This window comes from Dendrobates tinctorius, unplaced genomic scaffold (genome assembly GCF_039654945.1).
Source record: "Dendrobates tinctorius isolate UK_male_01 unplaced genomic scaffold, ASM3965494v1 ptg000089l, whole genome shotgun sequence".
In the NCBI taxonomy this organism is placed as follows: domain Eukaryota; kingdom Metazoa; phylum Chordata; class Amphibia; order Anura; family Dendrobatidae; genus Dendrobates; species Dendrobates tinctorius.
In genome coordinates, this window is record NW_027361757.1 from 19449893 (window position 1) to 19594071 (window position 144179).

A 144179-nucleotide genomic window follows, 5' to 3' on the forward strand; every position below is an offset into this window, starting at 1 on the left:
CACTGCTCAAAAAATAAAGGGAACACTCAAATAACACTTCCTAGATCTGAATGAATGAAATATTCTCATTGAATACCTTGTTCTGTTGAATGTGCTAACAACAAAATCAAGCAAAAATCATCAATGGAAATCAAATTTATTAACCAATGGAGGCCTGGATTTGGAGTCACACACAAAATTAAAGTGGAATGTAATGTCCCTAAAACAAATCAAAATGAGGCTCAGTATTGTGTGTGGCCTCCACATGCCTGTATGACTTCCCTACTGTATGCCTGGGCATGCTCCTGATGAAGCGGCGGATGATCTCCTGAGGGATCTCCTCCCAGACCTGGACTAAAGCATCTGCCATCTCCTGGACAGTCTGTGGTGCAACGTGACGTTGGTGGATGGAGCGAGACATGATGTCCCAGATGTGCTCAATCGGATTCAGGTCTGGGGAACGGGCGAGCCAGTCCATAGCTTCAATGCCTTCATCTTGCAGGAACTGCTGACACAATCCAGCCACATGAGGTCTGGCATTGTCCTGCATTAGGAGGAAGCCAGGGCCAACCGCACCAGCATATAGTCTCACAAGGGGTCTGAGGATCTCATCTCGGTATCTAATAGCAGTCAGGCTACCTCAGGCGAGCACATGGAGGGCTGTGCGGCCCTCCAAAGAAATGCCACCCCACACCATTACTGACTCACTGCCAAACCGGTCATGCTGAAGGATGTTGCAGGCAGCAGACCGCTCTCCACGGCGTCTCCAGACTCTGTCACATCTATCACATGAACCTGCTTTCATCTGTGAAGAGCACAGGGCGCCAGTGGCGAATTTGCCAATCCTGGTGTTCTGTAGCAAATGTCAAGTGTCCTGCACGGTGTTGGGCTGTGAGCACAAACCCCATCTGTGGACGTCGGGCACTCAGACCATCCTCATGGAGTCGGTTTCTAACCGTTTGTGCAGACACATGCACATTTGTGGCCTGCTGGTGGTCATTTTGCAGGGCTCTGGCAGTGCTCCTCCTGTTCCTACATGCACAAAGGTGGAGGTAGCGGTCCTGTTGCTGGGCTGTTGCCTTCCAACGGCCCCCTCCACGTCTCCTGGTGTACTGGCCTGTCTCCTGGTAGCGTTTCCAGCCTGTGGACACTACGCTGACAGTGTTAGGCGTCGGATTCCTGCGGCTACACAGCAGGAGTCCAGAGCCTCACATACTGCTTCGCAGCAAGTTACTCCTGAGGCTAAGTCCCTCTGCCGCTCCTCTGAGCATGCTCATGAGACGATCTCCCATTGGAGGTCAGGAGTCACGTGCTCAGGTCCTTCTCCTGATCTGATTGGTCCATCTCAGAGATCTGGAAGGTCCCGGCAGGGCGTGGCGGTCACCTCAGACGGGCTCGCGACCGATGCCATCCCTGCATACTAAGCGCATGCGCCATAGGCCGCGGCCACGCCTCCTTCCTGCTTCTTATGCTCCGGCTGTGCCCTGACCCGGAAGCACCTTTGGACCAATGGCTGACCAGACGGGGCCATATCACGCCGCTTCCCCCTGAGGGAGGCGCCTGATGGTTGTGTATCCTAGCACTCTGGCCTCGCTTCATCGTGTGCACTCTGCTCCTGCAGTTCCGTTCTCGGCTGCTCCCCGCAGCAGCTTCTCAGTCCTGCTACCCATGTTCCTTGTTCTCTTCCGCAGTCCTGTCTCCAGTGCTCCTGCCGTCCTACTCCAGTCCTGTCTCCAGTGTTCCTGCCGTCCTACTCCAGTCCTGTCTCCAGTGTTCCTGCCGTCCTACTCCAGTCCTGTCTCCAGTGTTCCTGCCGTCCTACTCCAGTCCTGTCTCCAGTGTTCCTGCCGTCCTACTCCAGTCCTGCCTCCAGTGTTCCTGCCGTCCTACTCCAGTCCTGCCTCCAGTGTTCCTGCCGTCCTACTCCAGTCCTGCCTCCAGTGCTCCTGCCGTCCTACTCCAGTCCTGCCTCCAGTGCTCCTGCCGTCCTGCTCCAGTCCAGCCTCCAGTGTTTCTGCCGTCCTACTCCAGTCCTGCCTTCAGTGTTCCTGCCGTCCTACTCCAGTCCTGTCTCCAGTGTTCCTACTCCTGTCATTCCTTCTCGTTCCAGTTTTCTGTCTCACTTCATTCCGGCCTCCTGGTTCCAGTCTTGTTCTGTCATTCTTTACTCCAGTCTCAGTCTTACTCCGATCCATCATGAGCCGCCCCTCTCGGTACCGGCTACCGTAGTACTCGAACCCCTGGGCCTGCTCCTAACGCTCCCTGTATAGGGGTCGGTTCCACCTGGCAGCTCGCCCGGGGCCCCTCGGTGCCACAGTTCAGAGGGTCCACTCCCGGAGCTTCCTGCTCCAGACCACCCACGCTAACAGTACGATCAGGCCATGGACTCCGCCAGTACTACGGCTGCTACCCAGAAAGAGTTGCTATTCCTACGGGAGAATCAGGGGCGCATTATGTCAGTCATGAAGTCGATGGACACCCGTTTGTCGGCCTTACAGGTGGCCGATCCTGGAAATACCACTAAGCTTTCCAGTCTCCAACAGGAGCTGGGTCAGCAGCAAGATACTCAAGCCCACATTTTGTCCTACATGGCCTCCTTTGATAGTCACTTGTCGGCCCTCCAGGCTGCCACTGCAGTGCAGACTCCTCCTCCCACGTCTACGGCTCTCCCGACGTCTTGCCTTGCCAAGCCGCCTCGTTTCACCGAGGATCCCAAGCTCTGTAGGGGCTTCTTAAATCAGTGTAGTCTCCACTTTGAATGGCTGCCGCAGCAATATCCCTCAGGTCGGGCCAAAGTGGCCTTCATCATGTCCCATCTGGAGGGAGAGGCCCTGTCTTGGGTAAACCCGCTCTGGGAACATGTCGACCCGGTCGTCTCGAGCCTCCCGGTTTTCCTGGATACGTTTCGTAAGGTTTTAGATGAGCCGGGTCGGTTACCCTCTCTCACTGAGTCACTCTTTAACTTACACCAGGGGTCTCTCACGGTCAGACAGTACGCTATTCGCTTTCGCACTATCTCCTCCGAGCTCGGCTGGAATAACGCGGTTTTGTTGGGGCACTCTGGCGCGGTCTTTCTAGTAAAATAAAGGATGAACTCGCAGGTCGAGATACCCCGTCCACCTTAGAGAACCTTATCTCGCTGGCTACCCACATTGACCTGCGCTTCCTGGAGCGCGCTCGGGAGTCAGCGAGAGACAGGCGGCCCTCCAGGTCAGTTTCTCCTTTCACCCAGTCTGCCAGCTCCCGTTCGGTCGGGTCCTCTTCCTTCTCTTCGGGTGAGCCCACGCAGATAGATCATCTCAGGTCGGCCGAGTTGCGTCAGAGAGAGAGACGGGCACAAGGTCTGTGCCTCTATTGCGGTGATTCGTCACACTATATCCGCACCTGTCCTAAGAGACAGGGAAACGACTCCACCTAGGTCAGGTAAGAGAGGCCTTCCTAGGTGATGATGATCCCTCTCAACCCCTTACGATTTCTGTGCTTTTGGTTTCAGGAGGGAGGCGTGGTTCCGAGGTGGCCTACGTGGATTCGGGCTCAGCAGGTAACTTCATTCGGCCGGAAGAGGTGGACAAATACCAAATTCCTGTAGTCACTCTATCTAACCCAATTCAGATTGCCACCGTGGATGGCAAACTGCTACAGGTGACCGTCACCTTGGTCACTGAAGAGGTGGAGTTGCAAGTCGGAGCCTTACATCGAGAGAAGATAGCCTTTTACATTTTGCCTAAGCTCTCTCACGCCATTCTACTCGGTCTTCCATGGTTAAGGACTCATCAGCCTGTTCTCGACTTGTCTTCTGGGGAGATACTCCGCTGGGGGCACCCGTGCCAAGCTCGCTGTCTGACTCCTGTCCGCCTGGTGTCCGCTCCTCGGTCACCTCCAGACCTCCCGGGTCTTCCTCCAGCTTACAGCTCCTACGTCGATGTTTGTGATAAGAAAGAAGCGGAGGTCCTCCCTCCACACCAGCCGTTCGACTGCCCAATTGAACTTGTTCCCGGTTCAACCCCTTCAAGAGGCAGAATCTACCCTCTGTCTCCCGCAGAGACCACCGCCATGTCCGAGTACATCCGAGAGAACCTCGCCAAAGGCTTTATATGGAAATCCTCTTCGCCCGTGGGAGCAGGGTTCTTTTTCGTCAAAAAGAAGGATGGAACTCTACGGCCGTGCATTGACTATAGGGGCTTGAATGAGATAACCATCAAGAACAGGTACCCTCTTCCACTCATTCCGGAGCTGTTTGACAGTCTCAGAGGGGCTCGGGTCTTTTCCAAGCTGGACCTCAGAGGAGCCTACAATCTGGTCCGTATCCGTGCAGGTGACGAGTGGAAGACCGCTTTCAACACTCGAGATGGCCATTACGAGTACCTGGTCATGCCCTTCGGTCTTTGCAATGCTCCTGCAGTCTTTCAAGAGTTTGTCAATGAGATCCTCCGGGATCTCTTGTACTCCTGTGTGGTCGTGTACTTAGACATCCTCGTCTTCTCGCCAGACCTCTCCTCCCACAGAAAGAGTGTCCGCCTGGTGCTTCAGCGTCTTCGGGAGAACCGCCTGTATGCGCAGATCGAGAAATGTCTTTTTGAACAGACCTCTCTGCCATTTCTGGGATACATTATCTCCGACGCTGGTTTAAGGATGGATCCTGAGAAGTTGTCTGCCATCCTCAAATGGCCTCGCCCCGTCAGATTAAAGGCGATATAATGATTCCTCGGGTTCGCCAACTATTACCGGCAATTTGTCTCCCACTTCTCCGCGATCACAAGACCCATTTCTGCGCTCACCCGTAAAGGGTCTACTTCCAAGGATTGGTCTCCTGAGGCAGAGGAGGCCTTTCTGACCCTAAAATGGGCTTTCTCCACGGCTCCAGTCCTGCATCGCCCTGAGAGCGATCGACCTTTTGTACTCGAGGTAGACGCTTCCTCGACGGGTGCCGGGGCGGTACTGTCCCAGAGAACCGCCTCCGGTCGCCTGCGCCCTTTTGGCTTCTTCTCGAAGGCCTTTTCTCCATCCGAGTGTAACTACTCGATCGGCGACCAGGAACTTTTGGCCATCAAGTTGGCCTTGGAGGAATGGCGCCACCTCCTGGAAGGAGCTGTCTATCCTTTTGTCATCTTCTCGGACCACAAAAATCTGGCCTATCTCCAGTCTGCCCAGAGACTTAACCCGCGCCAGGCCAGATGGTCCTTATTTTTCGCCCGATTTGATTTCGAGCTCCGATTCCATCCTGGCAACAAGAATTCCAAGCCGACACCCTGTCCAAGGTCTTCCAGCCACACGAATCCACGAAGGAACCTTCGCATATCATTGATCCCACTAGGTTCATCACCGTGGCTCCGGTGAATTGGCTTACTCCCCCACCTGGCAAGATGCTTGTGCAAGAGAATCTCAAGCGAAAAGTCCTTCTATGGGGGCACTCCTCCAAACTGGCCGGCCATGCTGGAACTAAGAAGACCCTTGACCTTATCACGCGTCACTACTGGTGGCCCACGCTTTGCCAAGATGTACTCCACTTTGTGGCTTCTTGTCCATACTGTGCAAAAAACAAAGTGCCACGGAGACCTCTGTCCGGCTTGTTGCTTCCGTTGCCCGTCCCTACGGTTCCTTGGGAGAACATCGCCATGGATTTCATCACCGACCTACCCTGCTCTGCGGGCTGCACAGTCATCCTGGTCGTGGTGGATCGTTTTTCCAAGATGGCTCACTTCGTCCCTCTGCCCGGTCTTCACTCTGCGCCGGAGCTGGACAAAATCTTCAGACTTCACGGACTACCTCGACGCATTGTGTCTCACCGAGGGGTTCAGTTTACCTCCAAGTTCTGGCGTTCGCTTTGTAAGCTAATGAACGTTTCCCTGGACTTCTCCTCGGCCTACCATCCACAGTCCAACGGACAGGTAGAGCGTACCAACCAGACGCTTACGGGGTACTTACGTCACTTCTCCAACGCCCACCAGAACGATTGGGTCAACTTACTCCCCTGGGCAGAGTTCGCTTATAACAACCATGCTGGTGAGTCTTCGGCCAAGTCTCCGTTTTTCATTGTTTTTGGCAGACATCCTGGTGTTCCTCTTTCGATAACTCCTGCCTCCGAGGTACCTGCGGCCAACGCCTTGTCCTTGGAATTTTCTAAGATTTGGGCTGAGACCAACACATCACTCAAGAGATCCGCTGATCAGATGAAGAACTATGCAGACAAAAAGAGGTTGGATTCTCCTCCGTATCATGTTGGCGACAAGGTCTGGCTCTCCTCCAAATTCGTCCGATTAAAGCTGCCCTCTTACAAATTGGGCCCACGCTACATCGGTCCGTTTGAAATTCTGGAACGTATTAACGAAGTCGCCTACAAATTGAGGTTGCCTGCTTCGCTTCGGATCCCGAACACCTTTCACGTCTCTTTCCTGAAGCCTGTGGTGCTGAATCGCTTCCATTCCTCGCTTGATCCTAGTCCGCAGCCGGTGGGTGCCGATGATGTTTTTGAAGTGCAGGACATTCTCGCTGTGAAGAGAGTTAGAGGTAGGACTTTCTTTCTTGTTGATTGGAAGAATATCAATGCTCCCCGTATCTTCGGCTTGGGGGGGGTACTGTTACACCGCTCTGCCATACTCACCCGGCCTCCGCTCCCACCCCGCAGTCGGCCTCCGCAACCACGCTGCAGCCTCTCTCCACCCGACGGCCGCGGCGGTCACCTCAGACGGGCTCGCGACCGATGCCTTCCCTGCATGCTATGCGCATGCGCCATAGGCCGCGCCTCCTTCCTGTTTCTTATGCTCCGGCTGTGCCCTGTCCCGGAAGCACCTTTAGACCAATGGCTGACCAGACGGGGCCATATCAGGCCGCTTCCCCCTGAGGGAGGCGCCTGATCGTTGTGTTTCCTAGCACTCTGGCCTCACTTCATCGTGTGCACTCTGCTCCTGCAGTTCCGTTCTTGGCTGCTCCCCGCAGCAGCTTTTCAGTCCTGCTACCCGTGTTCCTTGCTTTCTTCCGCAGTCCTGTCTCCAGTGCTCCTGCTGTCCTACTCCAGTGTTCCTGCCGTCCTACTCCAGTCCTGTCTCCAGTGTTCCTGCCGTCCTACTCCAGTCCTGTCTCCAGTGTTCCTGCCGTCCTACTCCAGTCCTGCCTCCAGAGCTCCTGCCGTCCTGCTCCAGTCCAGCCTCCAGTGTTCCTGCCGTCCTACTCCAGTCCTGCCTTCAGTGTTCCTGCCGTCCTACTCCAGTCCTGCCTTCAGTGTTCCTGCCGTCCTACTCCAGTCCTGCCTTCAGTGTTCCTACCGTCCTACTCCAGTCCTGCCTTCAGTGTTCCTACCGTCCTACTCCAGTCCTGTCTCCAGTGTTCCTACTCCTGTCATTCCTTCTCGTTCCAGTTTTCTGTCTCACTTCATTCCGGCCTCCTGGTTCCAGTCTTGTTCTGTCATTCTTTACTCCAGTCTCAGTCTTTCTCCGGTCCATCCTGAGCCGCCCCTCTCGGTACCGGCTACCGTGGTACTCGAACCCCTGGGCCTGGTCCTAACGGTCCCTGTATAGGGGTCGGTTCCACCTGGCAGCTCGCCCGGGGCCCCTCGGTGCCACGGACCAGAGGGTCCACTCCCGGAGCTTCCTGCTCCAGACCACCCACGCTAACAGGAGGTTTAGGAGTACAGGTCAGTCAGACAGAGTCTGAGGGAGGAAGTCACTCAGAGAGGAGTGAGGATCCCTGGAAGTGGGATGGAGGAAGGAGTGCTGCAGCTGCCTCAGTGATCTGAGCCAGCTGGCACGGGAAAGGAAAGAAGGAGAAAGACATTGAACTGAAACCTGAGCTTCCATAAGAAGGAAAGACAAGTACGGAACGAAGGAGTAAAAGGGAACAGAGAGGACATGGGTTAGGAGAGAACCCTGCCTAGAAGTTCTAAGCGCAAGGCCGGGGCCCAGTCCCCGAGGTTGTATGGACACTAATGGTTCTGCAGCAGACACCGGTGGAGTAGTGGGCTGTAAATGCACTACTCCCATCTAAGACTTGGGGGCACAACAGCAACTTGGAGAGTGAGCAGGGACTCAGGAGTAGAGAGTCCCCGAAGCAGGCTACGTCTGTCTGCCGTACAAGTAGAGTTCTTGGGAACATCTGTAAGGAGGAATTCCAGTGTAACTCAGTACTAGGAGATCTTCACACTTAAAGGCGCTATAAGAGGAGACGTTCAGAAAGGCACATGTTGGCGGAGTGTTGGAAGGGAGCATTCCATCTTGCCTGGAGGTTGGCTGAGTCCCTGACCCGGAGGACACGGCACGGAGGCAGGCAACTGTGTGTACTACAGACTGTGAGTAAAGCTTTGGAACTACAAACCCTGGTGTCCTCCATTCATTCTTGCGCCAACGCACCCAGCACCGCTACATCTGGGTATCAGCTTCTACACCGCTTGTGCCTCTCCTCTAATTCCACATCTACACTGCCCTGGGGCTACAGCTCCACCTGTGGAGAGCTTCACCATCTTGGCTGCAACACACCACCAGCCCCAGAGGATTTGCATGCAGTGTCGGCCTAACATCTTACTTGCCGAACACCACAAGTGGCGTCACGAACTATTCATTCAAACCATTACATTCCCCCCATTACTTGGGCGCCCAGGGCCACGGACCGGGTCACCGCTGCTGTGACACATCCCGCTGACACCGGCCCGGTACCGAGTACCCATCAGCCCTAGGAGGGCGACCCAATGGCGCCTCCTGTAGGGGCTTCGTGAGCCAGTGCTCTATTCAGCTTGAGTTACTGGCCGCACGTTTCCCTACAGAACGGGCTAAGGTGGGGTTCCTCGTTTCCCTTCTGTCGGGCAGGGCGTTGGAGTGGGCCACGCCACTGTGGGAACGTGGTGACCCAGAAGTTCGGACCGCTGCTCAGTTCTTAACATCTCTAAAGCAGGTCTTTTTGGGCCCACGGGTCACTCACGATACCTCTCTCCAGTTACTTGCACTTACGCAGGGAACTCAGTCGGTCAGTCAGTATGCCGTTCGTTTCCGGACACTGGCTTCCGAGCTCGAGTGGCCTGATGGAGCACTCATCCCTGTTCTGGAGAGGGTTGGCTGAGCAAGTCAAAGATGCCTTATCCACCAGGGAGGTTCCCATCAGTCTGGAAGAGTTGATAGCAATCTCCACCCGTATAGACCTCCGTTTTATGGAGTGCGGTGTTATGAATGAGTCACCGTAGGAGGCAAAAGCAGAAATACAAGCTAAGTCCAGAAAACCAGAGAAGTTGGCAACTATCAGATTGCAGACCCCTGAACCTATCAACACAACTAGCAGTAGCTGTGGGGGGTTCCTACGATGCCCTAGACCCCTCGATCACAGCCGGAGAAATACATAGGCCTAAAGAAAGAAAGGGGAAATCTAAACTGCCCCAGAGCAGACCCCAAAGCAATAGGCAGCCCCCAACATATAATGACGGTGAAGCAAGATGAAAATACTAACACAGACAGAAAGATAGACTGAGCAAAGACGGGGCCCCAAAACTACCTAGATAGGAAAGGAAGGCTGCTGTCTACAATCTGCCAAAACCCTATCAAAGACATAAGCCAACCAGCTGATATGAAAAAGGCCCTGAAGCAGCTAGGCTTCAAAAACTGAATCAGCACTCAGGTATTTTCAGAAGACAGAGCTAAATGAATTCAGCACACCCCAGCAGGGAATGGCAGAAATCCAGAAAAACAAAGCAAAAACAAAGTCAAAGCACAAAAGCAAAAGGCCGAGCAGCAAACTTAGCTTTGGAGGAGCAGGAATTCAGACTGGTCTCCAAGGATCCCACAGAGAAATCACCCGCAGGGCAGAAGGGCGTCGGCAGCATTATATCCAGTCCGTAACTCCACTCAGCCAGTCACAATCATCAGCCTCAGGTGTTTGACAATCAGGCTCACTACCTTTCTTTACCAGAAGAGGGAGCTCCTCGGGCCTCAGTAATGAAGGGGAAAATGAACTCACAACAGTGCGGGCTGGAGCGTACTCAATCCAGACAGAAGTTTAGGTCGACTCCTGGCTTCTCCGAATTGCTGGAGCCTCCTGATCTGGAGGTGTTACCTCCTGAACCCATGGACGTGTCCCGTACCGGTCCGAAACCACGTCCGGCACAGGGTTCCACTTGCTGCTACCTGTGTCGACAGTCGGACCACCTGATAGGTGTCCACAGCGGTCTAAAAAACGTTCACCTCCGGTGGCAGTTGGTAGAGCTCTAGCTAATATGAAAACATTCTCCTCCAAACCAGTATTTCGAGGGACGTTAGATAGCGGGGCTTCCTCCTGGGAGGTAGAGGTCACAGTGGACTCTGAGGCAGAGGGAAACTTTATGTCCTCAGCCTTTGCCCAAAAGCACGCCATTCCACTGGTGCCACTTCCTCACCGCGTGACCGTTTGGGTGGTTAGCTGATCTACCTTACTGTCTCAGATTACCCACCAGACAGCACCCCTGGGGTTCTCAATCTCCCCGTCTCATCGTGAGATGTTGTCCCTGCTCATCATGACTAAGGGCATCGACCAGGTGCTTCTCGGACTCCCCTGGTTACGTTGCCTTTCTCCCCATATTGAGTGGCCCTCGGGGAGTATACTGGGCTGGAGCAAGGACTGTGCGGGAAGGTGCATGGGGGGCAGTGTTCAAATAGCCTCTGTGGAGGAGCCCGCGGATCATTCCGCACCCCTCACTGGGAATCTGAAGTTCATGGCTCCTGTCGTCCTTGAACCAGTGCCACCGAGCAAAACCTTTGTCCCTCTGCCGCTCCTCTGAGCATGCTCATGAGACGATCTCCCATTGGAGGTCGGGAGTCACGTGCTCAGGTCCTTCTCCTGATCTGATTGGTCCATCTCAGAGATCTGGAAGGTCCCGGCAGCGCACGGCTATAGAAGGGCCGCATGGCCGTTCGGCCATGCGCTAGTATAGGCTATTTTTGCTAGATGAGTGAATGATGATGGATGTATGATTCTGGTGACTGACTCATTAAAATTCCCCTCCCTCTGATATTACGCATGTGGATAGGGAACGAGTCCGCGCCAGTCTGTGGCAAGCCATAGGCCACTGTGCACACCGCACCTCTACACTAGCATCTGGTGGTGTCACATCTCTCAAGGCACCATCGCTTAGCTGCTGTGTCTGCCGCCGTGATGCATGTAGCAGCACTTACCGGCGTCCGCAGCGACGCCGCACGCACGGTAGGTCTAGATGGCCACCATCCCGTCTTGGAACCGTGTACTGTGACCAGATACCATGCGTGCAATTTCACTGAATCCGGTGAAGTCTAACTGGCTCAGTGTATACTTGTATGTTTTTGTTACAGCGCCTCTGTGAGTTTAACAAAGTCCGCTCTGCACTCATCGGGTGACGTTGAACCCAAGCGCATTATACCGCCATATAGCGCGTCTGCCATTGTTTAGCAGCGGTTTTAACACCTACTGCACGGTGGACCCCAAGCGGCGAACGCACTTTTAGTGCGTTCCGCCGTTCCTAACAGACAGACACAGCAAACCTTCTTGCCACAGCTCGCATTGATGTGCCATCCTGGATGAGCTGCACTACCTGAGCCACTTGTGTGGGTTGTAGAGTCCGTCTCATGCTACCACGAGTGTGAAAGCACAACCAACATTCAAAAGTGACCAAAACATCAGCCAGAAAGCATTGGTACGGAGATGTGGTCTGTGGTCCCCACCTGCAGAACCACTCCTTTATTGAGGGTGTATTGATAATTGCCATATTTCACTTTTAACCCCTTCGCGGCTATTGGAAGCTGAAGAAATTAAAAGATATTAAAAAAGACTGACATATGAACAGCCAGCGATTATATGTGCGTTTTTATGCGCTCTCTCAGGTGGGCTACTGATGGAAACTGACCCCCCCAAAGAAAGACGTGGTGTGACAGCGCCACTGGTGTGTATGAGGACGTAACGTGTACAACATGTCTCTGTGCAGATGTATTAGCCGCCTCCAATCCCCCACACAGCATACTCCACTTCCGAAATAAGCCAGCACGTTCCGCCGTGCAGATCACGTGCCTACACACTGGACGCACACATGACACGTCACTGCCCGCGCAGACCTCTGGGAATGACGTCATTTCCGCTTCCCTTTTCACGCTTCCTCCTGTAGCGTGGCCGCTGCGCATTCCCCCCTCTCTTGGGTGCGGGACTTTTAGAGACGATATTTAATGCCTGGAATTATTGAGACCGAACAAATGGAGAGTAGAGTCGGCAAGAAGAAGGTGAGTGACCTGCGGGCGGTGCCTCTGCGCGGTTTGTCGTGGTCGTTCTGCCCCTATCAGCTGATTGCGCCATGAATACACCTGTGCCAGCTGGCGTCTGGGGCACAGGAGGGCTGGAGAGCGGAGGGCAAGCTGGGTCTCATCAGCTGCTATGGGCCTACTGCTCCCAGCATGACCTTTATTAGGAGGTGCCTGCTGGGACTTGTAGTTCTCCAGCACTGTCTTGTATACACCTCCAGCTGAGTGTACTGATTTGCTGAACACAGTTACTAGCACTGAGTGGGATATCAGGAGCTGTAGATTCAATGGTATATATGTGTGTGTGTGTGTATATATATATATATATATATATATATATATATATCTCTGCCTGCTCCCTGGGAATAATAAACTGAAGCTCCTTTAACCTGTTCTTGACCTGGTTTTTTTGTTCCTTCTTTTTTACATAAATAATTACACTTTTTACATAAATGCCGTGGTATGAGGACTTCTGTGGGAGAAGTTGTAGTTGTGACTGGCTGCACTTACTTTACCTTTTTACAATGTACTGAAAGATGGGGAATGAAAAAATCTTCCCACCCCTCCTACAAAATGACTGTACTTTTTTTCTTAAGGGTATGTGCACATGTTGCGGATTGCTGTGGAATTTTCCGCAACCTTTGGCAGCAGGGCTGTGGAGTCGGTAAGCCAAACCTGCGACTCCTCAATTTCCCTTACACCAACTCCGACTCCACGACTCCGACTCCCACACATATTGCTTATATTTAAGTGAAAAATTTATTGTAGTACAATGTGAACCTCAGACATTTAATCATTTTTATGATCCCATAATCAAGATATTTAGATAGAACAGAATATATATTGGTGTACTACCCGGTTTTCTTTCTTTTCGGTACAGATACGATATGGATAGAGCAGATTTCTAATCTGCTTTTGCTATTGAGTAACATTATCTATGAGCTCAAAAACCTTTCAGGTGATGCAGTTTTTTAAAAAGATGATCAGCTTTTGCAGCTGAAAAACGTATCCTCAAAAAACACAGGAAAAACGCTGTGCGTGAATGTACCCTTAGATCAGGAATAGAACAGCCATTTATAGAACATTTCATAACTTTCCCAAACTCCTATGAAAAAATATTCAGCACATCCTGCATTGAACTACTGTACCCAATTTATTATATATTTTAGGAGTCGGTCCATTTTATACCGACTCCAACTCCGACTCCACCAAAATGAGCACCGACCACGACTCCGACTCCACAGCCCTGTTTGGCAGAATCCGCAGGTCAAAATCTGCGCATTTTTTGTTTGATTTCCTGCAGATATAGTGCGGATTTGGCCTGCGGGCATCTGCGGATTCCTATAATGGAATGGGTGTAAAAACGATGCGGAATCCGCACAAAGAATTGGCATGCTGCAGAAATAAACACTGCATTTCCACTTTCCGCACGGATTTCTCCGCAGCATATGCACAGCGGTTTTTTTTCCCCATAGAATAACATTGTACTGTAAATCCGTTGCGGATCTGCAGCGAATCCACAACGTATGCACATACCCTGTTGTCCCTGGGGGGAAAAAGCTATTCTATCTAGAGCGGTTAACATATGGGTTAAATATTTTTTACATTTTTAAGGCTCACACTTTTGCAGATGCAACTCTACAAAATGTTTTGTTATATCTTCTACTTTATGCCATATGCTTATAATAAAAACAAGTCTAGCATCGTCCCTCTGCCTTTACCCTTTACCATTTTTAAGTTAGACTTTAATTGTGTGCTTTTTCCTGTCCTTTTAGAGAGCTTAGTGATGGGGGGAGCTGCTTATTTTTACTTATTTGTCACTTCATCAAACGTTAATATTTGTGTTTCCTTGGAAAACCAAAACTGCTTGTTTTACACCATGTTGATTGGTGTAACGAGTGTCTCACTGAAAATAAAACTGAGTTCATCACACATTATTTTACATGTTGTAAAAATTTATCAGGTAATTATCAGTGACTGAACATCTCCTTTTGTCGCACCCAAATTTTCGTTGTAAATTCTTGCACAGTATTAGCGACCCCCTCATTGTTTGTGATTTGTTTTTCAGAAAATATCTGAAACTCCCACTCCCAAGAAGATAAAAAGAAAAATCCTGAATGGGGACACAGAAGAACCTGAATTTGAGCAAGTGTCTAGTATCAACGGACAGGTGACCGAAGATTGTGATCACAACAAACAGGTAACAGTATAGCAACTATGTCTCTGCTCATCCTTTCACTTCTGCAAATCTGAATCTAATCATTAATTTTTTCTTTAGACACCAAAACTGAAGAAAAAGAAGAAACTTGCTGAAAAAGAGAGTTCTACTGAAGCAGCTGAGCAAATTGATGAAGAGCAAGAAGAAACTGAAGCTCCTAAAGTAAAGAAATCAAAGAAGAAAAAGCAAAAATATGAGCAGGAAGACTTAGAAGAAGAAAACACAGCAGAATCTGAGCCACAGGTTAATGGCACAAAGGTAACATTGCACTGCAAGAATCATAATGCACAAATGGCCTCTTCAGAGAGGAAGGGGGGACGCTTATATGTAGAAATCCTAAAAGTCAATACTCGGGTTCGGAAGCCAGGCATGGGCTGGCACGGGTTTTAAGCCGTTTGAAAGGCTTTGACAAGTAGTTTAAGTGGTAAAGTTTATCCTCGTGGAGAGCGCCAAGTTACCGAATGGATACGTATAGGCCACACAATAAATCCGGATTATGTAACTGTCCATAATATTTAATCTGTTCCTGAATTTGACATTACTGATGGAGTGTGTTCACACATTGAGGGTTCTTGTTAAGTCTGTCAAGACTTGCGGTAAATGTAGATTCTACAGCTCGTTCCTGACTTCTCACAACTGGTGTAAGTGAGCAAGTTATTATATATCCCATTCATATGCAGCTAAAGAAATATTTATGTAGGCTTTGAAATTGTTGGCATGTCATCTACTTGCATGGAAAAGCCACTTTAAGCTGTATTGATTATGGCCTAATCTACGTGTGAATCCGCTGCCGCATCAACAGCAATAAGGTCTTTGGCCTAGAATCTCTTTGAAACATACACGTTAGATTTTCCATATGTGAAACTTACATATTTAACCCTTCTCAGTTTGTTCTGTTGCCTGCAGCAGGTAGGATTTGAAACTGACTTTTTTTTTTTCTCTTCCCTCATAATATGTTCTTGTGTTAGAGTGGTAAACCAGCAAAAGCAAAGAAAACTCCTAATATCGAGAATGGAAAAATGGAAACTGCAAATGACAGTGCCCCGAAGGCAAAGAAAATGAAAATTGACCTTGAAGCAGAAGAAAAGGAGGAATCCAAATCAGACGATGAGGTATTGTCTGTCAAAAAAACTCACGATAAGTTTTTGAAGGAAACATGTCATGTCGTCCCCCCCAAAAAAAAAAAAACTATTAACCTGCAGATATCTATTTAAACTGTAGGTTAAGACCGTCCTAAAAGTGCATTCGCAGGACTGAAATCTGGCTACCGGGAGAAAATTAACTAACTCCTGTAGCTTTCAGTCACCGCTCGGTACATGGTGAACAGTGATTGTTACCACACTGCAGCACTGACTGACGGCCCACTTTACAGTGCTGAGCTGGCTGTAAGTCAGTACCAGAGTGTTTTACAGCTGCCATTCACTGTGTACTGTGCGGTAACTGAAGTTGTTCTGGCTGCTTCTCTGAGTCAGAGGAGTAAAGGTAGTTTCCTCACGGCAGTCGGAGTTTGTTTGGCGGCTGCACAGCTTTAGAACGCTATTAATCTGCAGGTTAATAGTCTTATGACATGACATTCCCTTAAGATTGTCAGCCCTGATTGGGGTGATTGTGGGAACACCCTTTATATTGGCTGTTGCCTGGGATTATTAAAAAATAAAAAAAATCACATGGATGTACATTAGATTGCTGCAATTATGTAAGTAAAGGCTGTTCAGGATTGAATGATCGCTAACAGTTTGAGTGATCAGACATTTAGCCACATCTTAAGTAGCAGGAAGAAGATTGGAGCAGTCGCTGATGTAATGCCCATGACGGTTTCTTGATTGGCGCGCTGCTCGGCACATTCACGCTGTATATATGGCATCAATCAAGGAACAGTGGATATGATTATTCACTGCTGCAGCAAATTATTGCAACTGCTGCAATAATATATTTACGGGCACTGTACCAGCATGGCTTTAAAAAAAAAAAAAAAAAAAAAAACTTCACTCACGACAGGTGAGACTCTTAGGGAAAATTGTTCATTGTGCCATTCAAAATCTATGAATGCATTATATACGTATGTATTATTGAATTTTTTGCAGGAGACTGCCTTGGAGAAAAAAGAAGGTGACTTTTCTAAGTTTCCTATTAGTCAAGAAACAATAACAAATCTGAAAGGTAAAACTTGATTTTTGGCTTGGCTATGTTCACAAGACTGTAGTGTACCAGCTAATACAGTAGTAATATGTTAATCCCTATAGGTTTCTCCAATGAGCAGTTCACTTGGAAAAAAATAAAAAAAATCATAGGCTTATAAATATGACTGCTATAAGTAGGGCGAGTAGTTGTGAATTACCTAATTATTTTTACTATATAATGTACTGAAAAAAGGGGAAAAAAATTAAACTGCATTTCCACCATTTTTTTTTGGTGTGGAATTCATTGTGCAGTAAAATTGACTTGCTAATATGATTCTATAAGTCGGTACAAATACCCAGTTTGTCCAATTATATTTTATTTTAGTCTACAAAATGTAGTGCAATCATAGTTCTCAAATGGAGCTCAGCCCAACTGCCATGGTAAACCATTGGTTCCCTGCAAACATGTTGTGGAGGCCAGTGCGTGCGTGCACGGCAATGACAACAATTAAATACTGCTGTCAGAAATTGGTAGCTGCTTTTAAATGGTTAATCAGCTGTGATCGAAGCAAGCTCTGGTCACTGCATTTACAGGCAGATGGTGGCTTTGTGACTCTGTCAGAATTTACCTGGTATAAAGCAGACTAGGCTACTGAGCTGTTGGCATAGTTAATCAACCCATGACAGAAATGTACAACATGGGCTGTTAAATAGTTATTTTTTTCAGTTTGTGCTTTCTTACTCAAAATTTGTATGTAACACTGAAGCTGTGAGACTGCCATCCTTATTTGGTTAATATTGAGTATCAGCAAGTTAATGGTGAAAACGGCTGTAGTCATCGCATTCAATTTTTGTTTTTCAGCTAAAGGGGTCACTTACCTGTTTCCTATCCAGTCCAAAACCTTCCATACAGCTTACAGTGGTAAGGATGTCGTAGTCCAGGCTCGCACTGGTACAGGCAAAACCTTGTCCTTTGCAATCCCTGTGATTGAGAGACTAATCCAAGATAAGAACCCATTAATGCAAGGACGACCACCTCGGGTAAGACTCTTGTCTTGTATGGATCTGCTCTCGCATGCAGCAAGGAATAGTTTGGATGCTTTGTATATGAAGAATTATATTAGTCTACTAGCAATTCTGCTTGTTCAATCATGGATCGGTTAGTGTATTAAAATAAGGGATGTCGATCCTTCACCCCATTTTCTAGATACAATTAATATAATACACTTAGAGAAGAGTCTCTATGGGGAAAAATGATTTAAATACATTTAAAAGAATTAGGGTGATGCTAATAGTGAATTTCACATTCATGCATCCATCTCTCTTTATTATAGTCTTACTAGAGGAGACATGCCAACTCTCAGACCCTTGACATGCCTACTCTCAGACCCTTGTGTTTATGCAAGTGTATGTGTGTGATTGACGATAAGAATTTTCGTTGAATTAAATTCCCACATTTTTTTCAATAGATTGAATCTGATAATAGAAAAAATTTGTTAACATAAATGCCTTGTTTTACAGGTGCTTATTCTTACACCTACAAGAGAACTTGCTATTCAGATAACAAATGAAATTCGCAGCATCTCTAAAAAGCTGAAGACGTGTTGTTTCTATGGAGGAACGCCATACCAGCAGCAAGGTAAGATTGTGTCCTGCTAAGAATGAGCATTGATATGTTCAATTTCAGTTCCTATTTGGATGGTTGCTGGTTCATAATGCAAAATTCTTGGAGGGTCATGTCCGAAAAATGTACATATATTGATCACTATCTACACTCCCTTTTAAAGGTCACAATACATACCTGCTTTGTGTTATTAAATGAGCAAAAATCTAACAATATTAAACACTGAAGTAATGTTTCCTCTTCTTTCTTACAGCATTTTCCATAAAAACCGGGATTGATATTTTGGTTGGCACACCAGGTCGTATTAGAGATCTTATCCAGAACTTCAAGCTGGATCTCACTGTTCTGAAACATGTGGTGTTAGATGAGGTCGACATGATGTTTGACATGGGCTTTTCTGAACAAGTTGAAGAAATCCTAACTGTCCGCTATAAATCTGGTAGGTGAAAATAATTGAATATTTTGAGCTCAGGCAACAAAATTGTAGCTTGGCAGTCTGCTGCAATACATTTATAAGTTATATAGTGGAGCACACGAAGCTTAATCTAAGCAGAAGGGTACGGTACTAGAATTGTGTTCAGTAAAATGTTTTGTTTTTTTTTTCTTTTGTATTTTGAAGATCCAAATGAGAATCCACAGACTCTTCTTTTCTCTGCAACCTGTCCCAACTGGATGTATGATGTTTCTAAGAAGTACATGAGACGAGAGTATGAGAAAATTGATCTCGTAGGACACCGCAGTCAGAGGGCTGCCATAACCGTGGAGGTGAGTTCTTGGCATGTTTTTTTACACTTCTTGTGTATATGGGATCTGATTGCATATCCATTGTTTCAGAAATTTGACGTTCAGATAAGTCTAGATGTATAAACACTGTTCCTAAAGTGGACCTGCAACAATCCGTTAAACAAAGTCCTCCAAAGTATGAGCCTACTGGCTGCAGTTTTCTCTTTACTCTGACTTAAAGGGTAATTCAAATTTCTTTCTCGCTTCATTGGGGGACACAGGTTACCATGGGTGTATGCTGCTGTCGCTAGGAGGCTGACACTATGCAAATAAGAAAAAGTTAGCTCCTCCCCAGCAGTATACACCTACCGACAGGCCCAAATTACCTCAGTTTTTGCTTAGTTTCTGAAGGAGGCGGACCTGGATCTAACACTAGATCCGCAGTATTTTTCCTTTACAGGTTTTGTGTGTTATTAATCCTATCACCTTTATTTTTCCAGATACAGCTCGTCGGGTAACGGGGTGCAGGATGCTCACCCTGTTTTCCCACATTTAAGCGACCGAGAGAGCAGTGTGGTGTCACCCCATCGCCTACTCTCGGGCCCGCTGGCAGGACTTTGTCCCCTGTTCCCCGTAAGGGTGTTTCAGGGCGACTCGGTGGCCAGTCCTTGCCTATACCCCTCTCCTCGGAGAGGGCTGAGAGGAAGACGGTGGTCACCGGTGGCGGCATTCCCCCTTGTTCTTAAAGGGAATCTGTCACCCTTCTCTCCTCCTCCCCCCCCCCCTCCCCCCTATTAGGTGCCGGCATAGACATCGGGGGCTTATCTACAGCATTCTGTATTGCGGTAGATAAGCCTCCGATGTAACCTGAAAGAGAAGAAAAACACGTTATATTATACTCACCGAGGTGGGCGGTCTGGTCCGATGGGTGTTGCCGTCCCGTCCAGCGCCTCCCTTCTTCATGCGATGACGTCCTCTTCTCCCATCCTGTAATGGCGCATTGTTCTGCCCTGTTGTGTTTTTTTTTTTTTTTTTTTTTTTTTTTATACTTCTTCTTACACCCTGCTTCCTCCGGGCTGTTCTCTGGTTAGGCCACACCCCCTCCGACTCTCCCACGATCAACGGCCCCTTCTCCCCTGCTCGGACACGCCTCCTGGCCAGCGCTTTCCTTTCATTATCCAGCGCTGGACACGCCCCCCTGCCTGTTCCTATGTCCGACTCTCCCTTTACTTTCATAGCACGCTGGCCGCGCCCCCACAGACGGGCCAGCCTATCATGATGCCGCTTTCGATTTCCCCGCTGGACATGCCCCCTTTTTGGCGCTCTCGGCCTGTCTGGCCAATTACTAGAGGGCCTAGGTTGTTAACCCCGCCCTCCATCCTGCTCTTCTCGTGGCTCAGAGTGCACAGCCTCCATCTTGTGCTCCTGCAGTGTCCTTTTCTCTCTGGGACCTCAGATACCAGCCTCCTCATCTGTGTTCCGGCGAGGGACTCTGTTACCTGCGCTACTGCATCGCTGGGGGTCTGGTAGGCTTTCTTTTTTCTTACCTTGACCGTCTGTAACTCCCTCTCAGCAGTATCACCTCCATAGCGTTCTGCTGCAGTATTCACCGAGACTCTACCTATGCCCATTTCTGCAGGGGCCTCTGGCTATATCCCTTCGGTAGTTCACTACGCTTGTGCCCGCTGTAAGAGAAAGTGGGCTTCAGGCCAGCTGTCCCCTTTCTGCTCGTCCTGCAGTCCTTCCACCATGTCGGCGCCTCAGGACTCCTCTAACGCCTCCTGAGTGGGCCGTTGCCATGTCCCAGTCGGTTTCAGGTCTGACCGTTGCCATGTCTCAATCTGTTTCAGACCTCACCAAAATTTAACAGTCTCTGGTACAGGTCCTGGAACGTATGCCGCATGTCTCTGCTGCCACCAGTGCTCCGAACACCTCTCACGGTGATTCGCACGCACCTGACCATGACCTTCCCAGGAACAGATCAGGAGAAAGGACTAGGAAGCGGACTCTGTCTAGCTCTTCCTCAGATTCGGCAGCACGAAGGGTGCCCCTCTCTGCCCGTTCCCCTTCCTCGGAGGCGGATGTTGGGTCAGACGTAGCCTCTCTGTCAGAGTCTGACTCTGACGCAGATCACACCTCTATAACGCAGGACATGGTAGATGGCCTTATTTCGCCTTTTGTACAAACGCTCGAAATTAAGGAGGAAAAGGCTACTGCTCAAGACCAACCCGTTTCTTTCAAACGGGTAAAATGTCCATCCAAGCTTTTTCCCAATCACGAGTTCGACATCACTACCTCTAGACACTGGGAAAATTCCGGAAAACGCTTCCCGGGAAGAAAACATCTGGACATCCTTTACCCCTTTTAGTCCTGACCTCGTCAGCAATTGGTCAGAATCTCCTAAGGTGGACCCGCCGGTTTCACGCTTAGCATCTCAAACAGTCCTGTCCATTCCCAATGCGGCATCTCTCAAGGACGCTACGGACAGGCAGATTGAGGCCTTAGCCAAATCAGCCTTTGAGGCATCAGGCGCTTCCTTTTGCCCTAACTTTGCCTCCTCATGGGTGGAGAAAGCAGTATCTGCCTGGGCCAAGATACTCCGAGGCATTGTGGCAGCAGCTCCCACAGAGGAGCTAGCAGATTTAGCAGATTAAATTGCCCATGCTGGTAAATATTTGTTAAACGCCTCCCTGGATGCTGCTGCTTGCTCAGCAAGAGCTAACAGCAACATTATTGCTATTCGCCGCATCCTTTGGTTGAAGGCGTGGAACGCAGATCCGGCAGTCCCGGATTGGGGCCAAGCAAGACCAGATCATTTCGGATGCCACCGGAGGCAAAAGTACTTCTCTGCCCCAATCCAGGCCAAGACGCACCTTCAACAGAAAGGGCCCTCAGTCTTTTCAGCCCTTTCGACCTTTCTCTTCCTCAGGTGGATAATCTCAACAGGACCGTCCCTCTGCTCAGGGAGAAAGAAGGAAACCTTCCTTCAAACCTGCCCCTCGCTGGAGGCCTAGCAGCCACCCCTCTAAGACCTCCGGTTCTCCTGGCCACAGATTTTCCGCTGAATGACGGGTCACCCCCACCTGGGAATCTTTCCAGGGTGGGAGGCAGGCTGCTTCTTTTCAAGGAAACTTGGTTGGCGGCGGTCGACACCTGGGTCAGGGAGGTTGTCACATCAGGCTACAAAATAGAATTTTCTTCACCCCAAAAGGACGTTTCTTCCTTTCTCGTCCACCAAAATAGCCCTCTCATGCCCCAGGGCTTTCCCACGCTGTCTCGTCTCTCTGAAATTCAGGAGTGATCGTAGCCATTCCTTGGCACGAACGGCTTTCCGGGTTTTACTCAAACCTGTTCGTGGTCCCAAAAAAAAAAAAAAAAGACTGCTCCCTTCGACCTATCTTGGAGCTCAAGCAGTTGAATCGTCACCTTCAGGTTCGCCATTTTCAAATGGAGTCCTTGCGCTCGGTGATCGCCTCCATGGATCCGAGGGAATACCTTTGCTCTGTGGACATTCAGGACACTTACTTGCACGTTCCTGTTTGTGTGCAGCATCACAAGTTCCTCAGATTTGCCATACAGGAGTGCCATTACCAGTTCACAGCTCTCCCATTCGGTCTGGCGTCCACCCCCAGAGTCTTGGCCATCCTTCGTTCAAAGGGGATTCTTATAATTCCTTATCTCGACGATCTCCTGATCAAGGGTCCATCTCACCGAGACTGCAATCACAGCCTCCAGATCACTGGACACGCTGCATTGCTGCAGCTGGATAGTCAACAAAGAGAAGTCAACCCTGATCCCAACTCTGGGCATAGAATTTGACACCAGCCAATCTCGAATCTTCCTTCCAAATCAGAAAATTTCTTCCCTCCGACAGGAGATCAAAGCCCTAAAGCGCCCGGTCCCTCTTCCTATTCGGCTCTGCATGAGAGTGCTAGGGAAGATGATTGCTTCCTTCGAAGCAGTGCTGTATGCCCAGTTTCACTCCTGCCCTCCAGCTGGCCCTTCTGTCTGCTTGGGACAAGACGACATTCTCCCTGGACCGCCCAGTGCTTCTGCCTCTCAAGGTGAGGCAATCCCTAACCTGGTGGACGCTTCCCACCTCGGTCCTACGCGCGAGATCCTTCCTTCCCATTCGATGGCAGGTCATCACCACCGATGCCAGTCTCCTGGGTTGGGGAGTGGTTTTTCTCCACCTCACGGCGCAGGGCCGCTGGGATGCTCAGGAAGCTCTCCTACCAATCACTCTCTTGGAGATGAGGGCAAGAAAGATTTCCTTGATCCGCTGGCAGCCCATCCTCGTGGGGAAGCCGGTCCGCATCCAGTCGGACAACGCCACGGTCGTGGCCTACATAAACCACCAAGGCGGAACGCGCAGCAGGCAGACCATGCTGGAGGTGGCAAAGATTCTGCGTTGGGCGGAGAAACGTGTTCCCGCTATATCAGCCGTACACATTCCAGGAGTGGACAACTGAGTAGCCGATTTCCTGAGCCGTCAAGGGCTCGTGTCAGGCGAGTGGGCTCTCAACCCCGACGTCTTTCACCAAATTTGTCTGAGGTGGGGCGTTCTGGATGTCGACCTGATAGCATCTTGAGCAAACCACAAGGTTCCCCAGTACGTAGCCAGCTCTCGGGATCCGATGGCCATCGGCTGCGACGCTCTGGTATTCCCATGGTCCCAGTTTCACATGCCTTATCTATTCCCACCTCTTCCCCTGATCCCAAGAATCGTGAAAAAGATAAAGGCAGAAGGGGTTCCTGTTCTGTTAGTAGCTCCAGATTGGCCACGAAGGGCCTGGCATGCGGAGCTAGTAAACATGCTCTCGGACGTCCCCTGGAGGCTTCCAGACAGTCTGGATCTTTTATCGCAGGGGCCCCTCTTCCATCTGAATTCTCGGTCTCTGAATTTAATGGCATGGCCGTTGAGGCCGCGGTCATGAGAGGCGCAGGTTTTTCTCACAAGGTCATTCAGACCATGATTAAGGCAAGGAAGCCGGCGTCATCTTGCATCTATCACAGATGTTGGAAAGCCTTTTTCTGATGGTGTGAGGACAACAGTGTTTTTCCTATGACTTTTTTTCTCTTCCCTCCGTTCTGGGTTTTCTGCAGACGGGTCTCGACTTCGGCCTCTCCCTCAGTACCTTTAAAGGGTCAGGTGTCCGCTCTAGCTATCCTCTTCCAAAGAGATCTGGCTTCTTTTCCCCAGGTGAAGACTTTTCTTCAGGGCGTCGCTCACATAGCGCCTCCTTACCAGTCTCCTGTCGATCCTTTGGATTTGAATCTTGTTTTAAGCGCTCTTCAGCGTGCGCCTTTCAAGCCGATTCAGGACACTTCTCTTTCCCTTCTCTCGTGGAAGGTCGCCTTCCTAGTTGCTATCACTTCTATTCGGAGGGTCTCGGAGTTGCCAGCATTGTCTTGCCATTCCCCTTTCCTGGTTTTGCACCAGGATGAGGTAGTGCACAGACCGCTTCCGGCCTTTCTGCCTAAGGTGGTCTCTTCCTTTCACATCAATGAGGACATCGTACTGCCCTCTCTGTGTCCCTCTCCAACTCATCCCTTGGAGAGATCCCTGCACAAGTTGGACTTGGTCAGAGCAATTCGAATCTACTTTGCTAGGACTGCTCCCTTCCGTCAGTCCGACTCCCTGTTTGTCGTCTCGGATGGTCATCGGAAGGGGTTCCCAGCCTCCAAATCCACCATTGCTCGTTGGATTCGTTCAGCGGTTCTGGAGGCATACCGCATCCAGAACAAACAGCCTCCTCCGAGAGTGAAGGCTCACTCAACCAGGGCTGTAAGAGCTTCCTGGGCCGTTCGTCACCAGGCTTCGGCTTTGCAAGGCCGCTACCTGGTCGTCAATCCATACCTCGTGAGGTTCTACAAGGTAGATACTCACGCTACTGCTGATGCAGGCTTAGGCAGGAAGATACTGCAGGCGGTCTTACACCGGCCGACCTAAGTTCCCTTCTGTCAGCATTTCTTTCCCACCCTGGGGACTGCTTTTGGACATTCATGGTAACCTGTGTCCCCCCAATGAAGCAAGAAAAAAAGGGGGATTTTTGGTACTTACCGTAAAATCTTTCTTAGAGCCTTCATTGGGGGACACAGCACCCTTCTTTAATGTTGTACCGTGTTGGCTAATGTGCCTTGTTTGGTTGGTAAATAGGTTGAGTTCTTACAGTTTCTTATAGTAGCTCCTTATACTCCTTTATCACCAACTGAGGTAATTTGGGCCTGTCGGTAGGTGTATACTGCTGGGGAGGAGCTAACTTTTTCTTATTTGCATAGTGTCAGCCTCCTAGCGACATCAGCATACACCCATGGTAACCTGTGTCCCCCAATGAAGGCTCCAAGAAAGAGATTTTACGGTAAGTGCCAAAAATCCCCTTTTTAGCCATTCATGGAGGCTGCCTACTGACTCTTCACCCTCTTCTCACCATCGGATTCTTGTCTCCTACATTACGTGTTTTTTTTTTTTTGTTTTTTTTTTACCACTACGTTTGCCCATAAATTAAACAGGGTCTTATATTTGCTCCAAAAGAGGGATTAGGGCTTTTTTTTATTTTTATTTTTTACCTTAAACAATAATCCACATTTATAAAAATATCAACATGTATTCAGATATAATCATTTCATCACACTGTACATACACCCACTACTAATATGGTACATACCAGCTTATCTCATCTTAAATTCCTTTGGACTCCTGCAGTTAAAAGACCTTTCTCGTTCGCCTTATTGGGGGACACAGAGACCATGGGTGTACGCTGCTGCCACTAGGAGGCTGACACTATGCACAAAAAAAGGTTAGCTCCTCCTCCGCAGTGTACACCCCACTGACCGGCAGGGAACCCCTCAGTTTAGCTTAGTGTCAGTAGGAGGTGGACACGGGTCTTTCATTAGACCCTTATCTACCTCGATGTGCGTCGTTCCCTTTCAGGTTCTGGAGGGATACAGTGTGAATAGTCACAACTGTACTCCCACAAGGAGGCTTTGAGTACGGCGTGTACTGCCACCCCGTATCCTCATAGCTCTCCACAGCGGGACCAAGAGCTCAGCACGGGTGCGTGCCAGCGATCCAGATGGTCCTCGCTCCCCGTCTCCCACCCACTCGCCCACCAGAGCCTGTCGGTTTGGATGAGACGCGGCCACAACAAGAGACAGATCAGACAGCGTGGGATAATGAGGTACCTTTATTGAATACAAGACGGAGGTAAGTATGGGGGCCGAGTCGCGTCCTCCTCATCCCTAGATGGGCATCTCGGCGGCTCCAATATTGTTCAAAGCGGCCACTGCGGCTGCCGCAATTACTCCTGGCCCTGGCATCAGTAGGGGTCTTGCCCCGCGTTTTCCCCCGCCTTTAGTCCTTGGCGCAGCAGATATCAGCGGCGTTCTGCAGAACGGTTGCCGCGGCAGCGCTGCGGGACCTCCGCGCCGCCCCTCGCTGACAGGCGGCCGCCGCTATTAATTTAGGCCCCGGCTTCATTTCGGGCCTTCTTCGGCGTCGCGGCCACGCCCCCCGCCCCCTTCTCCTAAGCGGGCTTCTCTCCCGCCCGTTCTAGGCCTGCCCACCGCTCTCTTTGATCCTAGCCTGTTCTTGGCCAGCGGGCTGTGCCTTCCTTCAGCTTCGGCGGCTAGCTCCGCCCTTCTTCCTCTGAAAGCGCACGTTCCTCCTGCTCCTCTCAGGCCGCCGCCATCTTCGCAGCCTGTCAGCCGGACACCGCTCTCCGCAGCCTGTCAGCCGGATACCGCTCTCCGCTGCCCTACATCTTCCGACAAGTCGTGTGGCACGTTCCCTAGGGACACCGGACCGTGAGTATCTCTGCATCTGCAGACTGACACCCTCCTCTGCCTTTTTGACCCCCAACCTTCCGGCAGCAGGACAGCCTACTCCCCTCTGCCTGGACTGCAGCAACCCCATTCAGCAAGAATCCGTCCAGGAGCCATCTATTGCGCCATGTGGAAGCGAACCCCCCATTACTGGTTGGGCCTCGTCTCCTCAATCTGTGGCAGACCTCACCAGGGTGTCTCAGTCCCTAGTAGCCGTCCTTGATAGGTTGCCCCTGGACACTTCTGCAGGGTCCAGCAGGTCACATGATGCTCCATTTGAGCCAGCCAGCAGAAGCCGCAAAAGGTCCAGACAGGACCTCCGGCCGGGATCCTCTCCTGGCCTCACATCCCCACATAGTCCTTCCCAGCAGTCGCCCTCCCGTGCCTCCTCACCCAAGTCAGGTGAAGCGCTTTCGGATGTGTCATCCGAAGAGATCTTAATGCTGGATTCGGACCAGGACGCGGACGTGAAGGTTACGGTACAGAACCTCATTGCTGCGATTAAACACGCCTTCGAAATCTCAGACTCCCCTGCGAAATCCTCAGAACAGGAGGTTTCATTCAGACGGGCAGAAACACCTTCCAGGGTCTTCGCTTTCCGATCCGAGTTTGGCAGGATCCTTACCAGGGAAAGAGAAAATCCAACCAGGCGCTCTCAAAGAGGGTAGCGTCTCGGCGTGCTGTACCCGTTTGCCAAGGAGCTCACCGACAACTGGTCCGCTTCCCCCTCGGTAGACGCACCCGTGTCCAGACTTTCTGACAACACGGTCCTCCCGATTTCAGGTGTGGTGGCGTCACTAAAGGATTCTAATGTTAGAATTATAGAATCTTTAGCAAAGTCAACATTCGAAGCGGCTACAGCAGTGCTAAGCCCAGCCTTCGCTTCATCTTGGGTAGCGAAGGCCAGAGCCACTTGGGCAGAGGAACTCCGCAAGGGCATCCTAGTTAAAGCCCAACCAGAGCAATTGGCCAAACTGGCCAACCAGATCTCTCATGCATGGGATTATCTGCTCTCTGCCTCCTTGGATGCCGCGTCTTGCGCAGTTCAGACGTCAAGCAACGTGGTAGCAATCCGACGTTCAATTTGGCTCAAGGCTTGGCAGGCGGATTTGGCTTCAAAAAAGGTCCCTTACCAATCTGCCTTTTCAGGGAGCGTGTCTCTTCGGATCCCAGCTGGACCAGATTATTAAGGACGCCGCTGGAGGCACGAGTTCCCTCCTCCCTCAGTCCAAGCCTCGCAGACCTCCGTTAAGACGTCAGTTTCAGCCCTTTCGGACTTTCCGCCGCTTCAATGCGGCAGACAACTTCTCTAACCAACAGAGACCGCAGGCACGCCAGGATAGAGAAAAGGTGTCCTTCAGACCCATTCCCTCCTGGCGATCTCACAACTCCCAGGGCAGATCCTCCAGATCCAGATCTGGACGGTCCACATCAGCATGACTATCAACGAACTCTCGAGGGTCCTTCCCAATTAGGAGGTCGACTCCCTTTCTTCAGAGACGTCTGACTTGCCTCAGTAGAGGACGCTTGGGTCAGGGAGGTTGTATCATCAGGATACACGATAGAGTTCGTTTCTCATCCCCGGGATCGTTTCTTCGAGTCCTGACCTCCAAAAGATCCCGCCTTAGTTCCGGGGTTCTTTGCGTCCATCGCCTATCTCCTCAATTCCGGAGTGATAGTGCCCGTTCCCGAATCAGAACGTTTCACAGGGTTTTATTCAAACCTGTTCGTGGTACCGAAAAAAGGCGGTACAGTTCGCCCCATCTTGGACCTCAAGTTACTCAACAAGAGAGTCCGACTGCGTCATTTCCGAATGGAGTCTCTTCGGTCAGTAATCGCTTCCATGGAAACGCAGGAGTTCATGTGTTCAATAGACATCCAAGATGCCTATCTACACGTTCCCATATTCTCCGGCCCTCAGAAATTCCTGCGTTTTGCGATTTGCCAGGAACATTACCAGTTTGTTGCACTACCGTTCGGTCTCGCCTCCGCACCCAGAGTGTTTACAAAGATCATGGCGGCGTTGATGGCCTTGTTGAGAATCAGAGGTCTTGTTCTTTTTCCGTACCTCGATGACATTCTGATCACAGCTCCGTCCTTTCATCAAGCTCACCAAAGTATTACCATCGTCCTCGACACCCTGTCCAATTTCGGGTGGCTCATCAACAAAAAAAAAAAAGTCCTGCCTGGTTCCGACACAATGTCTTGTGTTTCTGGGTCTATTGTTCGACACTCGTCGATCAAGGGTTTTTCTCCCACAAGAAAAGATTTGCTCCCTGCAGCGGGATGTACGATCGCTACAGATCTTACGACTTCCATCTCTCCGGACAATAATGAAAGTCCTAGGAAAGATGGAGGCAGCGACAGAGGCGGTTCCCTTTGCCCAATTTCACACCAGACCTCTCCAACACGCCATCCTGTCTCGGTGGAACAGGTCTGTTTTTTCTCTGGACCGCCCAGTTCGTCTTTCATACCGGGTCAAGCAGTCCCTCAATTGGTGGCTGACGTCTCCACTCATCTCCCTAGGACGGTCTTTCCTCCCCATTCACTGGCAGCTTGTGACGCCGTTTGCCAGCATCTCGGCTGTGGAGCAGTGTTCCGCGAACACACTGTTTAGGGTCGGTGGTCAACGCAGGAGTCAGCCCTGCCGATCAACGTTCTCGAGATACGAGCGATTTATCTGTCTCTCGTTCACTGGGAGAGACTTCTCAGGGGCCTTACTATCCAGATTCAGACAGACAATGCCACAGCGGTGGCATATGTCAACCGCCAAGGGGGGGACACGGAGTGTCTCAGCCCTGGCAGAGGTGTCCAAGATTCTAAATTGGGCAGAGGTTTCAGTCCCAGCTATATCCGCGGTGCACGTTCCCGGCGTGGACATCTGGACCGGCGATTTTCTCAGCCGCGAGGGTCTTGCGGCGGGAGAGTGGTCCCTACATCCGGAGGTATTTCTTCAGCTTTGCCGTCGTTGGGGAACCGCGGACGTAGATCTGCTAGCTTCTCTCCTCAACAGGAAAGTCCCACAGTTTGTATCCAGGGCTCGAGATCCCCTCGCAGTGGGCGCCGACGCTCTGGCCATTCCTTGGTCGCAGTTCGAGCTCCCCTACCTGTTCCCTCCCCTGCCTCTTCTTCCCAGGTTGTTGAAGGAAATCAAGGCGGAAGGAATTCCAGTCATCCTCATCGCCCCAAATTGGCCCAAAAGGTCTTGGTTCGCGGACGCCGTTAACCTTCTCGCTGACGGAAGCTTCCAGACAGGGCAGATCTGCTGTCTCAAGGTTCGATTTGCCACCCCAATTCTCGGCCTCTCAATTTAACGGCGTGGCTGTTGAGACCGAGGTTTTGAAACGATCAGGCTTTTCGGATCGAGTTATTCAGACCATGATCCGGGCCAGAAAGTCATCGTCTTCCAAAATTTATTACCGTACTTGGAAGGCCTATTTCACTTGGTGCGAGGCCAACGACATTCCGCCCATGCGTTTTTCGCTCCCTTCTGTCCTGGCGTTTCTTCAGGCAGGGCTTGATGCAGGCCTTGCCCTCAGCTCTTTAAAAGGTCAAGTTTCGGCGCTGTCCGTTTTATTTCAGAAGACGTTGGCCTCCCGTCCTCAGGTCAAAACCTTCCTTCAAGGTGTGGCTCATGCGGCTCCTCTGTACCGAGCGCCCGTAGATCCTTGGGATCTTAATTTGGTTCTCAAGGTTCTGCAAGGTCCTCCCTTTGAACCTCTCAGGGAAGTTTCCCTATCTCTCCTTTCATGGAAAGTAGCCTTCCTAGTAACCATCACCTCCATCCGGCGCGTGTCGGAATTGGCGGCCCTCTCTTGCCGCTCTCCTGTCTTGGTACTCTACCAGGACAAGGTAGTTCTGCGGTCTCCGCCCTCTTTCCTTCCTAAGGTGGTGTCAGCTTTCCACCTGAATGAGGACATTGTTCTCCTGTCATTTTGTCCGGGTCTAGCTCATCCTCGGGAGCGGTCCTTGAACAAGCTGGACTTGGTCAGGGCGATGAAGGTCTACCTAGCTAGGACGACCCCTTTGCGGAAGACACTCTCTCTTCGTCATTCCAGATGGGGCGCGGAAAGGTCACCCGGCTTCCAAAGCTACTATTGCTCGCTGGATCAGATCGGCAATTTTGGAGGCCTTCCGGGTTAAGCATCGAGCGCACTCTACCCGGGCAGTGGGTGCTTCCTGGGCGGTACGCCACAGAGCCTCCGCGCTGCAGCTTTGCAAAGCTGCATCCTGGTCATCGGTTCACACGTTTGTGAAAATTCTACAAAGTCCACACCTACGCTTCGGCAGACGCCAGCCTAGGTAGAAGGATTCTGCAGGCAGCGGTGGTGAGTCCACTGGCCTGATGGAAGTTTTTTCCCACCCCAGGGACTGCTTTGGGACGTCCCATGGTCTCTGTGTCCCCAATAAGGCAAACGAGAAAACAGGATTTTTGGGTTGCTTACCGTAAAATCTGTTTCTCGGAGCCTTCATTGGGGGACACAGCACCCTCCCATGTTCTACAACTCCTGTTCTTACTTTGGTTGGTTACAGTTGAGTTGTTTGTTCTGTTTTCACTCTATTCTGTTACTTCTCCTACTGCTTTCTCACTAACTGAGGAGTTCCCTGCCGGTCAGTGGGGTGTACACTGCGGAGGAGGAGCTAACCTTTTTTTGTGCATAGTGTCAGCCTCCTAGTGGCAGCAGCGTACACCCATGGTCTGTGTCCCCCAATGAAGGCTCCGAGAAACAGATTTTACGGTAAGCAACCCAAAAATCCTGTTTTGACATCATGGTCATATGTCTGTGTGGTCACCTAAGATCCTTAAGCAGTCTTAACATCGGAATAGAAATATTGGGGACCCTAATAGACAGAAAAAAAATATCCAGCTTGCCATCTCTTCCCCCTAATGTTGGCCCTCCACACCACCCTGTTTCCTCTGGAGGTCCTCTACACTCCCACAGTTAAAGGAACTTTGGTTCCATGACTGTGATGTACTTTAGCAGTCTTAACCTCAGAATAGAAATGCTGGGGCACTTAAGAGTGGGGGCTCTGGTAATTGTCCATTTTCCCCACCACCACCAACCCTTACTGCAACTAGGGTTTATTTTTAGAGTAGGGTTTATATTTCAATCCTACTCCAAAAATCTTGTAAAATCATTCTAGGGCTTATTTTCTGAGAAACTCTATTAAACCTGGAAACTCTACTTTTGAGGACGTGGCTTTACTTGAGGGGCAAGTCCTTAATACAGATTTGTATTAGGTTTTGTGTACAGCCTCATTGCTGCTGTCTGTGAGATGGTCTTTTTAACCCCTTCCCAACCTTTGATGCCACATAGCCGTCATGAAAAGTTGTGCCAATACGACCCATGACGCCTATGTGGCGTCATGAATTGATTGCGCCCCTGCGGGTCGGGTGACCGGGGTCACTGAAAGGTGACCCGACCCGCACACAGAGGAGCCTTCATAGTTAACCCCAGGGGGCGTGGCTTAGCCCCCACGTGCCTACGATCTCTCTGATTGGCTGTTTCACTTTTAACAGCCAATCAGAGCGATTGTAACATTTCACCAATGAAATTTGGTGAAATATTACAATCCAGCCATGGCCGATGCTGCAATAGCATCTGCCATGGCTAGAGACACCGATCAGCCCCCCCCCCCCCCCATGACTGACTGCTCAGATTGGCTGACGGCACCGATCAGCAGCCGCCGTCATAATCTGTCCCCCCCCCCCCCTTCCCTCCACTGATAAACTCTCAGTGATCAAAATAAAAAAAAAAGTAAATCACTGCCCCATATGTAGGGACAAATAATAAAATAAAATATTTTTATTTTTCCGTTAGGGTTGGGGTTAAGGTTAGAGTTGGGATTAGTGTTAGGGGTGTGTTGGGGTTAGGGTTGGAGTTAGAATTGAGGGGTTTCCACTATTTAGGCACATCACAGGGTCTCCAAGCGCGACATGGCGCCACCATTTATTCCAGCTATTTTTGCGTTCAAAAAGTCAAACAGTAGTCCCTCCATTCCGAGCCCCGACGTGTGCCCAAACAGTGGTTTACCCCCACATTTGGGGTATGAGTGTACTCAGGAAAAATTGCACAACTACTTTGGGGGTCTAACTTCTCCTGTTACCCTTGAGAAAAATTTTTTAGCCACCAATTTTTTATTTTTGTGGAAAAGTGATTTTATTTTCACGGCTCTGCGTTATAAACTTCTGTGAAGCACTTGGGGGTTCAAAGTGCTCACCACACATCTAGATTTAATTCCTTGGGTGGTCTAGTTTGCAAAAAGGGGTCACTTGTGGGGGGTTTCCACTGTTTAGGTACATCAGGGGCTCTGCAAATGTAACATGACGCCCACAGACCATTCTATCAAGTCGGCATTTCAAAAAGTCACTAATTCCCTTTTGAGCCCCAACGTGTGCCCAAACAGTGGTTCCCCCCCCCCCCCATATGGGGTACCAGCGTACTCGGGACAAACTGGACAAGTTTTGGGGTCTAATTTATCCTGTTTCCAAAATGGGGTCATTTGTGGGGGAGCTCCAAAGTTTAGGCACACGGGCTCTCCAAACAAGACATGGTGTCCGCTAACGATTGGAGCTAATTTTCCATTGAAAAAGTCAAATGACGGTCCTTCCCATCTGAGCCTTCCGTGCGCCCAAACAGTGGTTCCTCCCCACATATGGTGTACCAGCGTACTCAGGACAAACTGGACAACAACTTTTGGGTTCCAATTTATCCTGTTACCCTTGGGAAAATAAAAAATTAGCGGGCTTAAAAAATCATTTTTGAGGAAAAAAACGATTATTTTTACTGCTCTGCGTTATAAACTTCTGTGAAGCACTTGGGGGTTCAAAGTGCTCACCACACATCTAGATAAGTTCCTTCGAGGGTCTAGTTTCCAAAATGGGGTCACTTGTGGGGGAGCTCCAATTTTTAGGCACACAGGGGCTCTCCAAACGCGATATGGCAACCGCTAAATATTCAGCATATTTTCCATTCAAAAAGCCAAATGGCGCTCCTTCCCTTCTGAGCCCTGCCGTGCGCCCAAACAGTGGTTTATGACCACATATGTGGTATCGGTGTACTTAGGAGAAATTGCCCAACAAATTTTAGGAACCATTTTATCCTGTTGCCCATGTGAAAATGAAAAAATTGATGGTAAAAGAAAATTTTTGTTCGAAAAATTAATGTCCATTTTTTCCTTCCAAGTTGCTTTAGTTCCTGTGAAGCACCTGAAGGGTTGTTAATCTTCTTGAATGTAGTTCTGAGTAGCTTGAGGGGTGCAGTTTTTAGAATGGTGTCACTTTTGGGTATTTTCTGCCATATAGACCCCTCAAAGTGACTTCAAATGTCAGGTGGTCGGTCCCTAAAAAAATGGTTTTGTAAATTTTGTTGTAAAAATGAGAAATCGCTGGTCAACTTTTAACTGTTATAACTTCCTAACTAAAAAAAAAAATTTGTTTCCAAAATTGTGCTCATATAAAGTAAACATGTGGGAAATGTTATTTATTAACTATTTTGTGTCACATAGCTGTCTGGTTTAACAGAATAAAAATTCAAAACTTGAAAATTGCGAAACTTTCAAAATTTTCACCAAATTTCCATTTTCCAGGACGTCCACCTGACAGCACTATGGAGGACGTCCTCCTCCTCCTTACAGGGACAGGAAAGCACACGAGAGGTTAAAAGGCCATGTCCCACCCCCCTTTCCCTCAGTGTTTTTTCCTGTCCCTGCACGGAGGGACACGCGAGAGCTTACCGGAGGGACCCAGGGGATCGTGCGGCCGGTCCAATCCTTCCCCTGTCAAGAGGTCCCGGGGCCGAAACTTCCCGGTGGGGAGTCCCTCGGCTCCAAAGGCCAGGAGCAGGACGGCGCTCCTGGAGGGATCCGTTCCTCCCGGTGGGGGGGCTCTCGGCTCCAGGACGGGTCGGCTCCCCGCAGGCGGCTGGCCGTGCGGGCACCGACAGAAGTGGGCGGCAGGACGACGCCGACGGCTGGGCAGTGGAGGCCGGAGCGCCATAGCAGGAATGGCTCCCTGCACGCGCCGAGCGCGGTCGCGCGCAGATGCCTGGCAGGAAGTGGAGGCGCGGCTTACCAGCGTCACATCCGGTGACGTCAGACGCCGGTTTCAAATCCAGGGCGCGCGCGCTCCTGGACCAAAGCGTTCTCCAGAGTCGTCACAGGTTGTTCCAGGCTGTGTGACTGCATCGGACGCCAGGGGATGGAAGGCAACACTGCATCTGGTGGAGGGGTAAGTGCGCATAGCGCAGACCACCCTCCCCACCCGTCCCCACAGCCCAGATCTGATGAGGTGCCCCTTATGTTATCAGGAAAAGGGAACCCCGGCTGAGTCCCCCTCGGGGAAGGACCCGGCGAAAGCCACCGCCAAATCAGTCAGATGTCCGGTGTGCAGAGTAAAGCTGCCAGACACCTATAGCAAGACCCTATGCGGTCCCTGTACCTCCAGGGTCATAGGCGAGGAACAGCCATCTCTACTTTCCGAAATGAGGTCGCTGATAAGGGAAGAGATTCAGGCCTCTACATCCCGGCGTCGATCCCCCAGCCCTGGGCCAGGTCGCAAGCGTCCGAGGTGGGAACCAGTCCCAGTATCAGAGGCGAGCCCTAGCGAGGAATCCGATTTCCGGGACTCAGATCAGGAGGAAGAAGGCGAGATCCTGGGGGATAGTCAGGAGCAGAACAGAAAGTACCTATTCAGACTGGAGGATACGGACGAGCTGGTACACACTGTCAGAAATACCATGCAGATGGAAGAAGTCCCTAAGCCACAGTCCAGACAGGACTTAATGTTTGGAGGACTGGTGTCCCGCAAACAGGTGGTGTTCCCTGTGAGCGAGCACATCAAAGCAATGATCCGGGAGGAGTGGAAAGAAGCAGAGCGTCGGTTGACACTCTCCCGAAACTTTAAAAATAGACTGCCCTTTGATCCCGAGGAAACTCGGGCGTGGGAAGAAGTCCCTAAGATCGACGTCCCGGTCGCCAAGGTTACTAAGAAGTCGGCTATCCCAGCCGAGGACTCATCCGGTCTTCGAGACCCGATGGATAGAAAGGCGGACGTCTTGTTAAAAAGAGCATGGGAGACGTCGGCGGCCCTGATTAGAGCCAACATAGCAGCCACCTCGGTGGCCAGGTCTATGTTCCTGTGGTTGGGGCAGTTGGAGGAACACCTAACCAACAAGACCCCGAGGTCAGAGATACTAGCATCTCTTCCTCTCTTGAAATCAGCCACGGCGTTCCTGTCGGATACGTCGGCGGAATCAGTTAGGTTTGCGGCCAGAAACAGCTCCCTCTCTAATGCGGCCCGGAGAGCAGTCTGGCTTAGATCCTGGTCGGGGGATAACCCTTCTAAGGCCAAGTTATGTGCCATCCCTTTCTCGGGTCTGAGGGTGTTTGGTCCAGCCCTGGATAATATCCTTGAGCTGGTGTCCGATAAGAATAAGGGATTCCCGGAAGAAAAGCCCAGGCGGTCCCAGTCCTTTCGGAGAGGCTCCTTCTTCAGAGGACAGTCAGAGTTTAGGGGCCGGGCGAGGTCTAATAGAAGCTCCTACAAAGGCTCCTTCAGCCAAAGTGGGAGGAACAGAGGTCCCCCATTTGCATCGACATCTAGATCGAGGAGACAATGACGCCATAGGCATTGGGGGGAGACTTCGCCACTTTGCAGCAAACTGGTCACGAGTCACCAACAATCAGTGGGTCCTCAGAACCATCAGAGAAGGTTACAGGATAGAGCTCTCTTCTCCTCCCCCCGACAGATATATTGCCCCCACTGTCGTCCAGGAGGACTCCGCAATGTGGTCGGATCTTCAGGACATGTTAGACTCAGGGGTCATAATACCAGTTTCACCGTCAGAAAGAGGGAAAGGGCACTACTCTTCCCTGTTTGCAATCACAAAGAAATCCGGCGAGGCCCGCACCATCATAAACCTGAAGCCACTAAATGCTTGGGTCAGATACAGGAGGTTCCGGATGGAATCAATCCGATCCGCAATTCCTCTGATAGACAGGGACGCAGTTATGTGCACCCTAGACCTAAAAAAGGCATACTATCAGGTTCCTATTCATCCCTCATCCCAAGGCCTACTAAGGTTCGCGATCAGTTCACCAGCCCGGACCTGCCATTTCCAGTTCCAGGGTCTTCCATTCGGGCTGGCCTCAGCTCCCAGGATCTTTACAAAGCTGGTGGTAGAGGTGGTGGCCTACCTGAGAGATCAGGGTATTGTGATTGTGCCGTACCTGGACGACTTCTTACTGGTGGCAAGATCCAAAGAAGCGCTCATCCGAGACAGGATCCGAACAACTACTGTGATGGAGTTCCTGGGCTGGGTGATCAACTGGGAGAAGTCGGACCTCACACCAGACACCAGAAAGGTATTCCTGGGAGTCCTCCTAGACTCAGCCGACAGAATATCCTGGCTACCCGAGCAGAAGCAGAAGTCCATTCAGGCCAGAACCAGAGGCCTGTTGAGGCGTCAATGCTCCATAAGGGAAGCAATGGAGGTCCTGGGCCTCATGACGGCCTGCATCCAGTGTGTCCGTTGGGCCCAATTCCACTCGCGGTTGTTACAAAGAGAGATTCTCGCGAGGTGGGACAGGAGTCAGGCGTCGCTAGACAAACCCCTAAGGCTCTCAGGACGAGTAAAGGAGTCCCTTCGCTGGTGGTTACAGGCCAGGAATCTTCAGGTGGGCGTGCATTGGACAACCTCTCCATACGTGGTAGTCACCACAGACGCAAGTGCGTGGGGATGGGGAGCCCACATAGAAGGGAAGATCTTCCAGGGGAAGTGGCCAGCAAGCATCAAGGCCAGATCCTCCAATTTCAAGGAACTCTTCGCGGTCTGGGAAGCGTTGCGGAGAAACCGGTCGGTACTAAAGAGTCGTCATGTCCGCATTTTATCCGACAATACAACGACAGTGGCATTCCTGAAACACCAAGGAGGAACCAGACATCAACCACTACAGGCACTGGCGGAAAAGATATTCACGTGGGCAGAACGGACAGTTCGATCCGTGACCGCTGTACATCTAGAGGGTTCCCAAAACGAAGTGGCAGACTACCTGAGCAGGCAACAGATCCACCCGACAGAGTGGGAATTGAACGTAGAGATCTTCGACCAGCTTTGTCAGCGCTGGGGGAACCCCAGTATAGATCTCTTCGCAAGCCGGAAGAACTCGAAGGTTCCCAGATTCTACTCCCTAAATCCGATGGACCATCCAGAGGGTGTAGACGCCCTGAGTCAGACTTGGGGAGAATCCCTCTCTTATGCGTTCCCACCACTGGCCCTCATACCGGCAGTGCTCAGAAAGATACGCGAGGACCACGCAAGAGTGATATTGATAGTGCCATACTGGCCGAGGAGAAGCTGGTTTTCCCTTCTGGGAGCCTTGGCAGTAGAAGATCCAGTCGAGCTGCCCTTGTGGGAGAACATCATCCACCAGGGCCCGATCCACCACCCGGACCCAGCAAGACTCCATTTATCGGCTTGGATCCTGAGAGGGACATCCTGAAGGCAAAAGGATTGTCGGAGAAGGTCATATCCACCCTACAGGCCAGCAGGAAGCCGGTGACGTCGGCAATTTATCGGAAGATATGGAAGAGATTCTGTCTGGAGGGTGGCAGGTCCGAGCTCGTGGCAGGTACCCCTGATCTCCCTAACATACTAGGGTTCCTGCAGGCAGGTTTTAATAAAGGCCTCAAGCCCAGCACTCTAAAAGTCCAGGTTTCAGCTTTGAGCGCCTTCTTCGATTATCAGTTAGCTGCACATCCCTGGGTGATAAGGTTTATAAAAGCCACACAGCGCCTGCGCCCCACGATTAGGCAGCTCACCCCGCCATGGGACCTGGGCCTGGTACTTCGGTTCCTCTGCTCGGACACTTTCGCCCTTAGTGAGAAGATAGCCATCCCTGCTCTCACTCGTAAAACGGCCTTTCTAGTAGCCATTACCACGGCCAAAAGAATAGGGGAGATCCAGGCCCTATCCACTAAGGATCCATACCTCCAGATAAGAGAGGATAGTATAATCCTAAGGTTAGACCCGGCATTTACCCCGAAGGTAGCCTCTACAAGAAATCTGAACCAGGAGGTAGTGTTACCCTCTTTCTGCGATAATCCCCGAAATGAGAAGGAGCGGCGGCTCCACTCGCTAGACGTGAGGCGCGCAGTTATAGAATACCTAGAGGCCACCAATAGTTGGCGTGTCGACCCGAACCTGTTCGTTCTCTTTGGAGGTAGGAATAAAGGGAAGAAGGCCTCTAAGGCGTCCATAGCGCGTTGGATTACCTCAGTAATCTCGGACGCCTACCAGGCTGAAGGCGCCAGCCCGCCTGATTCCTTAAAAGCCCACTCTACAAGGGCGGTATCGGCCTCATGGGCCGAGCGGGCGGGGGCGTCAGTTGATCAAATTTGTCGAGCGGCAACCTGGGCTAGTCTTAATACATTCTGCAAACACTACAAACTAGATGTGTTAGCTGGCCAACAAACCGCATTTGGGAGAAAAGTTCTCCAAGCAGTAATCCCACCCTGAGGAGGTGCTTTGGTACTCTCCATAGTGCTGTCAGGTGGACGTCCTGGAAAATAGGTATTAGACCTACCGGTAATGATGTTTCCAGGAGTCCATCCTGACAGCACGGGTAGTTCCCTCCCTGTTATGTTATACTATGTTGTATTATGTTATGTCATATGCTGTAATATGATTGTTTCATTAAACCGTTACTAGCATCATCCACCTTGTGGTACTTGTCAAATCACTGAGGGAAAGGGGGGTGGGACATGGCCTTTTAACCTCTCGTGTGCTTTCCTGTCCCTGTAAGGAGGAGGAGGACGTCCTCCATAGTGCTGTCAGGATGGACTCCTGGAAACATCATTACCGGTAGGTCTAATACCTATTTTTTTCATAAACGCAAAAATTATCGACCTAAATTTACCACTAACATGAAGCCCAATATGTCATGAAAAAAAGTCTCGGAATCGCGAGGATGCGTTGAAGCGTTCCTGAGTTATTACCTCATAAAGGGACACCGGTCATAATTGGAAAAAATTGGCCTGGTCATTAAGGACAAAATAGGCTGGGTTAAGAGTCTTGATCCAGAACCTCCACTTTAGCTGTCAAGGTTTTCTATGTATTTCTCCTCCCATCTCTTCCTTCTCTCAACCATTTGAAAATTGAAGTCCATTTAATCATGGAATCGTAGAGTTGGAAGAGACACCTCCTGAGCCATCTGGTCCAACCCCCTGCTCAAAGCAGGATTCACTAAATCATCCCAGACAGATGTCTGCCAAGCCTCTGTTTGAAGACTTCCATTGAAGGAGAACTCGCCACCTCTCGTGGCAGCCTGTTCCACTCATTGATCACCCTATCAAAAAAATTTTTTTCTAATATCTTATCTGTCTCCTCCCTTTCAGTTTCATCCCATTGCTTCTAGTCTTTCCTTGTGCAAAGGAGAATAAAGATGATCCTTCTACAATGTGACAGCACTTGAGCTATTTGTAGACAGCTATTAAGTCTCCTGTCTTCTTTTTTTGCAAACTAAACATTCCCAAATCCTTTAGCCGTTCCTCATAGGACATGGTTTGCAGACCAGACACCATTAACTAGGACCACTCATCACATTTTCTATTTTGAGCTAAACACACTATTTAATGGCAGCTGCAGAGCAGAATGTTAAATTTCGCCTAAACTTTGCAAAGATATTAGAAATCAATGTTTAGTACCTAATCAGTTAATGCCAATCATAAGTAGGCAGCAACATAGGTGCAGAAAGACGTGTGATGTCATCAGGGTCACATGACCCGAGTTACAATTAACTTATTACTGTGATCTCTGGTATAATGGATTATACCTGTCAGTGTTACACTGATAAAGCCCCCTCCCTCTCCTAACCGAAATGGTGTGATCGCTATAGTGGCATTTAATGGGTTAAACAGCAAGGGGCAATATGGGCATATAGCCGAGCTCTCGGTGGCGATCTTTCGGGCACAGCCTATGTGCCCGCATAATCTTCAGGACGTTCCGGAATGTCAATTTGCAGGAAGGGGTTAAAGCAAAGTTGTGAGATCTGATGTGGTTTCTCAGAATGAGTCGGCCCAACCATTCTGTGGTTTTCTGGTCCCGCTTTTATCCTTTCTTCTTTCACGCGTAGTTAGTGGATTTAAGGCCTTGCTTTCATCTCCCCTGGAAGTCGCGGCACGATCAGTAATATTCTAGTGATCTGGGGCTTAACCATCATTGGAAACGCTTGTCTATACATTTGGTCATAGCTCTTCTGATCTGTCTGTCCCAACAAGTGGTAATTTAGATTTGTCTTAAGCCTCATTCTGCTTGTTGAATGAAGTACTACAGTAACTTGTAAGAAAAATACAGTGGCTATCTATGCATCTTAGTTCATTCCACCATTGCTGTGAGGGGCATCTTGGGTGGTGCACTGAGTGAAGGACCACGTCCTGGCCTTCTCTTACCACCTCGCAAGGTTCTGCATGCTTAAGAGAGATCATTGTTTGTGCCATATTATGATTCCTCCCGCGGGGGAACACTTCTGATGATCCATGTTTTTGTGCTCCTTCTTTCTTTCCCCCAAATCCTTTTCTTGAGTTCATTGGAAAATAAGTTTCCCGACATTGTTTTTCCTCCTAACTTACCTAGTCTTAGGACCTTTTACTGAGTTCCTCTTGTCCTCTGTTCCAATGCAGGAATTAATTTTTTTTTTTAACCCTGTGGTTTTACCTCCCATTAGCTTCTCTGTTGCTGTTTATATTCAAACTGATTAAATACCCCCGCAGACGTTAAGTTAATCTGTGCAGGAGCAGTTGCAGAAACTTGTATTGTGTCCTGACACCCCCCCCCCCCCTTCCCCCCCATTTAAACACATGCACAGATCAGAAAAGCACCGAGGCATCGCTCTAAACTGGTGAAAAGAAGGATTTTTGGTACTCGCTGTAAAATCTTTCTTGTCCTCCAATGAGGGCTGCACAGGTAACCATGGGGTGTATGCTGCTATCGCTAGGAAGCTGACACTGGGCAAAAAAAAGAAATGGATACCTCCCCAGTAGTATACACCCACTGACAGGAACCAAGTTCCCCAGTTAATGTTAATGCAGTAGGAGAAGCAACCAAAAACTCAACATATGTACCAACCCAGCAACAAAAGGCATGTAGGCCCAAAAACGGTACAAACAGTTAAGGAGGGTGCTGTCTCCCAATGAAGGATCCAAGAAAGAGATTTTACAGTGAGTACCAAAAATCCTTCTTACTTTATCACTTCAGTGGGGGACACAGGTAACCATGGGATGTCCCAAAGCGTGGGAAACAGAAAACAATGCAAAGAAACAGACCTAGGCTGGCCGGTGCGTATCCGCCACCTGAAACACCTTCCTTCCTAGGCCTGCATCAGATGAGACATGGGTGTGAAACTTATAAAATGTCGCGAAAGTGCAATGACGACCAGGTCGTAGCTTTACAATCTGTTAAGCCGAAGGCTGGTGACGAACTGCCCAGGCAGCTGCCACCGCCTGGGTGGAGTGATCCTTTACACTCGGAGTAAGCTATTAGTCCTAAATGAAGTAAGCCTCCGATATTGCCGAACGACACCAAACGGGCAATAGTGGACCTAGAGGCTGGGAGTCCCTTACGACGACTTTCAGAGATGTAAAATAGGGTATCAGAAAGGCGAAAGGAAGCAGTCCTTGAGGGATATACTCTGATAGCTCTGACCAGATCTAACTAGTGGAGGTAATTCACCAGGGGATGAACTGGAGAGGGACATAGAGAAGGAAGGACAATTTCTTCATTAGTGTAAATTGAAGAGATCATCTTATGTAGAAAGGAAGGAACGGCCCGAGAGCTACCTTGTCCCGATGGAGAATCGGGAACGAAGAACGGCAGAACAAAGCCGCTAACTCAGAAACTCTTCTGATGGACGTCATGGCAACTAAGAAGGCTGCTTTTATGACCGGAGAGAAGATGAAAAATCTTGAATGGGCTCCCAGGAAGCGGGCTGGAGTGCACCAAGGACAAGACTAGGATCCTATAGAGCCATTGGAGAACGATAAGGGAGGTGCCAGGTAGGCGACTCCCTGAAGAAAGGTCTTCACCTGGGAACGAGAAGCCAAATCTCGTTGAGAAAGGATTGACAGAGCGGAAACCTGATCCTTAAGGGTACTGACCAAATTATTGTCCACACGCAGGGTGGATTTGATTTAAATCTAACTGATTTAAATCACGATTTAAATCACTAGTCAGTAAGGCTTGATTTAAATCAGTGATTTAAATCAAAGTTTCTACCTAAACTAGTTCTTGCTACTTTAACATGCAAGTAGATGAAGATTTTTAGAATCACTTTTTATATTACTTTTCCAGGACGTCCACCTGACAGCACCATGGAGGACGTCCTCCTCCTCCTTACAGGGACAGGAAGCACACGAGAGGTTAAAGGTCACGTCCCACCCCCTCTCCCTCAGTGTTTTTCCTGTCCCTGCATGGAGGGACACACGAGAAGCTTACCGGAGGGGCTCAGGGGATCGTACGGCTAGTCCAAGCCTTCCCCTGTCAAGAGGTCCCGGGGCCGAAACTCTCCAGTGGGGAGTCCCTCTGCCCCAAAGGCCAGGAGCAGGACGACGCTCCTGGAGGGAGCCGTTCCTCCCCATGGGAGGCTCTCGGCTCCAAAAACTCACCGCCACGGCAGGTGATGGTCGGCTCCCCGCAGGCGACTGGCTGGGCGGGCACCGACGGACGACTGGCGCAGCGGCGCTGGGAGGCAGGAATGAGGCCTCCGCAGTCCGCCATAGCAGGCAAAGAGGCCGGAGTGGCAGTCCGCCGCAGACGGATGGGGGTTGGCTCCCCACGGCGGCAGGCCGGAGGAGGCCGCCATAGCCGCGCGCAGAGCAGGAAGTGGAGGAGGCGGCCTAGCGCGAGAGGCCGCGCGTCACATCCGGTGACGTCAGACGCCGGCCTTTGAATCCCGCGCGCGCTTCTGAAGCCACAGAGCGCTCGCTACAGAAGCCACACAGCGCTCGCCACTAAAGCCACACAGCGCTCGCCTCTGGGGTCCACAGCGCGCACTCCTAAGGCACAGAGCGCGCTTCTGGAGATCCAGGGAGCACGCTTCGGAGGTCCATAGCTCCCTGCGGACCGCGCCAGGATGGAAGGGGTCGCTCCAGCAGGCGGAGGGGTAAGTGCGCATATCGCAGACCACCCTCTCCCACCCATTACCCCAACCCAGATCTGAGTAGGTGCCCCTTCTGTATTAGGAGAAGGGAGCCCCGACAGAATCCCCCTTGGGGGCGAAGGACCCGGCAAAGGCCACCTCCAAATCGGTCAGATGCCCAGTATGCAGGGTAAAGCTGCCAGACGCATATAACAAGACCCTATGCGGACCCTGTACCTCAAGGGTCGTAGGCGAGGAACAGCCATCCCTCCTAGCCGAGATGAGATCGCTGATAAGGGAGGAAGTTCGGGCCTCTACATCCAGCCTCGCACGGCGTCAGTCCCCCAGCCCAGGGCCGAGTCGCAAACGTCCAAGGTGGAGTGAGAAGTCCGAATTCCGGGATTCGGATCAGGAAGAAGGCGAGATCCGGGGGGATAGACAAGATCAGAGCAGGAAATACCTATTCAGACTGGAGTACACGGACGAGTTGGTCCAAGCAGTCAGAAATACTATGCAGATAGTGAGGTCCCTAAACCACAGTCCAGACAGGACTTAATGTTTGGAGGACTGGTGGCCCGGAGACAGGTAGTGTTCCCTGTAAGTGAACACATCAAAACGATGGTCCAGGAGGAGTGGAAGGAGGCAGAGCGTCGACTGACACTCTCCCGAGACTTTAGAAGCAGACTGCCTTTTGATCCTGAGGAAACCCGGGCATGGGAGGAAATTCCTAAAATAGATGTCCCAGTCGCTAAAGTTACCAAAAAGACGGCTATCCCATTCGAGGACTCATCAGGTCTTCGAGACCCGATGGATAGGAAGGCAGACGTCTTATTAAAAAGAGCGTGGGAGACGTCGGCGGCTCTCATTAGGGCCAACATAGCAGCCACCTCGGTGGCCAGGTCTATGTTTTTGTGGATGGGGCTGTTGGAAGAGCACCTAACCAACAAGACCCCTAGATCAGACATCCTAGCATCCCTTCCGCTCATGAAATCGGCTACGGCATTCCTATCAGATGCGTCAGCCGAATCGGTAAGATTTGCAGCCAGAAACAGCTCCCTCTCCAACGCAGCCCGAAGAGCAGTCTGGCTCAAATCCTGGTCGGGGGACAACGCTTCAAAAACTAAGCTATGCGCCATCCCCTTCTCGGGCCTGAGGGTATTCGGGCCAGCCCTAGATAACATTCTAGAGCTGGTGTCTGATAAAAAGAAGGGATTCCCGGAGGAAAAACCCAGACGACCCCAGTCCTTTCGGAGAGGCTCCTTTTCTACGAGGCAGACCGAGTTCAGGGGTCGGGCAAGGTCCAGTAGAGGCTCCTATAAGGGCTCCTTCAGCCAGACCGGAAGGGACAGAGGTCCTCTATTCACATCAACCTCTAGATCGAGGAGGCAATGACGCCATAGGTATTGGGGGGAGACTTCGCCACTTCGCAACAAACTGGTCCCGAGTCACCCACAATCAGTGGGTCCTCAGAACCATCGCGGAGGGCTACAATATAGAGCTTTATTCACCTCCCCCCGAAAGATAAATTACCCCCACTGTCGTCCTGGAGGACTCCGCAATGTGGACGGATCTACAGGACATGGTAAAATCAAAGGTCATAGTACCAGTTCCCCCGTCAGAAAGAGGGAAAGGGCACTATTCGTCCCTGTTCTCGATCACAAAACCGTCTGGCGAGGCCCGTACCATCATAAACCTGAAACCACTAAATGCCTGGGTCAAGTACAAGAGATTCCGGATGGAATCGGTCCGATCCGCAACCCTCCTGATAGATCGGGACGCCGTCATGTGCACCCTAGACCTAAAGAAGGCCTACTACCAGGTCCCTATCCATCCCTCATCCCAGAGACTGCTAAGGTTTGCGGTCAGTTTACCAGCCCGGACCTGCCACTTCCAGTTCCAGTGTCTTCCATTCGGGTTGGCCTCAGCTCCCAGAATCTTTACAAAGCTGGTGGGAGAAGTAGTGGCCTACCTGAGAGATCAGGGTATTGTGATCATACCCTATTTAGACGACTTCCTACTGGTGGCAAGATCCAGGGAAGCGCTCGTTCGCGACAGAAACCGAGCAACTGCGGTAATGGAGTTCATTGGATGGGTGATCAATTGGGAGAAGTCGAACATCAGACCAGAAACCAGGAAAATATTTCTTGGGGTCCTCCTAGACTCAACCGACAGAATATCCTGGCTACCCGAACAGAAGCAGAGGACTATTCAGACCAGAACCAGAGACCTGTTGAGACGTCAGTGCTCCATAAGAGAGGCAATGGAGGTCCTGGGCCTCATGACGGCCTGCATCCAGTGCGTCCGATGGGCCCAATTCCACTCAAGATCACTGCAGAAAGAGATCCTTGCGAGGTGGGACAGAGAAGTCAGGCGTCGCTAGACAGACCTCTAAGGCTGCCAGAACGAGTAAGAGAGTCCCTTCGGTGGTGCACACGGTCCAGAAACCTTCAGGTGGGCGTATTTTGGACAGCCTCTCCATACGTGGTAGTCACCACGGACGCCAGTGTGTGGGGTTGGGGAGCCCACATAGAAGGGAAAATCTTCCAGGGGAGATGGCCAGTAGACATCAAGACCAGATCCTCCAATTTCAGAGAACTCTACGCGGTCTGGGAAGCGCTACGGCGGAACCAGTCGATACTAGAGAATCGTCATGTCCGTATACTATCCGACAATATGACGACAGTGGCATTCCTGAAGCACCAGGGAGGACCCAGACATCAACCACTACAGGACCTAGCGGGAAAAATATTCGCTTGGGCAGAAAGAACAGTCCGATCAGTGACTGCAGTACACCTAGAGGGTTCCCAGAACGAAGTAGCAGACTACTTGAGCAGACAACGGATCCTCCCGACAGAATGGGAACTGAACGAAGAGATCTTCAACCATCTCTGTCAGCGTTGGGGGACCCCCAGTATAGATCTCTTTGCAAGCCGAAAGAATTCGAAAGTCCCCAGATTCTATTCCCTGAATCCGATGGACCACCCAGAAGGTGTGGATGCCCTGAGTCAGACCTGGGGAGAATCCCTCTCCTACGCATTCCCGCCACTGGCCCTCATACCGACAGTGCTCAGGAAAATACGCGAGGACCACGCACGAGTGATGTTGATCGCTCCATACTGGCCAAAGAGAAGCTGGTTTCCCCTTCTAGGAGCCATGGCAGTCGGAAATCCAGTCGAGCTACCCCTGTGGAAGGACATCATCCACCAGGGCCCGATCTACCATCCAAACCCAGCAAGACTTCATCTATCGGCTTGGATCCTGAGAGGGACATCCTGAAGACAAAGGGATTGTCGGACCAGGTCATATCCACCCTACTGGCCAGTAGGAAACCGGTGACATCCGCAATCTATAGAAAGATATGGAAAAGATTCTGTCTGGAGGGTGGCAGGTCCGATCTCGTGGCAGGCACCCCTGACCTCCCTAGCATACTAAGTTTTTTGCAGGCAGGTTTTAATAAAGGCCTTAAGCCTAGCACGCTAAAGGTCCATATTTCAGCCTTATGCGCCTTCTTCGATTACCAGCTAGCGGCTCATCCCTGGGTAATAAGATTTATAAAGGCCACGCAGCGCCTGCGCCCCACGATTAGGCAGCTCACCCCGCCGTGGGATCTGGGTCTGGTACTCAGGTCCCTCTGTACAGACCACTATGCCCTATGGGAGAAAATAACATCTCTGCCCTCACCCGTAAAACGGCCTTCCTAGTAGCCATTACCACGGCCAAAAGGATAGGGGAGATCCAGGCCCTGTCCACTAAGGACCCATATCTACAGATATGAGGGGATAGTATAATCCTAAGGTTAGACCCGGCATTTACCCGAAGGTAGTCTCCTCAAAGAATCTAAACCAGGAGGTAGTGTTACCATCGTTCTGCGACAATCCCCGTAATAAAAAAGAACAGCGTCTTCACTCGCTGGATGTGAGGCGCGCGGTGCTAGACTATCTAGAAGCCACCGATAGCTGGCGCATTGACCCAAACTTGTTCATCCTTTTTGGGGGTAAAAATAAGGGGAAGAAAGCCTCTAAGGCGTCTATCGCGCGCTGGATTACCTCAGTAATCTCTGACGCCTACCAAGCCGAAGGCGTTAGCCCGCCAGGGTCCATAAAAGCCCACTCTACGAGGGCGGTATCAGCCTCATGGGCTGAACGGGCGGGGGCCTCGGTTGACCAAATCTGTAGAGCAGCAACCTGGGCCAATCTGAATACATTCTGCAAGCACTACAAGCTTGACGTGTTGGCTGGTCAGCAGACCGCATTCGGGAGAAAAGTTCTCCAGGCGGTAATCCCACCCTGAGGAGGTGCTTTGGTACTCTCCATGGTGCTGTCAGGTGGACGTCCTGGAAAATAGGTATTAGACCTACCGGTAATGATGTTTCCAGGAGTCCATCCTGACAGCACGGGTATTTCCCTCCCTGTTATGCTATGTTGTATTTTGATATGTCATATGCTGTAATATGATTTCATTAAACTGTTACTAGCATCATCCACCTTGCGGTACTTGTTAAATCACTGAGGGAGAGGGGGTGGGACGTGACCTTTAACCTCTCGTGTGCTTCCTGTCCCTGTAAGGAGGAGGAGGACGTCCTCCATGGTGCTGTCAGGATGGACTCCTGGAAACATCATTACCGGTAGGTCTAATACCTATTTTTTCTCCCCAGTTTAATGGGTTAATCATTCATATTTGGACACCACTGTTCTGTTGTACTTAGGAAGGAGAAAAATAATCCTGACCTTAATAACAATTTAAATAGATTTATTCAACTGAAACAATAACATTACAGCATAAGTTATTTGCTTAAACAAACATCCATGTTTGTTAACTAATTTGGCTAAACAAAAAAAAAAAAAAATATAATATATATATATATATATATTTTAAGAAACTTAGACTGTCAGCCCAGCCGACACATGAAAAACTTAAATACTACTGTCCCTGCTGTCCTCTGTAGCTCACTTGTCGTCATCTTCATCATCATCTTCTTCTTTGTTCCTATTCATAATCTGGAAAAGAAAAACAAGCTTTCCTGCTTTATTGGGTCCCAACCGATTTCTCAATTTAGAATGAATGAGTCCAAAGGAAGAGAATATTCTTTCAGCGCCTGCAGAAGAAGCTACTGCTGTTAAAAGTGAAATCATTACTTGAACAGTCTCTAAATCCAAGCGCTTAAGTGACTTCCACCAGTTTACTGGTGTGACCTTCCTTAAAATATCTTCAGCAAATATATATTTCTTGAATGGTTCCCCCTTAGCTCTGAAGTTTATTATAGTTGGCATTAAAGATGGATGATTGCTGGATACCCATGTCATAGCTAACTCCTCTTCCTCAGCACTTAGGTTTTGACCCTGATATTGGATATTGACAATATTTGCCAAAAAATGAGCTGGAGTCAGTGCTTGTCCCATTCGTTTGTTTACTGCTTGTAATTTAATTCTGTCCATGAGTAGTTCTGTTTTTAAGTGTTCACTCAGTTCCTTCCAAATTTCAACAGCATCCGCAATAAAACAGCTATTTTTCTGTATTTTGTTTAAAGCTTGAGAGATGGGTTTCAGGAAGCTCAGCATATGTTCAACATTTCTCTTAAGCCCAATGTTGAGGATTTTGGCCGTGACAGTGCAATCTATTTTATCTCGATTTTCTTCACAAAGTGTCATCAGAATAGGCCAGTTTTTGATATAGTGCTCAAAACAGTCCACCACAGAGTTCCATCTAACATCTTGTGGGAGCGTTAGCTTGGTTCCACCCATCCTTTTCAGAGCTGCTGCAGCAAAATGATTATTACGGAAGTATTTAGCAATTTCAACAACATTAGCCTTTATTTCTGGAACACTTAAGTCTTTGGCTAAGAGGTGCAGCAAATGAGCACTGCAACCATATGTTATTAGCAGCTTTGTATTCCCTCCCTGCTCTTCTAAATCTCTTCTCATCTTGGATACGTTTGCAGCATTGTCAGTGACCAAACTGCGTACTAGACATTTGAATTTTTGTTCACATGTCGTTATAGCTTTTACTGCCACTTTTTGTAAGTATTCTGCTGTGTGTGCATTTCCTGACGTATCAGTTGTTTGTGCAAGGAAGACTTTACCTTCTGTTGTTATACAAGCACATACAATAGGATCATTGTGGACATTACTCCACCCATCAATACTTAGGTTAACAATTTTACCCTCCAGAGTTGTTGCACATTGCTCCATTTCTCTGTAATACACTTGATCCAGCAGTTTCCCTGCAACATCAGCTCTGCTGGGTGGACTGTATCCTGGTCTCAGTGACTGAACCATATTAATGAAATGTGGGTTCTCAGTCAGACGGAAAGAAGAGTTCGTTGCATAAATAAACTGGGCAATTTTTTCATCAATCAACTCTTTTTCTAATCTGCTTGTTCTTATCACAAACCTATCTATGGTGGTTCCAGGAGGTAAAGGTTTTTTTCTTCCTTTTGGGTGATGGTGATATGTGGCTGTGGGTGTCTGATGATGCTGCTGCTGCTAATGAAGCACTATCCTGGATGGATAACTCTCAAACTGTAGAACAGGATGATGGTGATCTTGGAGGTGGATAGTTTCCAGAATCCATGAATTCCCCTAAACAAAAAAAGTCAATGGTGTTATTTTATTGTTTATACAATTTCTGCTTATTGTACACAACACATCACTGCCCCTGCCCCAAAAGGAATGTTTTTCTTCATAACTGTACCAAATAACAGTAACATGCAGTAATAATAAGAAATATAATTTTTCTCACACATGACAGTTCAGTCTTTAGAAATAGGATTCAATAAAAATGTTTACCAACCTGAAGATCCTGCCTGTTCAGAAGTGTTTCTTTGGTCATCTTCATCACCGCACTTCTCATGATGTTGCCTCAATCGCGCCACCAGGCCTTGCATCTCTTTGTTGCATCGTTTGCATTTTGCACGCATGCCTGCCTTACCGATAGGCGAAGGAGCTTCATTAAAATATTCCCAAACTGGGTCTCTTTTACGGCCTGCTGCCATTATAAGGAAAGAATGTAATAAACCTCAGATCGTACACACAAACAGATCCAGACTTGTCTGTCTGTGGCTATGCTGCAGTATTGTGCTCAAAGTTTCACTTTCATTTTCTTGTCTGCTTGCCCTTCCTCCTCCTCACACTTAGATTCACATTCTTCTTGTGTTGTGCAGATCTATTCCACTCCAAACAATCAGAAACATATTGTCTAACTTCTTGGACTTGGCACTGAAGGGGTTGATTCTGTACTCATAGGTTTGTAGAATAGGATTAAGGTCTTTTTCTCAACTCTGTTCATGTTGTAACATTTTTGCCGTGAAGAAGAGGCTGGGACCTCTGCGGAGTCAAATTCAGTTTTGAGAACTGCGTAAGTAAAGCGAGCGTCTGTGATAATATATGAGAGAAACTGCCCACTAATCCTACAGAAACCTCTGGAAGAGCATGGCATTGTGAATGTTACACATATACAGCCTTTATTCTACTGAGTTAAACAACTCAGCTTTATCTCATGATGGAAGAACCTTTGGATGGTAAAATATTTTCCTCAAAAAGCAGTTTATTGAAAAAAATCCGATTTAAATCAAAAAAATTCGTTTTTTTTTATTTTTTTTTTTTATTTTTTTAAAAAAACATTGATTTTTATCCACCCTGTCCACACGCCATTGAAAGAAGACCTTCCAGTATCTGTGATAGATACGTGAGGATGCTGGTTTTCTTGCCCTAATCATGATGTGAATAACCTGATGGGGAAAGTTTGGTCTCCCTCAGGACTGCGGCCTCAACGGTCATGCTGTTGAAATCAGAGTCTAAGAACTTTGGTGGAAGAAGGGGCCCTGCGAGAGAAGGTCTGGAAGCCTCCAGAGGGCATTGATGAGCATGTTCACCAGCTCCTCATACCAGGCCCTTCTTGGTCTGTCTGGAACTACCAGGATTACAGGCGTTCCTTCCGCCTATATCCTTTTCATGACTCTTGGAATAAAGGGGAGAGGCGGAAAAGGATAAGGCAACTGAAAATGTGACCACCGGGTCACTAGTGCATCAAAACCTATGAGTAGCGGATCCCGAGACCTGGCTACAAATAAAGGAACCTTGTGGTTCGTCTGAGACACCAGGAGGATGACGTCCGGTGAGCCCCATCCTTGGCATATTTGATTGAAAATGGTGGAATTGAAAGACCACTCACCAAATGTGAGACCCTGAAGACTCAGAAAATCGTCTGCCCAATTTTTCACCTCAGGAATGTGTACCGCTGATATGGCGGGAACGAGACACTCCGCCTGTCGCAGTATGTTACCTCTGCCATCTCCTGTTTGTTGCGAGTCCCTTCTTGATGTTTTAAGCCACGACAGTGGTGTCGTCCAATTTTATATGGACCTGCTGGCCTGCTAGGAAGGATGGTCAGCGGCGAAGGGCAAGAAAAAAATTGCCCTGATCTCCAGGAGATTGATTGGGAGAGCGGCTACTTAGGCATTCCAGTGACCCTGCGCTGATTGATGAAGAAAAAAACGATCCCCAACCAAGGAGGCTGGCGGCAGTAGTGATGACCTGCCACCAGAGAGGGTGGGAGGACCTCCCTCGTAGGACTGACGCTAATAGCCTCTGCAGGTCAGGGACTGCCTCCCTTTAAGAGGCGGTAGAATGGGCCGGTCCAGGGAAGTGGTCCTCTTGTCCCAAGCCGACACGAGGGCCAGCTGAAGGGGAACGGGTATGAAACTGGGCAAAGGGGAATGCCTCCATGGCAGTAATTATCTGCCCAGAACTTATGTCGTACCATAGGGAGAGAGAAGCTGGTCGCTTAGAGTACGGAACCCTCGTCAGAGGGTTAAGAACTTCACCATTGGAAAGAATACACTGCTTGTGCCATGTCAAACCTCATTCCTAGAAACACCAGGTGCTGGTGTTTTTTGAGGGTGGATCGGTTATAATAATAATCTTTATTTTTATATAGCGCTAACATATTCCGCAGCGCTTTACAGTTTTTGCACACATTTTCATCACTGTCCCCAATGGGGGCTCACAATCTGAATTCCCTAGCAGTATGTCTTTGGAGTGTGGGAGGAAACCGGAGTACCCGGAGGAAACCCACGCAAACACGGGGAGAACATACAAACTCCTTGCAGATGTTGTCCTTGGGGGGGATTCGAACCCAGGACCCAGGATTCGAACCCTAAGCCACCGTGCTGCCCACTGTTATGCACACCTTCAACCAGAGGGTGTGGCACACAGCATTGATGTCGCTGTTCTCCCCAGCGAAGCAACTGGCCGCATCAAAAGAGGCAGTCAAAAGGTATTTGCCGTCCTGCTCAATCTGGTCTGCCAAATCTGCCATCTCATCCAGAGAAGCTGCCTCTAGGATGCCCTGGCGAAGCATTCTTGCCCAAGCAGATATGAACTTTGCTACCAGGCTGAGGCAAAGATGGGCCAAAGACTCAAACTGCCTATCTTTAGTGCTCCTAAGAGACACACCGAATGGCAGGGACAAGACTGTCCTGGAAGACAGGCGCAAAACCAACGGGTCCTCCTTAGGGGACTCTGCCCATCTACCAACGAGGTCAGCGCTAAAGGAATAAAGAGTGCCTAGATTCTTCTTTCCCAGGAAGCACTTTTCAGGATGTTCCCAGAGTTTAGCCACGATGGCTTCAAATTCCCTTTCATAGGAGAAAGTCTGGGAGGGGCGGTTTACTCGCTTGAGGGAAACTGAGTGCTCCTGAGCAGGTGCCTCGTTCTCCTTGAGATTCAGGGTTTGGATAATTGCCAAGATAAGGCTATTGACCATATCCTGTGTCTTTGAGATCTGGTCCAAATTGGACTCAGACTGGGAATCCGCATCCGATCCAAAGGTCACCTCCGAGGAGGGGGCCTGGGGAGAGGAGGGCATCCTAAAGGGGAAATGGAAAGAGCCCGCTTCCTGTGCTACATACCCGATCTGTCCCTGCTAAGGTCATGGTCAGGTGCATGCAAATCACCGTGAGAGACGTGTGCCGTGGTGACTGCAGACGGATTTGAAAGACGATCCAGGACCAGGGACTCTTAATACATTGTCAGGTTGGAGACCGACTGTGACATGGCAACAGCTCACTCCGGAGGGAGGGGTGTGCTCTCATCCCAGGCGTTGGTGCTCCTGTGGGGTGGACGTGGTGCAGGACTGCGCAGGAAGGGGAAAGCGGGCCTGAAGACTACTTTCTTTTGCAGAGGGCACATGCATACTGGAAATAGTTGGCTTAGAGGGGCAACGAGAAGCCTTTCTCCTACGCCTCATTGGGGGACACAGACATTGGGTGTTGTGCTGCTTGCCACTAGGAGGACACTAAACCAGAAAAAAGTTAACTCCTCCCCTGCAGTATACACCCTCTCACTGGATGAGATTTCTCCAGTTCTTGCTTAGTGTCTATAGGAGGCACTTGGGTCTGGTTTCGGCTTAGAGGGGCAACGAGAAGCCTTTTTAGGGTTGGGCATAAATCATCTGGGAAGGGCAACAGAGAGAATAGATCCTACCCATATCCGGATGACCAGCGGTGATCATGTGGGTGCCTGTGTCCATGTGTTAGCAGACATGGAGAGGTTCTGATGGGTAGTCCTATCTGCCGGGGCACAAGCTAAAAGCAGAGCATCGGCTGTGCCGAGCCACAGCAAGCACGGCGCACTGCGGTGGGCGTGCCTGAAAAGCCGAATGGTGTGCTGAGCCCAGGTAAGTGCGATGCTGCGGTTGGAGTGCCTAAAAGCCGGCCTGTGAGGGAAGCTAAAGTACCCCTCTGGCCGCATTGCTGGGGGTGTGTACCAGCAGGGAGAGGAAGCTCCATGATAGGAGCAAAAGCGTGTCAGGAAGACGCGCACTGAAGCTGGGGGCGTGGCCAGGTCTGCAGCCAAGAGAAGCCCTTCTATTGGCTGAAAAAAGGGCATGCGATTCAAAAACGCAGAGATGGGCGGCCGGAGGAAGCCAGACATGGCCAGGAATATGATGCTATGGCCGCCGAATACACGCACAGAGCGAGGGACGTGGGCGAGAATCACCGGCCAGAGAAAAGGAAAAGGGGGGAACAGAATGGTTGAGGCGCTGGGGAGGCGTGTCCAGCCAGGGGAATGAGCCGGTCAGCAAGAATGAAGGCGCCTCTCTGAAGACACATCGGGGAGGTGTGTCCCTTCCGGGAGGAGGCCGAGAAGACGTGCGGAAACCGGGATAATAAAGGTGCAAAATTCAAATGCGCGGCGAGGAGTCTGGTGAGTCCCATAGGCTGGGGAAGCCGTGGGACTGACAGTGGCCGGGGCTGTACGGGAAACAAGCCAGCTTGTCCCCAGCTAAGGGAAGGTGCCATGCGCCGCTGCTGGGGGGAGATGTACAGACCTGCTGGTGTGTCCATGGTTCTCTTCACTGATGAGGATTGCATCAGGAGACCTCTGGTGGGAGAGGGTCGCTGGGAACAGGGATCCTCCTTCCCGCACCGTCTTCGGACGGTGTAGAAGACTGCATCAACCCCTTATGAGAAGGGGGGAGGCCACCGCTGGTGTCCACAGTCTTCCTCTCAGCCCTCCAAGGGGAATATGCAAAGGACCGGCCACCGGAAATCACCCTGAAACACCTGTAAAGGTGACAGGGGATAAGGTCCTGCCTGCGAGTCTGAGTGGGCGATGTGGGTGACACCAAACTTCTCTCTGTCGCATGAGTGTGGGAAAACAATGTAAGAATTTACACCCTGTTACCCTGAATACAAAGATCCTGAGAAACAAAGGAAAAAGATTAATAAAACACAACAAGATACCTGAAAAAAAAAAAAAAACTGCGGATCTGGGATCAGATCCAGGTCTGCCTCCTACAGATACGAAGATTAAACTGAGGTACTTGGTTCCTGTCAGTGGGTGTATACTACTGGGGAGGTGCTATTTCCTTTTTTTGCTTAGTGTCAGCCTCCTAGTGACAGCAGCATGCACCCAATGGTTACCGGTGTCCCCCAATGAAGAGAAAAAGCTTAATTTAGTGCAGTCAGTATTGGCTACATGAACCATGCTGGTGAATACATTTATTTTCTGATTTTGCTTTTTAGAGAGTAGCCTTACTTGATTATTGTGCAGGGTAGTTATCATTCTCTACTGCATTTTGAGATGGTGTGACTTCTTTTTTGCAGCATTTGGCCATCGAGTGTGGCAGATACCAGAAAGAAGTAGTCCTCGGTGATATCATTCAGGTGTACAGTGGAAGCCATGGAAAAACCATCGTCTTCTGTGACTCCAAGTTAGAAGCTCATGAGTTGTCAACAAATTGCGGCTCATTAAAACAGGTTAGCATGGCTGATATTTGCAATGTACTAACAGTGGACTATAAAGATAAGCAAAGAGCCTTAATTTTTTTTTATCATTTCTTTTCAGTCTGCCAAAGCATTACATGGGGATCTTCAACAAAAAGAGCGTGAAGTCATCATGAAAGGCTTTAGAAATGGATCTTTTAATGTTTTAATTGCTACCAATGTTGCTGCCCGTGGTCTGGACATTCCCGAAGTTGATCTTGTTGTGTTATACTCTGCACCAAAGGTGAGTGGCGTTACTTGTGTTGTTGGAGTTTATAGTTTAGTGAGGTAAGGGGGAATTCGGAAATGATTTGAATGTTATATTGTGTAACACTGACAACTGTACCATTGTTAATTTACCTATCAACCTCACAGGAAGCTGACGCTTATGTTCACCGATCAGGACGTACTGGCAGAGCAGGACGCACAGGAATTTGCATTTCTCTTTATGAACCCAGAGACAGATATTACTTGCAAAATGTTGAGAGAAGTACGGTATGTAAAAGTAAATCGTTTCTCTTTATACACAGTGCACAGATGATGACTTATAGTAAGATAATTGGTGACTATACTAAACCCTTTCAGTAAGCTTCAACTTGTGATTTATTTGGACTCTTAAAGACCAATGTACTGAGATCTAGTGTCTACAGCTCTTACCCTGATGAACTGTGACATTAGTATGTAAACTGAAATATAACGATATTTGTCTTCTTGACATTAGTATGTAATATAACGATATTTGTCTTCTTGTAGGGAATCACCTTCAAGAGAGTTGCTGCCCCAACTGTATTGAATGTCGCCAAGTCATCCAGTGCTGATGCTATCAAGTAATTATATATATTTTCTTATCACAACACTGATATGTCTGCTATTAATAGTTTGTGCACAATGTAAGGAGTGTTTAGAGTTGGTGCGAATTGATTTGCTGAATGCAGTCTGTATGGGTGCCCTAAGAACTGCCTCTCAAAGAGAACCTGTCAGCATGACTGTAACTTACAGTAAAGATATGGCTGTAATACACATTAAGCTGATATCTTTTGATAAAAAAAAATCCACTTAAAAGCCATAACATTTTTAATCGGCATTTGAAGTTTTCTGCTAATTGGCTTTCTGTGCACAGGAGCTGGAATGTACACAGGGTCCTATCCTCCCTGTCTGACTTCTCAGACCCTCTAGGCAGGGCTGTGGAGTTGGTAAGCCAAACCTTCGACGACTCAATTTCTATGACACTGACTCCACGATTCCGACTCCCTCATACGAGGCCGGTGGAGTTGGTAAGCCAAACCTCCGATTCCAACTTCAAAATTTCCATGACTCCGACTCCACCAAAATGGGCTCCGACTCCAAGACTCAGACTACACAGCCCTGCCTCTAGGTTTTTTTTTTTTTTTTTGTTTGTTTTTTTTTTAAAGTCCCGGCAACCGTAGCTCTTTTGATTATCCAGTCCATTGTGATATAACATGTTTGTGTCTGCAACAATGTCACGCCAGGCAGGCTAATCAAGAGGAACTTCCAATGCCAGAAGTAAAGCATGGCTCTTGTAGCTCCTGTCCAGTGGCCAAAAATGACTGACATAATCGATGGACCGTGTACTGCAAGTCAATTAATAATATCTCTAGGAGTGTTATTTAGGTGCAAAATGGGGGTTGCTTGACAGACCTTTGAGATGACTGGATGACTGGTGTGCTGAGTGATCTCTTGGTATAGCAGATGTGACTATATACAGTGTGTGTGTGTGTATGTATGTGTGTATATATATATATATATATATATATATATATATATATATATATATATATATATATATATATATATATATATATATATATTTTTTTTTTTTTAAAAGTGGATAGATGACTACTTGGCTTTTGTCGCAGCTTGGTAACTCTTCTATCCTCCCCACCTTCCCCCAGGTCATTGGACTCTGTTCCAGCTGATGTCATTGAGCATTTTAAACCTTATGCTGAAGAGCTAATTGAGAAGAAGGGAGCCCTGGATGCGTTGGCTGCAGCATTGGCTCATATTTCTGGGGCCTCCTCTCTGAAGCAGCGATCACTTCTTAACTTGGAGCCGGTGAGAAATTTTGCTTTAAAGAAGCACTCCCATCAAAGTTTTTAGCCTCTTAATATTTTGCAGTCATCATAATGTATGGCACTGTGTATCTATAATTGCTCTTTCTCCTACGCCTCATTGGGGGACACACAGTGGGGTGTTATGCTGCTTGCCACTAGGAGGACACTAAGTAAACACAGAAAAAAGTTAACTCCTCCCCTACAGTATACACCCTCTCACTGACTGGGAATTCCCCAGTTCTTGCTTAGTGTCTGTAGGAGGCACATGGGTCTGGCTTCAAACCCCACCGTTTTTATTTTATTTTTGAATTTTCTGTAAATTTTTATTTTTTAATTAACGGAGTGAAGGGGGAGACGGTTCCTTTCTACGGCCCGCTCTCCCCCGAACCAACAACAGGCAAGCATGCGGAGTATACCTCGCCGTACACTTTCCTGCGACGACTGGGGCTGATTCTTCTGGCGATGGTTCCTTTACGGTCCCAGTACCCCTCACTGATACAAGGGCGAGTGCACGGAGAAGATTTGACTGGCGCTTTCGGATGCCCTGAATCAGCCCCATAGCTCTCCATCCCCCTGCCCATAGGGTGGATCGATTGAGCAATACCCCTGTAACAACCTCTCCGGCTCTGCTACATCGCCCAGGAGCTTTTTTTTACCTCAGAATCTGAGATGGAATGAAACTGCAGGCTACTAGACAGCGCAGACGGAGCGAGCACTGGATTGGAGGTATGGGGACGGGTCCTGGTCCCTGGGAAAAGCGCTGACAGAGTCTCAACGGTGGCATACCGGCACCCTGTCGCGGCTCGCCACGGGTAGGCCCCAAAAATTTAGTCCCCGGCTTTTCGGCCTATTAGGCCGTATTTACATTGCGCCGCCCACTGTTAGCAACGCCACCCACGTCTTTGGCGCCTCTCGCTCTGTACGAGAGGTGCCCTGCTAGTCTCGCGGGGCATGTCCTTAACTCCTTTTCTGCTCCTCAGGCTGTGTGACGGCTGCGGGGGTGCGCGCATGGACGGACAACACCTGGTGACGCTACAGGGCCACCGATATTCCTCCCAGGGACACAGCGTCAGGACCGCGGGTAAGCTGCAGCTGCTCTCAGAGAAAAGCTTAACCCCTTCGCTGCACATTCCTTGCAGCTGCAGCCCAGGCTCTGCTTGTAACCCTTTCACGGGCACTATGTCTCAGTCTAAGGAAGCAAAAAGGGGGGTACCGCTGGTACCTATTGTAACACTGCCTTGCCCAGTACCCAGACTAATCTGCTATGCACGGATTGCGACCCGACTTGTGCTAAAACGACGCCTCTGCAAGGTTCTCCCTGCGTTTAGTTCCCCTGTGTGGGCCGCGTTCTTGTCACGGTCTGTGGAGTCACTGACCAAGGCTATAGACTCCTCCGGGAATCCTCTTTAAGTCAGAACGTGTCTTTACCGCCCGAGGAGGGCTTTGGCGATGGCTGGGAACCGTCCGCCAGCAGGGGCCGTGCTGGTTCAAGGGATCCTCAGGTCTCTAGAAAGCGGACCCATGACGCATCCCCTAGTCACGCTCGCGATTCAGCATCGGCGAGTTCTGTCTCTCGCTCTCCCTCTCCTAATGTTCGCAGAGAACATGTCTCTGAATTCGTGTCTGACATGTCAGTCCCTCAGAATTCCCCAAATGTCCATGAATCGCTTGATTCTCTTGACAGTCAGTCAACAAGTTTCTGACGTTGGACGAGGAGAATATTCCCGCTCCGGAACACGTTATCTCCTTTAAGAAGACTAAACGTGTACGCAGGGTATTTGCCAGCCATCCGGAGTTGAAGGACATTGTCTAGAAACTTAGGAACCGACCACATAAGCGGTTCACAGGGCAAAAGCCTATCGAGGCTAATTACCCCTTTACTCCAAATCTATTGAAGGATTGGTTACAGTCCCCCTTGGTGGTTCCTCCTGTATTGTGCCTTGCACCTAAAACGCTTCGATCCATTTCTGAGGGCTCTTCAGTCAGAAACCCCTCCAATTGTCAAATTGGCTACCTCGCCAGTTCAGTTTTTGGAGCTTCAGGAGCGGCTCTTTTTTTTTCCCCATCTTTCGCGGCGACTTGAGTGGCTAAGGCAATGGCCACTTGGGCAGAAGGCTTAATTACTGCCTTCCAAGGTAGCAATCCTCCTCCGGAGACGACCAGTGTCGCCAAGCAGATAATTCACGCAGGGGACTTTGCAGTAGACGCCTCTTTAGATGCCGCTAATTGCGCTGCTAAGCCAACCGCTAATGCAGCCTCCCATCAGAAGAGCCCTATGGCTACGCGACTGGCGGGCAGATTCCACCACCACAGACTTCTCTGCCGTATCAAACTGGTCGCCTGTTTGGAGAAGAAACTAGACCAGCTCATTTCTGACACTTCCGGGGGGGGGGGGGAGTAGGTTTCTTCCCCAACAAAGGGCTGCCCGTCCGTTTTCGTAATCAACAGCAGCCGACTCGTTTTTTTGACCTTTTTCGCAACCGCTCCAGCTGGTCCTCCACAACCATCTCTTCCGGATCATGTCGGTCCCCGTGTGGAGACAGAGGTTCCCAGGTCTCTCACAGACCTAGCCGCTCTTAGAAACCCAGGCCGACAGCCTCTGGATCTAAGGAACTAGATCCCATAGATCCCCCCACTCAGTGACTTGTTGTGGTATCTGGCAGAAACCGACAAAGTAGGCAGCCGTCTGCTGTCATTCAGTCACAGCCTTCCTTCGGGCCGTTCATGCGCCGCAAAGGGACGGAGTCATCCTTTCGCTGTTTTTTTTTTTTTTTTTTTTTTTTTTTTAATCAAACCTTTCTTTCTGGTTCCAAAGAAGGAACGAACGATGCGGTCCATACTGGACCTCAAGCTGTTAAATAAGTTTGTCAAAGTAAGGCGATTCCGAATGGAATTCCTCCAATCGGTATCGCCTCCATGCAAAAGGGAGAGTCCCTATCATCCAGCAGTCTTGCAATTCGAGAAAAACACTTCTAGTTCATTGCCTTGCCCTTTGGTCTCGCCACCGCCCCCAGGGTCTATACCAAGGCCATGGCGGCTGTTATGGCCATTCTCCACGCTCGGGAAGTGGTGGTACTGCCGTATCTGGACGACCTGCTGATCAAGGGTCCATCCCTTCGAGCCTGCGAGAAATCCGTGGATATCACAGTAAATACTTTCTTGCCTGGGTCGGAAGATAAACTTCGAAAAGTCTTCCCCAACACCGCTCCAGCAGAGTTCCTTTTTGGAATTGATCTTGGACTCTTCCCGCGGGTTGGTCATTCTCACTCCAGAAAAGGCCCGAGCTTACAACAGGCAGCGCGGACTTCTTTCCCGACCGGTTTCTCACTTCATACGTTTTCAGCTTGATAGTTCTCTGAAACATGGTGGCAGCAATGGGAGCGGTTCCATTTCCGCCCTTTATAACATGCGTTGCTGTTAACTTGGGACAAGAACCCGTTCTCCCTGGACCGCCGGTTCCTTTTGTCCCTGCGGGTCAGACGAGCCCTCAAGCGGGGGACACTGAAATCCTCCCTGAGTTAAGGGAAGTTCTTTCTCCCAGTACGATGGTTGGTGGTGACCATCGACGCCAGTTCCCTAGGCTGGTTTGCGGTTTTTTCTTCGTCACCACACAGCACAGGGTCGTTGGTTAATTCGAGAGTCATGTCTCCCCATCAACATCTTGGACATTCGAGCGATCAAATTAGCTCTACTGAGTTTCCACCATCTCCTCGCAGGTCACCTCATCAGGATCCAATCCGTCAGGGAGGTACTCCGAGCAGGATGGACCTGCACGAAGTGAGTCACATCCTCCATTGGGCCGAGACCAACCATTCTCCCTCACCCATGACAGCACCACGGAGAGAGGGGGTCCGCCCATCAAGGACAGGAACCTACAGACAAAAGAGCGGCACCTCTCCTCCGCCCCCAGTTGGGTTCCTGTCCTTGACGGGTGAACCACGGCAGCAGGAGCGCAGCACTTACCGGGGTGAAGATCCGGGACCGTCCGTCCGCGGTCAGACAGCGGGGAGGCCCCTGTCGCGGAGGGGTCGGTTGCCGAAGCCGCCACCGCTGCAGCTGAGGGGCTGTCCAGGGTGAGCGGGCGGGGAGGACCGGGCCGCCGCTCCGGGAGGAGTAGGGGCCGGGGGACGCCGGTATAGGGGCAGCGCCGGGTACAGAGGTGTACCAAGATGGCGCTGCCCCGGAAATAGGAGGGTCCGTTTTTCAGAAGATTGTGGAAATGTGGGGAACCCCAGACATAGACTTATTTGCAGACCACAAAAACAAAAAAGTGGAAGCATTCTGTTCTCTAAATCCCAAAGGGAATCCTCGGACCCTGGACGCATTTATGCTCCCATGAACACGGGGACTACTGTATGCCTTCCCACCGACCATTCTCCTCCCGGCGGTGATAAGGAAAGTCAGGGAAGAGGGGGCTCGGGTAATACTTATAGCCCCTTTCTGGCCAAAAAGAACATGGTTTTCATGGCTCAGAATAATGTCAGTAACCGACCCCTGGGTTCTACCAGATCTCCCCGACCTTCTATCGCAGGGTCCTGTGCTACACCCCCAAGCAGTGAACCTCCATTTAACAGCATGGAATTTGAAAGGTCACTGCTGAGGGGGAAAGGATTTTCAGAAAATCTAATTTTCCACGTTGCAAAAAAGTAGAAAACCAATTACAACCAGAGCCTATGGTAGAACCTGGAGGAAATTCCTATCCAGTTCGGGGGCAAAGGTTCAGGATGGAATACAAATGGATAAAATCCTGGAATTCCTCCAAAGGGGGTTAGAACAGGGACTAGCGACTAACACACTTGAGGGTACAGGTAGCGGCCCTAGGCGCCCTCTATAATCAGGAGGTGGCGAGCGACCCTTGGGTATCACGGTTTGAGGGCCGCAGCCAGGTCTAGACCAATAACTACCCAGAAAGTACCATCATGGGATCTGAACTTAGTGTTGTCAGCCCTAACAGGACCCCCATTCGAGCCTATCCAGTCAGCTCCACTAAAGACCCTATCATTAAAAACGATACTGCTAGTGGCCCTAACATCTGCTCGCAGAGTGAGTGCATTCAAGCCTTATCGGCAATACCCCCATTCATTAAAATTATGGAGGATAGAATTATATTGAAACCTGACCCTGCATATTTGCCTAAGGTAGCAACACACTTCCATAGATCACAGGAGGTAGTCCTTCCTTCCTTCTGCCCAAACCCTACGAATAGGGGAGAGGAGAAATTTCACACATTAGATGTGAGGAGGTGCTTAGTGCACTACCTAGAGGCCACCAAGGGATGTAGGAAGGAAGGATCTCTCTTTGTGTGTTTCCAGGGACCTCGGAAGGGGCTCGGGGCGTCCAAAAGTACCCTGGCAAGATGGATAAGGGATGCGATTGCCCTGGCATACTCATGCAGTGGGAATACCATCCCGGAGGGTCTAAAAGCCCACTCTACGAGAGCAATGGCGACCTCATGGGCAGAAAGATCAGAGGTATCAATAGAGCAGATCTGTAAGGCGGCCACCTGGTCAACACCTTCTACCTTTTTCAAACACTATCGCCTAGATCTAGCCTCTGCGTCTGACCTGACCTTCGGGAGAAGGGTCCTTCAGGCGGTGGTCCCTCCTTAAGCTACCAATCTCTGAAATTCTCTCCGTGGTGCTGTCATGGGTGAGGGAGAATAGCTTAGTTACTCACCGATAACGGTGTTTCTCGGAACCCATGACAGCACCCGCTTAATTCCCCCCCCCCCCCCCCTTTTTCACGTGTGCGGTGAGCACGATTTAATGTGTGTAGAGTGTGTTCTTAGACACGAGGCTTCTCTATAAGTATACAAATTATAATGTTATGTATATACTTTTGTTGTTAACTAACCGGGAGACCCTCTGATGCTCTGTAACCAACTGGGGGCGGAGGAGAGGTGCCGCTCTTTTGTCTGTAGGTTCCTGTCCTTGATGGGCGGACCCCCTCTCTCCGTGGTGCTGTCATGGTTCCGAGAAACACCGTTATCGGTTAGTAACTAAGCTATTCGCCCATCTCCGCAATCCACACCCTAGGTGTGGACAATTGGGCGGTGGCTTTTCTCTGTCGCCAAGGCCTTGCCTCAGGGGAGTGGCCTCTTCATCTGGAAGTTTTTTTTCAGCACATCTGCCATCGCTGGGGGACTCCGGATGTGGATCACATGGCCTAAAGACTAAACAGGGTTCCTCAATTCATTACCCGATCGTGCGATCCATGCGCCATCCGAGCGGACACCCTAGTTCTGCCGTGGCATCTGTTCCGGCTCCTGTGCATTCTTCCCTTGCTCCCGAGGGTCATCAAGAAAATTAGAGCAGAGGGAATACCAGTGATCCTAGTCGTGCCAGACTGGTCGCGCCGGCCATGGTATGCAGAACTAGTACAACTAGTCGCCGGCGTTCCCTGGCGACTTCCAGATCGCATGGATCTACTCTTACAGGGCCAGATTTACCACCAGAACTCCGGGACCCTGTCTTTAACGGCGTGGCGTTTGAATCTTGGTTTTTAGCACAGGCTGTTTTTTTTTTTTTTTTTTTTCTCCCGATGCGATCTCCACCATGATTAATGTTAGGAAGCCCGTGTCCATGCGCACTTACCACCGCACCTGGAGAACCTTCTTCTCGTCGTGCAAGGACCATGGTTGATCCCCACTGGTGTTTTTCTTTTCTTTCCATATTGGAATTCCTACAATCCTGATTAACGTCAGGTCTCGCGCTTAGCTCGCTCAAGGGCCAGATTTCAGCCTTGTCAGTGCTATTCCAATGCAAAATTGCCACCGGACTTCAGATGAAGACATTCATTCAGAGTGTCTACCAGGTGGCGCCTCTATATTTTAAGGGCCATTGGAATCATGGGACTTTAACTTGGTTCTCGGAGCTTTACAGGAGGCTCTTTTCGACCCACTGCAGGACGTACCACTAGCTATTCTCTCTTGGAAGGTGGTCTTTCTAGCGGCAATTACGTCAGTTACACAAGATTCTGAATTGGCAACCCTGTCCTGCCATCCTCCGTTCCTGAATTTTCATCAGGACGAGGCAGCTCTCAGGACGTCCCCGTCTTTCCTGCCCGAAGTCGGGTCGTCTTTTCATCTCAATGAAAAAATTGTTTGGCCTTCCTTCTGTCTGGCTCCAGTCCATTGCATTGAGAGGGCCTTCCACACCCTTGATGTGGTCAGGGCTCTGAGACGGTACATCTCGCGGATGGCTCCCTTCCACAAGTCAGATGCCCTGTTCGTACTTCCACAGGGGCATAGGAAGGGTCTAACCGCATCAAAAACCACGATAGCCAGGTGGATTTGCTTGGCTGTTCAGGAATCCTACCGTGTCTGGGACACACCTATCCCAACAGGGATTCAGGCGACTTCTATCCGCTCAGTGGGCGCGACGCTTCTTGGGCCATTCGGCACCAGGCGTCGGCAGAACAGGTCTTCAACGCTGCGACTTAGTCCAGCCTGCATACCTTTACAAAACATTACCCAATTCTTTCTCAGGCCTGTCTGCAAGGCTGCGACTTGGTCTAGCCTGCATACCTTTACAAAACATTACCAAATTCATGCTCAGGCCTCTGCGGATGCAGCTCTTGGCAGACGCATCCTGCAATCGGCAGTACCACAGTGTTAAGCCAGTGGTACATTGGTTATTAGCAGTTGTATGCTCCCCACCCAGGGACTGCTTTAGGACGTCCCACTGTCTGTGTCCCCCAATGAGGCGTAGGAGAAATAGGGATTTTTGTGTACTCACCGTAAAATCCTCTTCTCCGAGCCAATCATTGGGGGACACACCACCCACCCTGTTTGACAAAGTTATGATTGTCATTCGTTTAATGATCCTACTTCTTTTTTCACCGAACTGGGGAATTCCCAGCCAGTGAGTGTGTATACTGCAGGGGAGGAGTTAACTTTTTTCTCTGTGTCCTCCTAGTGGCAAGCAGCATAACACCCACTGTCTGTGTCCCCTAATGACTGGCTCGGAGAAAAGGATTTTACGGTGAGTTCACAAAAATCCCTATTTTTATCTTTCTTTTCAGTTAATTTTTTTTTTGTTATTAGGTCTGTGAAATCACATTATTAAAAATAGACTAACTGAAACCTTCTAAACTATGTGTAGAAACATGAAGTCTCTTCCTTGCATGAGTCATCCCCTCAACTCCTGACCCAGCTGTTTCACTACTTCTCCCTCAAGGGACTTTGCAGTAATTTTAATCATGTGATGTTATAAACCTGATGGAAAAAATAATTAACTGGGTAGAAAGGCAAAATGAGTAATTGTTTAAAAAAAAAACAAACAAACTAGAAAAACTGTCAATCTGCTCAGACAAATCTTGGCAGGTTCACTTGCTTGAATAAGGTGTGTGTGTGTGTGTGTGTGTGTGTACAAGGTGTGTAGAACCAAAGAAAAGACAATGTGTGCATATACCCTAATGAAAATAAATAAGTAAAGAAAGTAAGTCCATTAAATAATTAACATAGGGTATTTATTAAACACTGTTTCTTTATCGCTTCATTGGGGTACACAGGTTACCATGGGTGTACGCTGCTGCTGCTAGGCGGCTGACACTATACAAAATAGGAAAAATAGCTCCTCCCCGGCAGTATACACCCACCGACAGGCACCAAGTACCTCAGTTTGTGCTTAGTGTCTGTAGGAGGCGGACCTGGATCTTCCCAGATCTGTAGCTAACCCTTTTGTCTTTCAGGTTTTGTTGTGTTTTATTAACCTTTTTCCATTTATCTTTTAGATACAGCTTCGGGGAAACAGGGCGTAAATTCTCACCCTGTCTTCCCATGTTATGCGGCTGAGCGAGCAGTGTGGTGTCGCCCACATCGCATCTCTAAGGCAGCAGGCAGGACTCTATCCCCTACCACCCTTGCCGATTCCTCTCCTCATCCCTCTCTGAAAGGGCTGAGAGCAAGACGGTAGTCACCGGTCGTGACCTCCCCCCTTCGCTGAAGGGGTTGATGCCGTCTTCTGCACTGCAGGCACAGTGCGGAAAGGAGGATCTTTTCCCCAGCGACCCTTTCCACCCGTGGGCCCCTGCGGTATGCCTCCTCAGCATATACTTAACGGAAGGAAGATGCCTTTTCAAGACACTCCACATAGAGCCGAGCTGGTACCGTTGACTTCTATCAGCGAGCCCCCCCTTCCAACTCCTCCTTTGGTCCGCGCTGATTTTAAAAATTGTCGCCCTTTCTTAATAGCAGCCGCCCAGCTCCCGACCAATGTCGGCGCCGCATATATCGCCCACCGGGCATCGGCAACAACATTGCAGCATCGCGCCCACACAGTTGCACTGCCTCAGTACCAGGCACTTTCACTTTCATTTTTCACAGGGGCTTCCTTTAGCCACGCCCCCTGCTCTGCGTGCGCTCCTTTGGCACCTTTTTTTCTCATACTAGAAGCAAGTTGACTGCATAGTACACGCCCCCTTCCAGCTCAGCATGTCTTGGGGGCGCCTTCCTTACTGAGTCACCGCCCCTACAGCCGACAGCCTATCGCGCAGCTCGGCTGTTAAATCACGCCCACCACAAAGGTCCTTTCCTTTCTACAACTCGGCTCAGCATCTCGTGCGCTGTTCTTGCAGCCCACAGCTTGGGGGACACAACCTGTCTGATGCGGATCCCTATTACTGGGTAGGCTCTGAACTTTTCCCCACGCCAATAAATAGCGCTCCTCTGCAGTACTTTTACCTCAACACGTCCTGCTATAACGCAGCACAATAACTCACTACGCCTGTGCACGCTGTAAAAGAAAGTAGACGTAAGGTCAATCGTCTCCTTTCTGCCCGTCCTGCAGTAACTCTACCATGTCGGCCCCACAGGAGCACACTGACTCCAGGCATGAGAGCACTGCTCCAGAGTGGGACATTACAATGTCTGTCGGCCGCTGCAATATCTCGCAGACCTGACTAAGGTATCACAGTCCCTGGTCCAGGTCCTAGAACGACTTCCACAGCTATCTACAGCCACTAGTGCTCCGACCTCCTCTCATAACGAGTCACCAGCATCTGACCGCGTCCTCCAAAGGGACAGACCGGGTAGGAGTTAAAGGAAGAGTGCTCTGTCTGGCTCTTCTTCCAGCTCACGAGGACCGTCCGCAGCATCCAGGCTGCTCTCTTAGTCCCAAATCCCCTCTCTGTGGAGGACCTTGGGTCAGATACAGATTTACGGTCCGGGTCTGACTCCGATACTGTCATCACGTACATTGTAGATAGCCAATATAAGGCTATTACCCAAATGCTCTAGCTAAAGGCGGATGAGTTCCTTCCTCCCTCCCGAACCTTTCCTAATCAGAGTTCGAGGCTACCTTGACCAAACACTGGGAACATCCGGAAAAGCTCTTTTCAGGACGAAAACATCTATACGTGCTCCCCACAAAGTGGGCTGAGTCCCCTAAGGTGGATCCGACGGTTTCTCGTCTGTCTTCCAAGACAGCTCTATCACTACCGGACGGTGCGTCACTGAGGGATTCACCAGACAGACCAAATCTATTTTTAAGGCCACTGGTGCCTCTCTGTCTCAACTTCGCCTCAACTCGGTTGGCGAAAGCCATCTTAACCTGGGTAAAGATGCTTCGTGATTGCATCTTAGCGTCAGCTCTTCAAGATGAGCTAGCTAAACTAGCGAACCAAATTGATCATGCCGACAAAATACTTTCTAGCTGCCTCATTGGATGCAGCCGGGTGTTCTGCACAAGCAAACAATATCAGTGTGGCCATACCCCGCATCCTTTGGTTGAAACCATGGAATCTGACACCATCTCTAAGAAGACGCTCTCCAACTTGGCCTTTCAAGGTTCCAGGCTTTTTGGAGCCAGGCTGGACCAGATAATATCTGATGCAACGGCGGGGGTAAGAGTACCTGTCTTCGCCAGGCCGAAGCGCTTTTTTAACAGGAAGGCTCCCCGGCTTTTTTAGGTCCTTTCAACCTTTCCCTTCGGAAAGTTCCTCACAGCAGGACCGTCCTTTACCTCCGGAGTGCGGAAGAGACCATCATTCAAACCCTCGCACCACTGGAGACCAAAGGGCAGGACTCCCAAGCCCTCTGGTTCCTGCTCCAACAGATTCTCTTCCAAGTGTCGGGTCACCCCCACCTGGAAGTCTTTCCAGGGTGGGAGGCAGACTTCTTTCCTTAGGGACGAGTGGCTGTCGGTTGTCGATGACGCCTGGGTAAGGGAAATCACTTCCGGTTACAAGATAGAATTTTCTTCCCTCCCAGAGAGACGCTTCTTTCTGTCTCGCCCACCAAAACAGCCGGCTAGACACCAGGGTTCCTCCAGGCTGTCTCTTCCCTCCTATCCACCGGAGTAATCGTACCCGTTTCTTCAAACAAACTGTTTTCAGTGTTCTACTCGAATCTCTTCGTAATCCCAAAAAAAGACTGCTCGCCCCGCCTAGTGCTGGACCTCAAACTTCTGAATCGCCACGTTCAGACCCGCCACTTCAGGATGGAGTCCTTGCGCTCGGTGATCACCTCCATGGAGTCGGAGGGAATTCCTCTGCTCTGTACACATTTAGGATGCGTATCTCCACATCCCTATTTGTGCACAGTACCAAAGGTTCCTTCGATTTGCGATCCAGGAGGATCACTACCAATTCACGGCTCTTCCCTTAGGCCTAGCATCGGCTCCCAGGGTCCTTACAAAGGTCATGACAGGTGTCATGGCCGTCCTTCGCTCCAGGAGGATTCTAATAATCCCTTACTTGGACGATCTGTTAATCAAAGGCTGCACCACCGAGAATGCGTTCAGAATCTTCAGATTACTCTGGGCACTCGGACCCGCCTCGGCTGGATAATCATCAGGGAGAAGTCCACTCTGTACCCTACTCAGCGACTACTTTTTCCTGGGCATGGAGTTCCACTCGAACCCTGGCCCAGGTGTTCCTTATAAGGAACAAGGTTTCCGCTCTCTCGAAGGGAATCCGATCCCTGAAACCGCCAATCCCCATCTGGACTGACCCATACTCCTGCCTCTCAAGGTGAAGCAATCCCTGACCTGAGGGACGTTGCCTTTGTCAGTCCTGCACGGGAGATCCTTCTCCCTCTTCAGTAGCAGGTCATCACCACCGATGCCAGTTTTCCCGGGTGTGGAGCAGTTTTCCATCGGAAAACAGCGCAAGGGCGCTGAAACCCTCAAGAAGCCCTTCTCTCCATCAACCTTTCTGGAAATCAAAGCAATCTTCCTTGCCCTCCTCCGCTGGCAGGCTCCTCTCGTGGGCAAACCAGTCCGCATTCAATTGGACAATGCCACAGCCACATAAACCACCAAGGCGGAACTTGCAGCAAACGGGTAATGGCAAAAGTGCAAGTATCCTACGTTGGTCAGAACTCAGTCATTCACATCCCGGGGGTGGAAATTTGGGCTGCCAACTTCCTAAGCCACCAGGGCCTAGCATCAGGTGAGTGGTCTCTCCACCCCACGATCTTCAGCCCGATCTGTCAACATTGGGGTACTCCAGATGTCGACCTCATGGCGTCTCGAATGAACCACAGGGTTCCTCGATTTGTAGCCAGGCCAGGGACACTCTGGCCATTGATTGCGACGCACTGGTGACTCCGTGGTCCCAGTTTCGACTCCCTTCTGTTTCCACCATGCCTTGATCTCAAGAGTGATCGAAAAAAAAAAAAAAAAAAGTCAGAAGGCACTCTAGTCATTCTGATAGATCCAGACTGACCAAGTTGATCTTGGTATGCGGAGCTGGTGAACATGCTCTCGAACGTCTCCTGGAGACTTCCAGACCGTCCAGATCTTCTCTCTCAAGGCCTCCTCTACCACCAGAGTTCTCAGTCTGAGTTTAACGGCATGGCCGTTGAGGCCGAGGTTTGGAGGGAATCGTTTTTTTCCCACCAGTTCATTCAGACCATGATCAGGGCTAGTAAACCAGCCTTCTCCCGCATTTACCATAGGTACTGGAAAGCATTTGTCCGTTGGTGCAACGTCAACAATGTTTTCTCAATGTCTTTCTCCCTTCCATCCATTCTTGGCTTCCTTCAATCTGGTCTAGACTCAGGCCTGTCCTTCAGTACCCTACAGGGCCAGGTCTCAGCTTGTCGATTCTTTTCCAGAGGAATCTGGCATCTATGCCACAGGTTAAAGCCTTTCTTCAGGGAGTTGTCCGCTTGGCCCTTCCCCACCTTCCCCCAATAGATCCGTGGCATCTTAATCTCATCCTCAGCCCTCTGTAAAGCGCACCTTTCGAGCCCATTCACACCCTCCTTTCATGGAAAGTGACATTCCTAATTTCCATTACGTCCATTAGGAGAGTTTCTGAGCTTGCGGCCTTATCCTGTTTCTCGTACTTGGTTCTTCATCAGGATTAGGTATTTCTCAGACCCGTTCCTTCGTTCCTTCCCAAAGTGGTTTCTTTCCACATCGAGAACATCTTCCTTTCCTCCTATTGTCCCTCTTCTGTTCACCCGCTGGAGAAGTCTCTCCACAAGCTGGATGTGGTCAGAGCCATTTCAGTCTATCTTTCTAGGACAAGGCTCTCTGAAGGTAGCCGGAAGGGGCTCCCAGCTTCCAATTCCACAATCGCTCACTGGATTCGTTCTGCGATACTGGAAGCATAACGTGTTCAGGAAAAACGGCCCCCTCCGGGAGTGAGAGCCCACTCCGCCCGAGCTGTAGGGGCTGTCCGTCACCAAGCTTCGGCACTACAGATTTGCAGGGCTGCGACCTGGTCGTCCTTGCACACCTTTGCGAGGTTCTACATGGTTCATCCCCAGGCCTCGTCCGAGGCAAGTTTAGATAGGAAGGTACTGCAGGTGGCGGTAGCACACCGACCGACCTAAGTCCTTTCTTCATGTTGCCTACGTTCATTTTCCCACCCTTGGGATTGCTTTGGGACGTCCCATGGTAACCTGTGTCCCCCAATGAAGCGATAAAGAAAGAGGGATTTTCTGGTACTCACCGTAAAATCTTTCTTGGAGCCTTCATTGGGGGACACATTACCCTCCCTGTTTGAGCTGTACCGTGTTGGGCCTACGAGCCTCTTGTTGGGTTGGTACATATTTTGTGAGTTCATGTTACTTCTCCTACTACTTTTTTCACCAACTGAGGTACTTGGTGCCTGTCGGTAACCTGTGTCCCTCAATGAAGGTCCAAGAGAGATTTTACGGTGAGTACTAGAAAATCCATTTTTTTGATTAATAAAAAAAAAAAAAAAAAAAAAAAAAAGCATAAAGCTGCCCCACCACGACAAGGTGTACCCAATTTGGGACAGTAACTACACTCTCTAATGTTAAAACCTACCTAGTGTGAAGAGTGGCAGAGAATCACCATGTCCTAATCCTGGTTAGCTGGGCAGTTCATATATAGTTCTTCCAAAGCTGGGTGTCAGTTTGGGACCTGAAAAATATTCAGGATTGAGAGTCCTCAGTAGCTGATACCTTTTAATGGCTAACTGAAAAGATGGTAACACATTGCAAGATCAGTTTGGGACCTGGTGATTCTCTGCCACTGTTCACGCTAGCTAGATTTTAACATTAGAGAGTGTAGTTACTGTCCCAATTTGGGTATACCTTGTCGTGGTGCCTTTTTTTTTTTTTTTCTTTTTTTTTTTTTTCAATCATATAAGTGTTTACTAAATACCCTACGTTAATTATGTAATGCACTTGCTTTTTTACTTATTTTCATCAGGGTATATGCACACACTCTCTCTTCTTTGGTTTTGCTTGTTTCTATGGCCAGTGTGTGAACATGCCTTTACATCATGCATGTTTTCAAGTCCTAATCCGGCTCAGTTTCCTATGTGTTTTGTTTTTTTTGTGTTTAAGTGATTTATATGCAAGATTGTCGGCCATATTATTATGTTCTTTGAAATTTGCAGGACTCTACCGTATGTTCATTTTTTATTTTTATTTTTTTTAAGGGCTTTGTTACAGTGATATTGGAGAGTTCAGTAGCCATCCACAACCTTTCCTATGTTTGGCGTTCAATCAAAGAACAAATGGGAGAAGACATTGATTCAAAGATACACAGAATGTGCCCTCTGAAGAACTTGATGGTAGGTTTTCCGGTATAAAGGGCATGTGGTAGGAATTGTAAGCGGTTCACACTTTCCTAACTGTAGCCAGCTGAGTTTTACATGTCCTAACAACTCATTATATTACAAAGATCATGTCACTACTCAGTGGCACATAGATCAAGAGTGAATACAATTTTTATAAAACTCAATTTTATTAAAGAATAAACACATATATATACCCGTTGCCTCAAACCAAAAAACACAAACATAAGCATGGAGAACTGATACATAAATTTACAAACAATATCCCTATATTCCATACTATGTTGATTAATAATTTAGTAGAGATCATTTGCACAAACCTATTATATTATAAATTTTTAAAAGGCTACAAATATCCTCCACAATATAACATGACAAGAAATTATTAGATAACGTGCCAAGTGCAAAACAATAGGTTTCTACATATAATATGCAAAAAAAATGTTTAAACCCTTAAAAGAATTCTAAGCCACAAAGATATTATCGCAATTATAGCAATCCTAAATGAACAAAATGTCTTCTGCAAAAAATAAATTCCTATATAACAGCGCCATATCAAATTCATGCTACATGGGGTGGGTAAATATTTGTACCCAGATAATTTAAGTGAAAAAAATGGCTATATCAGAGATATTTCTCTGGCAAAATTCATTAAATAAGTGTTACAATATAAATACACATAATGATTGAATAGTCCCGGTGGAAGAAGCACGGGCGAAACGCTCGTCCGGGTGCGGGGAGACAGCGTTTAATGGTGTCCAGGAGAACTTTTTAGGCTCAGGTAATGTGTCTGTCCTTTTTCAATTTCTCTGCTCACCAGAACTACTCATTCATGTGAACACAGGAGGATATGGCAGTATAGCCGGTGATTTATCTATGCCAATGAATTGTGTATTTATATTATAACACTTATTTAATGAATCTTAGCAAGAGAAATTTCTCCGATATAGCCATTTTTTTCACTTAAATTATCCGGGTACAAATATATTTACCCACCCCATGTAGCATGAGTTTGATATGGTGCTGTTATATAGGAATTTATTTTTTTGCACAAGACATTTTGGTAATTTATTTATGATTGCTATAATATCTTTGTGGCTTAGAATTCTTTTAAAGGTTTAAAAAATTTTTTGCATATTATATGTAGAAACCTATTGTTTTGCGCTTGGCACCTTATCTAATTTCTTGTCATGTTGTATTGTGGAAGATATTCGTAGCCTTTAAAAAAAAAAAAAAAAATTATATTATAATAGGTCTGAGCAAATGATCTCTACTATTTAGATTGTGAGCCCCATCGGGGACAGTGATGAAAATGTGTGCAAAACTGTAAAGCGCTGCAGAATATGTTAGCGCTATATAAAAATAAATATTATTATTATTCAACATAGTATAGAATATAGGGATATTGTTTATAAATTTCTGTATCCTTGTGCCACTGCTGTTCTCTCTGCTCATGTTTTTTGTATTTTTTGTGTGAGGCAACGGGTATATATGTGTTAGTTTATTCTTAAATAAAATTGAGTCTTTTATAAAAATTGTTTTCACTCTTGATCTATGTGCCACTGAGTTGTGACATGATCTTTGTAATATAAGTTTGTTGGAGTGTAGCCTGTCCCCTTTTGGCACAAAGGACTTGGGTATTGTGCTTACATGTCCAAACAACTGCATCACTGAAGATCGTTGAAGTCTTATTCTTTGGATATACATAACACACAGTCTTCTTTTTGATATTAAGCTATTGTCTCTCTTCCATCAGGGTGTGTGTTTTGATGTTCAGCCAGAAACTCTTAAGGAAATGCAAGTAAGTAATTGATATTTCTCATAAAATACTGTAGTAGCCAAAAACTTGTCTAATCCTGTGTTTGTTGTAAAATGTAATTCAGCTCTATACCAAATATTACATATCTGACGCTGCCTGGTATTGTCCTTTTTTGAATGCGTTAAGCTAATTCGGTGTGCATTTCTTTTAGGACGCCTGGAACAATTCAAGACGCTGGAAGCTTTCAGTTGCTACAGAATTACCTGAACTTCAAGAATCAAGGAGAGACACAGAAGGACCACGTGGCAGAGGTTTTGGAGGCAGAGGAAGAGGAGGACGATCTTTTGACCGAAGACGTGGTGGCAACAGCAGGAATTCATTCCAAAGAGGAGGAAACAGACGTGGAGGTGGTTTTAGGAGACGCTAATGGACTTCAATACTTTGCAGCAAAGTTATTATTGTTTTAACTTATTCTCTCAAGGACCAGTGATGTACTGCTGAGTTTTACAGGACATAAGTTAAGCCTGCCACACCTTTTCTATGCCATGTATAGCTGTGTACTCCTGCCCTTAATAAAAATTGCTTTATTGGAATAAATCTTTGTGTTAATGTATTTAGTGTATGTGAATGCTATGGTCCAAGTTCACTTGTGTGCTTTTTTTTTTTAACCCCTTAATGACGGCCAATACGTCTTTTTAGTGACCATGAGACGAGCATCCCCATACAGGTGACAATCCAGCAGCTGTCGGCTCAACACTATATCTGACAACTTGCTGTATCACCAACGATCAGTGTTGGCACCATATCTGTTTAACCCCTTAGTTGCTGCTGTCAAAAGTGGCATCATATAAATGGTTAATAGATTGTAGGGGCTTCCACTTTAATGTAATTGACACCCCGATATCATGATTTTGTGGTCCTGATGTTTGCCATGGCAATTCATGGCCAAATAGAGACCTTAGTCTCCCAACGATAGCGGCTGGTTCAGAAGTTAGTTGACATTTAGGTGGTTAAAAAAACACTTTCATTCCTCCTAGGCAACTTTGTATTCCTGAAAATCACCTGAAGGGTGAATAAACTACCTGACAAGTTTTCAATATGTTGAGGGGTGCTGTTTTTAAAATGTTAACAATTTTATGGGTTTTCCAATATATAGGACACTTCAAACCTTAATAGGTCCCTTAAAAAAAACTAAATTTCTCCTTTGCCTCTCCTGCCACTAAAAGGCTGACCCTAAGTAGACACAAAAAGATTAGCTCCTCCTCTGCAGTATACACCCAAATACTGACTCCAGCTGAACCAGGTCAAGCTTAGTGTAGGTAGGAGGCACATGTGTTCTGATCCTCAGACCATATCTGTAGTTTTTTTTTTTTCTCAATATTTTTCTAAGGATTACAGAGGGGCGATGGATCCCCTTAAGGGCTTCACTCTCCCCAAACCTACAATAGATGGGAACGTGGACTGTCACCTCACCGTACCCCCTTCTGCATTGCTTGCTACGGTATGCCTGAGATCTTTAAGGGGCGATGGGTCGCTCCAGGGCACCGCTCTCCCCACACTAACAACCGATGGGAACATGGAGTGGTGCCTTCCATGTACCCCCCCCCCCCCCCTCAGCATCCAGGCTTATTACAGCTGGACCAACAGCCTTGTCCCATCCTGGGGGAGTTAACCCCTCGGATGTCCAGAGGCTCTTATGGTGTCCGTGCGGCCCCTACTGCATCGCCTCTGATGAACAGCAGCGAAGAGGAAGGCGGACGGTCCCTCTCCACCTCTATCAAAGGCATGGCGGATGGAGGGTTCCCTGCACCGTCCACATTACAGCAACTGACCTGTATGCAGAGCAGCCCGGGTCAAGCACTTGCTTCTCTGCGGCAGTTACCAGCAGTGTGCGTCCCGGTATGTAAGTGTGGACTCGGGACACGAATAGTAACTCCGGCAGAGGGCTTTAAGCGCTATCCCCCATGGCGTCCCCTCTCCCCTGGGCACGTTCCACCCGGCATCAAATTTAGGCCCCGGCTTGGGCCTATTCTCAGCCGTAACCTGAAGCTCTGCCCACTTATGACGTCGTAGCAGCTACGCCCAAGTCTTGGCGCTTCTCGCACACAGTGAGACTTCCCTCTGGCAACTCTCAGCAGCCATCTTTATCTACCGGCCGCCTCTCTACACATGCAGCCTGGTCACACTGCATTCAGTGAGGCTTCTATCTACATCACACGGCTTCTCTTGCAATTCCCGGAGGACATCATCCACCAGCCGGCTCCCTACAGCGCAGTACACCGGGAGGATCGCTCACACAGGACCCCTGGGTAAGATCTCTGTGCTGTGCCAGATACCCTCATTGGCCCTTCTCTACAGTAGTCACTGAGGCTTACAAGCCACAATCCCCCTTATTGGAGCATATCAGCAGAATCGAATTTTGTAGCGTACACCACGTCACTCTCAAGACATCCAAGAAAACGCATAGTGTTTTTCACCTCATGTACCACTTGCCAGACTGTGTTGCCACGGGGACAGAGTAGCCACTCTGCAAGGCCTGTTATCCTGAATGCGCTCAGGAGCTCTCCACTGCTGCCAAACCCAGTGTATCTAGTCCCCCTGAGTAGGCTTGCAGTCCATGGCTTCACTGGCTAAAGCAATTGAGTCCCTCCATGGATTGGGGCATTTGTCTACCTGCCTTAGAAGGTTCCTTTACCTCACGGAAACCGTCGGCCAGCATTGACCGTTCTCTGTTGAATACTCCACAGACTTATAGGAAACGAGTTCATAGCACATCTCCCAGACCGACTCGCGCCTTGGCATCCGAGGGCTCTTGTTTGCAGTAACCAGGACTCTGAAGTCCGATACCGACATGCCCCTCAATCTAGACTCACCGGATTATCAGGATTCAGTACCAGGCGTTGACGGAACAGGTTTGCAATGCTGCAACTTGGTCCAGTCTGCACACTTTCTCGAAGCACTACAATATTCACACTCAGGCTTCCGCAGATGTGGGCCTGGAAAGACGGATCCTGCAAGTGGCGGTAGCGCATCTCTAGGCAGCTGGTGCATGGCGGTTTGTTCTCTCTGTTCCCCACTCAGGGACTGTTTAGGATGTCCCATGGTCCTGTGTCCCCTATGTCTCCTACGCCTCATTGGGGGACACAGACAGTGGGTGTTATGCTGCTGGCCACTAGGAGGACACTAAGTAAACCAGAAAAAAAGTTAGCTCCTCCCATGCAGTATACACCCTCTCGCTGGTTGAGATTTCTCCAGTTCTTTGCTTAGTATCTGTAGGAGGCACCTGGGTCTGACTTCAGACCCCACCGTTTTTATTTTATTTTTGAATTTTCTGTAAATTTTTATTTTTTAATTAACGGAGTGAAGGGGGCGACGGTTCCTTTCTACGGCCCGCTCTCCCCCAAACCAACAGGCAAGCACGCGGAGTATACCTCCCTTGTACACTTTCCTGCGACTGTCGAGGTAGCTATTTTGGGAGGGCTAAATTAACCCTTCACGGTTGAGCCAGTGATTTCCAAATTATTCCAGTGTTGCTAGCAACTCAAATGACAACACGGAGACTGGGGTCTCTGTACGGGAGGATCGAGGCAGATCACTAAGCCCCTTTATTTTAGTCGCATCTTTTATAATCTTTTGCTTAATTATGCAAGGTTCTCAAGTACCAATAGCATCATTTCACTTTATAAGCCAATAATATTACAAGAAAACCGGAAACTACATATATGTCCGTACCTAGATAGCGTAGAAAGTAGTATAATGGCATATTCAGAGCAATGCACCCCCCCCCCCCCCCCCCCGAGCCCCTTATCTTTGTACCTGATGAGAGCAGTCTGGTTTCATGACAGCCCATGCCAATTATAAAAATTTATCTTGCAACAACAAAAACAGAGAAACGAAACCTTACAGAGAATGGATAAAACGAAACCTCAGCTCTGATTTTAGTATTAACCCTTCACACGACAAATGGGGCTGATTCCTCTGACGATGGTTCCCTTACGGTCGGTACTCCACGTTTATGAGGGCAAGGGCAACAGGACGTAGCACAGGAGTGTATGGAGAAGGACTTGAGCAGCGCTTTTTCTGATGCCCTAAATCAGCCCCAGAGCTCTCCATCCCCCTACCACAGGGTGGATCGATTGAGCAATACCCCTTTAAGACCTCCTTCAGCTCTGCTACATCGCCTGGAGGATGAGACAACGACCCCAGACAGCAACAACCTGCCTGAGCACAGGAGTGGAGGTATGGGGTCGGGTCCTTGTCCCTGGGAGAAGTGCCGACTTAGCGTCAGCGGCGGTACACTGGCGCCCGGTCGCGGCCCGCCCGGCCCTTACCGCGAGGAGGCCAGAAATTTAGTCCCCGACTTTTCCGGCCTACTAGGCCACAATTTATATAGCGCCGCCCTCGCTAGTGCCGCCTGCGCCTACCGCGGGTAGGCGAAAAATTTAGTCACCGGCTTTTCCGGCCTACTAGGCCCTAATTTGAATAGCGCCGCCCGCGTTAACGTCGCCGCCCCCTCCTCTTGGCGCCTCTCATTCCTTACGAGACGTGCAATACTAATCTCGGGGGGCCATGTCTGTTACCTCAGCTGCCGTTAACCCTTTCAGGAGCACTATGCCTGCTCTGGACAGCCGAATACCGGGTGACACCACAGGGCCACCGCTTTCCTCCCGGGGGACACAGCACAGGACCGTGGGTATGCTGAATCTGCCCTCAGACTAAAGCTTAAAGGGGTTGTCCGGGCTTTTCACAATCTCAGCACATATTTGGGCTGCAGAATGTTGACAATAAGTAATTTACCTTCTGTGGCCAGTTTGCAGCGTTTCCAAGATATGATCTCTTGCTTCTATGAAAAACGTCCAGGGGGGGGTGTGTTCTGGCATTGAAATGAGAACTGGTCGTTTCCTCCTCACTAGTTTCACTTTCCATAGATCACTGTTCAGCGCGTGTCAGGGGGAGGAGCAGCTGCTCTCTGCACTGAGGCTGCTAGAGGGGGAGGATTTGTTGCTGTGTGAGGAGGGATAGGCTTGTTCATGTGGTCGGGTTGGGCCTGTTGCTATGGAGGGTGGGGTTGTTGCTATAGAGGACATGTTTTTTGTAAAGTAGGAGGAAACGACCAGTTCTCATTTCAATGCCAGAACACACCCCCCCTGGGTGTTTTTCTTAGAAGCAAGAGATCATATCTTGGAAACCCTGCAAACTGGCCACAGAAGGTAAATTACTTAGTGCATATCTGGGCTGCAGAATGCTGACAATGAGATTATGGGAAAAGCCTGGACAACCCCTTTAACCCCTTCCTGGCAAATTGAGTGCAGCTGCACACAGACTCTGCCGTTAACCCTTACAGAAGCGCTATGCCTCAATCTAAGGAGGCTAAACGGGCTGTTAAGCACACTGCGTTTCTTACCGTGTGTACCACTTGCAAGTCTGCCTTACCCAGTGCACAGACTAATCCGTTATGCACGGACTGCGACCCGGCCTGCGCCCCAACTTGCGCTCCAATGCCCCTCGCCGCCGCTGCTGACTGGCCTCCTGCGTTTAGTACCCCTGAGTGGGCTGCGTCCCTGTCACGGTTGGTGGAGTCTCTGACCCAGGCTATATTTTCCCTCCGGGAGGACTCTTTAAGTTAGAAAACATCCTTACTTCCCGAGGAGGGCTCTGGCGTCGGCCAGGAAACATCCACCAGCAGGGGCCATACTCGTTCAAGGGATGGTCATGTCTCTAGAAAGCGGACCCAAGACGCATCCCCTAGTCCCGTTCGTTCCTCAGCATCGGCGACTCCTGTCTCTCGCTCGCCCTCTCCTGAGGTTCACAGCGAGCACGACAATGAATTCGAATCTGACACGTCAGCCCCTCAGAATCCCCCAACTGATCAAGAGTCACTTGATTCTCATATAGAATCAGTCAACAGGATTCTGAAGTTGGATGAGGAAAATATTCCCACTCCAGCACTCCCTATCTCATTTAAGAAAACCAAGCGTGTGCGCAGGTTATTTACCAGTCGTCCAGAAACATAGGGATCGGCCACATAAGCGGTTCGCTGGGCAAAAGTCTACTCAGGCTAAATACCATTTTAATCCAGACCTAATGAAGGATTGGTTACAGTCCCCTCCTGTACCGCATCTTGTTTCTAAAATGCTCCTATCTGTTTCTGAGGGTTCCTCAGTCAGAAACCCCTCCGATCGTCAATTTGACTACCTTGCCCGTTCAGTTTTTTGTAGCTTCAGGAGCAGCGCTTTTTCCATCTTTCGCAGCAATTTAGGTCACTAAGGCAATGGCCGCTTGGGCAGAAGTCTTGATTACTTCCTTCCAGGGCACCAATCTTCCGGAGGCAACCACTGTCGCCAGGCAGATGATTCACGCAGCAGACTTTGTAGTAGACTCTTCTTTTGATGTCGTCAATTGCGCGGCTCAAACTGCCGCTAACGCGATCTCCATTAGAAGAGCCCTATGGCTCCGTGGCTGGCGGGCGGATGCCACATATAAAAGATCGTTGACTTCTCTCCCCTTTCAAACGGGTCGCCTTTTTGGAGAGAAACTGGACCAGCTCATTTCTGATACTACCGGGGGAAAAAGTAAATTCCTTCCTCAACAAAAGGGCTGTTCGGCCGTTTCTCAACCAACAGCCGACGCGTTTTCGATCTTCTCGCAACAATTCCGGTTGGTCCTCCTCTACTTTTTCTTTCGGATCAGGTTGGTCCCCGCAAGGAGACAGAGGCTCCCAGGTCTCATACAGACCTAACCGCTCTTGGAAACCCAGGCCTAGGGCTTCTGGATCTAGGGGAGCCAGATCTCATAGATCTACCCAATGTCGACAAGTGGGTCAGGGAGCTGGTGTCCTCTGGATACAATATAGAATTTTCTTCTCCCCCTCCAACTCGGTTTTTCCTTTCTTCTCCCCCCAAGAAAAAGACAAGAGCCTTCCTTCGGGCTGTTCAGGCTCTAAGGGACTGAGTCATTCCGGTCCCTCTTCACGAAAGGTTCAGGGGATTTTATTCAAACCTTTTTGTGGTTCCAAAAAAGGTCAGGACGATGCGACCCATTCTGGATCTCAAACTGTTAAATCAGTTTGTCAAGGTACTGCGATTCCGAATGGAATCTCTTCGATAAGTTGTCGCTTCCATGGAGAAAGGAGAGTTCCTAGCATCCATCGACATCAAGGACGCTTACCTTCACATTCCGATCTGCCCGTCCCACCAGCAGTTCCTGCATTTTGCAATTCATGAGGAACACTTCCAGTTCGTGGCCTTGCCCTTCGGACTCGACACCACTCCCAGGGTCTTTACCAAAGTCATGGCGGCTGTCATGGCCATTCTCCTCTCTCGGGGAGTAGTGGTGTTACCGTATCTGGATGGCCTGTGCATCAAGGGTCCGTCCCTTCCACCCTGCGAAGAATCCGTGGATAACAGTAAATACACTTTCTCGCCTGGGGTGGAAGATAAACTTCGAAAAGTCTTTCCCAAAACCGGCTCAGCAGATTTCCCTTTTAGGAATGATCTTGGACACTTCCTGCGGGTTGGTCACTCTCCCTCCAGGAGAGACCCAAGCCTTACAACAGGCAGCGCAGACTCTTTCCCGACCGGTTTCTCACTCCATTTGTTTCAGCATGAGAGTTCTCGGACAGATGGTGGCAGCGATGGAAGCAGTTCCATTTGCACAGTTCCACTTCCGTCCCTTACAACATGCGTTGCTGTTAGCTTGGGACAAGAACCCATTCTCCCTGGACCGACGGATCCCTCTGTCCCTGCGGGTCAGGCAAGCCCTCAGATGGTGGACACTGAAGTCCTCCCTGAATCAAGGGAGGTTTTTTCTCCCAGTAAGATGGTTGGTAGTAACCACCGACGCAAGTCACCTCGACTGGGGTGCGGTCTCTCGTCGCCACACGGCACAGGGTCATTGGTCACTCCGAGATTCACGTCTCCCCATTAACATTTTGGAGATACGAGCGATCAGATTAGCTCTACGGAGTTTCCACCATCTCCTCGCAGATCACTCCATCAGGATTCAATCCGACAACGCATCATTGGGGGACTCCGGATGTGGATCTCATGGCCTCAAGACTAAACAACAAGGTTCCTTGGTTCATTTCCCGATCGCGCGATCCATGCGCCATCGGAGCGGATGCCCTCGTTCTGCCATGGCTCCAGCTCCCATACATCTCCCCCCCCTCTTCCCTTGCTTCCGAGGGTCATCAAGAAGATCAGAGTGGAGGGAGTACCAGTGATCCTAGTCACGCCAGATTGGCCGTGCCGAGCATGGTATGCAGAACTAATACAACTAGTCGCCGACTTCCCCTGGCGACTTCCAGATTGCATGGATCTACTCTCGCAGGGCCCGATTTACCACCAGAACTCCGGGGCCCTGTCTTTGACGACGTGGCCATTGAATCCTGGATATTAGCACAGGCTGGGTTCTCTCACGATGTGATTTCCACCATGATTAGTGCTAGGAAGCCTGTGTCCATGCGCATCTATCACCGCACCTGGAAAACCTTTTCGGGGTGCAAGGATCATGGTCGATCACCTCTGGTGTTTTCGATTCTGGCCATATTGGAATTCCTTCAATCTGGATTAAAATCAGTCCTCGCACTTAGCTCGCTCAAGCAGCCACCCTGTTGGCCTGACGGCTTGAGTATGTTTTTTGGTTTGACGTCTTTATACCCTTATGTAATGTTCTTGATTTCCTACTGCTTTGTCACAGAACTGGTTCGGCTGGAGCCAGTGTGTGTGATGTATACTGCAGAGGAGGAGCTAATCTTTTTGCGTTTACTTAGTGTCAGCCTCCTAGTGGCAGCAGCAATAACACCCATGGTCTTGTGTCCCCCAATGAGTGGCTTGGAGAAAAGGATTTCTTTATCGCTTCATTGGGGGACACAGATAACCATGGGTGTATGCTGCTGCTGCCAGGAGGCTGACACTATGCAAAAAAGAAAAAATAGCTCCTCCCCGGCTGTATACACCCACCGACAGGCACTAAGTACCTCAGTTTGAGCTTAGTGTCTGTAGGAGGTGGATCTGGATCTGTTCCCAGATACGCAACTAATCCGTTTTTCCTTTCAGGTCTTGTGTGTGTGTGTGTGTGACTAATGTTTTCCCTTTGTTTTTCAGATACAGCTTCATGGAAACAGGGTGTAAATTTTCACCCTACCTTCCCATATCTATGCGGCTGAGTGAGCAGTGTGGTGTCATCCACATCGCAACTCTGAGGCCCACAGGCAGGACCCTATACCCTGTCACTCTCACGGGTGCTCCAGGGTGAATTCCGGTGGCTGGTCCTTGCCACTTCCTCTCCTTACCCCTCTTCTTGGAGAGGGCTAAGAGGGAGAGGGCTGAGAGGAAGACGGTGGTCACCAGCGGTGACCTCCCCCTTCTCGAAACGGGTTGACACAGTCTTCTGCACTGTCCGGAGATGGTGCGGGAAGGAGGATCTTCATTCTCAGCGACCCTCTCCACCCGAGGTCCCCTGTGGTAATCCTCACCTCATCCCAGTAGCGGAGCCGGACATCTTTCAGGTAAGCGGATGCTCTTCAGAGACTCCCCTCTCGAGCCCCATAGAAATCAATGGTGTTCGCGCCAGCACTGTCAGTCCTCTGGTCACCCTAGCTCCTACTGGTGCCCATGCTGCAATTTAAATTTATTCGGTCGTCCATGACAGCACCACCTGAGAGAGGGGATCCGCCCTCCAGGAACAGGAAATCCTACAGTTACATAAGGGCGGCACCTCTCCCACGCATCAGTTGGTTTCCTGTTCCTGGAGGACAGGATTCCCTACATCATGGATGAGGAATCCCCAGGCCGGCTGTCCGACTCAGGTAGCGGGGGGGTCTCCTACCTCAGGCAGTGCGGAGTCCCCTGGAAGCGCCATGGTGGCCCGCGCAGGGTTCCACATCAGTGTGCGGGGCAGGTGGGAGCGGGGTCCGGCGGATGCCCATCTCCTGGGCCGGTGCTGGCAGGTAAGTATGGCCTCTCCTTCCCTGATCCTTGTTCTGGCTGGTGCGGTCCCTTCTGCCTAAATCGCGGTTGGGGGCATGCGGCTGCACCTCGGTGGCGTCCGGGGGGGCGCTGGGTGTCGGGTGGCGCTGGTGGCCTGCGCGTCCTCGCGCGCCCGTACCGGAAGGGATGGGGCGGGGCCGGTGACGCTGGTGGTCTGCGCGTCCGGCCCAGAAGTGACGCGGCGGGGCCGGTGGCCTGCGCATCCTCGCATGCGCTATACCGGAAGTGACGCGGCGGGGCCGGTGACGCTGGTGGCCTGTGCGTCCTCGCGCGTGCCCAGACCGGAAGTGACGCAGCGGGGGGTGGGACCGGAAGTTGGGTGCCGGTGGTTTTCTCTCTCCCCGTGCGGCAGCGCGGGCGCCGGCAGAGCGGTGGGGCCTGGGGGGGTTTGCGCGGCACGCAGAGGGATGGACGTCGGGGAAAATGGGGGAGGGGGGCAAAAATCAGCCCCTGGCCACGTCACCTGTGAACCCGGATTACCAGGGGGAAGGAAAAGGGCACAGAGGCACTGACGAGCGGCTTCAGCTCAGATGCAGGATGGATGAGCAGGAAGCTCCCGTGCCCCAGCTGGGCAAAGAGCAGGAACGTACCTCAGAGAGGTCCCAAACCAGCTCCCAGCAAAAGAAGAAGCGAACTGGACAATCCGGCCATAGAAGTTCCTCCAGGCCGAAGGATCCAGCTCGCCCCCCCCCTGTGATCCGGTACCTACGCCTTCTGCTCAGGGTAAGAGATCTTCGTGAATGTACCCTGACGCAGTGTTCCCCTTATGTTTTCCTCCTATAGGGAAAGAAATGCACTGACAAGGCAAAAAACAGGGAATGCGCCCTTGCCGGATGCCTACCCTAAGAGGCTGTGCCAGTCATGCATACGGCAAACTAAAAAAAAAAAAAAAAAGGGGGGGCGTAGTCCCAAAAAAATTACAGGCATACTTCCTTACTCTGTCCCCCTCCTGTAGGTGGCGGAAGAAACCCCTGACTTCGCTACAAGTCTAAGGGAAATAATCAGGACGGAGGTTAAAGCCCTAAAATCCGTACCCCAGGGGGAGTCGTCTAGGAAAAGAAAGAGGGCAAGTTTCTCAGGGTCAGGCTCTTCAGCTGACCCTAGAGGGAATGAAGAGTCCTCAGAGCCCTCCACCTCTGTGTCTGTGTCAAGGCAGTCAGGGCTACCATGGGGGTAACAGACACCAAACCTGAACGGTCTGCACAGGACCTAATGTTCAGGGGTTTAGACCCCAGGAAACGTAAGTCGTTCCCGTTAAACGACAAGGTCCAAAATTTGATTAACAGGGAATGGAGGAAACCTGAAAGAAAAGGCTCCCTACCACCAGCCTTTAAACGGCGATATCCCTTTGAGGACACTGTGGTGAATAAATGGGATAAAGCCCCGAAATTAGATGCAGCAGTGGCTAAGGCGTCCAAAAAATCCGCTATCCCCTTTGATGACATGGTCTCTTTAAAGGATCCGCTGGATAAAAAGGCCGACTCCTACTTGAAAGGCACATGGGAGATGTCGGCTGGCGCCCTGAGACCGGCGGTCGCAGCTACCTGCATGGCCAGATCTATGATGGTCTGGCTGGACCAGCTAGAAACGCAGTTAGAGGACAGAGCCTCAAGGGAATCTATCTTGAAAATCCTACCTACCAACCTACCATCCAGGATGCGGCAGCCTTTTTAGCAGACGCTTCGGCAGATTCCGCAAGAATGGCGGCCAAGGCCGCAGGGCTATCAAATGCAGCCTGACGGGCTATATGGCTAAAATGCTGGCCCGGGGATATCCAGGCCTGATCCCGGCTGTGCTCCATCCCGTGTGAGGGGGAATATCTATTCGGACCAGTCCTAGATGAACTCCTGGAGAAGGCTGGCGATGATAAAAAGAAATTCCCTTCCCTGCCCACCCCTTCCTATAGACGTCCCTTTGCTAGGAAGAGATTTTTTCGGAGGAGGTCATCCAGGGACCGGGGCCGATGGGAACATAAGAAGAGGAAAGGTACTGGTTTTATGTTTGGAGGGGGACACCAAGAATCATCCCGTGAGACCAAGAAACCTCCCTAATGACTAGAGGCCCCGGTGGGAGGTAGACTATCGGCCTTCTTCCAAGCCTGGTCGCGGATCTCGAACAGTAACTGGATCCTGGGATTGGTAGGCTCAGGCCTAAAGCTCGAATTTGCCTGTGTCCCCCAGAACAGTTTTAGGGTCACCCCGCTCAGGTCTTCCTTGGCGGAACAGACTGCCCTAGAAACCGAAGTTGTTGACCTATGTCAGAATGGAGTATTGATAAAGGTACCAGAGGCGGAGAAGGGGGAAAGGCTTCTACTTCCCCCTATTTTTGGTCCGTAAACCAGAATTCCTACAGGACCATAATTAATCTGAAAGCACTCAACAGATACCTTGTCATTCGGCCTTTCAAAATGGAAACGATCAGTTCCACAATAAAATTGCTGTTCGAAAATTGCTTTATGGTGGTGTTGGATTTAAAAGATGCTTATTACCATATACCCATCTATGCATCTCATCAGCATTTTCTTAGAGTGGCAGTTCATTTGGAGGGGTCGTTACAGCATTTTCAATATGTCGCCCTTCCCTTTGGTATAGCAGTCGCCCCCCGGGTGTTCACTAAGGTTATAGCGGAAGTTATTGCCCACCTATGGGAAGCAGACATCCTAGTAATCTCCTACCTGTATGACTTCCTTATTGTAGGCAAAACAGCAGTCCATTGTCTGGATCAATTGCAAAAAGCAAAATCGGCTTTGGAACTGTTAGGGTGGCTATTAAACATTAAGAAGTCCCATCTACAGCCCATGAAGGTCCAGCAGTTCTTGGGCTTAATCCTAGATTCGCAGAATCAGGAATGTCGTCTTCCACCCGAAAAATTAGTTCGCCTACGTCAGCAGGTCTTGAACGCCTCCAATAACCCTACCATGTCTCTCAGGAAGGCAATGTCCCTCCTGGGCTCTCTCTCATCCTGCATCCCCGCTGTCCGGTGGGCCCAGTTCCACACAAGGGGGCTACAAGGCGAGGTTTTACGACATCAAAAGATCCTGGGCGGTTATCTAGAAGGCCAGTTGACTCTATCCCAACACACTTTGAGATCACTTGAGTGGTGGCTAAACGAGAACAATCTAGCCAGAGGGGTACCCTGGGAATATAACATAACCCAAGTAGTCACCACAGACGCAAGCCCTACGGGTTGGGGAGTCCACATGGCGGAAATCTTGATCCAGGACCTGTGGGAGGGCCATCAGTTGGGAATGTCCTCCAACCTGAAAGAGCTAACAGCCATAGAGCAGGCAGTTAAAAACCTTCTAGTGTATCTACAGGGTCGCCATGTTCGAGTATTCTCCCGACAATCAGGTCACCGTGGCTTACATCAACCACCCAGGCGGCACTCGGTCCAGGCCCCTGATGGAGGTAGCAGAACGGCTGTTCCAGTGGGCAGAGAAACATCTCCTATCTTTAACAGCTCTGCACATAAAAGGAAGAGAAAACACAACAGCAGACTTCTTAAGCCGCAACCTTCTAAAGCAAGGGGAATGGTCCTTATAAGCGTCCATCTTCAACCAGATAGTACAAAAATGGAGGCAGCCAGAAGTGGACCTCTTCGCCACCAGAGAGAACAGGAAGGTGCCTCAGTTCTGCTCTCTGAATCCCAGGGAATATTGTGTCCAGTTTTGTGCACCACATTTTAAAAAAGACATCAACAAACTGGAGCAAGTTCAGAAAAGAGCGACCAGAATGGTGACCGGTCTGTAAACCCTGTCTTATGAGGAAAGGTTGCAGGATTTGGGAATGTTTAGTTTGCAAAAGAGAAGACTGAGAGGAGACTTAATAGCGGTCTACAAATATCTAAAGGGCTGTCACATTGTAGAAGGATCAACTTTATTCTCATTTGCACAAGGAAAGACTAGAAGCAATGGGATGAAACTGAATGGGAGGAGACACAGATTAGATATTAGAAAAAACTTTTTAGTTCTTGCAAAAAGGTCTGGACATGGGACTCTCCATCAGCACCCTTAAGGTACAGGTGTCTGCTCTAGGGGCACTGTTCAACTGCAACATCACCAGTAACCATTGGATCAATAGGTTTATTAAAGCAACAGGCAGGTCTAGACCGATAGTGAGGAATAAATTTATGCCATGGGATCTAAACCTAGTTCTTACAGCCATGACAGAGGCCCCGTTTGAACCTATCTCATCAGCTTCCACGAAAAACCTGTCCCTTAAGCGTTGACATCAGCCCATAGAGTGAGTGACATCCAGGCGCTATCTAGACTTCCTCCTTACATACAATTCAGGGATGACAGGGTAATTCTTACACCCGATCCAGCATACCTGCCTAAAGTAGCCTCCAGTTTCCATAGAACTCAGGAGATAGTTCTTCCATCCTTCCTCCCTAATCCCACGAACGATAAGGAAAGGAAATTACACACTCTAGACATTAGGAGATGTCTCCTAGAGTACCTGACAGTTACCGACCCCTGGAAAAAAGATAATGCCTTATTTATTTCCTATCAGGGCACTAGAAAGGGCCTTAGGGCTTCAAAAAGTTTGCTAGCAAGATCGATTAGGGAGGCCATTTCTTTAGCATACACCACAAAAGGCAAACCGGCCCCTGGCAAGCTGAGGGCGCATTCCACCAGGGCCATGGCAACCTCTTAGGCAGAGAGATCGGAGGTCTCGATCGACCAGATATGTAAGGCAGCTACTTGGTCCTCTCCGAGCACCTTCTACAACCATTATAGACTAGACCTGGGTGATTCCTCAGACCTCTCCTTTGGTGTCAGGGTTCTGCAGGCTGTAGTCCCTCCCTAAAGTAATTATTACTCTCTGTAATTCTCTCAGGTGGTGTTGTCATGGACGACCGAATAAAGTCGTAGTTACTCACCGATTAACGGTATTTTTCGGAGTCCATGACAGCACCCGTATATTCCCTCCCTTTAGTTTAATTTGGGTGTGCACTTCTTCCTCTTATATGTACACGGGTAATTAATAGTCGTGTAGAGTATTGTATATAAATTATGCTATTAACCATTGTGGTCCTCTTGTGCTCTGTAAACCAACTGATGCGTGGGAGAGGTGCCGCCCTTATGTATCTGTAGGATTTCCTGTTCCTGGAGGGCGGATCCCCTCTCTCAGGTGGTGCTGTCATGGACTCCGAAAAATACCGTTAACCGGTGAGTAACTACGACTTTTCGCACCCTTTTAGGCGCGTGTCTCCGGCTCAGTCAGTCGCCGGGCCCTGCGGTGTCTGTGTCACACTAAGACCACGCCGGTGTACTGTCTTTGGCTTTTGAGTATCGCGCCCTCATGCGCTCGCTTCTCCCTCGCCGGGTTCCGGCTTCGACTTTTTACTTTCACTTTCACAGGAGCTTCCTTCTGTCACGCCCCCTGCTCTGCATTTTTCATTTAATCAGAGCCAGCATATCTGCATGGTGCACACCCCTCTTCCCGGCCAGCCTATCACAGGGGTACTTTCTTTTTTAAGTCACACATTTCCCCTGCCTGGCCGCGTCCCCTTTGGCGAGTAGCCTGTTGCGCTGCTCAGCAAACCATGCCCACCGCTCACATCACGAAGGTCCTTGCGTTTCTCCATCTTGGACGCTGTGCAGCACCTTGTGCACCGTTCATCACAGCCTGCGGACTCACGGCTCGGGTGACATAGCTAAATTCCGGTCTGCTGCGGATCACTGGTACCGGGTAGGCTCTGCCCTTCTCCATATAGTCTGTGCAACTAAATAGCACTTCTCTGCAGTATCTCCATTTATAGATACGTTATGCTATATCACAGGTTCTACCTATGCCCAACTCTACAAGGGCTCCTTATCCTAAGCCCACTATAACTCATTACGCCTGCGCACGCTGCAAGAAAAAGTGGACGTCAGAGCAGTCGTCGTCTTTATGCCCATTCCATCATGTCTGCCCCACAGAAGCACACCAACTCCCGGGATGAGAGCATTCCCCCTTCCCCAGAGTGGGCCGTTGCCATGTCTCAGTCGGTCTCAGACCTGACTAAAGTATCCCAGTCCCTGGTCCAGGTCCTAGAACGCCTTCTGCAGCTATCTACAGCCACCAGTGCTCCGAACGCCTTTCACGACGATTCGCAAGCACCTGACCACGACCTCCAAAGGGACAGGCCGGGTAGGAGTTCTAGGAAGCGGACTCTGGCTCCTCTTCCAGCTCACCGGGCTCCTCCGCAGAATCCAGGCTGCTCTCTTCCCACCTCCCATCCTCGGAGGAAGACCTTGGGTCGGACATAGATTCCCAGTCTGGGTCTGACTCAGATACAGACCACACTTCCAAGATGCAGGACATGGTAGATAGCCTTATCTCGGCTATTACCCAAAGTCTCAACATAAGAGGACAAGATGCCCTCCCAAGACTCCTCTGTCTCATTTAAACGGTTAAGGCATCCCTCCCGAATCTTTCCCAGTCACAAGGAGTTTGACTCTACCTTGACCAAGCACTGGGAACATCCCAAAAAGCGTTTTCTGGGAAGGAAGCACCTAGATGTGCTATATCCCTTTAACCCAGACCTTCTCAGCAAATGGGCTGAGTCCCCTAAGGTGGATCCACTGGTTTCTCGTCTGTCCTCCAAGACGGTCCTATCTCTACTGGACGGTGCGTCGCTTAAAGACGTGACAGGCAGATCGAGTCACTGGCCAAATCGGCTTTTGACCTACTGGCGAATCCCTCTTCCCCAGTTCCGCCTCCACCTGGGTGGCGAAAGCCATCTCAGCATGGGCCAAAATACTTCACAAAGGCATCTAAAGGTACTGTCACACTACTGTCACGGTCAGGATCGCTGGTACATCGCTAAGTGGTCGCTAGTGAGCTGCCACACAGGCAGATCTCACCAGCGACATCGCTGGGGACGGGGATCGCTACTTACCTGTCAGACGAGGCGATCCTGCGTCCTCCCGCCCGGCTCCACGCGTCGCTCGTCGTCACAGCAGGAAGCGCCGCAGGAAGCTGATGACGAGAAACAGTCCAGGACGTTCTCGCGCGATCAGCGATAATCAGCGGGGGAGCGGGTCGTAAGTAAGTATCAGACATAGCGATATCGCTAGCAATATCGCTATAACGTCACAAGTTATAGCGATATTGCTAGCGATATCGCTTAGTGTGACATGCCCTTTAGCGTCAGCCCTTCAAGATGAGCTAGCAGAGTTGGCAGACCAGATTGATCATGCCGGCAAATATCTTCTGGCTGCCTCCTTGGATGGAGCCGGCTGTTCCACCAGTGCAAACAGCAACATCGTGGCCATACGCCGCATCCTTTGGTTGAAGGCGTGAATGCAGACACCACCTCTAAAAGGTCTCTCACCAACCTAGCCTTCCAAGGCTCCAGGCTTTTTGGAGCCAGGCTGCACCAGATAATTTCAGACGCTACTAGGGGTAAAAGTACCTCTCTACCTCAGTCCAGACCTAAACACCCTTTCAACAAGAAAAGTCCTCAGCCTTTTAGGTCCTTTCGACCTTTCCCATCTTCAGAAGCCTCCACACAACAGGACCGTCCCTCCACCTCAGGAGAACGGAGAAGACCATCGTTCAAGCCTCCACCCCACTGGAGACCAAAGGACTGACCTTCCAAGTCCTCTGGGTCCCGCTCCAACAGATTCCCTTCTAAGTGACAGGTCACCCCCACCTGGAAGTTTTTCCAGGGTGGGAGGCAGGTTTCTTTCCTTCTGGGATGCATGTTTGTCGGTGGTCGACGACACCTGGGTCAGGGAGATCATTACTTCCGGTTGCATTAACTAATTTTATTTCCCCCCCCAGAGAGGCGCTTCTTTCTGTCTTGCCCACCAAAGCAGCCGTCTCAGACACCAGGGTTCCTCCAGGCTGTCTCTTCCCTTCTAACCACCGTAGCAGTCATACCCGTTCCTCCAAACGAACGGTTTTCAGGGTTCTACTCGAATCTCTTCGTAGTCCCGAAAAAAGACAGCTTGATCTGACTGATCTTGGACCTCAAACTGCTGAATCGCCACGTTCGAATCAGCCACTTCAGGATGGAGTCCTTACGCTCAGTGTTCGCCTCCATGGAGCTGGGACAATTCCTCTGCTCTGTAGACATTCAGGATGCTTATCTCCACATCTCTGTTTGTGTGCAGCATCAGAGATTCCTTCGGTTTGCGATCCAGGAGGATCACCTTCAATTCACGGCCCTTCCTTTAGGCCTGGCGTCTGCCCCAGGGTCTTCACGAAGGTCATTGCGGCTGTCATGGCCATCCTTCGCTCCAGGGGAATTCTCATAATCCCTTACCTGGACAATCTGCTAATCAAAGGCTCGTCCCGTCTCAGCTGGATAATCAACAGGGAAAAGTCGAGACTGAACCCAAATCAGCGACTGGTATTCCTGTGCATGGAGTTCAACATGAACCTGGCCCAGGTGTTCCTTCCGAAGGACAAGTTTTCAGCTCTCTGCAAGGGAATATGATCCCTGAAGCGCCCAACCCCCCTCCCCCTTCGGTCCTGCAGGAGGGTCCTGGGGAAGATGATTGCTTCCATGGAAGCTGTGACCTTTGCCCAGTTCCACATCCGTCCTCTTCAGCTGTCCCTCCTGTCTGTCTGGGACAAGACTTCGGTCTCTCTAGACCGCCATGTGCTTCTGCCTCTCAAGGTGAGGCAATCCCTGACTTGGGGGACACTGTCTTCCTCAGTCCTGCGAGATAGGTCCTTCCTTCCTCTTTGGTGGCAGGTCATCACCACCGATGCCAGTTTCCTCGGGTGAGGAGCGGTTTTCCTTCGGCACACAGCGCAAGGTCGCTGGGAAGCCCTTCTCCCCATCAACTTTCTGGAAATCAGGGCAGTCTTCCTTGCCCTCCTCCACTGGCAGTCTCTCCTTGCATGCAAACCAGTCTGCATTCAAAGCTTAGCATCAGGCAAGTGGTCTCTCCATCCCACAATCTTCAATCAGATATGCCAGTGTTGGGGCACTCTGGACGTTGACCTCATGGCGTCTCGAATGAACCACAAGGTTACCCTGTTCGTAGCCAGGTCCCGGGACCCACTGGTCATCGGTTGCGACGCCCTGGTGATTCCGTGGTGCCAGTTTCAGCTCCCTTACCTGTTTCCACCTCTTCCCTTGTTTCCGAGGGTCATAAAAAAGATGAAGTCAGAAGAGATTCCAGTAATCCTGATAGCCCTAGACTGGCCAAGCTGACCTTGGTATGCGGAGCTGGTAAACATGCTCTCGGACATTCCCTGGAGGCTCCTAGACCGTCAAGAAATTCTCTCGCAAGGCCCCCTCTTCCACCAGAGTTCTCAGTCTCTGAGTTTAACGGCATGGCCGTTGAGGCCGCGGTTCTAAAGGAGTCGGGTTTTTCCCACCAGGTCATTCAGACCATGATCAGAGCTAGAAAACCAGCTTCCTCCTGCATTTACCACAGGTACTGGAAAGCCTTCTTCCGATGGTGCGAGGATAACAATGTGTTTCCAATGTCCTTTTCCCTTCCTTCTATCCTTGGTTTCTTTCAAGTAGGCCCCGACTCAGGCCTGTCCCTCAGTACCCTAATGGACCAGATCTCCGCTCTGTCGATCCTTTTCCAGAGGGATCTGGCCTCCATACCGCAAGTGAAGACCTTTCTCCAGGGAGTTGCCCACTTAGCTCCTCCTTACCATCCTCCGATAGATCCATGGGACCTTAACCTCATTCTTGGTGCTCTTCAATGTGCACCTTTCGAACCTATTCAGGACCTTTCACTTTCCTTCCTCTCCTGGAAGGTGACCTTTCTTATAGCAATTACGTCTATTAGGAGGGTCTCTGAGTTAGCAGCCTTATTCTGTCGTTCCCCGTACCTGATTCTTCATCAGGACAAAGTGGTTCTCAGAACCGTTCCTTCGTTCCTCCCCAAAGTGGTATCTTCATTCCACATTAATGAGGACTTTGTCCGTCCCTCATTTTGTCCTTCACCAGTTCATTCGCTGGAGAAGTCTCTCCACAAGCTGGATGTGGTCAGAGCCATTCGTGTCTATCTTTCTAGGACCGCCTCTCTTCGTCAATCCGATTCCCTGTTTGTCATCTCTGAAGGTCGCCGGAAGGGGCTCCCAGCTTCCAAGTCCACAATGGCTCGTTGGATTCGTTTGGCGATACTAGAAGCCTACCGCGTTCAGGAAAAACGGCTTCCTCTGGGAGTGAGAGCCCACTCCACCCGGGCTGTGGGAGCTTATTGGGCTGTTCGTCACCAGGCTTCGGCTTTACAGATTTGCAAGGCTGCGACCTGATTGTCCTTGCACACATTTGCGAGGTTCTACAGCGTTCATATCCAGGCCTCGTCCGATACAGGCATAGGTAGTAAGTAGAGTTGAGCGAAACGGGTCGAAAAATTTCAAAAGTCGCCGACTTTTGGCAAAGTCGGGTTTCATGAAACAAAACCCGACCCTAGGATGAGGTCGGCCACGAGGTCGGCGACTTACGCGCCCAAGTCGCGTTTCAAAAGTTTGTTTTGCGCTCTTTTTCAGCCAATCAGGATCCACTGACACTGTGGGCAACATGATGACATAGGCAGGGGTCACCACCATCTTTCAGAAGGGCATGCAAGTGATTGGCTTGCTTTGGTGGGCGTCACAGGGGTTATAAAAGGGCGTGCACGCCGACCGCCATCTTACTTCTGCCGATCTTAGCATAGGGAGAGGTTGCTGATTCTGTAGGGAGAGCGTTAGGCAGGGAAGAAGAAAAAAAAACTGCTTCTGCTGCTAGCGATTTTGCCTGTGCAACACACCAGTCACTGTGTGTGCAGTGCAAGGGGAGGCTATATTGTGGTGGATCAGCGGTGTTGGTTGTTAGGCTGCCTTCTAAGGCTTCCTGACAGCTGCATTGCTGTTTCCCCACTGCTCTGCAAACTGCTTTTTTAAAAGCAATCCCAATTTTTTTTTTTTGTCCTGCTGAGGTACTGAGCGTGCATTTATTCACACCATACAGCGGTGTACGCTCCTCACACAGTACCGTGTAACGGCTGTTATCACAGCCACAGTGAAGCTATCTGTGTGTCACTGTGGAAGGATAAGTGGAGGACTTGTTCCGTTCTTACAGACCTACACTCTAGGGAGATTTCTATTCTGCCCAATTCTACATACATCTTGTAGTTTGTGATACACTCGCCAATTTCTGCCTGTGACATAGCGCTCTGATATTCAGTGGGCCTCACGCAATCCAAAAGTGTCCAGTGTCCACAAGTGTCTGCAGAAATTCAAAATCTCCCTTATCCTGTAGTTACTTTTTTCACACCTGTGCCATCGAGCCTGTGACATAGCGCTCTGATATTCAGTGGGCCTCACACAATCCAAAAGTGTCTGCAGAAATTCAAAATCTCCCTTATCCTGTAGTCACTTTTTTCACACCTGCTGCATCGAGCCTGTGACATAGCGCTCTGATATTCAGTGGGCCTCACACAATCCAAGTGTCCAGTGTCCACAAGTGTCTGCAGAAATTCTAAATCTCCCTTATCCTGTAGTCACTTTTTTCACACCTGCTGCATCGAGCCTGTGACATAGCGCTCTGATATTCAGTGGGCCTCACACAATCCAAGTGTCCAGTGTCCACAAGTGTCTGCAGAAATTCAAAATCTCCCTTATCCTGTAGTCACTTTTTTCACACCTGCTGCATCGAGCCTGTGACATAGCACTCTGATATTCAGTGGGCCTCACACAATCCAAGTGTCCAGTGTCCACAAGTGTCTGCAGAAATTCAAAATCTCCCTTATCCTGTAGTCACTTTTTTCACACCTGTGCCATCGAGCCTGTGACATAGCGCTCTGATATTCAGTGGGCCTCACACAATCCAAGTGTCCAGTGTTCACAAGTGTCTACATAAATTCAAAATCTCCCTTATCCTGTAGTCACTTTTTTCACACCTGCTGCATCGAGCCTGTGACATAGCGCTCTGATATTCAGTGGGCCTCACACAATCCAAGTGTCCAGTGTCCACAAGTGTCTGCAGAAATTCAAAATCTCCCTTATCCTGTAGTCACTTTTTTCACACCTGCTGCATCGAGCCTGTGACATAGCGCTCTGATATTCAGTGGGCCTCACACAATCCAAGTGTCCAGTGTCCACAAGTGTCTGCAGAAATTCAAAATCTCCCTTATCCTGTAGTCACTTTTTTCACACCTGTTGCATCGAGCCTGTGACATAGCGCTCTGATATTCAGTGGGCCTCACACAATCCAAAAGTGTCCAGTGTCCACTAGTGTGTGCAGAAAATCTAAATCTCCCCTGTCCTATAGACACCTTGTACCTTGTTTTACATTACTTTATAGTTTGTTGGATTTTGTCTACATTTCTACCAAAAATGAGGAAGGCTGGTGGAAGAGGCCATGGAATTGGGCGGGGGTTGGCAGCTGGTAATGATGGTGTTGGTGGTGGATCTGATGGTAGTGGCAAAAGCAAAATAGGACCGAATGCAGGAGGTGTTGAGCCTGCGTCATCGTCTGGCTCCATAAGGCTTCGAAGGCTTAGTTTTCTAGGAGTTGGCAAACCGCTTTTAACGCCAGAGCATCAGGAAAAAGTTTTGTCTTACATTGCTGACTCAGCCTCCAGCTCTATCGGCTCCTCTTCTGAAGTTGTAAAAAGTAAAAGCACTGAGTCGTCATTGGAGACTCATGTTCATGAACCACACCTTTCCTTGTGTCCTTCACCCCAACCAAGATTGAAAGATGACGCAGGCCATACTACTGATTACTGCATGGAGCTGTTTTCACATACCATGCCTGGATTATCAAGTGAAATGTTGAATTACCCAGGCCAAGATGAATCTGACATGGAGTGCACTGATGCACAGCCGCTGATGGATGATTCTGCTGGTACATTCACTCAGAGCACTACATTGTCCTCGCAGTGTACAGAGCCAGATTCTGACCCTGATGAGACTCAGGTGCCCCTTCCCGCACACTATACCACCATACACGGTGACACAGAGGAAGGTGCACATGACATTGAAGAGGAGGTGATGGATGACCCAGTTGTTGACCCAGATTGGCATCCATTGGGGGAAGAGGGTGCTGCTTCCAATAGCTCAGATGAGGAGCATCCACAGCAGACATCGACATCGCAACAGCTGTTATCTGGCAGGCCCGGAGCACTCCAAAGATAGGCTCCAAAAATCAAAAGAGTTGCTGGACAGCTTCTCCAGAGGGTCAAAACATCACAGCGTGCTAGGCCGCAAAATGTCTGCCAAAGTAGGAAGAGTGCAGTGTGGCACTTTTTTGAACAAAATCCTCATGATCAGGCCAAGGTTATCTGTAAGAAGTGCGCAAAGACCTTTAGCCGAGGGAAAAATCTGAAAAATTTGAATACCAGTTGCATGCTTAGACATTTAACCAGCATGCACTTGCAAGCGTGGACACAACACCAAACCTCAAGTGCCACATATGCAACTGATCACAAAGAACGTAGTCAGCAACGCTACATTGTTTCCCCCACTGTAAGCCCACCGGTTAGCACAGCAGCAAATGTTGAGGTGTCGTTGCAAGGCCACAGCACTCAGGGAATCCCACTGTTATATCAACGAAATACTGAATCTAGGCCATCAGAAAGAACACCAACTCCATCACCATCATCAACCCTCTCTCAGTCCGCCCTGTCCACCGCTACTTCCACCATATGCAGCTCTCAAGTCCAGCTCACCCTCCCAGACACTATGAGTAGGTCAAGAAAGTACTCAGTCTCTCATCCGCGTACACTGGGTTTGAACGCCCACATTGCCAAACTAATCTCGTTTGAGATGATGCCCTATCGGTTGGTGGAAAGGGCAGCTTTCCGCGAACTCATGGCCTATGCAGTACCACGCTATGACCTACCCAGTCGCCACTTCTTCTCTCGCAAAGCCATCCCAGCCCTCCACCATCATGTGAAAGACCGCATTGTCCATGCACTCAAGCAGTCAGTGAGTGGAAAGGTGCACCTCACAACTGATGCATGGTCCAGTCGGCATGGCCAGGGCCGTTACGTGTCAATCACTGCGCACTGGGTTAATGTGGTGGATGCAGGGTCCACAGGGGACAGCGGTGGTGGGACAGTGCTGCCTAGCCCACGGTATAGGAAACAGTTGGCTGTAGGCGTTCGACCCTCCTCCTCCTCCTCCTCCAGAAGCAAAAGCTCGTCCACAGAGCGCAGTCGTACGAGCACTCCATCTGCAGCTGCCACTGTTGCACACAAGGTGTCCCCCTATCGAGCAGCTAGTGGAAAGCGTCAGCAGGCTGTGTTGCAGATGATGTGTTTGGGCGACAGACACACCGCCGAGGTGCTGGCCGAGTACTTGAAGCGACAAACTGAGTCATGGCTGGGCAGTGTACATCTTGAGGCAGGCAAGGTAGTTAGTGATAACGGCCGTAATTTTGTGGCAGCCATAGCCCTTTCAAAACTCAGCCACATACCTTGCTTGGCTCACACCTTGAACCTGGTGGTGCAGTGCTTCCTCAAAAATTATCCGGAGTTAACAGCCCTGCTCCATAAGGTGCGAAGACTGTGCGCGCACATCCGCCGGTCGCCTGTACACTCCGTTCGTATGCAGAAGCTGCAGCGATTGCTCCACCTTCCCAACCACCGCCTCATTATCGACATTGCAACAAGGTGGAACTCCACCCTGCACATGGTGGAGCGGCTGTGCGAGCAGAGGCAGGCCATAATGCATTTGTGGGAGGATACACGGCCAGGCACTTTGAGAGCAGACATGGAGTTGACAGGTGTGCAGTGGTCGAAGCTGAAAGACCTCTGTAAAGTCCTTCAGTGTTTTGAGGAATGCACACGGCTGGTAAGCGCAGACGACGCCATCCTAAGCATGAGCATCCCACTTATGCGTCTGCTCATGCAAACTTTGACGCACCTTAAGGAGCAGGCGTCTGCAGCCAATGTTGACGAGGAGGAAGAGGTGAAGGGAATCCTTGATGACATTCAGCCATTGTCTGCTTAGGGACCTCTCCTGGACGGGTTGGAAGAAGAAGAGGAGGAGGAGGATGATGATGGGGATGATTACTTAGGGGAGGAGGATGCATCTCGTGGGGCAAGTGAAAATGTTGGCGTGGCAAGGTCTGGTACAGGGTTTGTGTGTGACTGGAGGGATGTGGATTTGCCAGAAAGTGCTCCTCCAACCAGCACTCGCAGTGCATCATTGACACCGGGAACATTGGCCCACATGCCAGATTATGCCTTGCGGATCCTAAAAAGGGACCCCCGCATTGCCAAAATGATGAACGATGACGACTACTGGTTGGCCAGCATCCTGGATCCACGCTATAAAGGCAAATTACAAAACATCATGCCACAGGAGAACCTTGACCTAATATTGGCTAATAAACAAGCAACTCTGGTAAATCGGTTGCTTGAGGCATTCCCAGCACATAGCAGCGGTGATGGTTCTCACACGAGCCGTACGGGCCGGGGGCAGCTTGGCAGAGGTGTCCATGGTGCACACAGCAGAAGTGGCGTTGGAGACAGGGGTTTCATGACAATGTTGTGGACTGATTTTTCAAGTACCGCTCACACAACTGGTAATACAGCATCGATGGAAAGTGACAGGAGACAGCAATTGTCAACTATGGTTACAAACTACTTTTCCTCCCATATCAATGTTCTCCCACACAGGTCATTCCCCTTTGACTATTGGGCCGCTAAACTGGACACCTGGCCTGAATTGGCACAATATGCCTTACAGGAGCTCGCTTGCCCAGCTGCAAGTGTGCTATCGGAAAGAGTCTTCAGTGCAGCTGGATCAATCCTGACAGAAAAAAGGACCCGTCTGTCAACCCAAAATGTGGATGATCTAACCTTCATTAAAATGAACCATGCATGGGTTTCCAAGGATTTCGTCCCACCTTCCCCTGATGACACATAGGGTGACAGAAAAATGGCTTGCTTTGGTCCACCTCTTCCTGGGACTTGACCTATTTCGCCTTTTGCATCAGCTGAATGTCCAACATCAACATATGCCACTTTCTAAAACTCCCTAACTGTGCTGCCTCCCCCCCCATGGCCGGGGTCACCACCTAGCGCACGACACCGTGCGAGTGCCGTTGCCCTGGACAGGTGGGTAGGCCGACTCTTGGGCGCGGGCACTGGCACAGGGTCCCTCATAGTGCAATCAAGTGTCTCTGATGGTGGTGGTGCACACCCGCCGTCAGACACACCGCCGTACTATGAGGGGCCCAGTGCCAGTACCGACGCCCACGAGTGGGCCCCCCTTGCTTGGGCAGGGCCCCAGCATTTGCAATCTTTACCTCTGCCTGCTACTCCGCTGTGTAGTCTGGGCCGTCAAATCCATACTGTGCCTGACACCGTCTGAGCCTGCCTCCTGATGTATAGACATATCTTTTGAATGTGTACGCTATCCATACATGTTATCCGGGGATACGGTACCCTTTCTCACCTTTGTGCAATCACGTGCAAGCCATACTGGGCCTAACACCGTCTGAGCCTGCCTCCTGATGTATAGACATATCTTTTGAATGTGTACGCTATCCATACATGTTATCTGGGGATACGGTACCCTTTCTCACCTTTGTGCAATCACGTGCAAGCCATACTGGGCCTAACACCATCTGAGCCTGCCTCCTGATGTATAGACATATCTTTTGAATGTGTACGCTATCCATACATGTTATCCGGGGATACGGTACCCTTTCTCACCTTTGTGCAATCACGTGCAAGCCATACTGGGCCTAACACTGTCTGAGCCTGCCTCCTGATGTATAGACATATCTTTTGAATGTGTACGCTATCCATACATGTTATCCAGGGATACGGTGCCCTTTCTCACTTTTGTGCAATCACGTGCAAGCCATACTGGGCCTAACACCGTCTGAGCCTGCCTCCTGATGTATAGACATATCTTTTGAATGTGTACGCTATCCATACATGTTATCCGGGGATACGGTACCCTTTCTCACCTTTGTGCAATCATGTGCAAGCCATACTGGGCCTAACACCGTCTGAGCCTGCCTCCTGATGAATAGACATATCTTTTGAATGTGTACGCTATCCATACATGTTATCCGGGGATACGGTACCCTTTCTCACCTTTGTGCAATCACGTGTAATCCATACTGGGCGTGAGAACGGCTGGCGAGCTGTTAAGCAAGCTACAGCACCTGTGGTTTGCACACGTAAGTTTTTCATTTTTTCAGGAATGACGGTTAGGCCTAATTCCGGAACTGCGGTTGACCTGCACTTACTGGGAAATCATCGTTCATGAGTAATAATTGTAATCAGTGATCCCCATCACTAACGTTGTTCAGCGGGTTATCTGCACCTGTAAGCGACAAACACTGTCCTTTTCAGTGTAGCGCACATGCAGCCGTGGACATGTAAGGGCATGACACACCAGTTATTGGCCAATCTCATGTGCCAGAGTCTCACGTGTCCCTCTAGTAAGCCGGACTCGGACCGCGGGGCATGACGGAGTCTCGTTCGTTAACGGAATTAAGCTTGCAATGTGTGCATCTGTTCTGTAGCTGGCATGTTTGAGGTTGCCCGTGTTGAGTCAAATTACGCCGTAGGCTCCACTCCTGGTGGTGCCCTTCTTGACATTCCTTTAAGGTTCAGCTTTGCAACCATACTGCCCACGTAAAACAAACACTTTGCCTTCATGAACGCTGTTTGGAGGGTCATGACTCGTGGGAATAACGCCGCCCAATCAGTTAACCTGCTAGAGAGATCCTTTGTTGCTCCCAAGCATGACATCACACTCCCTAGGAGGAAGGTAATGCCACTGTGGCGACCGTACTCCTGGGGGCGACACAAGTGCACTGATGCCCAGCCACTGCTCGATGAATCTGCTGGTGCATTGACCCAGACCACTACATTCCCCTCGCACGCTACACGGCCTGAATCTGACCCTGATGAAACTCAGGTTACCCTTCCCATATACAGTTCCATCTTACACGGTGACAAAGAGGAAGCTGCAGATGAAAGTGCAGGTTCGGCCCACCCGCCATCAGACACACCACCGTACTATCAGGGGCCCTGTGCCAGTGCCATCGCCAACGAGTGGGCCCCCCCTGCTTGCTCAGGATCACAGCACTTGCAAGGTTGAAATACTGTGCAGTGAGATGGAAGATGGGGACGACGAGGAGTCCAGACTAGTACAGGGATTCCCTAGCGAGGAGACTTATTTGATTGTTTTCAATGTTGGGACAGCAATTTTTGGGGAGCACTATACTCTGGAGAATGATAGATGGGGCCCACCATACACTGGAACATTCCAAAGGTGGACATCAGACACTGGAGCAGCATTTACAGGGCCCATTATACACTAGAGCATTAGAAATGGGGCCCATTACGTTTGGAGCATTATTTGGGCCCATAAGACAGTGGAGCTTCATCCATGGGGACCAACATATACTGTAGCATTATGTGGAGCTCATCATATACTGTTTCAAACATTATATGGGACCAATGATTCTGTATGGAGAAATAGATGGGCCTCGTCATGAGATGTAAAAAGTGAAGTATTTTTCATTGTACTATACCGCTATTTCTCTGCCGTATCGGAGCATGATGAGTTGTGGTATGTGTTAAAGGGGAGCTCTTTCGCCCAAGGCACATGAAAACCTGGAGCCAACCCTACCCCCCCACAACTTTAGCCAAATAACCCCCATTTTTCAGTGCGTAAGTTGTATTATGAAGTTAATTAAGTTTGACCAGCTTAAGTAAGAAGAATTGATGCTTTTGCCATTCAAATGAGCACTGTAGGTGTGTTTCCTGTCCTCTCACTGCCGACTTTTATTCCCCATTGACTTACATTGGGTTTCGTGTTTCGGGACGACCCCGACTTTTCCCTATAATCGTCCGATCTTGCTCGACCCGACTTTTGGAGAAGTCGGGTTTCACGAAACGAAACTCGACCCTAAAAAACCAAAAGTCGCTCAACTCTAGTAGTAAGGTACTGCAGGCAGGGGTAGCACACCAGCCAACCTAAATCCTTTCTCCGGGTTGTTTTGCAAGTTCTCTTTCTGGACTCCCTCTGGTGGTTACTGGAGGTAGTGGAGATGATCTGATTGACAGAGGCTTGCCACCTGAGAATCAGGATGACGATTGGAGATCTGTGGCTTCTGATTGGGATTTGAGACAGCTGACTCCCTCTATCACTGCTGGTGATTTTCTTCCTGTGCCTTCTGAGGTCAGATGTTTCCTGCTCTGTCCCTGCATGGTTCAGCTAAGTGGTTCATTTGCTATTCTGTTTGCATTTGATCTGGTTTTTTCTATCTCTACTTTGTGCGGGTCAGCTAGCTCCAGCTGGGGCTGTGCTGAATCACCGCCCATATGTTACTGCTTGTGCCAGTTCATTTTGTCCCCTGTTATTTTGGTCTCTCTTTGCTTTGCTTTCAGAATATACCAGAGTGCTGATATAGTGGGGCGAAGTCGTGCGAATGCAATGTTTATTCGGTCGTCCATGACAGCACCACCTGAGAGAGGGGATCCGCCCTTCAGGAACAGGAAACCTACAGATACAAAAGGGTGGCACCTCTCCCACGCATCAGTTGGTTTCCTGTTCCTAGAGGACGGGACTTCCTTCAGATCGTCCGTCATGGAGTCGTCGAGGGATTCCCAGGCCGGCTGACCGACCCAGGTAGCGGGGGGATCTCCTACCTCGGTCAAGCTCTGGGTCCCTGGAAGCGCCACGGTGGGGCCGGGTAGGTCTCCACGGCAGTGGTTGGAGCAGGTGGAGCAGAGGGTCCGGTGGACAGCCGCCTCCAGAGTGCCGGCACCAGGAGGTATGTATGCTGGGCCCCTCCTGGTGCGCTCCCCCGGGGTCCGGTCTCCCTTTCCGTCCGGGCCGGCGGTTGCGCCCGGTCGGCGGGCGCAGGGCGGCGCGCGTGGGGGCTGCGGGCATGTCTGAGCCGGGGGCGCCGTGCCAGCTCCTTTCCACGCGCTCCCGCGGTCTCAGACGAGCGGCGGAAGGGGCGGGGCCGGGAACGCCGAAACCGGAAGTCAGGTGCCGGCCGGCTTCCAGTGTGCGCCACGTGTGCACGGCTGTCCGGGGTAGCGCGCGGTGCCCAGGGCGAGGGGGGAGGTCGCGGGGGGGTCCCGGGTGGGAGGTGCCGCGCCAGAACCCTGCTGACCCGGACACTAGGAGGCCTTAAAAGGCAGGAGGTGATGCTGCTAGGGTGCTTCTGAAGGCCCAGCAATGGATACGACAGAAGCCCCCATAGAGCAGCAGGACAAGGTGCAGGAGCGCTCACAGAAACAGGCCACGGTAAAGCCTCATGCGAGTGGCCAGCAGAAGAAACAGAAACAAACGAGCGAACAGAGAGGGAATGGAAGAGACCTGAAAAAAGGGGCTCCTTACCACCTGCCTTCAAGCGGAGGTACCCGTTTGATGACCCAGTGGTAAACAGATGGGATAAGGCCCCTAAGCTGGATGTGGCAGTAGCCAAAGCCTCCAAAAAATCCTCCATACCGTTCGATGACATGGCCTCCTTAAAAGACCCGCTGGATAAAAAAGCGGATTCTTTCCTAAAGGGAACATGGGAGATGTCAGCAGGCGCGCTAAGACCAGCAATAGCTGCCACATGTACGGCCAGATCCATGATGGTCTGGCTAGATCAATTGGATTCCCAACTGAAGGACGGAGCCTCAAGAGCATCCATTCGAAAAACTCTACCAATCATCCAAAGTGCTGCTGCTTTTTTGGCTGATGCTTCAGCAGACTCTGCGAGGATGGCGGCTAGGACCGCGGGTTTATCTAACGCAGCACGAAGGGCTCTCTGGTTAAAATGCTGGCCAGGAGATATCCAGGCCAGGTCACGACTCTGCTCCATTCCATGTGAAGGGGAGTATCTGTTTGGCCCGTCTTGGATGAACTTTTAGAGAAAGCCGGGGATGATAAAAAGAAGTTCCCCAGTCTGCTGAATCCTTCTTATAGATGTCCCTTTACCAGGAAAGGATATTTCCGTAGAAGGCCATCCAGGTATCAGGGCAGATGGGATGACAAAAGGAGAGGTACAGGATTCATGTTCGGAGGAGGGGCGCCAGGAAGGTCCAGCACGTGACACTAAAAAGCTGCCCCAATGACTAGTTGCTCCGGTAGGGGGGAGACTAGCTGCCTTCTACCCAGCCTGGTGTATGATTTCTAGTAGTAACTGGATACTGGGGGTGATAGCTGCGGGTCTACGACTAGAATTCACCCGGGTTCCCCAAGATCGATTTAAGGTCACCCCACTCAGGACTTCCACGTCAGAACAAGCTGCCCTGGAGGCCGAGGTTCATGATCTTTGCCGCAAGTAGGTCCTAACTATGGTTCCAGAGGGAGAAAAGGGGAAAGGTTTCTACTCCCCTCTGTTCCTGGTCAGCAAGCCAGACAGCTCCTTTAGGACTATAATAAATCTTAGTCCCTCAACGAATTCCTGGTCATACGCCCGTTCAAAATGGAGACAATTAATTCAACAATAAAATTGCTGTTTCAAAATTGCTTTATGGTAGTGTTAGATTTAAAAGATGCCTACTACCATATACCCATTCATCCAGCTCATCAGCGTTTCCTCAGAGTGGCGATTCAGTTAGATGGGTCAGTTCAACATTTCCAATATGCGGCCCTCCCCTTTGGGGTGGCAGTCGCTCCCCGAGTGTTTACTAAAGTGGTAGCGGAAGTTATGGCCCATCTACGTGAATCAGACATTCTAGTAGTCCCCTACTTAGATGACTTCCTGATTGTAGGGAAAACGGCGAAACATTGTGTGGAACAGCTACAAAAGGCAATGTCTGCCCTAGAGCGGTTAGGATGGCTGCTTAACATTAAAAAATCTCGGTTACAGCCGGTGAGAGTCCAACAATTCTTGGGCCTAATCCTAGATTCTGAGAAACAGGAATGCCGTCTGCCTCCGGAGAAGCTTGTTCGCCTACACTATCAGGTCCTGAACGCTTCCAATAACCCTACCATGTCCCTCAGGAAAGCCATGTCCCTTCTGGGTTCTCTTTCATCCTGCATCCCGGCGGTCCAGTGGGCCCAGTTTCATTCAAGAACACTACAGGGCGAAGTCTTAGTGCATCAAAGAATCCTTGGGGGTTACTTAGAGGGCCAGCTAACCTTGTCCCGAAACACAAAGGAGTCCCTAGAGTGGTGGCTAGACAAGGATAATTTATCCAGAGGGGTTCCCTGGGAGTATTACATATCCCGCATAATCACCACGGATGCTAGCCCTTCCGGTTGGGGGGCTCATATGGTGAGATTCTGGTCCAGGGCCTATGGGAGCATCATCAGATAGAAATGTCATCTAACCTGAAAGAATTGACAGCAGTAGAACAGGCAGCTAAGAGGCTACTTGTGTATCTACAGGGCCATCATGTGCGAGTGTTCTCCGACAATCAGGTCACCATGGCTTATATCAACCACCAAGGCGGGACTCGTTCCAAACCCCTGATGAATGTGGCAGAATGGTTGCTCCGGCTAGCAGAGCAGCATTTTCTATCTTTAACAGCTCTACACATAAAAGGGAAAGAAAATATCACGGCAGATTTCTTAAGCCGCAATCTGCTAAAACAAGGAGAATGGTCCCTAAAACCTCCATCTTCGACCTGATTGTACAAAAGTGGGGACAACCAGAGGTAGATCTCTTCACCACCATGGAAAACAGAAAATTAAGACAATCCTGCTCCCTAAATCCCAGAGAGAACCCCCTGGCGGTAGATGCCTTTCTGATAAAGTGGGACTTCAGGCTAGCATACACCTTCCCTCCCCTATCGCTACTACCCCTAGTGATTGAGGAAAATCAGGAGAGACAGAGCAAGGATTATACTTATCGCTCCATTTTGGCCCAAGAGGGCATGGTTCTCATGCCTCAGCACCATGTCGGTGTCCGATCCTTGGGTCCTTCCGGACATCCCGGATCTCCTATCCCAGGGCCCAGTCTTTCATCCTCAGGTGGCTGGCCTACATCTGACGACGTGGAGTTTGAACGGACAATGCTAAAAGAGAAAGGCTTCTCCCCAGACCTGATTAACACCCTACTTAAAAGTAGAAAAATCATTACTACCAAAATCTGTCAGAATTTGGAAGAAATTCCTTCAGGACTCTGGAACAGTCGCTGGGGGTTCAGCACCTATAAATCAAATTTTAGAGTTTCTTCAGAAAGGTCTGGATATGAGGCTTTCCACTAGTACCCTTAAAGTACAGGTATCAACCTTGGGGGCCCTCTGTAGCTGCAACATCGTGGGTAATTACTGGATCAGTAGATTCATTAAGGCAGCAGGTAGATCCAGGCCAATAGTGAAAGATAGGTTCATGCCGTGGGACTTGAACCTAGTCCTCACAGCTATGACAGAGGCTCCATTCGAACCTATTTCATCAGCTTCCTTAAAAAAACCTGTCCCTTAAAGTAGCCTTCCTGGTAGCTCTAACCTCAGCTCGTAGAGTAAGCGACATCCAGGCATTATCTAGGCGTCCTCCTTATATACAGTTTAAGGACGATAGGGTAATACTCAAACCTGATCCGGCGTACTTACCTAAGGTAGTTTCTAGCTTTCACAGGACACAGGAAATAGTCCTTCCATCCTTCCTCCCTAATCAAGCTAATAAGAAGAGAAACTACACACCCTAGATGTTAGGAAATGCCTCATAGAATATCTGGCAGTTACCGATCCCTGGAGAAAAGATAATGCCCTGTTTGTCTCCCATCAAGGCCCTAGGAAAGGATGTAGAGTGTCAAAAAACACACTAGCTAGGTGGATTACAGAGGCGATTTCAATAGCATACACCTCAAAAAGCTGGTCGCCACCTGGGAAGCTGAGAGCGCATTCGACCAGAGTCATGGCGACCTCGTGGGCCGAGAGATCAGAAGTCTCCATCGACCAGATATGTAAGGCGGCTATTTGGTCCTCTCCAAGCACCTTTTTTAGTCATTATAGGCTAGACTTGGGTGCTTCCACAGACCTCTCTTTTGGTATAAGGGTGGTGCAGGCTGTTTTCCCTCCCTAAATAGTTATTACTCTCTGTAATTCTCTCAGGTGGTGCTGTCTTGGACGACCGAATAAAGTCGTAGTTACTCACCGGTTAACGGTATTTTTCGGAGTCCATGACAGCACCCGTATATTCCCTCCCTTTAGTTTAAAATTGGGGTGTGCACTTCTCCCTCTTATATGTACACGGGTAATTTAAATAGTCATGTAAAGTATTGTATATAAATTATTCTATTAACCATTGTGGTCCTCTTGTGCTCTGTAATCCAACTGATGCGTGGGAGAGGTGCCGCCCTTTTGTATCTGTAGGTTTCCTGTTCCTGAAGGGTGGATCCCCTCTCTCAGGTGGTGCTGTCATGGACTCCGAAAAATACCGTTAACCGGTGAGTAACTACGACTTTTTTGTGCATCAGACGTGTTGGACTTTTTGCAGGGTTTTTTGCGTGATTGCAGACAGTGTCTTTCCTGTCCTGTCTAGTCAGTGTGGGCCCCATCATTTGCTCAGTCTTTTTTCCTGCGTTTGTGTTTTCATCTTGTCTCACCGACAATATATGTTTGGGGGCTATCTATTCCTTTGGGGTCTTCTCTGTGGCAGTTTAGATTTCCCCTTTCTTGCTTTAGGCTTAGTTAGCTCTCTGGCTGTGCCGAGGCATCTAGGATCATCATAGGTACTCTTCACGGCTACTGCTAGTTGTGTGGATAGGATCAAGGGTCTGCAATCTGCTTAGTTTCCAACCTCTCTGGTTTTCTGTGGCTTAGCCTGGGCCTGTTATCCTCCTCGGTGACCCATTCATAACAGGGTTGCCTTGTTTCATATTCCCTCCCTTGGGAATGCTTTAGGACATCCCATGGTAACCTGTGTCCCCCAATGAAGCGATAAAGAAAGAGGGATTTTCTGGTACTCACCGTAAAATCTCTTTCTTGTAGCCTTCATTGGGGGACACAGCACCCCCTCTATTTGTTTATTATATCGTGTTTGGGCCTACGCGCCTCTTGTTGGGTTGGTACATATTTCTGAGTTCTTGTTGCTTCTCCTACTGCTTTTTCACCAACTGAGCTACTTAGTGCCTGTCGGTGGGTGTATACTGCTGGGGAGGAGCTATTTTTCTTTTTTGCATAGTGTCAGCCTCCTGGCAGCAGCAATACACCCATGGTTATCTGTGTCCCCCAATGAAGGCTCCAAGAAAGAGATTTTACAGTGAGTACCAGAAAATTTCTCTTTAACGGTGAGTACACAAAAATCCCTGTTTCATAAATTTCCTTGAAAAATGAAAAATTACTGCTACATTTTTAAGCCTCCTAAAAGGCTAAAAAAATAAAAATTAATGTTTTTAAAATGGTGCTGATTGTCGTGCTCGCGCCTTGGCAGATTGGTGCGAGCGAGGGGGTTGTGGCCCCACTGTGCCACAAACCAGACTACCCTGGAAGGGGCATGACTAGGACAGCTACCTCGGTCTTCGCTGGAGCCTCTGATGGTGAGGTCAGGCTTGTACGGCAGGTAGCTGCTAGGTGCCACTCCAGGGTCATGTCTGGCTGTGGCTGCTGATCTCACTGGGTGGGAAACAGGACGCTAGGACAGGTGCGACTGACAGGCATGTGAGCACGGCGGGCACGGCTGAGACACAGGCAGGCGGGCACGGCTGAGACACAGGCAGGTGGGCACGGCGGGGTCACAGGCAGGCGAGCACGGCTGAGACACTGGCAGGCGGGCACGGCTGAGACACTGGCAGGCGGGCACGGCTGAGACACTGGCATGCGGGCTCGGCTGAGACACTGGCAGGCGGGCACGGCTGAGACACAGGGACATGGGCAGGAAGAAGTGGTGTATGGAATAGGTAGAGACCTGTTCACACAGCAGGTACTGGCAGGAAGGAGTGGTGTATAAAGGAACAAGTTTGGACCTGTTCACACTGGAGGAGAGCCATAAGGCTGCGGAGAGGACCTGTAGTTAGCAGCAAGAGGTTCAGCAGCACTAGAAGCAGAACAAAGCAGAGCCGCAGGAGTGCGGAGCAAAAGCAGAGCCGCAAGAGTGCGGAGCATAAGCAGAGCCGCAAGAGTGCGGAGCATAAGCAGAGCCGCAAGAGTGCGGAGCATAAGCAGAGCCGCAAGAGTGCGGAGCCATAAGCAGAGCCGCAAGAGAATGGAGCAGGCAGGGCCGCAAGAGTACGGAGCATAAGCATAGCCGCAAGGGTACGAAGCAGGCAGAGTCACACGAGTACGGAGCAGGCAGAACCGCAAGAGTGCGAAGCACAGGCAGAGTCACAGACAAGGAGGCTGAGAGACAGAGGTAGGACTAAGTTCAGACAAGGTAATGGTACGAGATAGGTTACCAGGAACAAAAGCACAGGGACCAGGATATACTGCCTCCTGGAGGGTGGACATACAGGTACAAGGCAAGGCTAGGAGCAAGGACACAGAGACCAGGATATTGTGCCTCATGGAGGGTGGATGGAGAGGTACAAGGCAAGGAACAAGGACAGAGACCTAGATATTCTGCCTCCTGGAGGGCTGCAAGACAGGCACAGACACAGGACTAGGAATCAAGCCTACAGAGAAGGTGAAACACAGGACCTGGCAACTCAGCAGCAAGACACTGAGTTAAGGCTTTGCTCAGGCCGCTACCACTGGGTGGAGCTGCCCTAAATACTAGAGGCCTCTTGCTGCTTGGCCAGGGACACATTAGACAGGTGCACCCTGATTCCATAAGAACCAGAGAGTTCCGGCGCAACCCCCCTATGCACACAGCCAGGAAGCAAGCAGAGAGCAGGCAGGAAGCAAATGGCACACAGCATGGAGCTAGCAGCAGACAGAACTCACAGCATGGCCTGGAGCAGTGATTAAGTTGTGTGTGGGGCATGGGAGGCCATGCAGTTATGCTGGCAGGGTTGTCACACTGATGTAAAGCAGACATGTGAGAAATATTATCAATTAATGTTTTTCTATTATATGAATATCTGGATTAAAGGAATAATCATTCAAAGTTTGACAATGTAATGGTACGAGACAAGGTACCAAGAACGAAAGCACAGGGACCAGGATATACTGCCTCCTGGAGGATGGACAGGACAGGTACAAGGCAAGGAACAATAGCATAGGGACCAGGATATACTGCTTCCTGGAGGGTGGACATACAGGTACAAGGCAAGGCTAGGAACAAGGGCACAGAGACCAGGATATTGTGCCTCGTGGAGGGCGGACGGAGAGGTGCAAGGAACAAGGACACAGAGACCAGGACATTCTGCCTCCTGGAGGGCTGCAAGACCGGCACAGACACAGGACTAGGAATCAAGCCTACAGAGAAGGCGAAACACAGGACCTGGCAACTCAGCAGCAAGACACTGAGTTAAGGTTTTGCTCAGGCCGCTACCACTAGGTGGAGCTGCCCTAAATACTAGAGGCCTCTTGCTGTTTGGCCAGGGACACATTAGACAGGTGCACCCTGATTCCATAAGAACCAGAGAGTGCCGGCGCAACCCCCCTATGCACACAGCCAGGAAGCATGCAGAGAGCTGGCAGGAAGCAAGTGGCAAACAGCATGGAGCTAGCAGCAGACAGAACTCACAGCATGGCCTGGAGCAGTGATTAAGTTGGTGTGTGGGGCATGGGAGGCCATGCAGTTATGCTGGCAGGGTTGTCACACTGATGTAAAGCAGACATGTGAGAAATATTATTGATTAATGTTTTTCTATTATATGAATATCTGGATTAAAGGGATAATCATTCAAAGTTTGAAAATTGGAAATTTTTTTTAAATTTGTCAAATATCTGATTTTTTTTTTTTTTTTTTTATAAATAAACACAAAAACATATTGACCTAAATTTACAATCATAAACTATAATGTGCCACGAAAAACAATCTCAAAATCACCGGGGTTCGTTGAAGCGGTCTAGAGCTATCACCACATAAAGTGTCATTGTTCAGAATTTAAAAAAATTGGCCTGGTCACTAAGGAGTTAGTCTTTATTTCACCAAATGCAGAATTTATTTTTTGCTGTTCAATTTGCACAAGCCTTATAAAATGTGACGTTAGTGTGCATAAAAACACTGGGGGTGAAGTACATCTTTCAAAGTAACAAGTGATGAATCAAATGAAAAAAAAAAAAATCTAGAATTGGCTATCGATACCTACATGGATGTACAAAAAAGAAAAATGGCAAAGGCCTTAAAAATGCAAAACGGATAATGAACTAAGTGGGAAATAAGATGGCAAAACTGTGACTTTTTTTTTCTTGCAAATTCATTATGTTAGTTACAAAGCTCCAATACTAACAGCACCATCACCATGGAGCATCTTTCCTTGGGCACTTGTTTGGTAACTGATTATGTATTAAAGAGAACCTGTCAGCAGGATGTCACTAATAAAGTAATAAACTAATATAGCCATAATGGTGCCGTTACACTGATTAAATTGATACTTTTTGTTGACGGAATCTGATCAGTGGCTTTTTTTTTAATCCTAAGTTTTTTTTTCCGGTACGTCCCTCTGAACAGCACACCAGCAGGTAGACCCTCCTCGACCTATGACAGGACTGGATCACAGAGAGGATAAAGGCTCTTCCCAGTTCCACCATACTGTGTTTTTCCTGTCCCTACTGGAGGTAGTCACATGAGAGGTTGCTCCTAGAGTGAAGATATTTTATCCTGTAGAGGTTCATTGTATGGATTCGGGGACAGGGGGGGGTCCTGTCCTTCATTCCCTGTCAGCAGTCGGGGCTGACACATCTCTGTGTAGAGGTCCCTCATCCAACAGCCAGTCAGTGCACCTTCTGCATTACTGTAGTATCCCTGGTTGTGTTGCCGCTTCCCTCCATGGTGGGCTCGCTGTATTACCAGCTTCCCGTTCTGAGGCCGGGGTGAGACGTGCGAGAAACTCGCACGTCAATACCAGTACTGCCGCCGGCACTCGTGACCGGAGTGTGCGACTGCACGTATTTCTGTGCAGCTGATCGCTCCGGTCCTGAGTGCCGGCGGCAGTGTTGGGTATCTTATTGCACTATATTCATTGGATTTGTTTCTAAGGGATATTTATTATGGGACTTAGGCTGGTTTCACACTTGCGTTTTATCACGCAGCGCATCGTGCGCTATCGGTCGCACGCGCAATTGTCTCCTATCTTTAAAATGACGGGCGCAGTGTCTAGCGACTGCATGCGGGCCTCAGCGTTTCAGTGCGCTGCGTATTTTCCAGGTGTGCGATCAGACCCGCCGGACGCTACATGTTGCATTTTTTGCTCCGCCCAACGTCGTTAAAAATGCGCATGCGTGCGTCAGCGCACACAATGTGCAAAAAAATAGCATTAGAGTCTATGGTGGTGCTGACATGCGCTGTGTAGTGTGCATGTCAGCGCTTTCCGAGCGCGTGCGATTTCAGAGTAAACAATGTCTAGACACTTTGTAAATCCACCCCCTAAACAAGCAACATTGTTTTTGAGGAGGGGAGATAAAAGAAGGTCTTTGTAGTGCCAGATCATCACTCTCCAGACAGACTGCAAGACAAGACACCCACCCAGCCAGAGAGAATCCCCTACTTTGGAGAACACAGCAGCTTTAATATGAGTATTCTAAAACCAATGTATGTGAGCCTGTCATTTAAAAAAGATAATGTACTAATGTTTTGTTTTGTTTTTGCCAGCATGTCTTCTGGATCCGAATATTCACCTCCACAGGAAGAATTGGATGAGGCAGAGCGTGAGGTGAGTATTTTGCTGCCTTTGTGTAAGTATACCTGTCAATACAAATGTGTAATTATTTCTGTTCTTTTTTACAGACCTCAGCATCGGACCAGGCAAATGAGCGTGAACAGCCGGAGCAGCGTACATAAGGCACGGCGGGAAGGAGACACAATGTAAGGATACATTCTGCCTTTTTTTGCTTTTAGAGTAATTTGTTCTAGTCATGGTTTTCTGCCCTGATTTTCTCCCTTTATTTTTTTTTTTTTTTTGTGCATCTAGATCTTTCTCCACAAATTCCAAGATTCTAAATGTATTTCTTTTCTAGGTTCCACAACGGGATGAAGACAATGATCCTCCTTGTCCAGGAGCGTGTCCCGTTGTGGGACAGCCGTGACCAGCAGTACAAGGACATTCTGGTGACCCGGCAGCTCTGAAATGAGGTGGCAGCAGCATTGATAGAGGGCTGGGACAGCGCCTCTGCAACTGTAAAAAAGGCGTTCAGTAAGTATTTCTCTGTTGTGTGATGCTGCATTGACTCTTGATCCTGATGATACTTGTGTGTCTAGTGCAAGAGATACACTTGCATTAAACACACGAGTCCTCTGGTTCAATAGTGTATGCATTGTGTATTGTCATGCTGTATATTTCATGCTTCACTCTTGTTCCTGATGATACTTGTGTGTTTAGTGCACAAAATATACTTGCAGTAAACACACAAGTGTCCTCAGGTTCAACAGTGAAAGCATTGTGTATTCAATTTTTTTTGGATGCCGCATTGACTGACAAGGTCACTCAGGTGTGTCTGATACAGATGTTACCATCAGTGCATTGTAATACAATTTTTTTTTTTTTAATTTTTTCAACAGTGAGCAAAGTCAGCACACGTTGGCGCTTGATGAAGGACCGCTTCACCACTGATGTTCGAGCTGAGGGAGAGGTTCGCAGTGGCTCAGCGGCAAACACAAGAACCAAGTACCGCTATCATCACGCGTTGGAATTCTTACAACCAGTCCTTGCCACCAGAGCGTAAGTATATATATTTTTTTTTTGGTTTTTATTTAACCTAATCGCTCCTTTTATATTCCACAGCTGATCGGTCTTGTAAATGCTGGATACTAATGTTTAACTTTTGTTTCCACAGCACCCGGAGCAGCACCCTGCAACCTGTCCCGGGAGCGGTTCTTCATCGATTGACCTCGGACCCGTCCCAGCCATCCGAGAGCCTGGAAGCAAGTTAACAGAATAACAGAGGTACGAGTCGATGGGCACCTAGGGAACAGTGACCACAATATAATACAATTCCACTTGTCCTTCAGTAAGGTACCCTGGAAGGGGGTTACAAAAATGCTGAATTTCAGGAAAGCAAAGTTTGATCAGCTTAGAGAGGACCTTCGCCGAATTGATTTGGACAATGTCCTCAAAAATAGGAGCACAGAAAATAAATGGGAAATATTTAAATCAGTTTTACACACCCACTGCGAGCTAGCCATACCGTACAGAAATAAAAGGGCTAGGAACAGGAGAACACCAATGTGGCTAAATAAGGATGTAAAAAGGGCAATAAATAATAAGAACAATGCATTTAGGAAGCTAAAACAAGAAGGCAATGAAGAAGCATTAAAAAGTTATAAAGAAAAAAATAAAATGTGTAAAAAATAAATACATTTAGCAAAAGTGGAAACTGAGAGACTCATTGCTAAGGAAAGTAAAACAAACCCCAAACTATTCTTTAATTATATAAACAGTAAAAAGATTAAAATTGATGGTGTCGGCCCTTTAAAGAACAATGAGGGTGAAATCATAGAGAGCGATGTGGGAAAAGCAAATGTTTTAAATACTTTTTTCTCAACAGTGTTTACACAGGAAAAGGATTTGCCAGGGGAAATGCAGAGTGATAATGTAAACTCCCCATTAATTATTACCTGCCTAACCCAGGAAGAAGTGCAGAACCGCCTTAGTAAGATTAAAATTGACAAATCACCAGGCCCTGATGGCATTCACCCTCGGGTATTAAGGGAGTAAAGTAATGTGATAGACAGGCCTCTATTCCTTATATTTAAAGACTCTATAGAAACAGGGTCTGTTCCTTTTGATTGGCGGCAAGCAAATGTGGTACCAATATTCAAAAAGGGGTGTAAAAGGGAACCTGGAAACTATAGGCCGGTAAGCTTAACATCTGTTGTGGGTAACATTTTTGAAGGGTTTCTAAGGGATACCATTATGGAATATCTCAATGTTAATAAATGTTTAACTCCATATCAACATGGATTTATGAAGGATCGCTCCTGTCAAACTAACCTGATCAGCTTCTATGAGGATGTAAGCTCTCAAATGGACCAAGGAGAATCATTGGATGTCATTTATCTCGACTTCTCTAAAGCATTTGACACTGTCCCACATAAAAGATTGGTAAGTAAGATGAGAAAGCTTGGGCTAGGGGAAAATGTGTGTAGATGGGTAGGTAGCTGGCTTAATGATAGAAAACAAAGAATGGTTATTAATGGGGCATACTCAGATTGGGCCAGGTTTACTAGTGGGGTACCACAGGGTTCTGTATTGGGCCCCCTACTATTTAATATATTTATTAATGATCTAGTGGATGGCTTACACAGTAAAATATCAGTATTTGCAGATGATACAAAACTATGTAAGGTAGTTAACACAAAGGAGGACAGTTTGCAACTACAGACAGATTTGAGTAAATTGGAGAATTGGGCTGAAAAATGGCAAATGAGGTTTAACACAGATAAGTGTAAGGTTATGCACATGGGAAGGAGAAACAGATGCTAAAATTACTTACTAAATGGGAAACTGCTGGGGAAATCAGACATGGAAAAAGACTTAGGCATCTTAGTCAATAAGAAGCTAAATTGGAGTGCCCAGTGTCAGGCAGCTGCCACCAAAGCAAATAGGGTCATGGGATGCATTAGAAGAGGTCTTGGGACACGAGATGAAAACATAATTCTCCCTCTGTACAAATTACTCGTCAGACCACACTTGGAGTATTGTGTGCAATTTTGGACGCCGGTGCTCAAGAAAGACATTACTGAACTTGAAAGGGTTCAAAGGCGGGCTACTAAAATGATAAATGGAGTTGGTTCACTACAATACCCAGAAAGGTTATCAAAATTAGGTCTATTTACCCTAGAAAAGAGAAGACTTAGGGGAGACTTAATATATATATGTACAAGTATATCAGAGGGCAATACAGAGATCGCTCCAATGAACTGTTTGTACCAAGGACAGTGACAAGAACAAGGGGGCATTCTCTTCGTTTGGAGGAAAGACAATTTCTGCACCAGCATAGAAGAGGGTTCTTCATGGTAAGAGCAGTGAGGCTCTGGAATTCTCTTCCTGAGGAAGTGGTGATGGCCAACTCACTGAATGAATTTAAGAAAGGAATGGATGCTTTTCTTGTGAGTAACAGTATAGAAGGTTACGAATAACATAATATTATAGGTAGATGGTTGACCCAGCTTAGGGGAAGGAATTTTTTTCCCTATGGAGAAAATCGGTTTCTACTCTGTGGGTTTTTTTGCCTTCCCCAGGATCAACAATGCAGAACAGCAGCACCAAAAATAGGCTGAACTAGATGGACATAAGGTCTTCCTTCAGCCTTCAAAACTATGTTAACTATGTTAACTATGTTAAGTTGCAGGTCAGAAACACAGACAGCTGGTGACCAGGAAGCTGGTCAATCAGGTGTTCCCCTGTCCCAGGTCTCTGCCACTGGTTATGCGGGCCTACCTGCCAGCGGCAGAGGGCCTCGGACAGGCCTGTCTTGCCCGAGTTCATGCACTTGAGCGAGGCCTTTCATGCCAGCTTCAAGACGCTGTCCAATAGAGTGGAAAGTGGTTTCTCACTAATGGAACATGGTTTTAACCACATGGAACACCTCTTCCACTCTTCCGCACAGAGCCTTGACCGGCTGGAGGCCGACCTCAATAGACCAGCGTACCATTCCTTTAGTAAAATTGAACAGGGCATGGCGGAGCACCTTAGTCCTGAGCAGGGCTGACACTAGGAATTTTGGGGCCCCATACTGGCAAAATTTTCAGGGCCCCCTTGAGACTCCACCCCTCAAACTGTCCACAGCCCCACCGCTCTCTCTTAGAAAAATTCCACTTCTCACCAATCACGCATTAACAGTTCCCATCTCCAGATCACACACATAGCCAGCAGCTCTTGTTATGACCAAAAGATTTTTTAAATCTGCCACCACAAGGTAGACTCTTTTGGCTGAGCCCTACTCTACTCTAACCTATTAAACATTTGCTAAAATATCCAATACAATTTAGGTATATTTTTTTATTTATTTTTCAATTTTTAAAATGACCAATAATATCACATCCAAAGGGACAAATACCACCACACCATGCCCAGACACCATATTACCACCACATGGTGACCAATAATACCACATACAAGGAACAAATACAGCCATACCTGTTGTGAGTTCATTTTCCCCTATCTTTCTGTCTGTGTTAGTGTTTTCATCTTGCTTCACCGTCATTATATGTTGGGGGCTGCCTTTTGCTTTGGGGTCTGCTCTGGGGCAGTTTAGATTTCCCCTTTCTTTCTTTAGGCCTATTTAATTCTCCGGCTGTGATCGAGGGGTCTAGGGCAAAGTAGGAACCCCCCACGGCTACTGCTAGTTGTGTTGATAGGTTCAGGGGTCTGCAATCCTATAGCTGCCAACTTCTCTGGTTTTCTGGACTTAGCTAGCATTTCTGTTTTTGCCTCCTACGGTGACTCAATCATAACACATACCATGTCCAGACCACATATTACCACCAGTGACAGAATAATAGCACATACAAGGGACAAATACCACCACACCATGACCAGACCACATATTACCAGCACATGTGACTGGATACTACAATACTGATCATTAATAAAAAAACATATTACTATCACCATAAGTGCCATTAGACACAGGAGATCTGTATTTAGTATGTAGTGTCTGTGTACACGTAATACAGTGATCACCAGTGACATTATACACAGGAACTCTGTATATAGTGTCAGTGTACAGGTAATACAGTGATCACTGGTGACATTGTACAAAGGCACTCTGTATATAGTGTATAGTGTCATTGTACAGGTAACACAAACTCACCAGTGATGTCTCTAGGTGAAGTCCTTCATCTTTGCTTTTCATCTTTCATCCAGCACAGATCGCCATCACGTCTTCCAGCCAGGGCTCGTCTCTGCAGGAAATAACACAGTTATCTAGAGCTCCACTTGCAGAACACATTACTTAATTTTTTTCCCAACTTCTACACTACACCAGATGAAGAAAAAAAGGCGACATAGTGTCGCTCTGCACAGTAACAGAACCTCCCCTCATTTAAAACAGTATCCTCAAAAAAATAAAATAAATATATCATTGCAGTAATAATATCCCTTAATTAGCCCCTATGGTAATAATATCCCCCATCCTGGCTCCAGCCATATTTTCTCTCATCCTGCCCTCATGAGTATCCATTCTGCCCCCACATGATCTCCAGATCCTGCCCCATCTGTCTACATCGTATCCATCCGGCCCCATGATCCTGCACCATGTGTCTCCCATCCTGCCCCCTGTGTCTCACATTCTGCCCCCTCCTGTGTCTCACTGTCACATTCTGCCCCCTCCTGTGTCTCACTGTCAATTCTGCCCCCTCCTGTGTCTCACTGTCACATTCTGCCCCCTCCTGTTTCACTGTCACATTCTGTCCCCTGTGTCTCACTGTCACATTCTGCACCCTCCTGTGTCTCACTGTCACATTCTTCCCCTTCTTGTGTCTTACTGTCACATTATGCCCCCATGTCCATTCTGACCCCGTGTCTCACATTCTGCCCCCATGGTCATTCTGCCCCCTCATGTGTCTCACTGTCACATTCTGCCCCCTCCTGTGTCTCACTGTAACATTCTGCCCCATGTCTCACATTCTGCTCCCTCCTGTGTCTCACTGTCACATTCTGCCCCCATGTCTCACATTCTGCCCCTCCTGTGTCTCAATGTCCCATTCTGCCCCCTCCTGTGTCTTACTGTCACATTCTACCCCCATGTCTGCATACTGCCCCATGTCTTGAATTCTGCCCTAACATTCTGCATTCTGCCCTCATGTCTCACATTCTGCCCCATGTCCATTCTGCCCCATGTCTCGCATTCTGCCCCCTCCTGTGTCTTACCATCACATTCTACCCCCATGTCTGCATACTGCCCCCATGTCTTGCATTCTGCCCTAACGTTCTGCATTCTGCCCTCATGTCTCACATTCTGCCCCATGTCCATTCTGCCCCATGTCTCGCATTCTGCCCCCTCCTGTGTCTCACTGTCACATTCAGCCCCCTCCTGTGTCTCACTGTCATATTCTGCCTGCCCCCATGTCTTGCATTCTGCCCCCATGTCTTGCATTCTGCCCCCATCATGTGTGCATTCTGCACCCATGTCTGCATTCTGCCCCCATGTCTTGCATTCTGCCCTCATGTCTTGCTTTCTGCCCCCATCATGTCTGCATTCTGCCCCCATGTCTGCATTCTGCCCCCATGTCTTACATTCTGCCCCCATCATGTCTGCATTCTGCCCCCATGTCTTGCATTCTGCCCCATGTCTCACATTTTGCCCCATGTCTCACATTTTGCCCCATGTCTTGCATTTTGCCCCCGTGTCTAGATATTTGGCCCTGTGTCTCCAATCCTGCCCCCTGTCTCCATATTTGCCCCTGTGTGTCTCCAATCCTGCGCCCTGTCTCCATATTTGCCCGTGTGTCTCAAATCCTGCCCCCTGTCTCCATATTTGCCCGTGTGTCTCCAATCCTGCGCCCTGTCTCCGTATTTGCCCCTGTGCGTCTCCAATCCTGCCCCGTCTCCATATTTGCCCCTGTGTGACTACAATCCTGCCCGCTGTCTCCATATTTGCCCCTGTATGTCTCCAATCCTGCCCCGTCTCCACATTTGCTCTTGTGTGACTCCAATCCTGCCCCCTGTCTCCATATTTGCCCCTGTGTGTCTCCAATCCTGCCCCCTGTCTCCACATTTACTCCTGTGTGACTCCAATCCTGCCCCCTGTCTCCATATTTGCCCCTGTGTGCCTCCAATCCTGCCCCCGTGTCTCAATTCTGCCAGGGATACATACCGCCCCTGATCTGCGGGCCCCCTTCTGTACTGCTGTTCATCGGGCCCCATACAGCAGTAAGGGCTGTCATGCCCTGATGGCGGCCCTGGTCCTGAGCAACAGCTGACTGTGTTACACGCCTGCAACACTGCTTATTACTTGCAGGCTATGCAGCAGAATCAGTACGTGCAGCAGTCAGTGTTGTCATTCCCACCTGTCCCACCACTGACTCGCTTCACCACAGTACCGACTTCTGCTGCATATCACTGCACGGCCACCTGCATTCCTAGCCAAGCCGGACAACACTACACCACACCAATGCCGAGTGCTGCTGGACACTCCACCCCCGCCACCACCATGTCAAGCGGTGCTCCTGTCTGGAGCACCAGTACTGCCACCGTTATCACATCTTGGCACACCTACAGCGCAAAATCTGCTTGGGCCACCGCCACCTCTTCTCCTACCACAGAGACACCATCATCTCCGGATCGGAGCACCGCCACTTCTCATCAGTATGGGAGCACCGCGACAACTCCTCATCAGAGGAGCACCGCCACCACCCCCCTTCAGAGGAGCACCGCCACCACATCTCCTCATAGGAGCACCACTACTCTTCAGAGGAGCACCGCCACCACTTCGCCTCATAGCACCACCACCACTTCGCCTGATAGGAGCACCGCCCCCACTTCTCCCACCAGAAGCACCGGGCACAGTTCACCTTCGATGAGCACCGACACCACAATTTCTCCAACAAGGAGCACCGCCAGCGCCACCACCGAGCACCCTAGGGGAGACCCCCATTCAGTATTTTTTTCCTCATGTTCACGGTCCAACAGCTCTAGGTGGTCAAGCTATGTAAGGCGATCACACGCTGGTAGTCGGTCCAGGCAGGTGACTCTGCCCCAAAGAAGACAAAAAAACAAAAGACTTTGTTAGTCAGTCCCCCCTCTCCTTCCAATGTTTCTCAACCTGCCTCCTTTTCCATGCCTGAGCTCCCTTCCCCAACTGATTTAGTAGCCCCTTCACCTAGAACCCCTTCCTAAATTTCCAGCCGTTCCTCGTCTCTCCACACCCCCAAAGTATCCCAATCTTCCCCCAAACGTCCTTCAAAAGGAAAATATTTTTTTTTTGTCCTAAACAAATAAATTGTGGACTTTTTATTGTTCAAAAAAGGTTTGGTTAATGTGTCTTTCGCCGCCTACACACACTGCTCCGTACATTTTGCGTTTTTGTGAACACATAGCTCCATTAATGACACATGTTTTGTGTGTCAATCTTGGAGATATGTGTTGTCAAAAACACAAATCTATCTGACTTGCATTTACCAAAACAGTCTCTTCAGTCAGGTAATATAGCACAGACTGAATAGAGGATGTCGTTGAGTGCAAGGCCTATCTATTGTTACCTTGCCTAAAGAGTTAATTTTCTATGGTGTGTTTTACCATCATTTAACTTTTTGGGATACAATCCAAGGTTATTATAGATAAACCTTGTAATTAACCTCATCCTCTATTTAGTGTGTGTTTAGAAACTGAGGAGATGAGGTGGAAAATACACGCCATATGTGCAAGAACCTGGCCTTGTATCATAACTTGAAGTGGAAAAAGACAGTAGACTCGGTACAGGTATAAACACAGGCTTTTTATGAACATACACGTAAAAAAATAATTTACACCATTTGCTCTTGCCAGGCCACCCGTCCTACATCTGAGTTGAAGTAGGCCGCAAATTGGTCCCTCATTTGCCCTACTTCAACGGATGACCGAAGAGGGTGCTGATTAAATTCAGGCAAGGGGTTAGGAGCAGCATCATCGAGTTCAAAATTTGGGTGCTCTCTAACCATGACAAAATTGTGTAGAACAACACAGGCCTTCACCACCTCATCCACTGTTTCCAGTTTCAGATTAATGGCTGTGGCGAGAATGCGCCATCTGGAGACAAGTATACCAAAGGCACACTCTACAGTTCTTCTTGCCCTGGTCAGCCTGTAATTAAAAATTCTTTTGTTATGGTCTAGGTCACGGCTGGCGTAGGGTTTGAGGAGGTTTTGGCACATTTGAAATGCCTCATCCCCAACCATTACAAAGGGCTGTGGCGGACCTTCGATGTTGGGAAGAGGCCGTGGCATGGGAAAATTGAACTGGTTGCCATACAACCTCCGGCCCATGTCAGAGTTCTTAAAAGCCTGGGAGTCATTCCCACGGCAAAATGCCCCAATGTCCACTGCAACAAACTTACAGTCTGCATCAGAAATAGCCATGAGTACTGTAGAGAAGTACTTTTTATAGTTACAGTACTCTGATCCAGTTCTCTTGGGTTTTATAATCCTGATGTGTTTCCCATCCACCGCACCCAAACAGTTAGGAAAATTGCAGACAGACCAGAATCTTTCTGCGTTTTCAATCCACTTTTCCACGGTGGGCAGGGGCAGAAATTCTGGACAGAGAACATCCCACAAAGCGCAGCGGGTGTCCGCAACTATTCCAGACAAGGTGGATATTCCAAGACGGTACTGGAAGTGCAGTGAAGAGAGGGTCTCTCCAGTAGCCAGGAATTTGTGACACAAAGAAACAACAAAAATTAATATTTGTGTATATGGATTTTTACCACACCCCAAAAAAAATGTAAAAACAAAAAAAAATGGGCATAAAAATAAATATCAGCCTTTTCTTTACAAAATGGCATAAAGAGAATGCTGCAGCCTTTGGTTAACTACATGGCAGATCAAAAATTCTGCGAGCTTTAGAATAGTACATCTGAGAACAAATAAAATTATGCAGTCATTGTTTTTGCAATACTACGTACCGTAATGTGGCCAGGAGCCGTTCCTCAGGAGGAATCGCATGACGGAGCTGTGTGTCCTGTGTCCGGATGACATCGTGGACACGACCAAGCAAATACATGAAGCTTGGTTTGGACATCTGTGTATAGTCCATAAATTTATCCGGGTTTGCCTGGAGCTCGCTGTAGAGGGTGTGGTACGCTCCACGGCTCTCACGGAGTTCAGCAATCGGATGAATCCACAAACGATGACACTGCTGCCTTCGCTGTCTCTCTCTCTCCCTTTGTTCATGGCAAGCAACTGCATAAGCCTGAGCCATCCTGATGTCCAGATCCAAGTTGAAATGAAAACTCTTCCAGCGCAGATCCATGTCGTCAAGAAAAACAGCAAGCAAATGTGAAGAATAGCTGTAAACAGGGTCTATATAAAGATTTCCCATAACACGCCCACTGATATCCAATTGGTGGAGTCTGTTGCACTAATTGGTCAAGGATTTTTCCTCCTATGATTGTGACATCATGAGCATGAAAAACGCTTGCAAACGCATACAAACGCTGCGTTTTTTTGCCTTATCGCGTATGATGATGCGCAAAAAAAGCAGCGTTTACAAGCGTGTGTATGCGTTTTTGTCATGCGTTTGATGTGCGTGGAAAAACGCTAGTGTGAAACTAGCCTTAAACAGTTATTTATATCAATTGGACTGTGAGGTGCTTTTTGAGTATTTTACTCATTATTATTTGGACCCAAATTTCCCATGTATGTGCCCAGTTTGGGACTTTTTAAATGTTTTTAACAATGTTTTATGTGGTGTTTACAATAAAAATTGTTATATTTGTATTGAAACTATCATTGTGGTGATCCCAATTTTTGATGCATATACTTTTCTTTTCTGGTTTATCTGTAGGAGGTAGTTAATAAAGCACATTACCTCTATGAAAACTGCCCTTCAGCTGCGTCTCATTAATTGGGTCCTTCAGGGTGGTGCTAGTCTGAAAGAACTATAGGCCTGTGCCCAGCGGCCCCCTAGTGTCTCACGCCTCCTGGCTCGCATTTCACACCTTGTGTCTCTAGCCTTGTCTCTGGTTAGAGTGACCTCATGTCTCTGGAGCCAAGTTCGCCTCATTAGTTGGAACTTGGCTTAAGCCCCCGTTACACACTGCGATATCGCTAGCAATATCGCTGCAAAGTCACCGATTTTGTGACGTTGCAGCGATATCACTAGCGATATCGCTGCATGTGATACTTACCTCCGACCGGCTCCCCCGCTGGTTATCGCTGATCGCGCGAGAAGCTCCTGGACCATTTCTCGTCGGCCACTTCCTGCGGCGCTTCCTGCTGTGACGACGAGCGACGCGTGGAGCCGGGCGGGAGGACGCAGGATCGCCGCGTCTGACAGGTAAGTAGCGATCCCCGTCTCCAGCGATGTCGCTAGTGAGATCTGCCTGTGTGGCAGCTCACTAGCGACCACCCAGCGATGCACCAGCGAACCTGACTGTGTCATATCGCTGGTCGGGATCGCTGGTGCATCGCTAGGTGTAACGGTACCCTTAGCCGAGTTAGCAGCTGTGCTTGAATTGGTCTAGTATTTATTATGTTTTGTAACCAGCGTCTCAATTCAGCTGCTGTCCATGCTCTGTCTAGTCAGACACATTCAGACTTGGCCCTTAAGGGTATGTGCACACGCTGCGGAATGCTCTGCAGATTTGGCTGCGCGGATTTTGTAAAATCCGCAGGTAAATCTGCAGGTCAAAAGACCTGCGGTTTTACCTGCGGTTTTGCCCTGCGGTTTTTCATCTCCACAATGGAGGAGATGGCAAACCGCAGCGGAATACGGAGAAAGAATTGACATGTCAATTCTTTCTGCGGTTTTGAAACTGCAGCAAATCCACGCGGAAAATTCCGCAGCGTCTGCACGTTTTTTTTTCTCCATAGAGTAGAATGCTACTGTACACCGCATCAAAAACTGCTGCGGATCCGCAGCGGCCAAATCCGCTGCGGATCCACATACCCTAATTGCTAAAATTGGGACTCTTCTCAGTCATGGATGAAGGGAGATGTATGTCTATTGAGTTCATCCAATAACCCGACATACTACTGATCTGGGAATAAAATCCCATGAGGTAGGTAATAATTTCCTCATGTTGGTGGGTAAAGTTCCTCAACGTTCCACAAACTATCTGACTCGCTCCCTTGAACTAGTTTCCTATTTTTTTATGACACCTTCTGTACATTGGGGCAGGGGGCAGAAAAGGGGGACTTGGGTCTTCTATTCCGGCTTTTGCGTTTCTACAGGTCACTGATTATTCAGTGATCTGCCTCCGTTTTGAAACTTCACGTCGCCATCATTGGGTGGGTGGTGCATGCGAAGTGCCTGATTTGCATGTCTGGTCTTTGTGTCTTCTCTAAAATGGCACTGAGTTGGCGCATACGCAGATGGAGACCTCAGCTCAGATCTTGGATCTGCGCATGCACAGATTCTGGCGCCATTTTATTGAAGACCAGATGTGGAATCTCACACAGCATTCGCACCGCTCACCGAATGATGGCAACGGCGTGAAATTTCCAAACCAAGGCAGGTCACTTAATAATCAGGGATCTGTAGAAACACTGAAGAGCAAATAGAGGGGCCGGAGAAGACCCAACCCCCGCCCCGATGCACAGAAGTCATCAAAAGAAAGCTTAAACAGGATTAAAAAAAGAACCACTGATCGGATTCCTTCAACAAAAATATCAATTTAATAAGTGTAATAGCGCCATTATGGCCATACCTTCACTTTATAGGTATGGCCCTTGCATGCGACTGTACTGCCATGTTGTGAGTCTAGTGAAGAATAGCTCTGTAATTCAGATTTTACAGAAACATTTTTCCTATAGAACAGTGATTCTTTTTCCTGAGAGCCAGATTCAACTCTGAGAGGGTTGCAAGCAGGGCTGGTTTTAGGCAAAGTGGGGCCCTAGGCAAAGTTTAAAATGGGGCCCCAAATGCTAACGTATTGCACATCACAGAAGCATTTCGATTGTAGTTACATGCGCTGAGTTCAGGCTGCTAAATGAGTGTGATCAACAAAATTGTTCAACACTTGTTTCCCGGCCTCTTTCCACAGTCTGAGAAAGAATGATAGGAACAGAACAATCACTAATGGATCACTAAGGGTGTGTGCACACGTTGCGGGTTTTGCTGCGGATCCGCAGTGGATTTGGTCCTGCGGATTCGCAGCAGTTTCCATGCGGTTTACAGTACCATGTAAACCTATGGAAAGCCAAATCCGCCGTGCACATACTGTGGAAAATTCTGCACAGATTTGTTGCGGCTTATTTTCCGCAGCATGTTACTTCTTTTTTTGCGGAACCGCAGCTGCAGTGTACGTTCCGGGACATACAAATCAATCTCTCCCTCTCAACCACACTGCCAAACCGCACTAGAACCTGCATCAAATCCGCTGTACACATGCTAGGAATCCGCAGGAAAAATGCATGTGTTTTACCCTGCGGTTTCTGACAAGAGATATGGATTCTCTGCAGAAAAAGCCGCAGACTAATCCGCAACGTGTGCGCACACCCTAACAGATCACCATACAGTATCATGTTATCAGCAGCATCTACAGTTTACACCCCATAGTCCTCCATATAATATAATCTGCCCCATAGTCCTCCATATAGTATAATGCAGCCCTTCCATAGAATATATGGCAAACCCCTCATAGGAAATAATGCAGCCCCTTATATAGTATAAAGTAGCCCCTCCATAGAATACAATGTAGCCCTCCTCATAGTATAATGCAGCCCCCCATCGAATATAATAAATATAATACAGCTCCCCCATAGAATATAATGTAGCCCCAAATAGAATATAATACAGCCCACCTCCCCATAGAATATAATGTAGCCCCCCATATTATATAACACAGCCTCCCCCTATAGAATATGATGTAAAATGTACCCCCCATGGTATATAACACAGTCCGATAGTATATAGCCCAGCACCCAGGGCCGGTTTTAGGCAAAGTTGGGCCCTAGGCAAAGTTTAAAATGGGGCCCCAAATGCTAACATATTGCACATCACACATTAGCATTTCGGTTGTATTTACATGCGCTGAGTTCAGGCCGCTAAATGATCGACAAAATTGAAGAAGTCGTTCAATACTTGTTTCCCAGCCTCTTTCCACCATCTGAGAAAGAATGATGGGGACAGAACGATCACTAATGGATCGCTAAGGATGTGTGCACACATTGCGGTTTTTGCTGTGGATCCACAGCGGATTTGGTCCTGCGGATCCGCAGCGGATTTGATCCTGTGGATCCGCAGCGGATTTGGTTCTACGGATCCGCAGCAGTTTCCATGCGGTTTACAGTACCATGTAATCCTATGGAAAACCAAATCCGCCGTGCACATGCTGCGGAAAATTCCGGGCAGATTTGCTGCGGTTTATTTTCCGCAGCATGTTACTTCTTTTTTGCGGAACCGCAGCTGCAGTGTACGTTCCGGGACATACAAATCAATCTCTCCCTCTCAACCACACTGCCAAACCGCACTAGAACCTGCATCAAATCCGCTGTACACATGCTAGGAATCCGCAGGAAAAATGCATGTGTTTTACCCTGCGGTTTCTGCCAAGAGATATGGATTCTCTGCAGAATAAGCCGCAGACTAATCCGCAACGTGTGCACGCACCCTAACAGATCACCATACAGTATCATGTTATCAGCAGCATCTACAGTTTACACCCCATAGTCCTCCATATAATATAATCTGCCCCATAGTCCTCCATATAGTATAATACACTCCTCAGTCCTCCATTTAGTATAATACACTCCTTATAGCCCTCCATATATTAAAATACACTGCTCAGTCCTCCATATAGTATAATACACTCCCCATAGTCCTCCATATAGTATAATACACTCCACAGTCCTCCATATAGTATAATACACTCCTCATAGCCCTCCATATATTAAAATATACTGCTCAGTCCTCTATATAGTATAGTACACTCCTCATAGTTCTCCATATAGTATAATGCACCGCCATAGTCACCCATGTAGTACAATTCACTTCCCATAGCATAATGCACCCCATAGTTCTTCATATAATGTATTCCCCATAGTCCTCGATACAGTATAATGCAGTCCACATATAGTATAATGCAGCCACCCAATAGAGCATAATGCAGCCACCCCAGAGTATAATGCAGCTCTGCCATACAATATAATGTAACCCCCATAGAATATAATGCAGCCCCCCTCTTATAGTATAATGCAGCCACCCCTTAGAGAATAATGCAGCTACCCCAGAGTATAATGCAGCCACTCCACAGAATATAATGTAACACCCCATAGAATATAATGCAGCCTCACCCCCCATATAGTATAATGCAGCCCCTCCATAGAATATATGGCAACCCCCTCCTAGGATATAATGCAGCCCCTTATATAGTATAATGTAACCCCTCCATAGAATACAATGTAACCCTCCTCATATAGTATAATGCAGCCCCCATCGAATATAATATAATACAGCCCCCCATAGGTTATACAGCCTAACTGCAGCAGGAAGGAAGGACTTTTGATAGCGCTCCCTCTCACATTTAAGATGAAGTAGCTGGTCACTGACAGTACTGCACAGCTTTGTCACGGTCTCATGCATGGGATGGGAATCATTCTGCACCATGTAGCTCACCTTGGTCAGTATCCTCCTGTCGCCTTCTTCCTGAACTGGGTCAAGGGGGCATCCCAGGACAGAGCTGGCCCTTCTAATCAGTTTGTCCAGCCTATTCCTGTCCCTGGTTGATATGCCACTACCCCAGCACGCCACACCAAAGAAGATGACTGATGCCACAACAGAGTTGTGGCATCAGTTGAAGAAGGATGCAAGGAGTGCCCCTCTAACTCCGAAGGCTCTCAGCCTTCTGAGCAGATAAAGCCTGCTTTGGCCCTTCCTGTACACTGCATCCAAGTGATGGGCCCAGTCAAGCTTATTATTGAGGATCACACCAAGGTACTTATAGGTGTCGACTATCTCAATGTCCTTTCCCTGAATGTTCACCACTACTGGTGGATTTTTGCCCTTGCGAAAGTCCACCACCAATTCCTTGGTCTTCCCGGAATTAATCCTAAGGTGGTTCCTCTGACACCACTCCACAAACGTTTGGTTAGTATCTCTGTACTCTCTTTCATCTCCTCCTGTGATGAGGCCTACTATTGCAGAATCATCAGAATACTTCTGCAAGTAGCAGCTAGATGAGTTGCACCTAAAATCCGCAGTGTACAGTGTGAAGAGAAAAGGGGCAAGAACTGTACCTTGAGGTGCCCCTGTATTGCAGATCACTGTGTCTGACACACTGTCCCGAACCTTTACAAACTGAGGTCGGTTCGTGAGGTAGTTAAGGATCCAGGTGGAGAGTTGGAGGTCCACACCAACAAGGCCCAGCTTGTCTCTCAGTAGACCTGGCTGTATGGTGTTAAAAGCACTAGAGAAATCGAAGAACATTATTCTCAGTGTTCCCAGGTTTCTCCAGGTGAGAGAGAGTCCTATCTAGAAGGTGGATAATGGCATCATCCACACCAATGCCCGGCCTGTAGGCAAACTGGAGAGGGTCCATATCCGAGCTCACTAGAGGACGGAGACGTGTGAGAATCAATCTCTCTAATACCTTCATCAGGTGTGATGTCAATGCTACAGGTCTATAGTCATTAAGGTCTTTCGGATAAGGTTATATAACACAACCGCATAGTATATAGCCCAGGACCACATGGTATATAGCCCAGCCCACCATGGTATACAGCCCAGCCCACCATGGTATACAGCCCAGCCCACCATGGTATACAGCACAGCATGGTATATAGCCCACCATGGTATAATACAGCCCACCATGGTATACAGGCTGTATTCCATGCTGGGCTGTATAATACAGCCCAGCATGGTATACAGCCCACCATGGTATAATACAGCCCAGCATGGTATATAGCCACCCCAGAATAGTATAATACAGCCCAGCATGGTCTAATACAGCCCAACATGGTATATAGCCCCCCCCAGAATGGTATAATACAGCCCAGTATGGTATATAGCCCCCCAGAATGGAATACAGCCCAGCATGGTATAATACAGCCAAGCATGGTATATAGCCCCCCCAGAATTGTATAATAAAGCCCAGGATGGTATAATACAGCCCAGCATGGTATATAGCACCCCAAAATGGAATAATACAGCCCAGTATGGTATATAGCCCCCCAGCATGGTATAATACAGCCCAGCATGGTATATAGCCCCCCAAGAATGGTGTAATACAGGCTAGCATGGTATAATACAGCCCAGCATGGTATATAGCCCCCCCAGAATGGAATAATACAGCCCAGCAAGGTATAATACAGCCCAGCATGGTATATAGCCCCCCCAGAATGGTATAATACAGCCCAGCATGGTATATAGCCCCCCAGAATGGTATAATACAGCCCAGCACGGTATAATACAGCCCAGCATGGTATATAGCCCCCCCAGAATGGAATAATACAGCCCAGCATGGTATAATACAGCCTAGCATGGTATGTAGCCCCCCCAGAATGGTATAATACAGCCCAGCATGGTATAATACAGCCCAGCATGGTATATAGCCCCCCAGAATGGTATAATACAGCCCAGCATGGTATAATACAGCCCAGCATGGTATATAGCCCTCCCAGAGTGGTATAATACAGCCCAGCATGGTATAATACAGCCCAGCATGGTATATAGCCCCCCAGAATGGTATAATACAGCCCAGCATGGTATAATACAGCCCAGCATGGTATATAGCCCCCCAGAATGGTATAATACAGCCCAGCATGGTATAATACAGCCCAGCATGGTATATAGCCCCCCCAGAATGGTATAATACAGCCCAGCATGGTATAATACAGCCCAGCATGGTATATAGCCCCCCCAGAATGGTATAATACAGCCCAGCACGGTATAATACAGCCCAGCATGATATATAGCCCCCCCAGAATGGTATAATACAGCCCAGCACGGTATAATACAGCCCAGCATGGTATATAGCCCCCCCAGAATGGTATAATACAGCCCAGCATGGTATAATACAGCCCAGCATGGTATATAGCCCCCCCAGAATGGCAAAATACAGCCCAGCATGGTATAATACAGCCCAGCATGGTATATAGCCCTCCCAGAATGGCATAATACAGCCCAGCATGGTATAATACAGCCCAGCATGGTATATAGCCCCCCCAGAATGGTATAATACAGCCCAGCATGGTATAATACAGCCCAGCATGGTATATAGCCCCCCAGAATGGCATAATACAGCCCAGCATGGTATAATACAGCCCAGCATGGTATATAGTCCCCGCAGAATGGTATAATACAGCCCAGCATGGTATAATACAGCCCGGCATGGTATATAGCCCTCCCAGAGTGGTATAATACAGCCCAGCATGCTATAATACAGCCCAGCATGGTATATAGCCCCCCAGAATGGCATAATACAGCCCAGCATGGTATAATACAGCCCAGCATGGTATTTAGCCCCCCAGAATGGTATAATACAGCCCAGGATGGTATAATACAGCCCAGCATGGTATATAGCACCCCCCCAGAATGGTATAATACAGCCCAGCATGGTATACTACAGCCCAGCATGGTATTTTGCCCCCCCAGAATGGTATAATACAGCACAGCATGGTATAATACAGCCCAGTATGGTATAATACAGCCCAGCATGGTATATAGCCCCCCCAGAATGGTATAATACAGCCAGCCCAGCACAGTATAATACAGCCCAGCATGGTATATAGCCCCCCCAGAATGGTGTAATACAGCCCAGTATGGTATATAGCCCCCCCAGAATGGTATAATACAGCCCAGCATGGTATATGGCCCCCCAGATTGTTTTAATACAGCCCAGCATGGTATAATGCAGCCCAGCATGGTATATAGCCCCCCCCAGAATGGTATAATACAGCACAGCATGGTATAATACAGCCCAGCATGGTATATAGCCCACCAGAATGGTATAATACAGCCCAGCATGGTATAATACAGCCCAGCATGGTATATAGCCCCCCAGAATGGTATAATACAGCCCAGCATGGTATAATACAGCCCAGCATGGTATATAGCCCCCCCCCAGAATGGTATAATACAGCCCAGCACGGTATAATACAGCCCAGCATGATATATAGCCCCCCCAGAATGGTATAATACAGCCCAGCATGGTATAATACAGCCCAGCATGGTATATAGCCCCCCCAGAATGGTATAATACAGCCCAGCACGGTATAATACAGCCCAGCATGATATATAGCCCCCCCAGAATGGTATAATACAGCCCAGCATGGTATAATACAGCCCAGCATGGTATATAGCCCCCCCAGAATGGTATAATACAGCCCAGCATGGTATAATACAGCCCAGCATGGTATATAGCCCCCCCAGAATGGCATAATACAGCCCAGCATGGTATAATACAGCCCAGCATGGTATATAGCCCTCCCAGAATGGCATAATACAGCCCAGCATGGTATAATACAGCCCAGCATGGTATATAGCCCCCCCAGAATGGTATAATACAGCCCAGCATGGTATAATACAGCCCAGCATGGTATATAGCCCCCCAGAATGGCATAATACAGCCCAGCATGGTATAATACAGCCCAGCATGGTATATAGTCCCCGCAGAATGGTATAATACAGCCCAGCATGGTATAATACAGCCCGGCATGGTATATAGCCCTCCCAGAGTGGTATAATACAGCCCAGCATGCTATAATACAGCCCAGCATGGTATATAGCCCCCCGGAATGGCATAATACAGCCCAGCATGGTATAATACAGCCCAGCATGGTATTTAGCCCCCCAGAATGGTATAATACAGCCCAGGATGGTATAATACAGCCCAGCATGGTATATAGCACCCCCCCAGAATGGTATAATACAGCCCAGCATGGTATACTACAGCCCAGCATGGTATTTTGCCCCCCCAGAATGGTATAATACAGCCCAGCATGGTATAATACAGCCCAGCATGGTATAATACAGCCCAGCATGGTATATAGCACCCCCAGAATGGTATAATACAGCCAGCCCAGCACAGTATAATACAGCCCAGCATGGTATATAGCCCCCCCAGAATGGTGTAATACAGCCCAGTATGGTATATAGCCCCCCCAGAATGGTATAATACAGCCCAGCATGGTATATGCCCCCCCAGATTGTTTTAATACAGCCCAGCATGGTATAATGCAGCCCAGCATGGTATATAGCCCCCCCCAGAATGGTATAATACAGCACAGCACGGTATAATAAAGCCCAGCATGGTATATAGCCCCCCCCAGATTGGTGTAATACAGCCCATCATGGTATATAGCCCCCTAGAATGGTATGATACAGCCCAGCATGGTATATAGTCCCCCAAGCATGGTATGATACAGCCCAGCATGGTATATATCTCCCCCAGTGTGGCCCCACAGTCCAGTACTCACAATGATGTAAAAAAAAAAAAAAAAAAAAATTCTCACCTTTTTCTCGTGCCTGCGCTGCTGGCTGCTCCTGTCTCCTCCTGCTCTGTCTGGCACACAGTGAGAGCGCGATTACGTCATCGCGCCCCCGCTGTGTCAGAGGCAGAGCGGGGAATGATGGAAGAGGGAGTGTCAGCTGACGCTCTCTCCTCCATCACTGCCTCCTTCAGTGCGGCGGCAGCGGGAGTCGGCGCTGGGGGCATGCGGGCCCCCCTGCCTTACAGGGGCCCCATAGCGGCTGTGTGATGTGCCGCTGGCTGGGGGCCCCTGGAGGAGCGGGGGCCCTAGGCAGCTGCCTGGTCTGCCTGGCCATAACGCCGGCCCTGCCAGCACCACATGGTATATAGCCCAGCACCACATGGTATACAGCCCACCATGGTATACAGCATAGCATGGTATACAGCCCCCCATGGTATAATACAGCCCACCATGGTATACAGGCTGTATACCATGCTGGGCTGTGTACCATGGTGGGCTGTATAATACAGCCCAGAATGGTATAATACAGCCCAGCATGGTATAATACAGACCAGCATGGTATAACAGACCAGCATGGTATATAGCCCCCCCCAGAATGGTATAATACATTCCATCATGGTCTAATACAGCCCAGCATGGTATATAGCCCCCTGAATGGTATAATACAGCCCATCATGGTATATAGCCCCCCAGCATGGTATAATACAGCCCAGCATGGTATATAGCCCCCCCAGCATGGTATATAGCCCCCCAGAATTTAATAATACAGCCCAGTATGGTACAATACAGCCCAGCATGGTATATAGCCCCCCCAGCATGGTATAATACAGCCCAGCATGGTATATAGCCCCCCCAAAATGGTATAACACAGCCCATCACAGTATTATACAGCCCAGCATTGTATATAGCCCCCCCAGCATGGTATGATACAGCCGAGCATGGTATAATACAGCCCAACATGGTATATAGTCCCCCCAGAATGGTGTAATACAGCCCAGCAGGGTATATAGCCCCCCCCAGCATGGTATATAGCCCCCCTAGAATGGTGTAATACAGCCCAGAATGGTATATAGCCCCCCACCATGGTATAATACAGGCCCCCCCAAAATGGTATGATACAGCCGAGCATGGTATATAGCCCCCCAGCATGGTATATGCCTCCCCCCCAGAATGGTATAATAAAGCCCAGCATGGTATGTAGCCCCCCCCAGCATGGTATAACACAGCCCAGCATGGTATACAGCATAGCATGGTATACAGCCCCCCATGGTATAATACAGCCCACCATGGTATACAGGCTGTATACCATGCTGGGCTGTGTACCATGGTGGGCTGTATAATACAGCCCAGAATGGTATAATACAGCCCAGCATGGTATAATACAGACCAGCATGGTATAATACAGACCAGCATGGTATATAGCCCCCCCAGAATGGTATAATACATTCCATCATGGTCTAATACAGCCCAGCATGGTATATAGCCCCCTGAATGGTATAATACAGCCCATCATGGTATATAGCCCCCCAGCATGGTATAATACAGCCCAGCATGGTATATAGCCCCCCCAGCATGGTATATAGCCCCCCAGAATTTAATAATACAGCCCAGTATGGTACAATACAGCCCAGCATGGTATATAGCCCCCCCAGCATGGTATAATACAGCCCAGCATGGTATATAGCCCCCCCAAAATGGTATAACACAGCCCATCACAGTATTATACAGCCCAGCATTGTATATAGCCCCCCCAGCATGGTATGATACAGCCGAGCATGGTATAATACAGCCCAACATGGTATATAGTCCCCCCAGAATGGTGTAATACAGCCCAGCAGGGTATATAGCCCCCCCAGCATGGTATATAGCCCCCCTAGAATGGTGTAATACAGCCCAGAATGGTATATAGCCCCCCAGCATGGTATAATACAGGCCCCCCCAAAATGGTATGATACAGCCGAGCATGGTATATAGCCCCCCAGCATGGTATATGCCTCCCCCCCAGAATGGTATAATAAAGCCCAGCATGGTATGTAGCCCCCCCCAGCATGGTATAACACAGCCCAGCATGGTATACAGCATAGCATGGTATACAGCCCCCCATGGTATAATACAGCCCACCATGGTATACAGGCTGTATACCATGCTGGGCTGTGTACCATGGTGGGCTGTATAATACAGCCCAGAATGGTATAATACAGCCCAGCATGGTATAATACAGACCAGCATGGTATAATACAGACCAGCATGGTATATAGCCCCCCCAGAATGGTATAATACATTCCATCATGGTCTAATACAGCCCAGCATGGTATATAGCCCCCTGAATGGTATAATACAGCCCATCATGGTATATAGCCCCCCAGCATGGTATAATACAGCCCAGCATGGTATATAGCCCCCCCAGCATGGTATATAGCCCCCCAGAATTTAATAATACAGCCCAGTATGGTACAATACAGCCCAGCATGGTATATAGCCCCCCCAGCATGGTATAATACAGCCCAGCATGGTATATAGCCCCCCCAAAATGGTATAACACAGCCCATCACAGTATTATACAGCCCAGCATTGTATATAGCCCCCCCAGCATGGTATGATACAGCCGAGCATGGTATAATACAGCCCAACATGGTATATAGTCCCCCCAGAATGGTGTAATACAGCCCAGCAGGGTATATAGCCCCCCCCAGCATGGTATATAGCCCCCCTAGAATGGTGTAATACAGCCCAGAATGGTATATAGCCCCCCAGCATGGTATAATACAGGCCCCCCCAAAATGGTATGATACAGCCGAGCATGGTATATAGCCCCCCAGCATGGTATAATACAGCCCAGCATGGTATATGCCTCCCCCCCAGAATGGTATAATAAAGCCCAGCATGGTATGTAGCCCCCCCCAGCATGGTATAACACAGCCCAGCATGGTATATAGCCCCCCCCCAAGCATGACCCCACAGTCCAGTACTCACACTGATTTAAAAAAAAAAAAAAAAAAAACACTCCTTACCTTCTCCTTGTGCCCGCACTGCTGGCTGCTCCTGTCTCCTCCTGCTCTGTCTGGCACACAGTGAGAGCGCGATGACGTCATCGCGCTCCCGCTGTGTCAGAGGCAGAGCGGGGAATGATGGGAGAGGGAGCATCAGCTGACGCTCTCTCCTCCATCACTGCCTCCTTCAATGTGGCGGTGGCGGGAGTCGGCGCTGGGGGCAGGCGGGCCCCCCTGCCTGACAGGGGCCCCATAGCGGCTGTGTGATGTGCCGCTGGCTGGGGGCCCCTGGAGGAGCGGGGGCCCTAGGCAGCTGCCTGGTCTGCCTGGCCATAACGCCGGCCCTGGTTGCAAGCCACATCCACCCCGCACTGTCCCTAGGTAGTGAATGGAAATAATCACACTCTTGTTTTAACCCCTTAACCCCCGGAGCGTTTTTCGATTTTTTTTGTTTTGTTTCCGTTTTTCGCTCCCCTTCTTTCCAGAGCCACAACTTTTTTATTTTTCCATCAATATGGCCATGTGAGGGCTTATTTTTTGCGGGACGAGTTGTACTCTTAAACGACATCATTGGTTTTACCATGTCTTGTACTCAAAAACGGGAAAAAAATTCCAAGTGCGGTGAAATTGCAAAAAAAAGTGCAATCCCACACTTATTTTTTGCTTGGCTTTTTTGCTTGGTTAATTAGATGCTAAATCTAACCTGCCATTACGAAGTTCATAGACACCAAACATTTCTAAGTTCTCTTTTATCTAAGTGGTGAAAAAAAATCCAAAGTTTGCTAAAAAAAAAATAATAAATTTCGTAATTTTCTGAGACTCGTAGCGTCTCCATTTTTCGTGATCTGGGGTCGGGTGGGGGCTTTTTTGCGCGCTGGGTTGACATTTTCAATTATACCACTTTTGTGCAAATACGTTCTTTTGATCGCCCGTTATTGCGTTTTAATGCAATGTCACGGCGACCAAAAAAAACGTAATTCTGGCATTTTGAATCTTTTTCTCCCTACGCCGTTCAGCGATCGGGTTAATGCTTTTTTTTTAATTGATTGGGCGGTTCTGAACGCGGCGATACCTAATATGTGAATGTGGGATTTTTTTTATTGTTTCATTTTGATTGGGGCGAAATGGGGGGGATTAGAACTTTTAGGTTTTTTTTTAATTTTTTTTAAAATTTGTCTCCATCACTAAGGGGTTAAACTTTTTTTTTTTTACTTTTGGCATGCTTCAATAGCCTCCATAGGAGGCTAAAAGCATGCACAACCCGATTGGCTCTGTTACATATGAGCGATGAGCAGATCGCCCATATGTAGCAGATTTACTGCTGTGCTTTGAGCGCTGACCACTGGGAGGCGCTCAAAGCCATCTGCCTGGAACAATCATAGAGGTCTTTGAGACCTGTGGTTGTCCAGGCAACATGATGCCGACCCCCGATCACGTTAAGGGGGTCGGCGATTAGCTCATTTCCGGCCCGGCGGCCGGAAGTGCTATTTAAATGCCCGCTATTTAACTAGTTAATAGGTGCGGGTGGACGGCAATTCTGCTCGCGCCTATTGCGGGTACATGTCAGCTGTTCATAACAGCTGACATGTCGCAGCGGTGAGGTGGGCTCACCGCCCGAGCCCATCTCAAAGCGGGGATCCTTACCAATGACGTACTATTCCGTCATCGGTAAGGAAGGGGTTAATGTCTGATATATTCAACTCCCCATTTGGTGTGGGCTCCGCTGATGAGCCTACACCTTTTTCGGCCCATGATAGTTGATCTGATGAGCTGTCATGTGCCCCTAGCAGCTGTGGGTGGAGTCGAGATCCAGCCTGTCAAACTAACAGCGGCATTTAATATGCACACGCAGGAAGCGCATCATTACCTCCTCTCATCGGTGTCTGTGTCACATGACTGCGGGTCTCCGATGGGTTGGCAATGACAACCCAGGGTCAACAGGAGACACCTGTGGTTGTCATTGCCGGATCACGATGAGCGCCGCCCAGCTGTTGGTGCTCATAGCAAGTGACCATTTCTGCTACATAGAGCAGTGTTGCAGCCCTGCTCGATGTAGTACAAGCGATCGGACAACTGCAGCTTCTAGTCTCCCATGGAGACTATTGAAGTAAAAAAATATTTTTTTAACCCCTTCACTACCAAGGGTGGTTTGCACGTTAACTACCGGGCCAATTTTTACAATTCTGACCACTGTACCTTTATGAGGTCATAACTCTGGAACGCTTTCATGGATCCTGGTGATTCTGACATTGTTTTCTCGTGACATATTGTACTTCATGTTAGTGGTAAAATTGCATTCAAATAACTTGCGTTTATTTGTGAAAAAAACGGAAATTTGGCGAAAATTTTGAAAATTTCGCAATTTTCCAACTTTGAATTTTTATGCCCTTAAATCACAGCGATACGGCACACAAAAAACTTAATACATAACATTTCCCACATGTTTACTTTACATCAGCACAATTTTGCAACCAAAATTTGTTTTTGCTAGGAAGTTATAAGGGTTAAAAATTGACCAGCGATTTCTCATTTTTGCAACACCATTTTATTTTTAGGGACCACTTCACATTTGAAGCCACGTTGAGGGGTCAATATGATAGAAAATACCCAAAAGTGACACCATTCTAAAAACTGCACCCCTCAAGGTGCTTAAAACCACATTCAAGAAGTTTATTAACCCTTTAGGTGCGTCACAGGAATTTTTTGAATATTAAAAAAAAAATGAACATTTAACTTTTTTTCACAAAAAAAATACTTCAGGTTCAATTTTCTTTATTTTACCAAGGGTAACAGGAGAAATTGGACTGCAAAAGTTATTGTGCAATTTGTCCTGACTACGCTGATATCTCATATGTGGGAGAAAACTACTGTATGGGCACACGTCGGGGCTCGGAAGGGAAGTAGTGACGTTTTGGAATGCAGACTTTGATGGATTGGTATGCGGGTGTCATGTACCTGATATGTGGGGGGGAACCACTGTTTCGGCGCATGGCAGAGCTCAGAATGGAAGGAGCGCCGTTTGACTTTTTCAATGCAAAATTGGCTGGAATTCAGATCGGACGCCATGTCACGTTTGGCGAGCCCCTGATGTACCTAAACAGTGGAAACCCCCCCAAGTGACCCCATTTTGGAAACTAGACCCCCCAAGGAACTTATCTAGATATGTGGTGAGAACTTTGAACCCACAAGGGCTTCACAGAAGTTTATAACGTACAGCGGTACAATTAAAAAATCATATTTTTTCCACAAAAATGATCTTTTCACCCACAATTTTTATTTTTCCAAGGGTAACAGGACCGTAAAAGTTATTGTGCATTTTGTCCTGAGTACGCTGATACCCCATATGTGGGTGTAAATGACTATTTGGGCGCATAGCAGAGCTCGGAAGGGAAGCAGCGCCATTTGACGTTTTTGGCTAGAATTGAGATCGGACACCATGTCGCGATTGGAAAACCCCTGATGTACCAAAACAGTGGAAACCCCCCACAAATGACACCATTTTGGAATCTAGACCCCCCAAGGAACTTATCTAGATGTGTGGTGAGAACTTTGAACCCCCAAGGGCTTCACAGAAGTTTATAACGTACAGCAGTACAATTAAAAAATCATATTTTTTCCACAAAAATGATCTTTTCACCCTCAATTCTTATTTTTCCAAAAGTAACAGGACCCTAAAAGATATTGTGCAATTTATCCTGAGTACGCTGATACCCAACATGTGGGTGTAAACCACTATTTGGGCGTATGGCAGAGCTCGGAAGGGAAGCAGCGCCATTTGACGTTTTTGGCTGGAATTGAGATCGGACACCATGTTGCATTAGGAAAGCCCCTGATGTACCAAAACAGTAGAAACCCCCCACAAATGACACCATTTTGGAAACTAGACCCCACAAGGAACTTATCTAGATGTGTGGTGAGCACTTTGAACCCCCCAGTGCTTCACTGAAGTTTATAACGTCCGGGCGTGAAAATAAAAAAATCGTATTTTTTCCACAAACATGATCTTTTAGTCCCCATTTTTTTATTTTCCCAAGTGTAACAGGAGAAATTGGACCCCAAAAGTTGTTGTCCAATTTGTCCTGAGTACGCTGATACCTCATATGTGGGAGAAAACTACTGTATGGGCACACGTCGGGGCTCGGAAGGGAAGTAGTGACGTTTTGGAATGCAGACTTTGATGGAATGGTCTGCGGGTGTCATGTTGCGTTTGGAGAGCCCCTGATGTACCTAAACAGTGGAAACCCCCCACAAGTGACCCCATTTTGGAAACTAGACCCCCTAATGAACTTATCTAGATGTGTGGTGAGCACTTTGAACCCCCCAGTGCTTCACAGAAGTTTATAACGACCGGGCGTGAAAATAAAAAAAATCGTATTTTTTCCACAAACATGATCTTTTAGTCCCCATTTTTTTATTTTCCCAAGGGTAACAGGAGAAATTGGACCCCAAAAGTTGTTTTCCAATTTGTCCTGAGTACGCTGATACCTCATATGTGGGAGAAAACTACTGTATGGGCACACGTCGGGGCTCGGAAGGGAAGTAGTGACGTTTTGGAATGCAGACTTTGATGGAATGGTCTGCGGGTGTCATGTTGCGTTTGGAGAGCCGCTGATGTACCTAAACAGTGGAAACCCCCCACAAGTGACCCCATTTTGGAAACTAGACCCCCTAATGAACTTATCTAGATGTGTGGTGAGCACTTTGAACCCCCCAGTGCTTCACAGAAGTTTATAACGACCGGGCGTGAAAATAAAAATATCGTATTTTTTCAACAAACATCATCTTTTAGTCCCCATTTTTTTTATTTTCCCAAGGGTAACAGGAGAAATTGGACCCCAAAAGTTGTTGTCCAATTTGTCCTGAGTACGCTGATATCTCATATGTGGGAGAAAACTACTGTATGGGCACACGTCGGGGCTCGGAAGGGAAGTAGTGACGTTTTGGAATGCAGACTTTGATGGATTGGTATGCGGGTGTCATGTGCGTTTGGAGAGCCCCTGATGTACCTAAACTATTGAAACTCCCCACAAGTGACCCCATTTTGGAAACTAGACCCCCCACGGAGCTTATCTAGATGTGTGGAGAGCACTTTGAACCCCCAAGTGCTTCACAGAAGTTTATAACGCCTGGGCGTGAAAATAAAAAAAACATTTTTTTCCGCAAAATTATATTTTTGCCCCCAATTTTTTATTTTCCTAAGGGTAACAGGAGAAATTGGACCCCAAAAGTTGTTTTGTAATTTGTCCTGAGTAGGCTGATACCCTACATGTGGGGGTAAAACACTGTTTGGGCACATGGCAGAGCTTGGAAGGGAAGGAGCACCATTTGACTTTTTCAACGCAGAATTGGCTGGAATTGAGATCAGACGCCATGTTGCCTTTGGAGAGCACCTGATGTGCCCAAACAGTGGAAACCCCCAATTATAACTCCAACCCTAACCTCAACACACCCCTAACCCTAATCTGAGCCCTAGCCCTAACCCTATCCCTAACCCTAACCCTAGCCCTAACCCTAGCCCTAACCCTAACCCTAGCCTTAACCCTAGCCCTAACTCTAGCCCTAACCCTAACCCTAGCCCTAACCCTACCCTAACCCTAACCCTAGCGGGAAAATGGAAATAAATACATTTTCTTTTAGTTTTATTATTTTTCTCTAACTAAGGGGGTGATAACGGGGGGTTTGATTTACGATTTATGGCGGTTTTTATGTTTGGCGGCTGTCGCACGCTAAAAGACGCTTTTTATTGTAAAAATAGTTTTTGCATCACCACATATTGTGAGCTATAATTTTTCCATATTTTGACCCACCGAGTTATGTGAGGTCTTATTTTTTGCGGGATGAGTTGTCGTTTTTATTGGTACCATTTTCGGGCACGTGACATTTTTTGATCGCTTTTTATTCTGATTTTTGGGATGCAGAATGAACAAAAACCAGCTTTTCATGAATTTCTTTTGGGGGGTGCGTTTACACTGTTCCGCGTGCGGTAAAATTGATAAAGCGTTTTTATTCTTCGGGTCAGTACGGTTACAGCGATACCTCATTTAGGTCGTTTTTTTATGTTTTGTCGGTTTTTTGCAATGAAAACAATTTTATATAAAAAATAATTATTTTTGTATCGCTTTATTCTGCGAGCTATAACTTTTTTATTTTTTTGCGGATGATGCTGTATGGTGGCTCGTTTTTTGCGGGACAAGATGACGTTTTCAGCGGTACCATGGATATTTATATGCGTCTTTTTGATCGCGCGTTATTGCACTTTTTGTTCGGTGGTATGATAATAAATCATTATTTTTTGCTTCGTTTTTTATTTTTATTTTTTAAGGGGTTCGCTAAAGGGGTTAAC

The 144179-nt window shown here is 48.9% G+C and overlaps 1 protein-coding gene across 1 annotated transcript; it reads left to right on the forward strand.

Moving 5' to 3' along the window:
- The first annotated feature begins 12006 nt into the window (after positions 1–12006).
- On the forward strand, positions 12007–75526 carry DDX21 (DExD-box helicase 21). The gene is made up of 17 exons (XM_073585882.1): positions 12007–12173; positions 14260–14391; positions 14470–14667; positions 15378–15521; positions 16494–16569; positions 17392–17570; positions 18051–18168; positions 18407–18592; positions 18773–18918; positions 55940–56092; positions 56181–56342; positions 56474–56593; positions 56852–56925; positions 58012–58171; positions 73033–73167; positions 74927–74971; positions 75141–75526. Exons 1-17 carry the CDS (start codon positions 12120–12122, stop codon positions 75354–75356), a joined length of 2298 nt encoding a protein of 765 aa, XP_073441983.1. The 5' UTR covers positions 12007–12119; the 3' UTR covers positions 75357–75526.
- Positions 75527–144179: the final 68653 nt, after the last annotated feature.

Coding starts and splice junctions, on each gene's coding strand:
- DDX21 (XM_073585882.1), top strand. CDS start 12,120: ATGCCTGGAATTATTGAGACCGAACAAATGGAGAGTAGAGTCGGCAAG. Junction 12,174..14,259: donor GTAGAGTCGGCAAGAAGAAG/GTGAGTGACCTG, acceptor TTTGTTTTTCAG/AAAATATCTGAAACTCCCAC. Junction 56,594..56,851: donor AAAATGTTGAGAGAAGTACG/GTATGTAAAAGT, acceptor GTCTTCTTGTAG/GGAATCACCTTCAAGAGAGT.